The sequence below is a fragment of the Thermobia domestica genome, chromosome 9 (assembly GCF_964235325.1).
Source record: "Thermobia domestica chromosome 9, izTheDome1.hap1.1, whole genome shotgun sequence".
NCBI lineage: Eukaryota > Metazoa > Arthropoda > Insecta > Zygentoma > Lepismatidae > Thermobia > Thermobia domestica.
In genome coordinates, this window is record NC_137462.1 from 159,734,701 (window position 1) to 159,878,467 (window position 143,767).

The window sequence follows — 143,767 nt, forward strand, 5'->3', positions numbered from 1 at the left end:
ATTTCCTTTTATTTCTAAGCCGTTTCTCTGTAGCAGACTGTGTTCTTGGCGAAGAATGTACCAGCAGATATGTGTCTACAGAGTATGGTACGTACACGTGTGTGTGTGTGTGAGAAAAGTGTGAAATTAGCGAGATGCCACTTGAAATAATTAGGAGCAATAAAAAAATGTAACGGAAGCATTTACCTTTCTTTATTGCTCTAGTTGAGAAGCATTATTTGTCTTCCAGCAACATCTTCACGTCACTTGCAAAATATTTGCAACGAAACATAGCCTTTTTCACTCGCCTCCTCTACTGTAAAATGATCACTATTATCATCATAGGAAAATAAATCATAAAAATTTAAGACACTTATAAATGAGAAAATGAAATGAAATCATTAAGAGTCTTCATCCCGGTGAAATTAAAATACCGTTAATTTAACAGTAACTATGTGATATCTTCAAATAGATAAAACATAATTGAAATATGGAACAAGAGCGCCCTAGACAATATTATTTTGCGTCAGGTACCGTTATCACAAGTCACCTAGTGGCTTTCCGTTTTCAGCTGTTTAGAAACGCAAAAATAAATGCCGATTATCAAAATGGCTCGGAATCGAAAGCAGATAAGTGAGTCGTGATAACGGTTTCTCATGTAAAATAATATTGTCTAGGACGGTCTTGTTCCACTTTTCGATTATCTTTTATCTATTTGAAGATATCAGATAATTACTGTAAAATTAGCGGTATTTTAATTTCGCCGGGATGGAGACACTTAAATTTTACTTCAAAATGAACTCTTTTTCAGATTTACGTACATTATTATACATTTAGGCCAAAGGAAACGAATAATTAAGACAAGTGAATAATCATGGAAAAAGGGGTGGAATGAGAATGTGGGAGGAAACGGACGTACCTCGACAAAACCCACGGATTCATTGGTCGGGGAATGAACCAAGGTCCCCACGCATCACAGATAAGCGCTCTACCACTCAGCCATCGTGTCTCCCATTAAGACACTTACAAGTAAATTTACTTTCATTATAGTTGGGGATTATTTACACAACAAATTCTAATTAACTAAATCAAGCCTTCGCAATCTTAAATTTTACTCACTTTCACAGCCAGATATAATAGCCTTAATTAGTTACTGTTTTATTGTTAACCATGAAATATAAGTGTACATATATATATATATATATATATATATATATATATATATATATATATATATATATATATATATATATATATATATATATATATATATATATATATATATATATATGAGTGTATATGTTTTCTTCTAGGGCGGGTTTATACACAAATTTATAAATTGACAATAAGCAGGGGCGATCCGAAGGCTAAAAACTTGGGGGGTAATGGTTTAATGTGCCGAATGGGTAAGCATGAGTATTAGTACGATGTACCTAGTAACAAGATGCAACATAAGAAGTTTGTCTTAAAAAAAGGAATCGGAGGATGCGGTGATTCAGTGGTAGAGCGTTCACCTCCGATGCTTGGGGTCCCTGGTTCAATCCCAGCTCACGTAGTGTGGACTTTAGTGATAAAGGAGTCAATATGGCAGACATTGCTGTTTTTAGTACAAAACCAACACAGAAAGTTAATGATAAATTAGTTCAATGAATGTAAAGGACATAAAAAAAAACTGGAACACCTTTTACACCATAATCTAAGATAAAAGTGAAGATATTGAAAGAGATGATTAATCGACGTTTCACCAAATCCACAAGGTAAGACTAAAGTAAATGTGGATACACTCTCTGGGTTTTCTTTCGTATGCTTACCCATAAGTCACCTCCATCTTCTTTCATATACCTTTTTCATTCCATGTAAGTAAAAGTCCTATGAATCTTGATTTCGTAAAGGGCCGCGGTGGCTCAGTGGTAGAGCGTTCGCTTCTAGTGCGTGGGGTCTCGGGTTCGATCCAAGCTCACGCCAAGTGAACTTTGTAGTGAACAAACACCGTGTGCGTGGGTTTTCTCGAAGTTCTCCCGTTCTTCCCACTTTCTTCATTCCACAATTTCATACATTTCTCATAATCACCGTCTCGTTTAACCTAACCGGCATAATCGTGGTTAGGTTAAAACTGAACGATTCATGTCTTATAAAAGGAAAATCCCGGGCTCAATCCTCAGTTCAGTCTTTCTGAAGTAATCTATGCTTGTCTGTGGTTACGTTAATAGTTCTGTGTCTTATTCTTTCAATAATACCAATTTTAGATTACAAAAATGCGTTTCCAAATTTCTATTATAAAGATTTAGATAGATACACGACACACTTTTTATAACACCAGTTTAGTATGTATTTTTTTTTCTTTCATTTTTGAATAGGGCTACTACTACTAGAAAGTATGAAGACTTACCATTATTCAGTCCTTGTGGCATCAAAGTTCCAGCCCAAATGGGCGCGACCTTTACCTTTATTATTAGGATCATGCTAAGTGGTACTCATAAGATTGTAATGGTAGTTGGTCCGTTACTTTACATGATAACTTTAGAAGCGAAAGCGAATTTTGAAGTCTTGTTCTTTTAAAGATTTTTTTTGGCAATAGATGACTAGAACGACTGTATCAATCGAGTTCGTTAACGGAGTCATCAGTTAACATTTTCACGGGTAATGGTGAGTTTAACGTACATGATTTTTCCTAGCTGTCTATGCAATGTGTACAGCATCAAAACATTGTTGGTTGGCTATGATAAAAAATTCATTAGCCTTTAGTTTCACAAAATCCACTTTACTGTCTTTACCAGAATTTATTATTTACTAGTATCACTGTAGTGCATCTCATAATGTTGTAATGTTTATAATGCCATTCGTCCGTCCATTATTTAAAATCCGTTAACATCTTTACGGGTAACGGCGAGTTTAATGATGGCTATCCATATTCCATATACGCTATCAGGATAGATATAAAATTTTCCAGGTAGAATATAAATTTTGCTTGATTCTCTTTACTATCTTTAGCAGTTTATTATTATTATTATTATTATTATTATTATTATTATTATTATTATTATTATTATTATTATTATTGTTATTTCTCTATTTTGTATTGTCTAGAGCAACAGTGAGAAGCTGTTGTTGTTTTAAAGACCATATTGGCAATTTTCATTTACCAGGAACGCCGCGTATGATAGTTTTGAATAAAGCTGATTTTTATGGTTATTTTTTAGTTGTTAGTTATAACAATATAACATATTAAAAAGGTAAAGTAAGAAAATTAAGTAAAGGTATAATTCATTTGTTTTTGCTTTCCCTGTATACTTACATCTCGTATATTCCTTATATAGATTTTTTTATAAGAGGTCCAGAAAGCCGCACTTTACGACTGAAGGCTGTAGGTCTCTCGGTTCTATGTCAGAAGGGCCCGGACAGAAAGGCCCCAGTCAAAACAGCCCCGCGTCAAAAGGGCTCCACGTCAAAAGGGCCCCATGTCAAAAGGGACCAAATCAAAAAGGCCCCGCGTGAAAAGTGCCCAGTAAAAACGGCTCCACGGCCAAAATGCTTGAGATTAAAGCAGGAGTAGAAATCAGGTATACACAAGGGGATAGTGTCCCCTTAGTAAGTTGAAGTGTTTGTCTAAAAGAAGGAAGAACATCAGTGGTTATTTGAAATAGGAAATTTGAATGGCAATATTGATTTTATTTTGTTGTTGTTTGTCCTGTAACAATCGCTATCACTTAAGTCGGTTCTCCATGAAAGTTTGCTTGCAACCTCGTGTTTCTGAGTTTGTGTTCTCGTAACATAGCCCAGTCAAACTTAATCTATTAATGACTTTCCCCTTAGTTCTAAAATTCCATTTCAACCCCCGGATCAAAGTATAAAAATACATATTACTATAAAAAATATTCTATAAAAAAGATTAGTTTAATTTTGCCGTGAGAAGACACATGTGGATCTGTATACAGAGTTAGTCTGGGACAGAACAATAATAATGACATGTGTGGATGGAGGAAAAAATAAATGTTGCAATTGGTATTATTGCAAAGACTGCATTGATTTGAAGTGTGGTCTTCATTTAAGTCATTTTGAATTCCGCATATTGGATAACACACAATATTTTTAAATAGAAAGAGGTATGTATGTTACACAAATGGGGCTACAATCTTCCTATAAACGATATCCAAATTGATTTTTGACAGACCGCCATTCGTTTATGAGATAGCGTATGCTACGTTTAACATTTTTATAGTAGAAAAAAGTATCGGGACAGACAAGTAATAAATAGATCGTTCGTCGTGTTCTTCATGTTTCTATTCGTATGCTTGCGCTTGTAAAATATTGTAAAGTGAGTTACCACATATACTAATGGTAAGTGTAACATATTTTAACATTTTTTAAATAGTAAGTATATTTTTTATTAATTGTTACTTTACGAATATAGAGCAATAGAATGCTCTTAATGTGCAAAGTTTCGAATAGTAAGTAGAGCTGAACGACTTCGTTCAAATAGTAGCAGGTATTGACAATGTTTTATCTTGTCAGTGTATTGTGCTGTGTGGGCTTAATTTGGTAAGAGTATAATGGCAGAATAGCTAGAAAGAAATCGTATATTACAAAAAATTACGAAAAAAAGATACTTAAATTTTCTAGAGTTTTCGTAGATAAGCCCAAAAATTGGTGGGAATATGTGTTATTTTCCGACGAATATAAATTAAACCTGCATGAATATGATGGTAGAATAATAGCATTTTGGCAAGTAAATACAGAGCAAAATGTCAAGAACTTCAGCTTACTGTTAACTACAGAGGAGGAAGTGTAATAGTTTGGATTATTTATGCCCATCTGGTGTTGGAGAGTTAATGTGTGTTGACAAGATAATGCCGTATATATATTAACGTTCTTAGAACAAATCTTCAGCAAAATACGGAAAATTGGGAATGACGAGGACTTCTAATTTTATCAAGATATTTATTTCAAACAAAGGGTATATTGTAAGAAGATGGTTGATTTAAAACTGTCCAAAAATGCGCGAAATCCACCTCAAATACAGACTTTAACCTCATTGAGAATCTTTGGAACGAGGTCAGTGTACGTGTTAAGGCGAAAGAAGGTTTTAAAAAAAGCATTACACACAACGTGGAACAATATTTCCTCACACAATCCCAGGAAAATTGTGACAACCATGCCGAAATGCTTAAAGGAAGTTATAAATCGTGGTGTGTTTGTTATTAAATACTAACTGTATTAACTTGAAGGGAGAACAAATTCTTCCTGCCATCTAGTCTTTACATATAACTTTGATCACGTGTCGCTCCAACAGGACGAAGCGCTGCCACACTATGGACTGAACTTTTAACAATACTTACATAAAAAGTAAAACCTCTCCACAACAATGGATTGGAAGACGAGTATGATCAAATGACCTGCAAGATTTCTCTATCTATCACTCCTAGGTTCCCTCTATAGTGGTACATTATCGACAACGTGCAAAACACCAAACCACACACCCTGAATGACTTATGGATCGTCTTGTGAAAGAAAGAAGTCTTCCTCGTGATATGCTACAACATGCACTTTCCAATTTTTACGACCAAGTGACCTATTGTCAGACAATCGGCAAAATGCAGACAAATATAAGAAAATGTCATATACAGAGTGTTGATTAATTCGTGTGTCAATTCATTTGTTTACTGTGCAAAAGTGGTATGAGGTAAAGCCGTGGAATTTGGTGTAACTTTAGACGGACATAAGTTTTGTTTCGCCATAGAAGCATGTCACTTGTACTAAAGATTGAAGAGATATAGGGTCAACGGTCAAATTTCGATTTTTTCCTTATGGGATTCCAATATTAAATTCTGAAAGAGCCTGAGAAACGTAAATCGAAGTAATAACAAAGAAAAAGCTGTACGGTATGATTCTATGTCGTAAGCCAACCAAATATGCGTCAATTAAGTGTCATGGTCAGAGGTGACTGTCAGATCAAGGTCACAGGTCACCTGAGAACCCATTTGACATGATGAGGTACGGACATTGTGTTGTTTTCAGTGTATTCAAGTGGGTTCTCAGGATGACCTGTGACCTCTGACCTTGACACTTGATTGACGCATATTTGGTCGGCTTGCGACATAGAATCATACCATACAGCTTTTTCTTTGTTATCACTTCGATTTACGTTTTTTCAGGCTCTTTCAGAATTTAACATTGGAATCCCATAAGGAAAAAGTCGAAATTTGATCTTTGACCCTATATCTCTTCAACCTTCAGTATAAGTGACATGCTTCTATGGCAAAACAAAACTTACGTCCTTAATCAAAAGCCACACCAAATTCGACGGCTTTACCTCATACCACTTTTGCACAGTGAACAAATGAAATTGACACACGAATTAATAAACACTCTGTATCTCTCTCTCTCTCTCTCTCTCTCTCTCTCTCGCTATATATATATATATATATATATATATATATATATATATATATATATATATTCTGAAATATATAGTGTGCACCTTCTGTATAGTAAACCTTTCAGATGCATTTGATTTTTTAATGTCAAACGTAGCACATTCTATCCATTGAAGAATTAGCGATAGGTGAAAAGTGAGTTCAGGTTCACATTTCGGGATACATCCTAGCTAATATTGATGTGTCACACATATCCTTTCTATTTAAAGAATGTTATGTGATATTCAATATGGCGGAATCAATGTTGGCTGCCACGATGACCACATTCCCATTCAATGCAGTTTTTGCACCAACACCCACTTGCAAGATTTGCTTTTCCTACGCCACAGTATTACTGGATTGTACTGATACTTTTGCCTACTACATATAAATGTTAAACATAGCACATCTACCTTGTAAAAGAATAATGATAGGTAAAAAATAAATTCAGATTCTCGTTTGTGGGAAGATTCAAGCCTAAATTGATGTGCCGAATAGAGTCCTTTCCATTTAAGATTATTATGTGATATCCTATATGGCGGAATCCAAGGTAGATACCATGATGCCCACACCCTTAATCAATGCAGTTTTTGCATCAACCCACACTTGCAACCTTTCCCTTTTCTCCGTCGACGTGTCTCGTTATTAATTGCCTGTCCAGATACTTTTATCTACTAGATACAAATGTCAAACGTAGTACCCTACCTCGCAAACGAATGAATATATATTTAGAAAACAAGTATTTTAGGAATGATCAAAAAATGGATCAAAAGATTATTTTGTCCAATAATTAGTTTTTGGATCAAGGGCCACAAAATTTTTGATTACGGAATAAGAACATCATACTGAGTTAAGTGATAGTTTGTTTCGCTACACTGTATGTAGTTATCCAGATATAAGACTTACATGAAAAATTTCGAGTGAAATATATTGAATCTTTTGATCCAATAAGTTCGTATTTGTGAAAAGATTCTAGCCTAAATTGATGTGCCAAAAATACCTCTTTCCATTTAAAAAAATATTCTGTGATATCCAATGTCCCGGAATCCAAGGTATGTGCCATACCCCATTTCAATGCAATTTTTGCATCAATACCCACCTGCAAGATTTACTTTTCCTCCGTTCACGCGTATCGTTATTGCTAGTCTGTCGTAACATTTTTGACTAAACCTATAGTTTTTTACCGCACGTGTGTTCCTTCAACACAAATAAATCAGGTACTGTCCACAGAATATTCTTCATCTAAGCATTTTTATACTTGTCAGGCTTTTTAGGCTATATCTCAGGCTTTTTTGAAGTGGGGCCACTTTTATTCGGGCCCTTTTGCCGCGGGGTCCGCTTTTCACCCGGGCCCTTATGACGCGGGGCCGTTTTGATTCGGGAGTTTCTATTCTCTAGCTTTTGTCTGGAACCTTCTGACGTGACACCAGGTTTCTCACACCTGGTCTAGAGTCTAGGCTGTTTTTGTAACTTTTGTACTAAACCATATGCAATTCTAATATGTCGTTTTGTATGTGGATTTATCTCTGTAGTCAGCATGGATAATAAATAAAATAAAATAAGATAGGTTGTTACTTGTATAATTTGAATATATTTTGTAGACAGTCTAGACTGGTTTCATAGTAATTATGAACATATATGTAGTTAGTAATTACCAAACTATTTACTATTTTATTTCTCTTTAACTACTTTTTGAAGTAGAAAGATTTTCCTATATTCCTTAAGCCGGAAGTCACAAAATAGCTTTTATATGACGAATTTTACTGTCGCATCTCCATTTGTATGGTTCCACATTTTCTCGTGTATATGAGTGTGGTGTAAATTATTTACTTTCTGAAGAGTGAAAACCGGGTCAATGGAGACGCTACAGTAATTGGATATGCTCTGTAGCTTCTTTAACCGACGGAGAGAAGATGTTTCATCCATTTTCTTCAAGAGACGAAGAAACCACTCATTAATGCATCTTCTTAATTTTTTTTAAATGCATCTCTACACTCACATGTAACATGTCAAAATGTATGTTTTTAATTAGTTTTATGTATTCACTAAAGTATGGAATGTCATGAGAAAAGGATTAGCTAATTAACTCGTTTATTGTTTTATGCACTCTTAGCAAAACACGAGAAGAATGTTTTGCATAGTTGGGTCCACTTCAAACAGTAGCTGTACTTTATGCATATGTATGCATGGTGAGACGCAGTATATTATTAATAGGGGAGAACATGCCACCGGTGAAGCGATACCCAGTACGCACGTGTGCTGGGTAAAAAGTATCTAATATGGAGTACATACTATGAGAAATAGTAGAGCATATTAGTTCATGTTCAAATTTAGTTACATGTGCTATGTTAATCGGAGCACTAACAACATGGCAATGTCGATATTACGGTTGATGAAACATATATTTCAGGATGAGATAAATTGGCTTCTTATTCGTAACTGATTTATATCCTTCATTCGCTTTCTCCCTCCACCCCCTCCCTATCAATCACAATGATACTATGTATCGTACGAGTTCAACCAAACTAATCCGATCTGATTCAAACTGGATACAATAATTCAATATATATATATATATATATATATATATATATATATATATATATATATATATATATGTGTATTTTTTTATTTTGTATTTATCGACAATACTACTTTAGCCTCTCCACATGACTTTAGTATTACGTAAAATATACCACATGTTTAAAAATGGTACACAGTCATATGCAATATAGTTTTCTCCTTTACAGAATAATTTGGAGGTAAAACAAATTAACCATGACTCTTACATTGGACGGCAAAATTTTAAAGAAACTTCGACACATTGAGAACGGAATATAATTCAAACAAGTGTTGCTAGGCTACGAAGGCATGTGGGTAAGAAACATATTATATTTGAAGATTCACAACTAGATTTATTAATGGCCATTTGTCATAATATCTGTTCAAGAACAATAAACCTGATGGAAGATTGTATAACTTGCAACGGGACAACTCAACTCACTACATTGCATGGTCCAAATAAACGAAAGAAAAAATTTTTAAAAAAATACTAAGTCTTCAAGGGTCTTCTCTAAACTCATTCCCGCTTTTTTAATTTTAGTGATTAATTTAGACAATGAATAATATAAAACAAATGTAGATGGTGAGCCAGATAGAATGTACAATACGCTATTATATGGACTAATAATTGTTTTCAAGATCCTCCATATGGTGTATAAATTTGGGTACTCAACAATTATGACGTCATAAACTGCGCCCCCAAATATCTGATCTATAAGAAAAGATTTGGAAACGATTATTAATTTATTTAATAGTTTTCCTGATATTACCTGGCTCACTTTCCATTTCTAAAAATATTCTCCATTGTCTTTAAATTATTCACTAAATAAATAAAAGTGGGGCTGAACTTAGCGAGGAGCCTTAAGCAGATTTGATCAAATGTTTTTGTGATAAGATCATAGGGTCTTAGTGGCTCAGTTGTAGAGCGTTCATCTCTGGTGTGCGGGGTTCCTGGTACAATTCCAGCCTCTGACTTAAGAGCTTTGTAGTGGATAAACACCGTGTGCGTGAGTGTTTTCGGTGTTCTTCCGTTTCCGTTCACTTTCTTTATTTATTCCATCGCTATCATTAATCTCATTACCAACCCGAACCACCGTCAGTAATAGATGTCGGTCTATCTGCTGTCTCTTGTTCGAATCTCGCTCTCTGAGAAAGAATCAGATCTTGAATAAAGAAATTTCTGTAGTCGTAAATACATACTTTTAAAATGTAATGTTTACATATAAAAATCAGGGTTGCTTCTCAGGATGTTTCATTAGTGTCAGGCACTGGAGCGTAAGTGGGATCTGACTGTGTACTCGAAGATTGTGCAACATCCTCACAAGCAGCAGGTTCTTAATCGGATGAAACACTGCACAAGTTGTATGAGTTCTGAGCCTCGGTGCAAAATCATGAGGCATTAAACCTTAAAGAAAAAGATAATATAGACCGAAAGTGACTATGTAATACCTCCTTAGGAACATAGATTCACTTTTGATGCATCACAACGATATGATCAGAGCTATGTACAGAACTTAAGGACAAAAGAAAGAAAAATGTTTTGTCTCCTTTTCTTTTTGCTAGAACGAAAGAAGTTCAAAAGGCTGCCAGAGCATGAAAGAACGGGTCACTAAATTTGTCCCCAGAATATTTTCTTTCCTTCAATCCCGTTCTGCACTCTGTTACAAATTAACGTGTGAACCACGCACATACGTACATGAAACAATTAGAAATATTTTCCTCTTTTTAAAAAAGAAAACTCGCTCATCACATTGAGCCACTGAAGCTAGTAAGAGTTACCCTTTAAATTTTTATAATATGGTTTCACCTATCTCTATTGTTTATCTTCTATATTTTCTCTCTCTGATATCTCATATCGTTGCGCAAGATGTAAAGCATATATGTCTTTAAAACTTTCACACATACTCTGCCTGTGATGGCTAGAAAGCAGAAATTCTTATTAAATACAGAACAATTATATTTTAATACGTTTCTCTCTCTTTTTCTGCTTTCTACCGTACTTTCATATTCACATCTCGCTAAGAGAGAGATTGTTCCTTCATCTATGATATCTCAATTTTCCGGTTTAGTGGATTGTTCACATTTTAAATGAAGAATTCATTTAATCTTCTGCCAAACGCAACATTATGTTATTGCAAATCAGCTGCAGTATATCTGACTCATGTACTTTTTTCTTATGTATAAAACATATGTACATCAGTGGCGGATCTTGAGGTGAGTCACGTCAATTTTTAAAAAAGTAATTTTATTGCTTACAAGCTAAAGGAAGAAAATTTACGTATGTAGTAATTCTTGCGCACAGCTTTCTAAAACTATATTAAGTTTTCCTTCCTTAGCGTACAGAGATACAATTTAAATTATTATCTATGTGACTTCCCTCAGACACTGCCACTGATTCATCTGATACAAAGCGATTTCAGTTACACCCGAACTCTTGACACAAAAACCTAAGCAATACCGACTTCTTGTAAGTGATAAAAGAGAAATATAGTACAATCTGACTTCCACCTTGGCCTACTGTGTTACTACATGGTTGTTGTTCACTATTTTCCACGAACACGGATTTTACACGGGGTGGTAAGGGAGTTATGGCCCACCCTGTATAACGTAAAATAATTAAAAGTGGTAAGTTTTAAAATCGTCGCATGAGAACCAGAGGAACGTAACTCCATTTTCGTTGGTTTACAGGCGAGGGGACAAAAATATTAGTTTCTGAGAAAAAAAAATGTTTTTAATAGCATGGTAATTGAGCTACATTACAACAGATGATCGACGAGGAGAACAGTAGGCGTTACATTCCATTTACATCAAGTGGGGCTTTCAAAATTATGTCCAAATATGAGGAAAACGAAAACCGCTTTTTTGGAGTTACGTTCCTCTGGTTCTCATGCGACGAAATGATGTAGATAAAATCCAACTGTATGAATCTGAACCATTTTTGATCAACGAAAAGTTGTGTCTGTGTGAATGATTATCACCTCCTCTTCAACTTTCTCATTCTTATGAGAAGTTAGGCGGTTTTTCCGAAATGACATTTTTAATTGATTCCGGTGGATACGAATCTTTGATGTATTCTAAAGTCCCGCTGATCCTCTAATGTGACTTACTTACATTTCCGAAACAAAATTATGTGATTAATCGTTGTGCTATTCAGTCAGATGTAGTTTGATTTACTCACGGGAAAACCAAGTGTATGCAATCATGACATGTTTCTACGATTTTCTTTCCAGTTCCATGCAAAGACCACAACAGGTTGTTTGTTAGGTTCTATCCATATATATACAGTACATATCAATTGAGTTCTTCTCGGGTTCCGTCTGCAGGGTTTTTAGGTATCCATCTGTAGCTGTTTTGTTCTGTCAACTTCTCTGATCCACTCTGGTTCTGTCCAAGTCAATCTTATTCCTTCATAGAGTTAAGCTACTACTTTCACTCCGGTGAGGGAATCTTTCCAGAAGAATCCATTAGTTTTTTTTTTTTTTTTTTTTAATTCAAAGACATGTAGATAGACTGTTGTTAAATAACCACCATTGCCAAGATATTCCATGGTGTTACACGTAGCATAATGTTTTCAAATGTATTATGATGTCATAGGATTTAGTAAAGATCGACTCATTAGTAAACAATGCGTCACAAGCACAGGGTATTTACCATATCATATATATATATATATATATATATATATATATATATATATATATATATATATATATATATATATATATATCAGATCATATCATATAGCATATCAGATAAAGATTTCTAAAAAATTACGAAGAATAATTGCAAGATAACTATATATTGTACTGTATTTTGAGAAACGTGAAAACTTGGATACATGACTGAAGAACACTCTGCGCAAGCCATACTAAGAAATCAGCAGTAATCTGTCGTTATAATAATTTTGGGGTTCCAAAAGGATCCAATCTTGGACTATTTTGGTTTAACATGCTTGTTAATGACTTGATGAGCATACGTAAGTCACTCACAAAAACTAATCTTCGCAGATGACATAATGCCCTGACATGAAAGGGCTCTAGTCAAACAGGTGTTTTCAACTAGAACAGTTAAATAATTTCCAAAACTGAGAACAAGGCACATAATCTTGACAATAACGTTAAAAAAGAAAAAAATGAAAACTGATTACCCGCGCGACATATAAATCTTACCTATTCTTCACGCACTCAATAAATAGAATGAATTTGTTGAATTTGATACTTGTATAGCATTTGATTGTTAGTTAAGGCTTTCCCGTCATGTTATAAATTGAGACTTCAAAATTCTATAAAATATCAACAGATTTCGTAAGGATTTAAAATCGGTTCAGTTTTTGTTTTAACTTATACATCACTCATATCAACAAAATTAGAATGAGTACCAATAGTGTAAAGTAAGTGCAGACATAAAACAACAAAAAACTTGAACGTATTCAATCGAAAATTCTTATATTAATCATTTGAACAAACGCATTTCTACTCAAGTTCAAACATTAAACCAATCAGAAAGTTGCAAAATTCAATCACTAAGAACTTCGTAGAATAATCAATGGGTATTTAGAAGCAGTATGTCCATCACAGTTAGGATTATGTCTGTCACTAACTAACTGTATGGGCTTTAGACCCCAGGGGTTCAATGCCGCATTCACAAAAACTCTCCGTTGACTTCTACTCTTAGCCAAGTGGATTCAGTTTCTGCTTTGTATTCCTATTTCTGTGAGATCCATCTTCATATTGTCCTCCTATCTGGTCCTAGTTCTTCCTAATGGTCGTTTTACTATTGGACTTTCGTTTCTGGTTACATGATCTACCCACCTGAGCCTAACACCTGAGATTTGATGATCCCAATCATGTTTGATAAACGGTATAAATTATGAAGTTTCCGCCATTTCCCATTCCTCTAGGGTCCGAATATTCGTCTGAGGATCTTGCTCTCAAACACTTTCAGCTTATGTTCTTCTCTCAGAGTAGGGGACCATGTTTCGCAACCATACAGTACAACAGACATGATTGACGTTTTATATATTTTAAGCTTCAAATTCCTCGACAGAATTCGCAACGACAAAAGATTTTGAACTGAATAATAACACAAAGTCCCTGTTTTTAGTCGACATTTAATTTCTTCGTGTGTGTATATTTAATTTCATTGTGAATGTTTGTCCCTGTATTAGGATTACTATGTCTGTCACTGTTGAGTATGCCCGTCACTGTTAGGATTATGTCCGTCATTTTAATCAAAGTGCAATGATGAAAACCCATAAGGTACTCTATTTTTGGCAAAATTTTGTACCAAACCACTCTTTTAGGATTATCACGTTCCCCCTTTTTTGGAAGTAACATGATAATAACCAAGCTTGAAGTAGACTATATCCTAAGCTTAATTTTAATTTTGGAAACGCTGAGACACTTGTCCAGTTAGAACGCCCTTAAATCAGAGTGACGATGAAAGAAACTAGCTGCAGGTAAGTACTAACTATTAGATTGTCTAAAAGGTATTAAGCATTTGGATGTCAAAATCAAGAACAGAATTATTGTTATTTGAGAATACTATTATGAAACCACATATGCACCATTTTGTTTAATGACCTGCCAATTTTTCGGCAACACTATAATCTCGTCTCTACTTCTTCTGTAGTTTCTGGTCAAAAATTGTGACACCTGGATTTTACAAACCTCTTTTAAAACTAACTTAACATTATTCAGGGAGTTCTGTAGAAACTTAAATAAATGATAGTCTGACGGTGCCAGACCCGTGATATACGGTGTATGCATTAAAAACTACCAGGCAAAATCTCTCAATTTCGGCAGGGTCGTTAAAGATGTATGCGGTCTAAGGTTGTCAGTGTAGTATACGATTCCCTTTCTGTTGATCAGCTCTACCGTTTCTTTTAAATTGCTAGGAGCATTCGCGATAATTGTCGACAGTACAGGTTCAAGTCTATTGTTCTTCCCGGCGACAGCAGCTCGTAATGCACGTTACCCTTCTAATCCGATCAAACGCACAGCATATCCTTTCTGGGCGTCATTGTGGGCTTTGCCACAAACTGTACGGTTTCTCCTCGCTTCAACCATGGTCTTTTTCGCACACTGTTGACGTAGGGTACCCACTTATCATAACTTGTTATCACCCGTTTTAGAAATGACTCGATTTCGTATAGATTCGCAGATACGAATTCGATCGAGTATAATGGTTTTGTTCAAGACTCTTTTTGTAGCCAGCTTTCTTCCAAATGATTTAATACTATTTGATTAGGAGGTTTAGGTGGTAGGTGATATCATGACTTCCTACATTCTAATCTTGCTCCCCTTTTGCTGTGATTAGTTCCCCACTGGGAGAAGCATCTTGGACACCGAAATTTCCAGAATAAAAGCGACTGAGCCATTTTTTGGGGTGTCGCCTTTTTTTTTTTTTTTTTAACGTATATTGCCTATAAACAGCACAGATTTCATCACACGCTTAAGCAACATTTGCGCCTTTGTCGAATGTGAAATATAGCGCACTTCTGCAGAAAATTCACTGATCCTCACAGCACAATCCCTTACGTGTGATTATAAGAACATTTTTTTGCATATCTACTAGGTTCAACTGTCAGTTGTCGAATGGCTATAGGCTTGATTAGTGATAACTTCTCGTTTCAACGGAAATTTTCTTCTTTCATGAAAAATTTTTTACTTGTTCTTACATCGTTGTTGTACAGGGCGTCCAATATACAATGCAATCCGGAGATTGGGATAGTAGAACTTTTGAACTTGAAACGATACACAAATAATGGTTATACCAAAATGAAGCCTTGTTCATGTATATATTTTTAAACTAGAAAGCAACGATTGAAGTTTACTAGGAACCACACAGTGTTGCCGAAACCGAAGCAACGGAGTGAAACTAGGGATAATAACAGTTTTGTTCAACACTTCAAGAACTCCGATTTATGGAAGATATGCTTATCAGCTGGATTTTTTTTTACTAGCTAACTCAAACACGTCATTGGTTTACTGCGTAAGATTCTGTAAATGGATGAAAATCATTTAATAATCAGAAATGACGAATAAGACAATCAATTTAACACTTCTCATCATCTGGGCTCGGTCAGAGTAACTCCAACTTGTGCAGTTACGTGGATCCAGATCAGAGGTGTATGAGTGAACATGTGTCTTACCATGAACAGTTCGAACTCGATTTTCGAGTAATATATAGAGAACGGAAATATAAAGAATGTTCTGTACATATTTAAGTTTCTTTACTATATTTCGATAATTATCCCGAACCTTTTTCTGTTGTTTCTCTTTCTTCTTTCCCTTCCTCAGATTCCCTTTTCTGTAACATTTTATTCTTGTCTTTTACTATCTCCGCCGTAATATAGTTTCATCAGAAGACCTTCCTAACCATCTCCATCTCTTTCTCTCTCTTCCGTTCTCCCTTTTCTTCTTCTTCTGCTTTTTTTTACCTTCCCCTGGACTTTCCTTTTTTTACCTTTCCTAGGCTTTCTCTATTTAAATTAAAACTGAAGGGAGTCGTGACTAGAAGTTGTCGCCATATGCGCGGTCAATAAGTTTAATCCGTTTTATCTTCGAAAGTCCGATATTGAATAACTATTAAAAGATATATATTTAAACTATTAAATCTAGCAATTGGCTTATTTCGTTTCTTGAATTGATATACCGAGTTACGTTCGATAAGAAAGGAGCTCTTTTCTTTCAGCTTTAAAATGGCGAGCACTTCTTCTACCGCTACGTCTCTCGCTTGTCACTTTCGTTTCACATTAAATACCACTGTCCTTTAGCAATTAGCAGTAAATGTGGAACATTCAACTAAACAGTTAATTACATTCTAACTAGAACAAATTGTATATAATTCACCATTATGATAATGCTATGTTCGAATATTATAATCAAACATGCTTTTGACGTTGATAGGGCTATGTTTCTAGATATCATGTAATTTGATTATTATAATGATATATACGCTACTTAAGTCAGATTTCATCTATGGTACAGATTTACAATAATTTGTCATTGAACTGGTAATTTTACTGTTAAAATAAATAAGTGCATATGAAAGTGACTGTCAAAATATAGGGTATCTCAATAAGAGCGATGGATTTAATATTCCTACAAAACATTATAATTTAGCAAATTTACAAATATTAAAACATTATTACAAGTTGAAAAGATCCCGATCTAAGAATGAGATATGACATCAGGCATGTGTTTCTCTTGACTTGGTCTACAAATCTTTCACTCTTTCCAACTTTTCGTAACTTTTTTTTTTTTTTTTTTAACACATTCTCTCATCGATTTCGCTGGTAATTCATTGAATTTTCCCCTGGAATTCTTGTGTTGTTCGAGATTTATTTGGGTAGAACTTTGACTTGAGAAATCCCCAAATGAAGTAGTCAAGGAGTAAGGTCATATGACCTTGCAAACCAGCTCCGATCACTATTGTGAGAGAGTACCGCCATGGGAACTTTTCAATAGCAAGTTAATAGTCTCGGGAGAGATGGTGCCTTCCTGTTGGAATCATATGTGTTCACTTTAAACAAAAAGTTCTTTCCACTGGGACCATCAAAAAAGTGATAACCATATTGCGGTACCATTCTTCATTAACCGTCATGGAATGATGGTACGATTCTACCATTTCACAGCCCAAAATCCATACCATATTGTCGCTTCTACTACATTACTCTACTTTACTAATCTAATTCACATAATTCTACTAACCTGACCTACCCTGCTGAACTAACCTACTCTACCTTACCTTATTAACTAATATTACATTACTAACTCTACATTACTCTATTATTTTACTTTACTTTACTAACTTAGTGTAATCCATCCTACTTTACTTTACAAATCTATCCTACCTAACTTTACTCTACTTTGCTGTCTAACTAATGGTTTTCATGCCATATTGATTTGCACGCATATTATCAATCTGTAAATTATTCTTTGAACATCCTTCAGGAAATTAACATTATATATATATATATATAGAGTACATGTATATATTATGCCCCAGATGTAATGACGAAAAATGAAACCACAGATTCCTGGCACCAAAACAAGAAAAAAATATTTATATGACACATAATCTGGAAGTAGATAGAGGCGGAGCTAGACAGCTTCGAATGTGGAGGGAAAGGAGGGCTATATGTTATTTAAATGTTTTTCTTGTTATGGTGCCAGGAATCTATTGTTTCATTTTTAGCCATTACTTTTGGGTCATCCTGTATATATATGCACTAAAAGGGTATAGTATAGTAGAATAGGGTAGAGTAGAGCAAGATAGGGATAAGTAGGGTAGGATAGGGATAGGAACGGATTAGCTTAAGGTTACGGAAGTTTTGACCGATTTTCATAAAATTGTGCGGAGCCGAAAGATCAAATCACTGAATCGAAGAACCGAAAAAATGAATGAAATAGCGAAACTAAGGACTTGCCTAATTACATACATATGTCGGTTGACTCTGGTTCCTTTAATATTTATCTTCCCAACATTTTCGTATCATATATTCTCTGTTTTCTTCATTCTTTGGATGGTCTCTTCGATTCTTGGAGTACAACTTTCTTGCACTTTAATGCTCACCATGCGAATGAAATAATACTATCATAATCATGAAAACAATTATAAACATCCATATAGCTAAACTACATACTTAGTTACTAAAGAAAAAGACAAATCCTCATTTAGTATGTGTCAATTTACAATGCATTTTCTGGTCAAATATGTTTGTTTTAACTACTGTTGTTCATTTAATGTCTTGGGTTTTATCCAATTCTATTATCCTATCGTTAATAATTTGATAATTAATTCAAAGTTGCCATTGTTTGCAATATCTCGTAGAACAAGAACAATAAAGAAAAAGATAACTAAATAGGTTCAATTAATTTGAATTTGAATTAGTGCTGAACAAACGGCAAGAGACAAAGAACAATCGAGTTAACTTCACATGATGAACCAGGCCCGTATCCAGGGGATCTAGGGGGGCCGGGCCCCCAAAAATTTTGTCTGGCCCCCAAACATTTTCACGGTAGGCTTGCAAATGAACTATAATATGGTAATATGGTTAAATCGCCCCCCCCTAACTTCAGCCGGGCCCCCCTAAATTTTTGGGCTGGCTACGGGTCTGGATGAAACTACGGTAAACTTCCAAACCATGAAACTCAATCCTGGAACCAAACATAGTATTTAGATCTATAACTTCCAGCTGTTATACACGGATAGGATTGGAAATGGAAGTTACTCCTGGAACGCTGAAGGAATATCCGAAAGGCCATTTCTTGATATTTCTTACCATTTTTGCTATATGAAAATTAATATTCAATCCAAGAATGGTAGCAGATTTGTACAACTTTCAGTTGCTTTAGAGGAATAACGTCAGATATAGAACATATTCTTCGTACACTTAATCGATTGGAAAAGACTTTTTTTGTTATATCTTATTGATTTTGTGTATGGAAATCCAGAGTGAAACGGGAAGTAGCAGTTTCTATAATTTAAATTACTAAATTTACTAATTCACTACGGTAATTTACTATTTTACCCTACTTACTCTATTTTACTCATTTAATTTCACCTACTCAATGAACCTAATCTACCATATTTCACTCTACTAATCTACCCTACGCTACTCTAACTTACTCTATCAACTTAATCTAACCTACTCTACTCATCTAAGCGACCTTATTCTACTAATATACCCCCATTCCACTCAACTTTCACTTCCGGTCATAGTAGAGAGATACGAGTGAAGATGGTATCTCTTATTGAGACACTGAATCGATTCCGGAATACTGCTTGTCGCTATCTCTTACCATTTTCAGTTCTATGGCGATCAAAATTGAAACCGGAAATGGTTAATTTCTTCCTCTCTCTTCTGGTTTGAATAGAGAGTGTAATGATGTAACTAGGAATTGTTCTTGGGACACTGACACTGAGTCAATTTCAGAAAAAATGCTTCCCGCTATCTCTGACTGTTTTTGCTATATGGAGATCAACATTGAAACCGGAAGTAGAAGAAATTTTCTTTACCACTTCCGATTTTAGTAGAGAAATGCAGGTGAAGATATCTTTTCTTGAGACACAATCAATTGAAAGAAAAAAAAAACATTTTGGTATCACTACCGTATTTAATTCTATGGTAAACACGTTGAAACAGGAAATGACTACATTCTATCACTTTCGATTTCAATAGACGGTTAACGTATGAGCTGGAACATATCCTTGGGACGCTGAGTCGATTCGAAGTAACGCTTCTCGATATCTCTTACCGATTTTCTTTTTACTTCTTGACAGACAAACGAACGGACATAGGCATTTTATAAGGCTTCCGATACTTATACATAGTATAGTTTGGATCTAATAACAAATGTCAGAGTAAAATAATAACTAAGTAGTAGAAAATGGATCGATCTGGATCAGACCTGAGCCAGTTTTAATCAACTCACAAGCCCCTGGGAAAATGACCACCTTGCACCGTGAGCCCACGGTCTTTTACGACCTCCATTTTAGGGGTGAATTCGTTCCCTTTTACGACCACTTTTTAGGGGGTGTACTCGTTCCCTTTTATGAGCATATTTTCCAACCCCTATGAACAAACAGCAGAACATCAGACTACGTAACATAACGAACATACAAAAGAGCAAATTGAACTCGTTCTCTTTTATGAGCACATTTTAAGGGGTGACCTCGTTCTCTTTTACGACCTCCATTTTAGGGGTGAATTTGTTCCCTTTTATGACCACTTTTTAGGGGGTGTATTCGTTCTCTTTTACGACCTCCATTTTAGGGGGGGGGTGAACTCATTCCCTTTTATGAACACTTTATCAACCCTTATTTTAATATAGCAGAAATTACGAACACATAGAAGAGAAGATAACACATAGCAGAACAGATAACAGATAAGAATATGAAACATAGAAGGGGTGTATTCGTTCTCTTTTATGAGCATATTTTCCAACCCCTATTTCAACATGCCAGAGACTACGAAACATGGCGGACATAGCACAAGGGGTGTATTCATTTTCTCCACCTCTAATTGAACATAGCAGAAATTACACTGAGAGTACGTAACACACAACATCCTCCATTTTAAGGGTGGACTCGTTTTCCAACCCCTATTTTAAGACAATGAATACCTATGTAACATAGCGATTGGATACGCTCTTTGAACCGATTTGGATAAAACTAGGCATATGGGGGTTTTCGACCATGCTGAGTACGAATATCATACCATTTTAGGGGTGAATTCGTTTTCAACCCCTATTTTAACATAACAGAAACGACATAAGAATACGTAACATAGCAGCGGGCCTATTTTTCCACCCTTATTTGAGCATAGTCCATTTTTAGGGTGAACTCGTTTTCAACCCCTATTTCAACATGACATAGACTACGAAACATAGCAGAGGTGAACACACAGCAGATACATAAGACTTGTTCCACCCTATTTGAATCCATGGTCTTTTAGGGGGGTGAACTCGTTCCCTTTTCCAACCCCTATTTTAACATAACAGAGAATACACTGAGACTATGAACACACAGCACAACAGATAATACATAGCTACGGAGGGAGGGTGTACTCGTTCTCATTTTTCAACCCTTATTTTAACATAGCAGAGAATACATTCGAACCCTATAGCAAAGATTCTTTTAAGGAGTGAACTTGTTCTAACCTATATTTGAACATAGCAGAGATGATTATTTAAAGAATGCGAAACTTCCGTGTTTTGTTATCAGTTACATAATAACTTCCGCCATATGTAGATAATTCTCATTACGTCATTCATCCGGATTTTTAACCTAGTTTTCTCTTTAACAGACAATAACTTGTCATTCAACGATAGGAATCCCTGAACGTAATGTAATCAATCACAAAGGTATAAAAAAAAAAGAGGGGAATTCCCGAGGATGACTCATACTATTGCGCAACATGTAATACTGTCAGACAGGTATAAAAGACTGACCGACATGTTTTTTTGTAATCACTTCATGTTTACCGTGTGAAGCGTAAAGTTCAGATATTTTTTGTGTGTGTGCGTTTATATTATTAGTGTGGTTTATTAATAGTGTGGTTTTGTTTTCTTTTGTAAGTAAGACATTTTATAATAATACTATTAATATTATATTATAAAAACTCAGTTCAAAATTATTATAGTAACTTTGAAGAGTTAGTTTTTTTAAAAAAAAATGGCAACAAAAAAGGTTAAATCAAATATTATCAATTCTGATACTCTATTTAATAATAATTTAAAAAATTTTATTTTAAAATGTGATACTGATTTAAATGAGGATAGTGGATGTTTTTTAAAGAATAAAAGAAAAGACTGTTTAGATATATTACAACAAGAACAAACTAAGACATCGTTTAAAGTAAATTTTTCTTTGGCTACAACTTTTGTAAAACCAGTAGATTTAGAAACATGTCGATTCTTTGTAAATAGTGGTAACGAAATTATTTTGCCGAGTACAGATTTGAATTCTATAATTGAAAAACTATTTAATAAAATTTTAGTTGAACAAGAAAATAGGGCAATTAAGAAATCAGGGTGGTCTTTATGTTCTGAACCAAACCATCACTTAGAAATTAAAATCAGTAAATATGATCCGCTTTCCGCTTCTTCTTTTATAAAATTACCTCAATGGATTTTATCCAAAAAGAAATGTGTTTTAAATATTCAAAATAATGATAATAGATGTTTTATGTACTGCATTCTAGCTGCGTTGCATCCAGTAAAAGAAAATCCAAATCGTGTGAATATTTACATACAATATAGTAATACTTTATTACCATTATTTGAAAAAACCAATATACAATTTCCCGTCGAAGTAGAACACATAAGCAAATTTGAACATATGTATAATTCCGTATTTCCTAACGAACAAATTTCCATTAATATATATGGCATTAACTATGATCATGAAACTATTTTCCCATTACATATAAGCGAAAATGCAGGTGTATTTAAACATATTGATTTACTGTATTGTGAAGAAAATTGCAACAGTCATTATTGTCTAATAAAAAATATCAATGCGTTATTGAAGAGTCATAAAGAGAAAACTTATGTAAAATTGCCTCAATGGATTTTATCCAAAAAGAAATGTGTTTTAAATATTCAAAATAACGATAATAGAAGTTTTATGTATAGTATTCTAGCTGCGTTGCATCCAGTAAAAGAACATCCAAATCGTGTGAATAATTACATACAATATAGTAATACTTTATTACCATTATTTGAAAAAACCAATATACAATTTCCCGTCGAAGTAGAACACATAAGCAAATTTGAACATATGTATAATTCCATATTTCCTAAGGAACAAATTTCCATTAATATATATGGCATTAACTATGATCATGAAACTATTTTCCCATTACATATAAGCGAAAATGCAGGTGTATTTAAACATATTGATTTATTATATTTAAACTCTCATTATTGTCTAATAAAAAATATCAATGCGTTATTGAAGAGTCATATAAAATTGCCTCAATGGATTTTATCCACAAAATGTGTTTTAAATATTCAAAATAACGATAATAGAAGTTTTATGTATAGTATTCTAGCTGCTTTATATCCAGTAAAAGAAAATACAAATCGTGTGAATAATTACATACAATATAGTAATACTTTATTACCATTATTTGAAAAAACCAATATACAATTTCCCGTCGAAGTAGAACACATAAGCAAATTTGAACAAATGTATAATTCCATATTTCCTAAGGAACAAATTTCCATTAATATATATGGCATTAACTATGATTATGAAACTATTTTCCCATTACATATAAGCGAAAATGCAGGTGTGTTTAAACATATTGATTTATTATATTTAAACTCTCATTATTGTTTAATTACAAATTTAAATGGTTTAGTCAGACATCAGTTAGGTAGTCGTCAAACATTTATTTGTAGACGATGTTTAATATCTTTTTATAACAAATCAAAATTAGATGAACATGACAAATTATGTAAAGAACACACTCCAACCAAAATTAACATGCCGAAACAAGGAGAAGTTTTAAAATTTCGAAAATTGAAATTGTTATTACAGAATGATGTGATAATAATTGCAGATATGGAAAGTTTATTAAAACCTATAAATAAACAAAGTGGATCTCATACAGTACAAATTCACCAACATATACCATGCAGTTTTGGTTATATTGTATGTTGGAGTAACAACTATATGAAATCAGATTTAGTTATTTATCGGGGAGAAAATGTATCGATGAAGTTTATGTCTGCTATGGAGAATGAATTAAGAAAAATCATAAACATATTAGATCAAGAAAAACCATTAATACCATTAAATAGTTCTCAGTTACAGGAGTTTAACCTATCCACTGAATGCTCAGTTTGTGATAGTAAATATACGAGTGACAATAGAAAAGTTAAACATCATAACCATTTAACTGGTCAATTTATTGCCACGGTGTGCAACAATTGTAATTTACAAATTAAGCGTCAAAGTAATTTTATCCCTGTCTTCTTCCATAATTTGTCTGGGTATGATGCACATTTATTTGTGAAAGAATTAGGTTGCACCCCTGGAAATATTTTTGTAATTGCTGAAAGCACTGAGAAATACATAACATTCTCTAAGCACTTTAATTTTAATGGTAGACCTATCGAGTTACGTTTTGTAGACTTATTTAAATTCCTACCGTATAGTCTCGAAAATTTGGTGTCAAAATTAAAACCTGAGCAATTTGTCTATACAAAGCAATATTTTTCTGATGAAAAGTTTCCTTTAATTCTCCGTAAGGGAATTTATTTTTATGAATACATAACAAATTTAGATACATTTAAAGAAACTGAATTTCCTGGAAGAGAGGCGTTTAGTAGCAAATTGAATGGAACACAAATTTCCGAGACTGATTATCAATATGCAAAACTGATTTGGCGTGTGTTTAAATGTGAAAATTTAGGGGACTACCACGATCTATATTTAAAATGTGATGTACTTCTCACAGCAGATGTGTTGGAGAATTTTAGAAAGACATGTTTAAATGCTTTTTGTATTGATCCGATTAATTGTTTTACTGCACCTGGGTTAGCATGGCAAGCCATGTTATATAGAACAAAAATTGAATTTGAACTTTTATCAGATATCAATATGTATATGTTTGTAGAAAAATCGATTCGCGGAGGTATTACTCAAGCTGTGTTAAGGTATGCCAAAGCTAATAATCCTTACGTACATGATTTTGATGTGGAAAAAGAAAAATCTTATTTACTGTATATTGACATGAACAATCTGTACGGACTATCAATGATTGACTATTTACCATATGGTGGTTTTCGGTGGGAGGATAAAATTGACAACTGGCAAGACAAACATAAAATTATCAATTGGCCCACGGATAGTGAATGGGGATTTTTTCTAGAAGTGGACTTAGAGTATCCAACTGATTTACACGAATACCATTCTGATTTTCCGTGTGCTCCAACTAATGAAGTTCCACCGAATGGTAAATATTCAAAATTACTATTGACACTTAAACCGAAATCGAATTATATCTTGCATTATAGAGTATTACAATTTTATCTAAAACAAGGTTTAATATTGGTAAAAGTACATAAAATATTATGGTTTCGTCAATCTAAATGGCTTGCATCTTATATTCAAGAAAATACTCAACGCCGTGCAAATGCTACAATTGAATTTGAAAAAGATTTCTATAAGTTATTAAATAATTCGGTATACGGAAAGACAATGGAGAATGTACGAAAACGAATTGATATAAAATTAATTAACAATGAAAAAAGTGTAAAAAATTAGTAGCGCAAAATCAGTTTGAAAATTGGGTAAAATTGGCTGATAATTTGGCATTGTTTCATATGGTAAAAAAATCGGTAACCCTTAATAAACCAATTTACGTAGGAGCGACAGTTTTAGAATTATCAAAATTAGCAATGTATGAATTCCATTATAATATAATGAAACCGCGATATGGAGATAAAATTAGAATTGCATATATGGATACTGACTCTTTCATTTACCAAATTAAAACTAACAATATTTATAACGATATAAAAGATATGAATGAGTATTTTGACACCTCAAATTATCCTGAAAATAATTCTTTATATAGCACACAAAATAAACACGTTTTGGGTAAAATGAAAGACGAATTAGGTGGAGTTCCTATGATTGAATATGTTGGGTTACGAGCAAAAAATTATGCTATAAAAACTGGTGAAAATAAAGAATTGAAAAAATGTAAAGGGATCAAGAAAAATATAGTTAAAGAACAAATTACGTTTGACGATTATAAATCATGTATATTTAAAAACGAAACGATTCATAAAACACAATTTGAAATTAAAAGTAAATACCATAATTTAACAACAAATCAGGTAAGAAAATTAGCGTTAGATCCGTATGATGACAAAAGAAAAATTTTAAATTGTAATATACACACTGTTCCTTGGGGGTATTATAATAATAAAGATGTAAAATGTACGATTTGTATATTGTAAATACGATATAATTTTTTTTTGGATATATTAGTATTAAAAAAAATATGTCACAATCAGTTCGAGAACAAATAGTTGCAGAATTACATAAAAGTGCAAGACGAAACTATCCTCGAATACCCGTTATAACGAAAGGGATTCATGATTTATGGCAAGCTGATTTAGTTGAAATGAATAGTGGAAAATTGAAAGGTCTAGCAAAAATTAATCGAAATTTCAAATATTTATTAACTGTGATAGATACATTCTCTAAATATGCTTGGGCTATTCCTGTGAAAAATAAAACTGGGAAAGAAATTACACAAGCATTTATAACAGTACTGAGAAAAGCAAACAAAAGCCCTAAATTTTTACAAACTGACAGGGGTCGAGAATTTTATAATTCAGAGTTTCAGAAGGCGATGAACCAAAATAACATTAAACATTATTCCACGTACAGTGATGTGAAAGCAAGTATTATTGAAAGATTTAATAGATCGTTACGTAATTTAATGTGGAGACAATTTACACTGCAGGGAAATTATAAATGGATTGGCATTCTGCCGGAATTACTACATAATTATAATAATACTATTCATTCCACTATTAAAATGAAACCTATCGACGCTGTTAAAAAAGAAAATGAAAAACATCTATTGACAAACATCTATTGCAAAAAGTTTTCTGTGATAAAAAGAAAAAGTAAATTTAAGATAGGTGAATATGTAAGAATTAGTAAACTTAAGCGTCCTGGTTTTGATAGAGGTTTTACACGCAATTGGAGTACAGAAATTTTTCGAATTGCTAAAGTTTTCTTCACTAATCCTCCGACATATCACTTAGTAGACTCAAATAATAAACCTATTGAAGGAAGATTTTACGGACACGAATTACAATTAACGAAATTTCCAAACACATATTTAATTGAAAAAGTGTTGCGAAAGAAAAATAATAAGGCCTATGTGAAATGGTTAGGTCTGCCAAAAAGTGAAAATTCTTGGATTGATTTAAAACATACTATATTGTAAAAAAAAGAGAAGTCAAGAATTTATAGATGAAGCATGTCGTCACAAGTATTTCTTGTAGATTTTATAATTTCAAAAAGTGAATTTTATATTTTAAATTCTAGCAACACTGTAAATTTTCGTTGCTTAGTTAAATTGTCATCATCATCATCATCACGAGGTCTATCAGTATCACAAGTTCTTCCACAAACGCTGTTTTTTTATGTAAAGGAGAAAAGAAAGCAAAATATTTAAAAACGCTATTTAAAATAAATGCAATATATCTGTAATAGAGATGGAATGGAAAATTCCTTTTACATGTATGGTAGCAGGTCCCACAGGTTGTGGAAAATCATATTTTGTTAAAACATTTCTTGACCATTATAGCAAGTTATTTAAAAATATTGTATGGTGTTATGGTGAATGGCAACCATTGTATGATACTCTTTCAAACTGTACGTTTAAAGAAGGTTTACCTCAAAATAATGAATTTCAAGCACATGAGGGTCCACATCTTGTCATTATTGATGATTTAATGCGTGAGTGTGACCATCGGATTGTAGATATTTTTACTAAGGGTAGCCATCATAGAAATATAAGTGTAATATTTATAACACAGAATATTTTCCATCAACAAAAAGGAATGCGGGATATTTCGTTAAATTGTCATTATATTGTTTGTTTTAAAAATCCTAGAGACCAAGCTCAAATTAATTATCTCGCACGACAATTGTATCCAGGTAATACAAAATTTATTCAAGAAGCATATCAAGATGCAACTCGAATTGCACATGGTTATTTACTCTTTGATTTAAAACAAAATACTCCTGATGAGCAGCGAGTTCGAACAAATATCTTTCCAACAGATTCTTTTAATTATGTTTATGTACCTGTAAAAAAATAATAATTGTAATATGGTTTATATTCTAACAACTATTTGTGCTTTAATAGCCGTAAAAAATGATTAGTAAGGAAAATGCACTTTTCTTAAAACTTTTAGCAGTCAAAACCGAAAGCACGTAAGGCAATTTTACAAAATGCAGATCCTGATTTAATTCGCTCTATTTGTGAATGTTCCTATAACGTATTACAGGGAAATGTTCCATTAAATAAAACAGAGATAAATAAGCTAAAAAAATATAAAAAGGAACTGAGATATTTGGTGAAAAAAGGTCCGTCATTAAAACAGAAGAAAAAACGAATAATTATACAAAAAGGTGGTTTTCTTACTGCATTGCTTGCACCTATTATTGGAGGTATACTATCTAGTTTAATTAAATAATTATGCAAAACGCACAAAAACTTATTTTAATCGCACCAGAAAAATTACATCATTATCAAACGATATCTAATCTTGATGATGAAATGAAAGAAATTTTAAATAATAAAAGTTTAAATGCAGAAGAAAAATGGACAAGATATAGAGAAGTCTTACAAAAATATTTAAATATTATTCAAAAACCGGTAGCAGTTACAAGAACAGCAACTACCACTACTAAGGAGGAAGAAGAACAAGAGGACGAGGAGGACGAGGAGGAGGATGATGAAATAATATCTACTCTCCCTGAAATTTGTAAACGTAAAGCGAGACCTTTATTACGTAAATTGAAACAAAATCCAAATATTCAATGGGACGATAATGGAAATGTGAATATTAATAATAAATTAATTCCAGGTGCAAATATAGTGGATTTGATATCCGATTTTGTTAGATGTCGTAAGAAAAATATTTCAGTTGCTGGCTGGAAACCTTTTGCTACATTATTAGCAAAACCCAATATACCTTTAGAGTACATTGGTAATCCTCAACGAATAGATTATATTAGAAAACTAACAGAAGACGAAGAAGACGAAGAAGAAGATGGTCCTCCACCCCGTAAACGCAAATGGTGTACTTATAAGCAATAATAATAATATTCTATTGTAATCTATTGTTATTTTTAAGTATATAGAAAGAAAGAAAGATGAATGAGCCCTACCTCAACTATTACATATATCAAGCAGGAGGTGATTATAACGTGTATAGAGGTACACCATATCAAGAAGGTTATGGCATTGGTAGTTTACTAGGAGGTTTATTTCGTACTGTATTTCCTTTATTAAGACAAGGTGCAAAAACTGTTGGTAAAGAATTGATACGTACAGGAATTAATGTAGCAGGAGATGTACTAGATAATAATAGACCTATTGAAGAGTCTTTGCATGATCGATGGCAAGAAGCTAAAACAAATTTAAAAAATAAAGCTCAAAATAAATTAAATCAGGTGTTGGAAGGATCTGGTAGAAGAAAAAGAAAGAAAGTTCATTTTATTGGTGCTGGTGTGAAACGGATAAAAAGATCCAAAGATATCTTTGATTGATTAATTATGGAGCAAAGTGATAGTTTTTATCTCACACTTCCTAGCAATAGTTCTATGAAATATTTTCCTCAAAATACTCTTGCTTGTTATACTACTAAATTATATCAACCTATTGTACTGGAGAAGGGAGTGTGGGAAACAGCTGTTGTTGAAGTGCATTATACAAATAATATTTATTACCGTCTCATGAATACAAAAAACTGGAACATAACTCAAATCTTACCAGGCCACTATTATCATGTTGATGATATTCTATCTCAAATTAATCATAAAAGTGATATATTAAATTTACAATTAAAAGTCAAAGCATCAGTGAAACGAATTGAGGTTAATAGAGTAATAAAAGATCAAGAGAAGCATATACAAGTACGCCTATCTCCTGAACTAGCCAGAATACTAGGTTTTGATCATATTCAACAAGAAGATATTGCAGTTGTTCATCATGCTCGTTATCCACCTGATTTACAAAAAGCGCTACCTACACTTATGTATATTTACAGTGATATTGTAGAACCACAATTGGTGGGTGACACCGTAGCTCCATTGTTACGTATTATAAATACAAATATTACAGAGCATGGTATTAATAATGTACATATTTTTGATAATCCTCATTATGTCACTGTGCAACGTAAACAATTTGATCAAATTATTATTGATTTAAGAGATAGTACAGGTAATCCACTTCCTTTCCAATATGGCAGTGTATGTGTAAAATTACATTTTCGTAGACGTAATACGGTATTGTAAATTTTACCATGTGTGAATATAATAGTAAGAAAAGAGAAAAAAATGCAGTGTGAGTGTATGAAATCAGAATTAGATTTATTTGCTGGTTTGCCCACTCAAACCAGTATTATAGGTAATAAAATAGTTCCATATAAGCCTGTGGCTTCGATAGCTGATAATGCACCAATAGAATTTGTAGTCCCCGGTCACGGGGATGACTATATTGACTTACCGCACACAATGTTATATGTTAAAGGTAAAATTACTAAATCAGATGGTTCTAATTTAACTTCTGCCGATAAGAAAATCGGCCCTGTAAATGATTTTCTCAATGCAATGTTCAGTGAATTGCAAGTATATTTAAATAATCAACTTATTTCCTACTCTTCACATACATATCCATATCGATCGTATATTGAAAAACTACTAAATTATAATACTGAAGCTAAAACAACGCATCTTCAAACATCAATGTGGTTTAAAGATACTGCAGGGCATATGGACAGTGTGGCCGATGCTAATGTAGGATTTAAACAACGTTTTCTTCTCACTGCTTTAAGTCAGTCATTTGAATTATTGGGCTATATTCATGCTGATATTTTCAATCAGGAGAAATTTTTACTGAATGGTGTACAATTGCGTATTAAACTAATTCCAGCTAAACCTACATTTTGTCTAATGGGCGACGCAGATGCTGATGGAAAAGTTGTAATTACAGATGCAACATTGCTTGTGAAAAAGGTTGATGTATCACCAGCAGTTAAAATAGCACAAAATAAAGTATTACAAAATCCTAAATTTAGAGTAAAATATCCTATAACAAAAGTGCAAGTGAAGACTGAAACGCTGCCACAAGGAATTATGGATAGTACACTTCCAGATCTGTTTTCAGGCATAGTGCCTAAACGTATTATTATTGGTTTTGTTACTAATACTGCTTTTAATGGTAATTATCAAACAAATCCATTCAATTTTCAACATTTTAGTATGTCATTTTTTACATTGTATGTTGATGGAAATCCAATACCCTTCAAACCTTTACAGCCAGATTTTGATAATAAGCTATATGTACAAGCATATTCTACGTTATTTACAGGTTCAGGTATTTATTATTCTAATCAAGGTAATGATATTTCACTCGCTGAATATCCTAATGGTTATACTCTACTGGTGTTTGATTTAACTCCTGATTCAAGCGCAAGTGCTGCATTTCATACTAGTCCACAACGGCAAGGAAGTGTACGTTTAGAGGTTCATTTTAAAGAAGCACTGCCATCTCCTGTAACAACAATTATTTATGGTGAATTCTCTTCAGAATTAGAAATTGATTTCCAGAGAAAAATATATATTAATTAAAGAAAATGTTAAATACAATTGAGCTTTATGAAGCATTACAACAAAATTTGCCTAAAGATCATTTTATTGGTGTGTATGCTGCTGATGAGTTACCTTTGTTTATTCATACATTTCCAGCCGCCATAATTATAAACACTGATTCTAGTGATAAACCTGGTGAACATTGGGTTGCTGTTTATATATCTAATATGTGTGTGGGAGAGTATTTCGATAGCTATGGTATACCTCCCTATATACAACATCATATAAGGTTTTTAAAACGAAACTGTTTGTATTATACATGGAATAATAGACGTATTCAAGGTGATTTATCTCAATTTTGTGGACATTACTGTTTCCTATATTTAGCATGTCGTGCATCTGGTTATTCGATGCAGGATTTTTTAAACAAATTCTCACTCACTACTATTGATGCTAATGATATTATGCTTTATTCATTTTTGAGAGTATGATGATATTTTTTTAAACTCCGCCATTGCCGGTCCCAAGCCCTGGATGAGAAAGGAGGAGGGTTGGGGGTGTTGCTACCCCCGTAAAAGAAAATAATGTTGGGTTGGAAACGAGTACACTTCTATTCTCTGCTACGTTAAAATGTGCTCATAAAAGGGAACGAGTTCAATTTGCTCTTTTGTATGTTCGTTATGTTACGTAGTCTGATGTTCTGCTGTTTGTTCATAGGGGTTGGAAAATATGCTCATAAAAGGGAACGAGTACACCCCCTAAAAAGTGGTCGTAAAAGGGAACGAATTCACCCCTAAAATGGAGGTCGTAAAAGACCGTGGGCTCACGGTGCAAGGTGGTCATTTTCCCAGGGGCTTGTGAGTTGATTAAAACTGGCTCAGGTCTGATCCAGATCGATCCATTTTCTACTACTTAACTAATCAACGAAGGACTAATCGAAGCGTAGTGAATCGTGTTTTTGTAACCAGCGATTCAATTTCTTTTTTTTTAAGGGGGGGGAGTTTTACAGTAAATCGAGAAAGATTTATCAACGAATTTATTAGTGAACACTGAACATCCATAGGGGAAGAATTCGTATCTACCGTTGGAGAAACACAACTAATGATAACACTCAGGTAACGTATTTCATACCAGACAGATTAATTGAGTATTATATTAGTCCTAATAAAGTTAATTTGAACACAATATTCTGTTTACTTGATTGGAATCAAATGTTCCTTTTCAGTGTGGATGCTATATGAGATGCGGATCCATATTATAACGTAGGATCAATACCATATGTACACTCATGTCCAAAATTATTGTCGCATGTCTATAAATATGTAGAAGTTGCAGGAATATAATTTGATAACGAATTCACCCGGTATTTCTTATAATGTCAGTATGTGTATAATCGGCAAACACATGTGGCAAATTTCATGTCAAAAGAGCAGTAAATAAGAACAATAAAACGAAAATGAAACTTTCTTGTCCATTTAGCAACATTTTGTTTTACTCATTCTAATTTTCGTATTTATAATTCTTTTCGAATGAAATTTACCACAAATATACATTTCCCGATTATACACATAGTATCATTATTAAAAGTGCTCTGCAAAATCATTAACAAATTATATTCTTACAAGAAGACAGTTACAGATATGCGACGATCATTTTGGACATGAGTGTACCTTCTCTCCCGAAATCAATTCCAGAAATTCAGAAACAGAGTCAATCTCCTCGATTTTTAGGCTTTAAAAATCGTTAATTGATGGTTTAACGAGATAGAATATTAAGAAAATCGCTTTAAAGTAGAAGATCGGTGGTAGAAAATTTGAATGTTATTCTTTTCTAATTACGATACTATCAGTGGCAGATACCAATGATCAAAGATAACGATTTTTTAACGCATTACAAAACAAATTGAAGAAACGTGAGAACTGGAGAAGTCATTGCAATACATACGAACGCTGCTTGTATGGTTTTCAGAAATACCGAAGCTCTTTAGCAATGATATTTAGATGAGGTAATGATGCAACGACAGATAACATTCGTTAACACAGAAGAAACATAGACTCGTGTTATGTAGATAAAAAACAGAGTTTGCAAACATCTCAGTCATTTTGCCAGGTGACAGTAACGAGATATCCAATCCCAAACACAGAACGGGAAAAAAGTGAGTTATGCGGCATCTTTAACATACAAAGTCCAGCGACTTTCGTCAGCTGGGCATGTTCCGGATGACGTTACTTCCGACTACTGTTTGTGTTTTGGTTTTCATAATGTGTTTCTATTCTACGCTATGCAGTGTAGTCGTCGGTGAGTATTCATCTGTTAACGTAAGAACTAAATATAGTCTTCTATAGCAAATGTTTCAAGTACAGATTAAGATGCCCACAAATAAATAATTTAACTGCTTGGAAGAAATTGATTTATCATATTAGAGCAACAATGCATATAATGTTAAGAAGTTCTCCGGAATATGTTAACTAAGCAACTATTATTATTATTATTATTATTATTATTATTATTATTATTATTATTATTATTATTATTATTATTATTATTATTATTATTATTATTATTATTTCCCACTCGAGTTTTGTGTCTCTTGTTAAGGCAATGTAATGGAAGGTACTACATTCAGAAGACATAAATAATATAATTGATTATATGGGTATATATTACCAGATAATACGTTGCTATCAAGGGCGCCGATACTGGGGGGCCATGGCCTCCCCCAAAACTCATGTGGACCCACTCATTGTATTTGTGAATATACAATATTTGGCATAATTTGAATACAATCCGTCTTAAAATCCTCATATATGCCTTCTCCATCTAAATGCCGCCCCCCTCCCCCAAATGTACAGAGAAACCTGACAAATGCAAAATCAACTCCAAAATTTATACAAATGCTCCAAACTTGATGAATCATTGGATCTTTCAAGATAATTAATGATTCAAGATAAATTATCTTGAAATGGGCATAACGACTATTAGGACTTACGAGATGTGATGCAAAAAAAAATTCAAATACTCCAAACCTGATGAATTATTGGCCTTTTGGTCATAAATTTTATCAGGAAATAGGTATAACGAATGTTTTGAGATTGGGTAAATTTGCTGTTCTCTTATGCAAGAACAGTTTAGTAAGGCCTGAACTTTAGAAGAACTCTTAACGGGCGGCCTTGAGTTAACCAATTTAGATTCATAACCCTTTTCCTCTTCCTCCATCATCATCATTATCAATCCAAGTTTTACTTTCCAGATATTCGGAACATTATGTAAATAAACATTTAAGCAAGTTTTTCGCGCACAGAGTAAAGAAACAAGGCCATATCTAGAGGGTATTACAAGTCAAAAATCCTACTTATCACAGGCGACCGTAATTATTTATTTTTCTCTTCCATATCATGAATGATACTACTTGTGCGGGAATCAGCTGTACAAGTCTTATCTCTGATGCAAAGGATCCCTAAAGTTTGATCTCAGGCCTTGTAAGTTTTTGTCGGACAAGATTGTACCCACGAGTTTTCTCGTTTGAAAATGAAATGAAATCTTTAAGTTTTACGTCCCACGGTTATGACGGTTAGGCTAAAAGAGACGGTGATGATGAGAGATAAGTGAAATGGTGGAATGAAGAAAGGGGAGGAAACGGGAGAACCCTGAGAAAAATCCACGAGTACGATATTTGTCCACCACAAAGTCCACACGGCTCGAGTTGGGTTCGAACCAGGGACCCCAAGCACCGGAGGTGAACGCTCTACCACTGAGCCCCCCCCCACGAGTTTTCTCGTTTCCTTATATGTTCATTCCGTAAATGCTTTCATAAGCATTCACTTTCTTTACACATTCATCTCTTTTAGTCAAAGTAGTATAACCGTGGGATAAACTTGGCAGCCCTTATTAGTTGGCTTAGAAACTATCCGAAATCATTTTTGACCTTACCTTGTTAGATAGTAGTAGAATCAAGATTCAATAGTAGAAAAATGCACAAGAAAACAAAAAAAAAATCTATTAAACACTGGTCTAAAAATGTTTTGTTGTTGTTGGGCTAGCAATAAGATTCCACTTTGAATTTTGGTGGTAGCAAATGTATTAAAACTAATATAAATGGGAAAAAGTTATAAGTGAAGTTCTGTATTTATGACAAAATGTCCTACTTTGTTAAGTGTTTTTTTTTTCGATTTTCTGTAAGAAAAATACCAAGTTCATGTTTTCCAGTTATTTGATGCCTTTTTTGATTATTTTTCATTATTCGTAAAAATACAAAATTTCAATTACAAATCTGAGTTCTCAGAAAAATTGTAACTCTTTCTCGCTCGTCATTTTGAAACTCGCTCAAAAAATTTGAATGCGAGAGTGGTGATGTGATATATGAAACTGAGCTAGAATTATAAGAGAAACTCAATAGTGTAATGGGATTTAACATAACTATAATTATTATGAATTATAATCACACGAAACTCAGATTACCTCTTGCAAAATGTGCTCAATGACAAAATGCGTCAGTGTTTGCAGACGTGTCTCCCAAACTGTATGAACACCGAGCAATGTCTCAGGTGTGATTTGTGCACATGTAATCTGTATCCTTTGCTACAATTGACCCAAACACATAATCTTTTCGACATATGCCACTTCCTTTAAGTGACCCACAGGTAAAATCTAATGGTGATAAATCAGGTGATCAATCAGGCCATTCCCTCGACAAAGAAATTGTTCATCTAGATATTGACGACCTGCTGTGCATAATGAGGTGGCACCCCATCATGTTGGTAAAATGGGGAGAGCTGCCATCCGGATCCAACACTGAGGGAAGAATGAGATATTTTAACATGTCCAATTAACGATCTGCAGTTAAGGTACTAGGAATAACAAAAGGGCCAATGATACTTGTTCCTTAGATCCCTGTGCACACCATAATTTTCTCTGCATCAACCATTTTACACAGATTTGTCTACTTGGGTTATCTAGAGAGTACTAGCATAGATTTTGTTTGTTTACCTCTCCTGTAACATGAAAATTTGTTTCATCGATACATAAAAATTGCATCGCAAAGTTGGAGTCCTATCGCAATTGTTCTACTGCCCAATCACAGAATTGCTTTTTTTTATCTGGGACATCCTTAGAAAGATGTTGTTGCAGGTGCAGACTTGTAAGGATGCCAATTATGCGTCTATAATACCCTACAAATGCAGGATTGGCTGACGTGATAATCCGTGTTTGCTGCGCTTTGAAAACTTAACAAACGATGCAAGCACGGTTGTACCTTTACCTTCGTTAGGGCCTACCTGATTCTAGCCTGTCCTTAACTGTATGTGTCTCTTCGAACTTGTCCAGAAAGTGTGCCACTGCAACTTGCGAAACTGGGGCATGTTGAGAATACCTTTCACTGAAATATGTATACTAAATATTTTGACATACACAATGTGAATAATCCATGCGAGAAGTCAATTTGGTTAAGTTCTGGGACTGGGAAAGACATTTAACTGGTTTTTAGAAAATTCATTTTGTGTTTTTATTCTCACATGACGGGGAGAATCTTCCGAATTCTAGCGCAAGTAACTAATTTATTTTGTCTCAAGTTTTGAAAAAAAAAAGTGTGGATTCCTTTTAAAAAATAAATATTTGCTGGGAAATGAAGGTCAACCAAAGACCTTGCATAATAATTGTCATAAATTTAGGTGAGCCCATTTCTTTAGGGTCATGTGAAAACGATTTGATAGGTCTTGGTGTTTTAAAAACTTGTTCAGGAGTAATAATGTGAGTGTTTAGGTAGCTGTATGAGATCAAATGCATCAAGAAGTACTAGAGATAAAAAAAGTACTTCAAGTGTATATATTTTTTAAACATTTTCACACATTTTCTTCTTCCCGTATGAAGAGCGGGCATTTAATACCTTGTCCATCATCACTTCTAAACTTTTCTCTTGCTTGTTGTGTCGTACAGTCTCGTCTTAATGGTTGTTGTGATTTTTACGTCATGTTCTTGAGTAACAACGTTCGAGTTTATGCCAATGTTAAATGGCTATTTTGACGTGCTTTTCTTGTGTAGCATAAACCGATAAAGAGCTTTGGATTTAGGCTTATTTCGACCATATTTTTTTTTCTTCTGCTGAGGAAAAGTGAATTTCTTTTTCTTTAGACTTTTGTCAAAACGATTATCATATTACACACTAACTCCTATAATTCTGCTAATTTCTGTTTTCTAAGTTTTATATCTGAATTGGAATAACACTAATTTTTAGGATACAATTGTATATATATATATATATATATATATATATATATATATATATATATATATATATATATATATATATATATATATATATATATATATATGCGCGGATACAAATGGGCTATAGGGGCTATATCCCCCTTGACGCTCAAGTATACACTGGATAAAATGGGCTTCAATCCTGCCTTATACTCAATAAAGCGGCAAACTATGGTTTAGCCCCTCCCTTGATCACATCCTGGATCCGCCACTATATATATATATATACTCCTATCGAATGACATGTAACGCTAATATTCATTACCTTTAATGAAAAACTTATATTTGTTAGGATGTTAACGTGAATGACTATCCGCATTTAACGTACGATGCTCTGCAATACAAAGACTATTTTATATATATGTCTATATTATATGACAATATATATATAAATGAAGTTGTCTATATTATATGACAATACAATATATATAAATGAAGCTGTGGAGATTATTAAACAAAAGAATGATATTTAACACAGGAGTTGTATTTCACACTAATAATTTACCCACATTTCTGCACAAATTTTGTAACAATTAATTTACTTGCTTACTTCACATATAATTCAACTGTATGTAGATCCAATGTTATATAAAAAAGAAATAAGTAATTACTTTTGCAAAACGCATTTTTTCTGGATTTCCCTTTAGGTGGCAATTTTTATCTATTTGTTTGTTTGAGATTAAATAGTGGTAAACTTGCTGCCAAAAAGAAATGGCCATCATTTAATTTGCAACTGAACTATAAATATTCTTCTATTATATAATAAAAACAAAAGAAATATAAGGGTCCCTGCTTGGTTCGATCCTAGAACGCGCCAAGTGGTCTTTGTGATGCACAAACACCGTGTTTCTTTCTGGTCCTTCCGTTTCCTCCCACTTTTTTCATTTCACCATTTCATTCATTCTCTATCTTCTTTGGGCTGCAGGGCATAAACATGGGGTATAAAACTACAAGATTTCATTTTATTTCATGTCAAAATAAATGTGACAAACAAAAATAGCACGCTAAGTTCCAATTAATCACTGTCGAGCGATATAACGTTACAAGTTCCCACTTGAGGAATCGAAGAAAGCTGATGTAAAACATTCATTATGCATAGAAAGATTAAAATTCATTGAACTGAAGCTGGTTTTACATATGTATAGTGTGGTTTGCCTCTCTGCAACTTGGTTTTTCTCCCGCCGCGGAACAAACCCGGAACATCACAGTCTGAAATTTTTGGCTACACTGTAAAAAATAAAACACCATTTAAACACTTTCAGTACAGATGTTGATGGGAAAATTAATGAAATAGTGTTTGTAAAGTGTGCTTCGCGTGTCAAAAAGCGTTAATTAATTCTCTAGAAACAATATCTAGTATGACATATTTAAACCACTTCTTCTCGGCAAGCAGTTCAAAAACAAAGTGATGACACATTTTGCAAATACATCTGGGACACTACTTGGAAAACACAGTAGGGCTATCTACAAGGGGTGAATATGTGTAATCTGTAGGTGTTCAAAGAGTGTCGGTAATGTGTAAAGTGTCCTATTGTGTTTAACATTAGTTCCTTTATTTTTTTGCAGTGTACGTGTAAGCCCAGAATTTGTTTCCTGTTGGAACTATAACGTACTAAAAATTGCACACTTTTCACCCAATAAGAATAAACACTTCGCTCTTAACTTTATTCTTTTTATAAAGAGGGATGCCTCATGGCTAAGTGGTTAGCCTACACGCCTTTGGCGTTTGAGGCCCGCGTTCAATTCCCGGTGGTAGCTCATGTTGTTTGGATCCCAATGTTAAACTGTTCTGCCACATCTCATATAGCCTCGCTGCTGAACGGGATGATAAATTCAAAAATTAAATCAACTCAAACTTTATATAAAGAATATTTCTGTCAAATGAAATATACAACAAATTTCGACTCACAAAATAAAATAAATAAAAAGAAGAAAAAGCGTCCAGTACGTGAAATGAAATAGTTAAATGCTCAACAGTCCATGAAATAGTTCGTGCATATGCAGATCCATTTCTAATCTGACTCTTATGTCAACATCTTGTTACAAGGCTAAGGTCAGGCACTAGGAAAGCTTCAAGGCTTTTGCAGAACGACTGAGAAGATGAAACCAACATTTAAAAGAGAATGAATGACTGCTTCGTGCTCTGTAGGAGTTCTTTGGAAAGGAAATACCATCACGACTTCAGACACGGTTGGTGCCACGCGACTTACAACTAAACCACTAACATTATTCTATAATAGAAACAAAAGAAATATAAGGGGGAATAATAACACGCTAAGTTTCGAATTAGTCACAGCATCTGTTACACGCTCGATGAATCGAATGAAGATGCTTTAGAACATTCACCATCAGTGGAAATAATTTTGCAGCTAATCATTTCATTTGTTATAAGTAGAATAGCCATACGAGTACTAGATTATCAATTAAAAGTTTGTTCAATTGTGTTAAATGGTTCTAAAAGTCAGCCGAGCAAATGTATGATAAATGAAACACTAACGGAATTCATATTTCGATTCTCGCGTCTGGCTATTGTGACCCAGAATTTTGACATTTTGGCATTTTCAATCACCGTCATACTTACCGTCTACCATTATTATCAAATCAGGTGCTGTAACTGAGAAGCTTCCGTGCACCTCGCTCCTCAGATAACCCCTTCGTTTTGTGTTGGAAATAGCACCCTTAAACTGTAGTCTCTTTGGGCTTTCCCTCTTTTTCCTACCACCGTACCTTCTACCACGTCTCTCAGAATAGAGCTTCTTCTTAGTCAACGTTTCAATCAACTTGTTTTCCCTTTTTTAATGACGACTAAAAATTGTTTTTGTCTTCCCCTTATTTCTAACACTTCCTCATAAGTTTGCTGTTCGATCCATGTTAATTTTCTCCATTCTTCTCCATACTCACATTTCTAAAGTCCCCAATCTTTTTTTCATTACTTTTTTTTACATAGTATCTATATCTCTAACCTAATAGAGTACAATACTCTATAGGAAACATTATATAAGTCTTTTTCTTAAATTTTTATTCATGGACCCATCACCAGGCAAATGATGAGATGGTATCTTTAACTATAATCCCTTGATTACTTTTTTCTTCCAAAATTTAGTTCCCTCTTTTTATTTTAGTATCCCTGATGACTGTATCTTGAACTTCTTTAAAATAAAATAAATAAATAAACAGGACATCTTCTTTAAAATAAAATAAATAAATAAACAGGACATTTAAGAAGATAATTTTAGAAAGTTTGTTAACAACAATGCAAAATGAGTTGGATTTGCATAGAATAGAATGCTACATCGAATATTTGTTCCTGTGGTGTTTGTTTCCTTAAGCCATAGTTAAGTTACAGTTATTTTTTTAAGAAGGATATTTCAACATGCATCATAAACGTCAAAATTGCTTCTTTCTTGTTCCATCGTTAACACTTAACATGCTATTAAAAAAAAAGTCCTAATCTTTGCTTACATTGAAAATCCCTTACTTAGTGCCTAAGAAGTATTCAGTCATTACAAATTTGAGGAGAATAGCTGAAGCGTTCTACACATGATCTAATAGCCAAAGAGAGGGAACTTAACGTGTAAACTCTTTAAGCTAGTCAGTTAATTCTTTAAATTCTATGTTAAATCGAAATATTTCTTTATGATCAGGAATGGCGACATGTACTTTCTACTGAAATTTGAATTTTACTAATGTTTCGTCCATAGTAACAAACCAAATTCCTAACAGAAGCGAAAGAACAAACTGGAAAATTCTTGTTTGTTGAAATTCTTTCTTCCGGGCTCGGAAAAGGCGAAATATCGTCATACATATGGAGTATATATATATGAAGTTTCTCATGTAATTCTAACAAGCATAATTGTCTACTCGCTCTCTATTTTCTCACTACATCTATCATTGTTTTTCTCTATTCTATGCGCATGCGTGTCAAAGTTCTACACTGAAGGATAACTATAAAGTTCTATCAAAGTGTAAGGATATAAGAATCACAGAAAGGAAATGTTATACGTTTTTCTTTCGAGAGACGTCAAAGTTTAATTCTGGGAACCTGTAACAACTGTTATGTAGAATATGAGAGATGCCACTGAGTAAAAACAGTATTTTGTTAGATTCTTTTGGTTAGTCTGAATTAAAGAAAAAAAATATTGTATTATTTTTCAGTGTGGGAAGCTGAATAAATATAAAGTTATATTTGAAATATATTCGAAACATAACATCTTAATTAAGAAATATCACATCGGGAATCGACTCAACCTCGAGTAATGGATATCATTAACGTATACTGTTGTATATATAACAAAGAGTGGTAATGACTTACTCATCTTAAACCAAGTTATGCTACTTCAGGTAGAAACGTTAAATTTGGATAGAATATTCTTCTTGTCACGGAAACCAGAGGTAAGAAAGGATTTTTTTTTTAATTCTAAGAGGGGTAAAGTGCGAGGTAAATTTGTTTGCCAAGAATTAAGTATTTTATGAATCTCTGATATTAGAGAGATGAAACTTTGGTATAGACTTTTCATTTTAAAAAAATAAATAAAAAAATACGTTTGAGCATTTCTGAAAATTCTACATATAAGTGGGGAGGAATGGGGTCAATTTTATAAAAATATCCAGTTTTCCTTTGTTCAGAAAGTGCCCAAATATGACAATTTGCATAATTTGGTTTTTAAATTCCGTTTCTGGAGAAAAAAGGTGATAATTTCTACAAGAAAAGCATTCAAATTTCCGGTTTCATATTTATAAACTTCCTTCTTATTCTTCCTGTGCGAAGAATGGACATATCTATTAGTCAACCATAAACATTCGTGAGTAATGCTGAAGAGCTAATATTATATCGGCCATCTCTGAGTCGCCGGGTATGTTCAGGCCACCAGATCAGACTGGGTTACGAAGTACACTCCATCACTTTAGGTTCTTTGTTCTATCAATCCATTCGGAGTTGATATTGATCTTTGTTACGTTATTCTATACAGTATTGTCATTTAGCCATATTATGGCTGAATCTAGCCATTTTTACATGATCTTTAGCTAGTAAATGTGTGTTTAGGGTCGAATCCTTGATTTTCTGAGGGGGGTGCACCATAACTACAAAAAAAAAAAAGTTTCATTGAAACTCTTCAAAAAGACATGCGACAACATTCTTTACACCTGACAACTCTGATACGGAGGGTGTATTTTAAAGAGGGTTGCATGTGATACACAGGAAAGCATGTTCTTCTCTCCTCCTGGCTTCTGTTTTCTTCCGTACTTGACAAATGTTATATTGGTTTGCTTGCTGAATCCTTTTTCTTCAACCTTCAGAAAATCGACTTAAACTATTGCTTTTGCAAAATCCCTCTTTCTTTTAAGCCCCAAACGGAAACATGACGGCAAAAAGTTTCGGAAAGCGTTGCTATTTTCACTGCTAGCTTCTCATTTTAGATAGAAATCCTGCCATATATGTGTCTTTAGCTATTAACTACAAATTTGACCAATTTGCATTCAAAGTTCCCAGTTTCTAGCAATTTATCCTTAGGTATAGTTTAATATCTTTCTAATCAAAATTTATCTAAAATTATGAATAGAAATAGAACGAAGTGTGATTTGCTATCTTGCTAATGCCGCTGATAGTAATAGTATTGACATTGCCACGCCACAACCTGTTTTACGTATGTTGTTCATCATTATCACTTACTAGCATGGTCTCTGTAAATTGGGTTTCTGAAAATTCCACTTTGTTATAGCTAATTTCAAAGTTTAATTAATTTACAATCGAGAATTTTGATTGTACATTTCGACATGCATGGTGTCTTTTAAGTTTTATCCTAGAACAACTGCCATCTATATGAACAAACATAACTGCAGAAATTGTGGGCAAAGAAAGGAATTCGAGGGATGTATAGAATCTTATCAATAATACAGACAAACTATACTGTAAATATTTCAAGAAAGAAAGTATCTTATTTGAGAATACCAGAAAGAGCACTGCAGTATGCTTTAGATATACATTGAAACTTAGAAACATTTTGCTTATTTGATTATTAATTTCTCTCTGCTATCAATTGAGCAATCGTTGAGAAAGGGGTTTGCTATTTTGACTAGATTTTGTGACTCATTTAGCTATCTTTTGAATTCACCTATTGGCAGGGACATATACAGGAGATGAGTTTTGCAGGTCCGGACCTTCCCAAATCCCGATTTTAGCCGTTACAAAATCCCGATCTGTAAATTTAGTCTAACTTTAAGGTTATATTACAAATTTTAATATAATTTATCCTCACATTGATTTGGACTTTTTGAAAAGCTTTGGACCTCCCGGAATAGATTTGGATGAATTTGGACGTGTCTGCCTATTGAGATACCATTGGTTCTACCGTCTCGTTTTCGGCCCATTCAAAGGTTTCTCTTGTCTCCGATATCGAATCAATACGCTATGACCCTCTAACCTAATATCACAAGCTATTTGTCAAGAAACATCTTGCAATACTTATTCATTAATGTGCACATAACTAAAATATACTGACACTCTGAAATTATTAATCGCATAACGATTACAAGAAATACGTGCATCTCTGAAAACATTAACTGAAGAATATTTGAAATTAAAGTTTAACGTGTCGTGTCGTTTTGTCTCAAGTAGCGTTTCGTCCCAGTAGCGTTTTGTCCCAATCCCACCACGTGTCGTCCCAATTCCACGAATATGAAGCTTAGGTTTCGGCCCGCTACCTGATCGAGTAGCGTTTCGTCCAGACACACAAACACACACACTAACACATTGATTATGTTTACGATGCAATAAGGTCCATTGTTAGCACCAGGCAGGACCGCGTGCTCTCTTATTGGCACCTCTCTGACAGAAGTGGACCTGCCGTAAGCTTCGCATTCAACATATACGAAAGGGGGTAGTAAGTAACCCAAACTAAAAAGTCTATCTTATTACAGCACCCGACCTTAAAACTTAAGGCCTAGTATCAAAAATAAAATTGAAACAAGCGCTTTATCACTTATAAAATGATATTGGAATATTCCTATCAATAATTTCGTCAAATAACTTCTTTAATCCATGTGGATTACGTAAGAGACATTTCTTAAGAACTTCCCGGTGTCTCCTGACTTTTCCAGTGACTCGGTTGCTCTTACAATTCTGTCATCCATCGAAACATACTTTTTCTTCCTTTTCACCTTTTCTAAATTTCACTCTATCCTCATAACCTTCGCATCTCAACATTCTGCTTCCTTTTTTCAAGTATAAAACCAAATATTTCACTAGGGGGTGTGGTTTACCCGCAACTGAGTTTATGCGATGATTCCAACCTTACAGCGTTATTTGTTCGCTATCATCTTTGGTAGCAGTTTCACATGTCAACTGATATTTGTGGATTTTGCAACCACTGGTCAACAAAGTAGTCGAAAAATTCAGTCAGTTTTTCGTGGTCTTCTGTGGTACTGTGGATATGTAGCCATTCTTCCTCCACTTCTGCTGGCTTCAAAAAGACTAAGGCAGCACACGTCCTGATAGAGTCCTGTACTTCCTTATTTGCTATATACATATTTGTCAGACCGATATTTTGCACCTTCCTCCAGAGACTTTGAGAAAAATGAAAATGAAAGAAACAATATTGTAGTTTAGCTATTGGGAAGACATGTTTAGTAGCTTCCAAAGTTCCTGCCTCGAAATCGATGTTTATGGTTTCAGGAGACCATTCTGGTACTACTCGAAGGATAGTCTGAAATAGACGAACGTAGACAACCTTTTTCTTCGCCTGCAATATGGTCTTGTGTACATCAATGCTGGCAACATCAAGAACACAATCGTGCCTCTGTTCTTCGTTGCTCTCAAATTCTCCGTTGCTGGTAAACACTTTTCCTTTACATGGCCGTGCAACACAATGCCAAACAATTTCACCACACTTCCTCTCTGTCTTCTTTGTATATCGATATCCATTAAATATCAAACTGGATTGATCTCTCTTAGTTTTAGAAAACTCCATTGGTGAACACTGATACAAATAACGTTAGCAAGTGTTCGGAGTGCCTAGTAGGCCTACACGGCTGTGCTACCACCTAGTTTAAGTCTCACGAACTACCGGTAGATCGACGTGTGAGTCATCACCTATGTGTCACTGGGATGAAACTCTACTCATTAGCCTGTTTACTAATCAATAAAAATAGCTCGAGACTAACTGGCACGGATTTGCACTGGAACGAAACCCTACTAGGACGAAACACTACTACACCGGGATGAAATGGTACGGACTTTGCCTTGGGACTAAAAGCTACTGAGACGAAACACTACAAAACCAAGTTTAATAGCCAATGATAATTTTAGGTTACTATATCTTGTCAATCATAGCATAGACTATTGTCTTGCTAGTGTAGTAGTGAAAGACTTGTTGGGAATATACAGGTATATATTGGTAAAACTTACTAGCAGAATGCAGAATGCCCGTTCTTCGCACGGACAGAATGTTTCATTTTCAACATAAAGGGCATCAAAACTGTCACCAATCACCTTACGGATTCCAAAAACTATGAATGACACCAGTATCGGTAATTTTCAATTATTTTACATGTCACCATCCATCCTTAGGAGTACTAATAGGGACTGATTTTGGATTTAAACAGCATCGAAAGTGTCACTGTTCTTCTCAGCAACCCGGAAAACTATGAATTCAACACCAATATCGGTCATTTTGGATCATTTTTACATATCTCCCCTCTAACTTCTTCCCGAAGTTGCACCATCAAAGTGAAATGATTAAAAAAAAATCCATGCCCGAACCTCATCTACGTTGAAAATTTGATCGAGATCGTTCGGATGATGCAAGAGTCATTAAGGCACAAACATAGTCACTTTCATTTTTACATAGACCCTATGTAGATCAGTTTCATCTTATTGATGACATATTTTCGAATTTGTTGTGTATTTACTATATCGCATATAGTTTTGTTCAATTCGATGAAATTGATGTCTCACCTCTTGAAAGAAATCCATTATACTCTAATATCATAAGCTAACGAAATCATTAAAAAAAGTTATACAGGGTGTTTCAAAACAACACCGACAATATTTGGGAGGTGATTCCTGATACCAAGATAAGACAAAAACTATAGATAGACCTGAGTGCACAAATGGTTCCTTTCGTAGTTATAGGTTGCAGAAAACATGAAAAAGTGAACTTTAAAGGACCATATCCCCAAAAATATGGAACCTACCGTAGTCGGGTCAAGACTTCACTTAGAAACTAATATGTGCACTATCCAAAAATACATGTTTCAGAATCCTAAGGTACTCATACAATTTTTATAGAGGCTTGTTTGGCTACGGGCATAGAATTTGAAGTACCTTAGAGACTACCTCTTTAAAAATAGTCGCGGAAGTACCGCAGGATTCTGAAACGTTGATATTCGGATAGGACACATACTAGTTCCTAACTAAAGTCTTGACCCGACTACGGTAGGATCGGGTAGGTACATAGTATTGGAATTATGAATCTTTAAACTTTATGTTTTTGGCAGCCTATAACTCCGAAAGGAAGCATCTGTGCACCTAGGTTGCACCATACTTTTCGTCTTATTTTGGTGTCAAGAATCACCTCCCAAACGTTGTCGGTGTTATTTTGAAACACCCTACACACACACACACATTGAGAGAGAGAGAGATGGATAGATATAGATATGTGTGTTTGTTTGAAATTATGATAAATTCTTTATATATTCGCTATCCATACAGATATGTTATGAATAGTAACGAACGTTTTACAAAATACATTAATATTCTTTTCTTTTCTAATAGTGCAAGTCATGAAAAATCCTGTAGTGTCTTTGTTAAGAGAGAAAATTATGTCTAGGTGAATTTACGTCATTAGATTTTATACAATGTCAAAGTCCTCCTAAAGTGAGAAAACACCTTCTCATCTTGACATAAGACGTATATAATGCAAAATATGTATATACCTTATCTTGTCTCTTTATTATTTTTATGTTGTTTTTTTTTTTATGACTGCGGTCATACGACTAGCAACAACTCAATTTGAATGTTGACATTTTGATAAGAAGACACGGATCACTCCATGATGTTCATATAGTCTATAAAGGAAGATATCCACAGGACAAAAGACAGAGAGAAACAGAGAGAGAGAGAACTGAATTAATTGTTTGAGGTAAAGTTTTCTGGCACGGGTCTGTAAAACTTGTGGATTTCTTAAAAGTTTTAAGAGATAAAGAAAACTGAAATTTGTAATGCTGGACAATGTTTTCACCGAATATTTTTCCGCAATTAATGTTTTTTTTTTTTTAAGTTTTCTTTCTTGAAAACTATGAGATCTAGCTGAAACAGTTTGATAAATTATACAGAAACAAATTATATCTAAAGATTCATATTTGCGAACCTCATAGAACGAAATTCGGAAGAGTAAATGTCGTTGTTGAAAATCCTTCTGATGCATCCAAGTTGAATTGCTGTTTGCCTCCGCAACTTGCTATTTCGAACTAATTGTGATTTGGGACAAGAATTAGGGAAAAATACATGAAATACATCGTTATATGCTTATTTGAGGATAAAATGTTGAGCTGTTAAATGTTAGGTAAATGCAATGTGAACTCATAATAGAGATTTGCTAAAATTATGAAGGACGATTTTTTCCCTAGTACTAGCTTACACAAATAAATGGTTAGTACTAAACATAAACTGGCATTGTTTTTTTAAATGCCAATTTATGCGTCAACTTATGACTCATGATTTAAGTTTTCTTTTTTTAAAAAAAAGAAAACTTTTGTTGTGTTTATTCATTTTGTTTTTTCTCCTCGTTCCACACAGTAGAATACTATGCATTGCTACAAACCCCATAATTTTAAGATAATGCTTGACAGGTAATATCACCGTATTATTTCGTAGATAACTAACCACTCTATAATTTTCTTTTCGCTATTTTTCTCATGCCATTTAGCATAAAAACATTGCATTAGAACCATGACAAAAAAAAAAAAAAAGTAAACGAGTATAAGTTAAATATAGCTACTAAGCTAGTGATTGTGCTGTAATTTAAAGTAGCGTGTTATAACGTATTTACTTCTACCCCAGTTTCAATCAAAGTGCAGCTCTTATGCAAGAATTACACTTCCGCATTAAATGCGTTTATACGTATATAATCATAAGAATTATAATGGAAGCATGTAAATATGTTTCCTTTTTTGTGTTGTTGATTGCTACTAGCAGAACTAATGCAAATAAAACGAAGTATATATTTTTTTTCGGTAAGATAACAAACCACAACTTTTCTTATAAAGCAAGTCACCATAAAGTACTTAATGTTCTTTCATAAGTACTTTAGATTAAGTTAGGTCAGGATACGTTAGATAATTCTATATTAGAAGAATCGTTCCAAGCACTGCAAAAAACAAAGAAGTTACTTTTAGACACAGTAGGACACTTTACACATTACCGACACTCTTTGAACACCTCTAGATTACACATATTCACCCCTTTTAGATACTATGTTTTCCAAATAGTGTTCCAGATGTATTTGCAAAACGTGTCATCACTTTTTTTTTTCGAACTGTTTGTCGAGAAGAAGTGTTTTACACATGTCATACTAGATATTACTTTTAGAGAATTAATTAACGCTTTTGGACACGCAAAGTACACTCTATAAACACTATTTCATCAATTTTCCCCAACATCTGTACTAAATGTGCTTAACTTGTGTTTTATATTTTACAGTTATTACAGGGATAGAAATTAAGGGTATTACGTAAAAATCATAATAGATAGCTTCTGAAAGATAATTTCATTTTTATTTTCAAATTACCTATGTTTTAACACCACTACGTAGTTACCCTGCGAGTTATTAAGCCTCAAACTGCAGAGTGTTTCAAAAGAAATGCAACCCAAACTTTGATCAAGTATACTTTTTTAAGTAAGAATGATAGAGATATGATTTTTGTGACAAAATTTAGCGTTGTCTATGGAAATATTTTGCGAATAAAACTAATGATACAAACCGTAACGTTAAATTCTAGAAATTATTTGAATGACCAAAAGTGTAATTTTAAAAATTTGCAAATTGCTTATAATCAATTGCGAGGAGCAGAAAAAAAGAATTAATCGCAGAAATTCTTAATGTAAATGTTTGGTACGCATCAATATTTATCGGGTGGGACAAAAACTGCATGTTGTTTTGCAGCGTGGACAGTTGTAAAGGCTAACTTTTCACGTATTCAGAAAAAAAACTTTTTTTTTAATAAAATAAAATAAAATAAAATAAAATATTACCTTACCACATTTGTAACTTATCCTCGCACACGTTAGGCAATGTTATTTATCAATAAAATAATGAATTGATTTTTTGCCCCCCTCCCGAAAAAAAAAAACGATAGTTTATCAGGTTGAAACAACATAGAGTGCGTCCAAATCACGTATTGAATATGTATTACTACTAATGAGCAAAAAGTAAAACACACACGATTTGAAATCGTTTATAGTTTATGTTTGTGGAGTTGACTTATAGAATTTAATGCACTCTCCAAGCATTACCTACAGATGCCCAGCCGATTCTCCATATCTTTCTGAACCTTAAGACATTTTGTTGCACTGGAGTTTTTAACACTAATGACACATTCATCTGTGAAACAACATCAAAATACTTTCATCTGAAATACTTTTATGTCAAGCGTTAAGCTGTATTACTTATGTTTATTCAAGCAGAAAATCACGCTTTTGAATGCATTCTCAGTATAACTAGAGGAATATATGTGGTTAAGATTTCACATCAAACTGAAAAGTTACCACTCACCTACATTTCTGTAATGTGGTACTGACCGGTTCCAAAACAGCCGAAACCAACACTGCCTAAGAAGAAGGTCCTTTTATGTGTTTGGTGGATTACTCGCAGTATCATGAATCGGGAACTGCTATCAGCTGGTCAGAGTATCAATACAACTATGTACTGTCAGCAGTTGAGCCGTGTTCAAGAAAAACTCAAAACTCTGGAGGCAGCACTTCTGAATCGCAAAGGGGTCCTCCTGTTACAGGACAACGCTAAGATTCACGTGGCTAGGATGACTCGGGACACCACTCTACGCCTTGGATGGGAAACACTATTGCATCAGCCACACTCCCCGGACATTGCAACGTCCGATTATTACCTGTTTCATTCCTTGGACAACCACCATAGAGGACACGAGTTCAAATCCCTAGTAGAGGTGCAAAATGCACTTGATACCTTCTTAGCTTCACAGCCCACCAAGTTCTACCGCGATGGAATCCATGGCCTTCCAGAACGTTGGCAGAAGGTCGTCGATGCTGATGGGGACTAATTTTGATCTTCCAGGTTTGTCTTAGGTGACATATCAATGTTCGAAAGTTATGGGTGAAAAAGCGATAGAACTTTCTTGGTTACCTTTATAGAAAATCTCAAAGTTCCACGCCTAATACAAAATATTCAAGATCTTCTTCCTTTTTTCCTCTTTAGAGGTCGCATCTCGCGAAGTATCTTTTTGACTTGAGTACGTGAGAATACTTCTACACTTTCAAAGTTGTATTATTAATAGCTTGGGACATCTGGAGAACGCAAGAAAGATTTCCAAATAACCCTTCTACCCTCTTAGGAGTCACATTTCGAAAGAAAGAAAAAAAAAAAAACAAGTTTGTATGTAGCCGCAGAGTGCAAGGGCAATATTCATGATAAACAAATTCTATGGAAATTAAAATTCGGCAATATAAAGTTTTGGGGGAAATTTTATATCAATGGCCAGTCAACAGTGAGATATCAGCTCCAATGTAAGGCAATGGAGATTTTGATGTTCAAAAGGCTTATCCGGTTTGCCATAAGAACCAGTCTCTGTCACGTGATCAAGTCAATCCAGAGGTGAGATACCGGTACTTCAGCACATAACATCCGAGTAAATCAATTTGGTTTCTGACAATGTTATATCCATATTTACTTTACGTGCTATACATCATTTTTAAGCTCTTCATTACATCTTTGTAATAAGCTTTCAATTAGCTAGCTTGTTATTATAGTTCTTGAGATTTGTGGACGACTTAATTTTTTAATTGATTTTCCAAAGACTTTATTGTTCATGTTTCGTACTTCTTTTGGGGTCTCGGTGGCTCAGTGGCAGAGCGTTCATCTGTGGTGCTTGGGGGCCCGGGTTCAAACCCCGCTCCCGCCAAGTGAACTTTGTGGTGGACAAACACCTTGTGCGTGGGTTTTCTCGGGGTTCTCCCCATTTCCTCTCACTTCCTTCATTCCACCATTTCATTCATCTCTCATCATTACCGTCTCCTTTAGCCTAACCGGCATAACCGTGGGACGTAAAACTCAAAAATTTCATTTCATTTTTCGTGCTTTTTTTTCTTTTTACTATATTCCATCCATATTAGAACAATTTGCGTTTCGAATATAGACTCTACATAGTCTCTTCTATATTAAGATGAATTTGAGTCATCTCCCTTTTTGGTTTTTGAGATAGTGGAGGAATTATTTGTTTTCCATTGATTTTCCATTGATATTACCTTTATATTTCGTGTTTTTTTTTTTTTTTTTTTTTTTTGACTATGTTTCATCCATTTTAGGACATTTTGCTTGTGGAATATCACTCTACGGTTGGAAATTTCTATTTCTGATGATTCACTTAGGTAACACTAACGAAAAGGTACAAGCATACCGAATTTCAAGTTTTTATTCTAAGTAACTAAAACATGAGATTATAGGTCCAAAACTGGCCCATTTAAATAACATGGGGAAGTTCTTCATCCCCTCTTTAGACCCCCTAAACATTAAAAATATTCACTTTTGGCAATTTTCCTGTGGGTTATTTCGGGAAAGCTACAATCATTCCAAATTTAATCATTGTAGTACTAGAGGAAGTGCTTAATAATTTATGTCAGCTCATGTAGTTTTATATATAGTTAGGATAGATAGGTAGATAGATACAGAGTGTTCATTTATTATGTAGCCAAAAATCAACTGGTGAAATTCTCACACCTAAACAATATTTAAAGAAAGTCCATATGAACATAAGGCGAACAATGCGTTGTTTTAAAGCTACGAGATGCCGAAATCGAGAAAATTGAGACTTTGAGGCTGCCTACCTCAAAAACTATGAGAGATATCAACGGCGGTCAAAGAAATATTAGAGAAACTAGTACACTGTCTATCTAAATAACCATGTTTCAGAGTTGGGTTGTACCGTCGCACATGATTTTAAAGAGAGAGTGGGAGGAGCGTAACCTGTACCGCAGCTCCCTCTATAAAATCCGTTGCACCGATACGTTCCAACTCTATTATTCCAACATGATTATTTAGATAGACAATGTACTAGTTCTTCTACCATTTTTAAACCGCCTTTGATGTCTCTCATAGCTTGCGAGCTAGGTAGCCTCAAAGTTACAATTTTCTCGATTTCGGCATCTTGTAATTTTGAAACACCACGTTTTTCGCCTTATGTTCATATGGACTTTTTTTTTTTTATTATTGTTTAGGTGTAAGGATTTCACCAGTAGATTTTGGGTACATAATAAATGAACACCATGTATATATTCATGCTCTTGATGACTTACCAATTATTTCACATGTATGAATTGCAGAATGCATAGCACTTCAATAGCATACATTAACTAAATGTGAGATGTGTGAAAAGAAGGTCACAGGGTTGACGTGTTGTGGTAGAAGTGTTGTTGTCAACTTTTAACTCTGTGTGAACGAACGTGAACTGAATTTACGAATATCAAACAACGGTCAACTCTTTCTTGTAAAAAAAAATATATTTTTTTCTTCCCTTAGCTTCTTCAGAAAGAGGAAGAAGATGGATAAAAAAGAAAATAAAAAAGTGGCATTTAAATGAATAGGGATAGCTTTATTTGTGTCATATATATCCTGGCTGTTAAGGTTCTGGTGACGAAACATCACGTCTTTTGAGAAGAAACATCACGGAACACTAAAGAGATTCATGGTGCATTTTCCGCGACCGCAGACGCAGAGACGCCAAGTGAACACCAACCTGCACTGATGACCTGAAGCTGTTGGAGCGTGTTACTACTACTCCGTCTCAGTCACGGCCTACTTTATAGCAGAGAGTCTTCGTACTTTATGTTTCAATGTTAGATAAAACACCCACACCCAAGACAATTGCTCCTAACGTTATTACCTCTCCTTTACCATCTGCCTAATATAATTAGGACACACAAATTTCAGTTTCATATCGGAGAGTCACTCTACGATAATTATACTTTGAATGTAGGTTAAGGTTCAATTTTGGGAGCTATTTCTCCGTTTATTTTGAAAGTAAAAAAGCGTAATGAGTTGAAAGTAAATGGTTTACCAAAAAAGAAACAAGTAAAAGCTTACGTCTCGCACAAACGAGGTTAATATAAATTTATGAAGTGAAGTTAAATTATTATTACTTTCTGTTTATCGATAAACTTTCAGTTGGGTGAATTCCTCATAAAGTTATCAGTGTGACAGTTATTTCGCTATTATTTTGTTACAATGTTTGAAGGATTAAATTGGATTTGCATTTAACCGTCATTCGTAAGCTAGAAAAAATAATAGCTATATCTGCTTGTTTTTTTATGACGTTAAAGAACTTCCAAAAGAGATGTCCTTCCACGACGATGCCAGCTTTAATTTCTTTGGGGGGCAAGCGGAGGGCCAGATACATTTTTGGGGGGGCAGCTATTTCTATATACCGAAAATAATACTTTTAAATTAAATTACTTACCTTACATTGCAACACAACAAGTCTGGGACAGACTCGTATCTACGGAATTGGGGTGGGGCGCACACCGGGGCCGGCCCCTCCAAAATTTAGACGAATTCCCTAAGTGAAAGATATGTTTTATATCCCGTTTATTAATTTAGAAATATTATTCATGAATCTGCGGTGTTTTCATCACTTTAGGGCTGAAATAAGGCAAAAGTTGAAGTAACAGCAGCAGGAATGAAGGAAAGGGACACAAAAGGACGAAAACCTAAGTAAGAAGAAACTGATGTTTACACTAGTGGTTTAACTGAAACAACATACATCATACACCATACATCATCACATCATACAAATACATCATTTTTATCTAAAACGCTTTTCTTCTACATGTCTCGTTTAAAATGTGGACAGTAGTATGTTTGTTCTGTTATCTGGTTCATATAGTGTTCACACTAATAAGCTCAGGTACCAGTTTTCAATGAACTAACTAAATGTTATATACTTCTCGATGAAGCAAGCTAGATTATATAACTTTGTTTGTATATACAAATAGTAGAAAAACTGTTTGTTCGTGAAATATCTTCTGTTTCCTTTTACTGAGTTATTTACGTTAAATGAGAAGTGATGGAGATTTTACACGAAAAAAAAAAAAGTATTTGAACATGATTTGGACATTTTTTTTAAAGAAACAATGTTATGGTTATTGTGTAATATATCCAAAAATGTTCTAAAGTGTTTTATCAATGAAAAAAAAAAAATGCAATCTAAGAGTGGTTTATAGGAACTGCCCTGAATGCGTTTAAAAAGTAACCGAATTTCTTATGTATCCAGTGAGTATAGGGAAGAAACGACTTGTAAATGTGTAAACGGTGTTGTGTAAATTGTCCTAATATTTAGATGATGTTCCTCTGCTCATATACTCATTAGGTACACCAGAAGTTGATACATTTTCAACACGCTCAGGACAGTTCCTATTAACCAGTGCTAGGGTGCATGAATAGAACACTTCAGGACATTTTTAGATATAGTAGGGCGAACAAGAGATGGTCTCTGCAGTTTCTTATCACATGCGGAGGGAAAGTACAGTCCCTACTTTGGTGCTAGTCTTACCAACTACGGTCACTCTGTCTTACATCATTAATTAAATTGCCATTATAGATGCACCGAAAAAAAACCTTGACACACGAGTAGTGGAAACGTTACTGCGACTGTCAGAGACCTTCTTTTGGTGGCTCCTCTTTTGACTATTGCCAAAAATCGTTTCAAAATATGTTCAAATACCGATTTTGTTTTCATTGTACTGATATGGCATCTGTTGGTGATGTCAAAGCTTCCTGTTTTATCGAAGATCGAAAGCACTGTAAGAATGCACAAAAAGATATCTCCATGCTTTCTCTGCTTTCTCTATATGAGGAAATATCATTAGTCTGAATCAGTGGCGTATTTACGATTTTGTTTCGGGAGGGGCTTTGCTAACTTTTGGGGGGGCTTTGCCTGGAAATGTGAAAATTCTGCAAGATATTTCATTTACTTTACTATACTAAGTAAGATTTCGGGGGGGGGGGGGCTTAAGCCCGGAAGCCACCCCCCTAAATACGCCACTGGTCTGAATGCTAATTTAGGATGAGAAACCTTACTCGAACCGAATTACTTCCAAAACCTCAGAGACATTGTTCCTAATTCCTGTAGAAAACAATGAGGAAGAAATCGTTCCTTTCCACCACCACCCTCTCCGTGTGATGCATTTGTGAAGAATGCTTAATTCTTTTATTTCTTGAAACTGTATTTGTCTATTGAGATTGTATCTCAGGTTTGGTGTGTTAAGATAACCTAGACACAGATTGAAAATATTAAAATAAATAGAAACACTCTTCGTTAAGAACTTTGAAAACACTCAAAAGTTCTTGTGATTTTAATTTCGCAAAGAGATAAGAGTTATAAACTAGAAATCCTAAGAGAAAGGGAGCTTTATCCACTCTCCACTTTCCTTTTCTCCCTTTAATATTATAGTATTGTTTCCGCGATGAAAAGATCTTTTTAAACCACATCCTCCTCTTATGTTATATGATTTATTACAAGGAACTCCCATTTCTTTGCATCGGTGGACAACAAGGCCATCGTGCATTGGCTAGGTCACGGCCAAATGATTGACCCATTTTTATTCTCCCTCAGCATCATCATCATTGTTGTAATTTCAGGGTGCCCACTACGTTAAAAAAATGCCTTTTTTCTTTCTTTCTTTTCATCCTTCCTCTTTGTCCACTTCTCTGAACATTTACAATTTGTTCAACTCTAATTACAATATTCAGAGAATGTTTTATTAAGATTTGCCTCTTCAGATGAGCTAAACTGCAAGAGTATGTGAACAATGTTCTTGAGCTCAACATCACAAGATTTTTAATGGATTGTATCCTCAAAGATAATTCTTTTGCTACTCAATTGTTGATTTAAATGCAGAGAAATTTTAATTCTAAGTGTCTTTTAGAATAATTTTTAACGACAACAAAAAGTGCTCAATTTAACGAATAACTTTGACTTCGATTTTGCTTTTATTTGAAAAAAAAAAAAAAAAAACTAACTTCTTTGGTGTTTCCATATACATATACTCGTAAATTTTATCGAAATACTGTTATAGGCTTCGGTAGACCATGAAACACGCAATCGGGTGTAATATGAAATACAATTATTGTGTGAAATTCAATAGTAATTCTTAACTTCGGCATAGGTGAAGCAATTTTGTTGTTTTAAAATCGGTTAATATTGTTTTTTTAAGTCTTATTTTATTACCTGTCTTAATGTGATTGGAAAGAAGACGAAATACCATGTAGGATATGTCAAAAGTTGAAACTTTGGGAATTTATTTCTAGCAAATACAAACAACAACAACAACTACTACTACTACTATTACCACTACTACTACTTATACTACTACTACTACTTATACTCCTGCTACTACTGCTACAACAACGAAAACAACAACAACAACAACAACAACAACTACTACTACTACTACTTATACTCCTGCTACTACTGCTACAACAACGAAAACAACAACAACAACAACAACAACAACAACAACAACTACTACTACTACTACTACTACTACTACCACTACTACTACTACTACTACTACTACTACTACTACTACTACTACCACTACTACTACTACCACTACTACTACTACTACTACTACTATTACTACTACTACTACTACTACTACTACTACTACTACCACTACTACTACTACTACTACCACTACTACTACTACTACTACTACTACTACTACTACTACCACTACTACTACTACCACTACTACTACTACTACTACTACCACTACTACTACTACTACTACTACTACTACCACTACTACTACCACTACTACTACTACTACTACTACTACTACTACTACTACTACTATTACTACTACTACTACTACTACTACTACTACTACTACCACTACTACTACTACTACTACTATTACTACTACTACTACTACTACTACTACTACTACCACTACTACTACTACTACTACCACTACTACTACTACCACTACTACTACTACTACTACTACCACTACTACTACTACTACTACTACTACTATTACTACTACTACTACTACCACTACTACTACTATTACTACTACTACTACTACTACCACTACTACTACTACTACTACTACTACTATTACTACTACTACTACTACTACCACTACTACTACTATTACTACTACTACTACTACTACCACTACTACTACTACCACTACTACTACTACTACTACCACTACCACTACTACTACTACTACTATTACTACTACTACTACTACTACTACTACCACTACTACTACTATTACTACTACTACTACTACTACTACTACTACCACTACTACTACTACTACCACTACTACTACTACCACTACTACTACTACTACCACTACTACTACTACTACTACTACTATTACTACTACTACTACTACTACTACTACTACTACTACCACTACTACTACTACTACTATTACTACTACTACTACTACCACTACCACTACTACTACTACTACTACTACTACTATTACTACTACTACTACTACTACCACTACTACTACTATTACTACTACTACTACTACTACTACCACTACTACTACTACCACTACTACTACTACTACTACTACTACTACTACTATTACTACTACTACTACTACTACTACTACTACTACTACTAATAATAATAATAATAATAATAATAATAATAATAATAATAATAGGTGGAGATCACAAGTGAGATCATGACTCATTTGCACAATTGAAATCCTAGACTGTAGAAAACTGTGGTAATGTATTTTAGCCAGTTCAAACAAAAAATGTGTTTAAAGTATATTCATCTTTTTACGTTTATAACTAAAGATATGCCTAAGAGTGAGCATTGCGTAACTTTAATAATGTTGCTGATTTTTTTTTTTTTTTTTTTTTTTTTTTTTTTTTTGAGGAGGTGCATGTTAAGAGCAGAATTTAGGAGAGTTTATTGTAAATACATTAACCATGTTTCTGCTATTCCAAATCCCAACACTTCGGTGGGAGACACGTACACACCCAGAAATTTTTGTTAGGAAGGCTCTAATACTAGAAGCCACTACATCTTTGTAGTATTGAACGGGTATTATTCTAGACCTAAAAAGGTGATAAGTAATTGTAAAATATTTCCACATATATTTTCAGAAGAAAATGATAAATTGTTTTTATGAGAGAGAGTACAGATGAAGATTAAGATCAAATGTTCATCAATCATTTAAACAAGCATAGTTTTATTAAGAAAAGGTACAAACGTATGTTGAATTAGAAAGATTTTTTTTTGGGGGGGGGGGGAGACTTCTCATGGTTGCATCCCTGATGGGAGATAAATATTCTAAATCGGAACACTTTGGTAGGTGGGTATCAAACGGACGAGACTTATATACTTGCATTCGGTAGAAAGTGCCTAACAAACTGAACATTCATTTTTATTGCATTACTGTTGGATGCATTTGTATTGGTGGTTAGGAAAGTAACTTGCACTCTATAGAATGTATGAATTGTATATCGGGTCCACTCTTCCAATATCGAAGCGTACTCAATTAAGAGTACATAGTAGCTACTAATGTAAAAGTATGTAATATGAAAAATAATATCTTAGAATCTTACAGTAAGAATAGGGCCTATGTACAAAAAAGGGGTAAAAAGATTATTACGATTAGTGGTGGGCACAAAAACCAGTTTTTCGGTTTCAGGATTTTAGGAAAACCGAAACCGGTTTTTGAAAATTTTAAAAAAAACTGTTTTTCACAGGAATCTGTTTCAGTTTTCTTCAAAACCGATTCCGATTTTCTCCAAAAAACGGTTCTTTTTTACCGAAACCGGTTACTGTTTTCTCAAAAACCGGTTCAGTTTTTCATCGAAATCGGTTTCAGGTTTTCCAAAACTGGTTCTATTTCTGACCAGAATAGTGTTTCATTGTTCTCCGGAAACCGATTCCGTTTCCACAGAAATAGTTTTATGTGTTTTCCAAAACAGTTTTGAGATTTTAGTTTTTACTAAAACCAGTGCGATTTTTGCTGAAGCCAAAACCAGTTTCGGTAAAAAAAAAAAAAAAAACGAACCGGTTTTTGGAGAAAACCGAAACCAGTTTCGGTGAAAAACCGAGCCGGCTTTGAAGAAAACCAACATGTCGTTTTTTTTCGGATTTTATAAAAAGTTTTTCCCTCCCTAATTATGACCTAAAACTGGGAGAAAATGTAAACCGGTGGCGCAAAAATATCAGCACAAAACTTTATTTACAAAGCCACAGGACTTTACTCTACTTTTCTATGTAATCGCCACAGTTGTCAAGACACTTGTTATAACGTTGGACCAGTTTTTCAGTGTTGATGTTATACTCATCTGCCGCCAAAGGGTTGAGCCAGACTGTCACTGCTTGCTTGAGTTACTCATCGTTTGCAAACTGCTCATACTCATGCATGTAACATACTCAAAGTGAAACATCGGTTTTCCTAAACTTTTTTCTTCGACTTTTTCCTTCAGTTCTTCCGTACCAAGTGATGCCTTCCCACTACGATCATCATAAACATTCCTTATTTGCCTATACATTTCGGTAGGCTTAACTTTTTGCGCGTTCAGAAAATGAATGACAATCAGTACTTTCCGATTGACGCTGGCATTTTGAATCGCTGCAAAAACAAGTAGCGTGATGACCACACAGCATTGAGACGGCTCACACTGAGCTGAAGGAAGGAGCTAATTGCCGCGCACTCAATTGCAGTGGTGGGGGGACGGAGCCGCGTGCGATGCGCAATCGTTCTTTACTTTCTGGACGACCCTCGTAGTATTGGAGGCTGAAAAACCCTGTTCGAGGACAGGAACGTACACAGTTGGTAGTTTCTGAGATCTGGACCCCTCTGAAATCTCGTCTTTTCTGTAAATTTAGTCCAATTTTAGTGGTGATTTTACAGATGTTAATATAATTTATCCTCATATTGAATTTAGACTTCACGAAAAGATTTGAACCCCCGCCCTGAAATAAATTGCTGCGCAAGTGCCTAGTCGAGGATATAGATTAAATCCCTCCTTGACTTACGCTAAAAATCGCAAGTTATTAGCTGATGTACATGCTGTCACCTTCAAAACTGGATTCCTTAGACAAATTTTCATCTTTAAATAATTTCCGAATGAAAGGAGCTGTTTGTTTATTTTCGTATAATGTTAGTTAAAATCAATTGCACAATAATTGATTGCCCTTTGCCTTGAGTTACAGTTTCTCCCACCTAACCCACCCCACCCCGAATAAACACTCAACTACTTAATCACTTATATCTTACAGTTATCTTTGGCCTTATAATGTCCGTCTTTTTTATTTTTGGCAATGTTTCATCAGAATGTCAACAAACACTTCTGAAGTCTCTATATGCCACAAGTCAGTAGCTGAAAGGACAATGATCACCTTCGTTCTGATTCCATCTTTACGGTCTAAGTGTCACGTCTCATATTCACGAAAGGACTCTGAATTTCAATGAACAAACAAATAAACTATAATAAATAAAAGGCAATAAAATTCACGTGGATCCAAATTATGCATTTATGTGTTTACTTATAAAAATACGTATTTACTTAAGATTCTCTCCAATGGAGATTTCTGGCAAGAAAACTGTCAAACTTGAATACCGTATTAGTCAAATAACTTCAGAGCATATCGCTTTATTATTATTCTGTAGCACAGAAGAAATCAATCACCACTATTCCACTATGCTGGTCTCTAAAAGCTGTCAGCATGACCTCACTGGCTGATACGGACACGGGCCTGTTTTGGAGTTAATGAGTACCGGTGAGTATGCTCCCAGGGGTGTACCCAGCAAATTTTTCATGAGGGAACTCAAGACTTTTTCAGGCGGGTCAGGAAGGGTTTAATACCAAAAACGAAGCGAAAGTCCTTCTACAGAATGTGAAAGCACTAATAACTCACCAGCATAGACTACATATACTGTATATTACATATTATTATTATTATTATTATTATTATTATTATTATTATTATTATTATTATTATTATTATTATTATTATTATTATTATTATTATTTGCAGTTGAAACGTGGGTAATGGCAAAATTAGAATTATAGCTTGTAGGAAATGTACCAGTAAATTATTCACAGAAAAAAAAAAAAACAATTATATTAGGGAGCCCATTTGTTTGGCTTCACCTTCGTGTGCGTAAATATAAGGTGCGGGCCACCGCACTGAATTTCCTTAAACTAAATCAGTAATGCTGCAGTTATTACTGAATTTTTTATTTATGAAAGATGAACAAAGCCTCACACACACAAGTAAAGTACCGTTTGTGTACTTTTTAATGACAAATTAACATCATGTATCAGGATTATTTATGTAACATTTGTTTATGAGATATCAACAAAATCGCGTGAGTTGTAATTGAGGATATAGTAAACAATATTAATAATAAAAAGGAAGTTACCCTTGTAAATATTTTCGTGACAACTGATTAGCGAAACATCGTAGAATTATTAATGATACAGGAACATCATCTAGCAAGGTAGGGTTACGAAGTTGCTCCGCTGAGATCTGAACGAGACAATCGTGCTTGCATTTGATACGTCATAACTAGACGAATCCCAAAGTTATACGTGCCACAGGGCGGGATATCGTGAGTAATGTTAAAGCTTAAAAAAAAAAAAAAAAAAATCTGGCAGAATAGTTTGAACCGAGCAATTTGCTCGGAAACGGTTGGGTAAATGGAAAACCCGGCGAACACGTGTCCCATCATTTTGAAGGACACACTTTTTGGGCTAAAAAAAAACTTTGCCCCGGGGTCCCAGACGGGTTCCGACTTAAAAGTTTTAAATAGCAAGAGGGGTTAAGTAGCACATCATTTGAAAGATGTAAAATTAAAGAAAATGAAGCAAGTCTCGACTCTCTATTACAATCCTGTGCAAAATGGCAGTTGGTCAAAATGTAAACAAAAACTTAATTGAAAGTCCATGGTCACCCCTATAAATCGGAATCGGTGAGACAAATGTGAAAACAGGAAAGGATGTATGGCATTATTTCTCAAGTACAACGATTTAAGTTAAAAGGTCTTGTACCAGGGCCCCACAGGGTCCCAAGTGGGGTCCAACTAAAAAATTTCAAATGGCAAGGGGGGGGGGGAAGTAAGCACATCGTTTGAAAGCTGTTGTTAAATGAAAGAAGATAGAGCAGGTCTCGACTCTCTACGACAACTCTATGCAAAATTGCGACGGGTCAAAACATAAACAAAAGCTTAATTGAAAATATATGGCCTCCTTGAATCCAAGATGGTCGCATAAAGCTTATGTCGAAAGGATAAGCATACCAAACTGCTGAAGCTAGGAGAACCAAATTTAGCATGGATGTTGGTCAGTAGGTGACAAAAAGATGCGAAATGTTCAAAAACGTGACATCTTGAGTTCAAAATGCGTCATTATGTATCCAACGCATGTCCAGCTCAAATCACTGGTGTTGGAGAAGCGAATTGTGGTATTTACGTTTATGATCAATAGTAGATATCCACAAAATATCAAAGAGTATCATCTATAATGAAATATGGCTGCCAGCGTGAAAAATTAGTTTGTATAGAACTATGGTATTTCTTGGAATATTGTGATCAAACCAACAAAGCTTGACGCAGCTCGATGCACTGAAATGATTTTGGTACTGCTCGTTAATCTTGTAAATGATTTTTTTTCTTTTTTTGTATATTTGGTATTGCTTGAAATATTGCGATCAAACCAACGAATGGCATACAAATGTAACAATCACAAATACGATACAATAGAGACCCCAACCTGACTGGTGCAGCAAGTCCTTTATGTATGAACTACGTATAGTGATGAGCGCAAGAGTCTTGGTCTTGCAGTTTTTGCAAGAGTCTTGCATGCAAGACCAAGACCAAGACCAAGACCAAGACCAGGAATCCCGATGCAAGACCAAGACAAAGACCAAGGGGTGCAAGACCAAGACCAAGACCATACCTGCAAGACCAAGACTCTTGTGCAAGTCTTGCACAAGTACCGGCACTACTTGATTTTTTTATAGAATGTAAAAAAGAAGGAAATAGATTTCTTGGCTTCAGTAAAAATGCTGCTGGAGTGGATGTGTTCCCAGTGGTTAATGAAATCCGTGTGAGTCGATCTTCCTCTGTAGCATATAGCTACAGTATGTCGTTTTCTGAACTGGTTGTTCGCGTTTTCTGTGGATATTGCTCGTTTTTAAGCCACACAGGTGTCATCTTGCGCCATGTGAGCTCTTTTTGGTGGACAAACACTATGTGTGTGGATTTTCTTTTGGCGTTTTTCCGTTTCCTCCTACTTTCTTCATTCAACCATTTCAGTCATTTCTCAACATTACCGTCTCCCTTAGCCTTGGTCCATAATCGTGGGTCGTTAAACTAGATATTTCATTTCATTTCAAAGCACATTATTTGCTAAGTTCTTCCAAAACTAAAGAGAAATGTAGTATTGAACATCGGTAATACTGTACACCATAGGTGTCGACTACATGGGCATGACCTTGGCTCCGAGACTCAAGCATCCGTTGGAAATTTTTAATGTGTACTCATGAAATTAATATTGAAATAATATTTTCATGACGTTGACAAAAACTTAGTTTGACCGCAAGTTTGATTTCATGGGCGAATGCTTATACGTTGAATAATTGTTTATTAATATAACTTTTAGCCTCCTTAGGTATACGGCACATCGAGGATTGAGCGATACAACATTATACTACAACAATAAATCTATATTATAAAATTGAAAGTGACTATTTTTGTGACTCCTAATGTCTTGAACCACCCGACCGATCTCGATCAAATTTCAATATAGATGGAGTTTGGGCCTGGGAGTGTTTTCAAAATTTCACTTTGACGGTAAAACTTAGGGGAGAGGAGAAGGGGGAGCTATAAAATAATAAATAAAACTTAAGTCTTGAACCAAACGACCAATCTCACTCAAATTTTTCACATGTATGAAGTTCGGTCCTGGAAAGCTTTTTTAAGAGTTTGTTTCACTTTGATGGTAGAACCTAGGGGAGGAGGAGGGGAGGGTATATATATGAAATAAATAAAACTTAATAATTTTTGAAACACCCGACCGATTTTGATCAAATTTTCAACATAGATGAGGTTCGGACTTGGGGCGTGTTTTTTTCAAATCACTTTGATGGGAGAACGGGTTACGGGAAGGGGATAAAAAATGTACAAAAATAAATAAAATTTAATAACTCTTGAACCATCCGACAGAACTCGATCTCATTTTCAACATAGACGAGGATTGGACCTGAGATGGTTTCAGTCATATCACTTTGGTGGAAACATATTTTAAAATGATCTAAAATAACCGATATTAAAATGGAATCTATAGTTTGGTGGGCCGCTGAGATAAACAGTGGCACTTCCGATCCCGCTTCAATGCAAATTCAGCACCGCAATTTGGGGGAAGAGAGAAAGGAGATATATAAAAATTATCGAAAATGACCATTATCAATGTCGAACTCATGGTTTTCGATGTCATTAAGATGAACAATGGCACTTCCGATGCCGTGCCTCGCAACATGGGGGAGGAGCAGATATATAAATTTATTGAAAATGACCAATAGCCAAATCCATACTTTTCGCGGTCTCTGAGACGAACAGTGACACTTCTGATGCAGTTTAAATCCAAATTTAGCCCCGCAACTTGGGGAGGAGGAGGGGAGAGAAATATAAAAATAATGGAAAATGACCGATATCAGAAAGAGCTTTACTAATAGAAAAAGTGACTGACTAACGAAATTTATTATTATTATTATTATTATTATTATTATTATTATTATTATTATTATTATTATTATTATTATTATTATTATTGTTTTTACTTTAATCCAGCGAAGTATGTAATTGATGCTAGTAATCCATATTCACAAGTGAGACTTCAAATTGAGTTTACACAAAAGACATAGACAGTTGAGTCGTTTTCAATTTTCTCTCAAATTATTCTATAATATTAAGAGGTTTGATTATAATCATTATTATTTTAATTTTCTCTCTCTTTTTTGGTCAATATTGCTAAACATATCATCATCACCATCATAATAATAATAGTTATTTTGCCATTATTGACGGGTTACTTGCTGTAACAGAAGGTTCGACGTTCGATGGTCCTCAGCTAGTCTCTTCGTCTCGACGTAGCAATTTTCTGTTTTAATACCTTCCTTCAACTAGTCTGCTTCGCTCCCTCGCTCTCTTTCCTTCCACAATACTCTATATCACGTCCCTCATAGCATAGTTCCTCCTCAGCCAATATCCTAACCACTTCCTCTTCCTCCTCTTCACAATATCTAAAATTCTTCTTTTTTCACCTACTGCTAATATTTCTGACACCTTCTCATTCGTTTTCCGTTCAACACAGCTAATTCTCTCCTTTTTTCCCTCCATATCCATGCTTCGAAAGCCTGTAGTTTTTTCATCGCTTTTGCGTAATGTCAAAGTTTCTGCCCCATAGAGTACATATTGGAATCAGTAAAACAAAAGCTCAATATCTAATTGGAAGTTTGTTTAAGACAAGAATTAGCTAATACTGATTGAAAAGAAAAATCTGACGCCTTTAGAGTGTAAAAAATATTGTGCAATTCATGGTATCTCAATAATCTGTGCCGTCTTGATTTTCTTTCATGCGTTTCAGGGGTAGCCTCCCCAGTTTGGAAACCAGTGGAGTGTTGGGTCTCTTAAAAAATATAAACAGATTACGAAACGTTGTGATTTAGGCATATCTTATAAGTAGTGAAGCGTTGGTACCCAGTCGTCATCTATGTTGTACACTATCATGATACTTACATAAAGTTAAACTATATTACATTTAGAAACATGCATTGTATTTCTGTTACTATTGGCGCATTGTAGAGTTTATTATATATAGAGTTTATCCCTTATATCCATAGTAAAATTTACCTATGAAAAGCTTGAGATTTCTTAAATGCAAGACTTGCAAGACTGTTACATGCAAGACCAAGACCAAGACCAAGACTAGGGGTGCAAGACCAAGACCAAGACCAAGGGTTCCAGTGCAAGACCAAGACCAAGACTGGGTGTGCAACACCAAGACCAAGACCAAGACCACCCCGGTCTTGGTCTTGGTCTTGCATTTGCTCATCACTAACTACGTATGGCAATATTAGAAAAAATATCCGAAGGTATTCAACTTTTGTTTAGCAGTATGAATAGGAAGTCAAAGTTGTGTGTTCATCGCATATTCGTTATATTCACATAAATGATATCGAGAGAACAGTGACGAACGTGTATTAGGAACAAAACATATATGCGTTGTTAATAATTGAATAATAATTGAATTGAATCAAAATTCAATTGTTCTTTAGTCCTCCTATTTTTTCTAAAGTGGTCTAGAGGTGGTTGCTCAACCATCTCCGATAATTATAAGACTTTGAGTGTGACAAACCTTGTGTATTAGAAGGTCAATAACATCATTCACATTGTCGTATGTACAAGTGTTTCTGAATGGCGGCCATCTTTGTTGTCGGTGGAGTGCCATTTTTTGCATTTGCAAGCGTTTACGAAAACTACAGTTGCTCAAGACTTACGTATCAGCCGAACTCAAAATAAAAACGAATGTTTAGAGGAGAGATTGAGGTACACGGGGAACATATACTCTTGCTTCTAAATAAATATGCAGGGTTGCAAACCAATACATGAAATCACTAGAAAAAGTACAGAAAATTACACTTTTAAAGGGGCTGTAATTTGGAATGGCATAAAGTGGGGGATTCGTAAGTTTTGTGATGAATACTATTCCATGTAAAGAGTCTGCAGAAATATCCACAGCTATGACACTATTGGTACCATTGATTTATGGAGGTCCGGAAGTTGAAGTTTGTGATTTTGATGCCATGTTTGAGGCGTAATATCTCAGGAGGGCAAAGTACTAAAAATTGCTGCTTAGGCCACAAAGAAATTCTGTATGTAAAAAAAAAAAAAAAAAAAAAAAATCATGACTGATATTAAATGGGAAAAAACTGAGGACATGGTAAAAACGCGAAGAAAGAACGCGCGTGACGATGGTCGTAGCCCGGAAAAGTGTAAATGTGTTGATATGTTTAATGCTAGATCTCAAAAACTACGCATGGTTCAGCAATCAGGCTCGTTTTTCTTTGTGTTCAGTTGTGTAAAAGCTTGCGAGTGGCGTTTGTTCCATCTTTCTAGCTCCATGATCATTCCCACGTCAGTGTGCTTCGAAAATAATGCCACACTGCCTTTCCTGTTTTCACATCAGTCTCAGTGTTTCCGATTTATAGGAGTGCCATGGACTTTTCAATTAAATTTTTGTTTACAATTGGACTCACCGCCATTTTGCACAGGGTTGTCGTAGAGAGTCGTGACTTGCTCCATGTTCTTTCATTTTATAACAGCTTTCAAACGATGTGCTACTTAATCCCCTTGCCATTTGAAACTTTTGAGTAGGACCCCGCCTGGACCCTGCGGGGGACCCTGGGGAAAACTTTTTTTATCCCAAAAAGTGTATTCTTCAAAATGATGGGATACGTGTTTGCCGAGCTTTCCATTTAACCAACCGTTTCCGAACAAATGACCCGGTTCAAACTATTCTGCCAACTTTGTAGCTTTTATATTACAAAATATGTTGTAACTCACGATATCCGGCCTGGTGGCACGTATAACTTTGGGATTCGTCTAGTTATAACATATCAAATGCAAACACAATTGTCTTGTTCGGATCTCAGCGGAGCCACTTCGTGACCCTCCCTTGTGAGTCGTTTTTTAAATTTATTTTAATAAATACTCACCTCTAACAATAAACTACTTCTTGCGAATTTTTTTCAGGGCAAATGACTTATTCCATATTGTTAGGTTTAATAAAATGTCTATTAATGATATGTGAACAAAATCGCCTTAGTCATTTTTGAGAAAATAGTCTGCAAACCTTACTTCCAAGAATAAACTACCCATTCTGGATATTACTTAGAAAAACGACTGAAACATCGGTTTCACCCTTCAGTAAAATACCTAAATACCTTTACTTTTAGAGGTAGGAAGAACACCCGAAACATTCCCCTAAGAATTTTATTTAGTCTTAACACTTTGAGCAGTCTGGCTTCTATGCGAGTGAACATCTTTACATCCGGGACGAACGGAGAGTCGGACAAACATTCCAAAATCCGTTTTCGACTTGCAGAGACCATGAAATGTGTTAAACAACTGAAATCTCAAATTTTCATTTTTTTAACGATTGCCATACTTTCTTCTTTCCTATTGACACTCGAAAGAAAAAAATGGTAAAAATAGAGAAAAATCGAAGAGACAATAAGATCATTCTCAGACACTTATGCAGTAGTATAGTAGGCAAATAAAATAGCAACTGTATGTATCCAGTTAGGTAAATTAAGAGTAACAAAGTTGATTATTAATCAGTATGAATGGCGTACGCAAGGAACTGACTCGGCTGAAGTCCTCCCTCCATAAGTACATTGATACTGAAATGAATTCTGCTTTCATATAGTAAGTTCCACTTGTAACTCTTTTATATAGACACGTTACTATTCTTTTATCTGAATAATTTTTCACGAATAACAAGCTTTACAAAGACATGTTTAAAGAGAAACTTACTTCCCATAAGCTCTATCCTTACCCCACACAAGATTTAAGCAAATTAGTTATATACCTGTTCTTAATCTTTTTCAACTCTTTTTCGTTACAATAGGCATCAAAATTTACCATCTACGGGTGCGAATGGAGAGAATTAAAAAAGAAAGTGGATGCTTCTTCTTATTATTATTATTTAGCTACGGTTTAGCCACATTTTTAGCATGCGCGACCTTGCTGTGCATGGACCTTGGTTCTATTCTTGCTGGGAGCACTAAACTTTTTTATATGGACCCTACATCATGAAGCAATTGGGAAGCTACCTGAATTAAGAACTAGTGAACTCCGATTCAGAAAGCCAGAAATAATGGAGCCTGAGAAATTAGACGCTGGCCACTCATCATCTAGTTGAAAGCAAGCGATCTGGCTAGTCATAATCTTTCTTGGCTGTTGCGTCAGGAAGTTTAATTTATTACATCTTAGCAAATTTCATCGGCACTTCAATACTGTGTAAACTAACGAAAACTGAAAAGAACATGTTTCTTATCTGTCTCACCTGCAATTGCCCTCACCTCTATGTACTGAATTAAAATACTAAAAGTCGAGTTCCAAAAACCCATGAAGTACTCTGGCCGATCATATGATCTACATTTCAGCCGACGACGTCACATAATGTTTGGCATATGTGTATATATGTGTGTGTATGTGTGTTTGTAAGCGCAGTTCTTCGTTGCGGCAATATTATTATTTGTGCTCTCCACGATATATATGGCTTCTGGCTATGTCACTGATAAGAAACTATCACTAATTATTGGATTTGGGAAGTTCGTGTGACTTCTCAATTACAGAAACTTGATCACCAATCGGCATTCAACTGGATCCATCTTTACACTTTCGTTCAGTTTAGTGCCTGTAACATAGAAAATGTGAGCAGTTAAAAGGTGAACATTTTCTGATATTCTATAGAGACATGTATCAATATACATGTTAAATTTCAGGATTCCACATTAACAACAACTAGTAATAAAAGAAACAACGAAATATGTTTGCTTTAGCGGTTATTTGTCCCAAAATGGTAATCACACTTTAATAAATCTTCATCACCATCATCACATTTTTTCCGTCATTATTGACAGGTCGCTTGCTGTAAACTCAGAAATTTTCATGCAACTTGATATTTAGTTCACCTCTTCGTCTTCACGTAGGATTTTTTGTTTTGTTTTAATATCTCCCATTAATTGTAGATCATTTCTCCATTTTCTCAGTTTTCCTGCCCATACCTTTAAGAACGTCCTACATGATACAATTCCTTCTTTGTCATTTTCTTAACCAGTTTGTATTTCTCTATTCAATTACATTTAAAATTGTTCTTTCCTCACCTATTATTTCCAATACTTCCGGATTCGTTTTCCACTTTACTCAGGTAATTCTCTCCATCCTCCTCCGCACCGATATCTTGAAGGTCTCTAGACTATTTTCATCGTTTTTTGTAAGATCCATCTTTCTTCTCCATACAGGAAAATGTTCCACACGATATATTTCATGAATCTTTTTCTTAACTCTTTATTCCAGGACTCACAAAATATACTTTTCTTCCTTCTAAATGCTTCTTTAGCCATTCCTATTCTTGCTATTATTTCACATTCGTACTTCATGTCCTCACTAATAATACCACCCAGATAAAGAGTAGTCACTTGTTCTATATTCTTCTCTCCTACTTCTATATTTGATATTGACCGCTTGAACACAAGAAGCCAATAGTTTTCTAGCTAAAGCACATCAGAAACTAATTTCTCGCATTTTCGGCAGTCTTTAGCTGTGAAAGAAAGTTTTTTTTTTTTTTTTTTTTTTTATAATATCAATATTTATTGAGGATTCTGGGGATATTTTGAGATTCGCTACGCGATGATATAATTTGGGTCGTACATCATTTCGTCACGCAGTAAGAACATGTACAAATTTCCATCAAGATAGCTCGATACACAATGCTAAAAACAACAATAATAATATTCAAAGTGAGTGACTTTCAATTCCAGTGACACGGAAATGGTAAATCTTATTTCTTTTTTTGTTTATTTTGCTTTCTCTCTATGTCTCTTTCTTTAATTGTTTTTTATTTCTTCACCTTGCTAACGACTATCAGTTCAGTACATTCATGTTAAACATTTTGTGACTGAAAAGAAAAAAAAAACAGACGGAAGAAAAAGAAAGAAATATCACGTTAGAATTTTGCTGTACACCCTCTGAGAAATTCTTCCTTTAATATTTTCCTATTCAATATGCATGCATAAATTCAATAAGCTTTATTATTAAGTTTTTTCTCTAAAAATACAGTATCATTTTTGAGCTATCAGGGGAACCTTCATTGGGGGAATGTTAACGTAAGCTTGTAAAATAATACAGTAAAATCTGCCTTCAACAGACTCCTTACTAAATGGAAATTCATGTTAATGTTTTATGCTCCTATGAATTTAGGGGTGAAAGCTTGTTATCTTTGTTTCATTAAGCAAAAACTGTGTTTACGCAGATAACGGAAATCAAAATAAGCCTTTTAAAGGAAACTTTCAGTTTCTGGAATGCAGCATTCAGAAATTTTTTAGGCACAGTGTGAGAGATATATGCACTACGTTGTTTGTGAAAAGGTCTTCGTTCTTTTGATACACTCTTACACATTCAACCTTTAATCAACCAAACCTATTCCGCCATGTAAGGCCCAAGATACCGCGCAACTTTTTGAACGAAATGCAATTTTCAGACTTATTTTTAAATACCAGTCACTCATTTCCTAGTTGGTTTAGAGACATAAAGCCGCAACACAGTATCAAAATAGATCAAATACACGTGAAACAAAAGTAGAATGGGGATTGGGGGAAATGACAGCTTCTATGTGAGAGAACTACGTCATTCCCCCCCCCCTATTTATTATAAGTTTTGCGTGTGCGTATTAACTCGTAGCAGAAATAAAGAGTGTAACTCAATAAGGTACATGCAGCATTTTATCTCAGTATGCCCATTATGTGCATGCACAAAGTTTGATTTTATAAAGCATAATTCTATCTTCGTTAATTGGAAACCCGTCTTTAATAGAAATTTTGCGAGTCCTGTTCGATACCACTAAAGACAGGTTTCACTGTATGTTGGTGGTATTATAATCAATGTTTTGTCCAGACATGTTAGGGAGGAAAAATCTAACAAAGTTCTAGAATTTTGTTCTTAAATTTTGAAAATGTGAATATAGCAAATAGGTAATGAATGTGATTTGTCCCTTACAGCTTTAGATTTCTCCCCGAAATCGAGAAGACTGAATAAAACACTGATAATAACTATTGATATACGCGATAGATATCCTTTCCTACTTCTCAATCTATCTCTACACTCTAACTCGTTAATTTCCACTTTCTTCTTACTTTTACTCTTAAGCCTCAAGGGAAAGGAACTGGTTACTTTATCCTTGCTTACTCTTAAAACGTAAGAGAAAATAACTGGTTACTCTATTCTAGCAGTACTGGACTATTGGTTCCATTTAGTTCTGATAAGTAAATAGCCTAGAATCTGCCTTTGGGAAGTTAACATAAGTTATGTTTTACATGCACCTTAAATTATACATAAGTTAGACTGATATCAATCTTAAATCTAACAAGAGTATTGTAATTTTAATACATTTACTTCATACTATTAATAATTAGAATTATTTAGAATTACCCCCTCTTTCATCAAACTTTCTTGCATTTATTTAATGCTAATATTTATCTTGTGTGAAGAGTGTTTCTCCAACGTTGCTTCTAAGTTTAGAAACATTGTAACACTTTAAGGTTGTGATAACCTACATTTGTCGTAATGACGTTGAGGTCAATTAAGATTTGCGTACATACTTAGCTTTTATATCTCAAAGCTAAGAATCCTAGCGAATGTTACTATGGTGAAATGTTTGCTTTACTGCGTTTTATGACCCTATGCAACAGCTGAATGGTATGACGTATATCTATGCAATGCTGCGTTGTCTTTTTGAGGTAACAAGCGTTGCTAACCGATAGATAGACATAATATTCCAGAAATATCCATAAAAAAAGGATATAGCGTTAGACAAGTTCTATCAGGATTCTATTGGAAGTCACAGCACTTCAGCTAGGGTTGCACCAAGCTTCAGCAGAATAGCAAAACAATTTCTACTTGCTGCCAGTGTTTCTTACTTTGAAGTTCCTTTTGATCAAGTAGCTAACTTACGTGCTTTCTTTCTGTATAGTCCCGGGTTCGATTTATGATGGGACACCCAACTTCGGATACAACTCCACTTTAAGAAGTAGATCCCGCCCCTCGGGGATGAAATGAGATGAAGAATTGCACATATTTTGAAACAGATGTTAGCAACTAACACAATATTCTGTTTTGTTGGTTAAGCTCGCAGTAATTATGACTATATTGGGCAAATGATATTTGGTGTAAACTTTAGGGGAAAAGTGGTCATATTTATTTATTGTGTTATAATGAGCCTATGAGGAATTTGTGATGATACGATAGCCATAGGCGCCGATTATGAAGGAGCAGACGAGGCTGGGTCCCTAAATCCTCCCCCTAGTATTTGTGTGAAACTTCTCATTGATTTCTTGTAGATATTATCTGACAATGAAACACATATCTGAGCGGGTATCCCCCATAGTTATACATACATTTGCGTCACTGATGATACATGTTTGTAATAGATACAGAGGTATCTAGTAGGTAGAAGTTGGAGCGCCTACCAATGAAAATTATATGAAGATATAAATGTCCTTTGGTGATTAGGTGTAAGTACAGGTGGCTACGATTGTTGTTTATTGAGATATAAGGATTGTAAGGAACTTTTTAACAGCATAAATCTCCAAGAAATTAAATCTTATTGCCGGCTGGATGTGAATATTTGTGGTAAAGAATTGATAATTGTTCGGGCACACCACACACGTGGGAGAGGCCAACGAAAACCACTAACGATGTTGAAGTAAGAATCACATTTACTCGACAGGAAATGATATTGTCAGTCCTATGTTTCGCCTCCTTTAACCCCCTTTCAATTCTCCCCTTCTCCCGGTACGCATTTTACGGGATGATTTCCTGATACTCATTGGAACGAGAGTAAAAGAGAAATAATTCTCTCTACTCATCCCAGGGGGCGGATCAAGGTAGACCCCATTTAAAGATTGCGCCATCACGGTTCTTGAGAGAAAGAGTTGCGATCTGGTTAGTCTATGTTTTAAGGATAGTATTTCGAAATAAGCGACTCATACAGCGTTCATCATCACAGCAAAGGTCTTCCTGATATTATCAATACAAGCTATACTTCATTAAAGTTTTCCACACTAATAAGAGAATTTGAAAGTTATACTAGACCTCTGAAATGAAAAAAAGGTCTTCCTCCGATCGTATAAAAAATCAGTTTTACCCTTCAATGAACCAGAATTATGTAATACACCATATACTCAGCTAAAACAACTCAATTTGTCTATCATTATTGGCATGTTGTTTCAACAGCAAGGCCGTGGCTTTCCTAAACTATCATAAATATCTAGAAACTGACTGTTTGAATTTTGTATTAGTTGTAGTACATTGTTTGTTACATGGTATAATGTCAAATATACTACTTAAAGCTTTGCCCATGCAAAAAAAATTAATACGAATTCTCACTTACCAATAGATATTTATAATATACTAGTTAGGGGATGACCTTGATGGCAGGAGACAAATTAAATTGTTTTAGCCTCTCTCTCTCTCTCTCTCTCTGTATATATATATATATATATTTCTATGGTACGTCAAAGCGAATTATCGTGTTCCTTAAAAGGTGTCTGAGGAATAAATTTACTCTGGCGCACATGAATTTTACCTAGCAATATTCATGAACTATACTGAATAATTTTCTCGGTATAAGTAAGCGATTGATGTACCTGAGTCAGTATGGCAAAAACTTACTTAATGATGTCTGTAGAAACATTTTCTGGGATGCTTCAATTTTATCTAACTAGCGACTCTAATGATTTCCATGAAAATTAAATTAAATTCCATTTTCCAGTACGAAAAAGCAGTTTAGCTAGGTGTTCGACTTTACGAAAATAGAGTTTTGTCGTCTGCGGAAGAAATATGCATTTCTAAGAGTGCATCAATTTTTATCTTGGAAACTTCATGAATTATTTTCAATTATACTTTCTAGGCCTAAGAAACCCATCTGCCGAGGTCTGCTTTGTGAAAAGTCATTTAATGGAGACGTCTATGTTTTATTGCTCTACAAATACTAAAAATTATTTCAATATCATATCGCTTAAGAAATAAACCTAATAATATTAAAATTAGCATTCCAAAATATTGAAATATTCTTCAGTTAACATTTTAACATCATTATCGTTAAAAATGCTACGATTATTTAGCTCCATCTTCCATTTTATAGTGGTGTGAGAATTGTAAAGAAAAAAGTGATCGTATTAAAACAATAATATATCCAATTAGTGAATTGCATGGCCAAATGGGGGCTGCGGTTGCTCAGTAGTAGAGCGCTCACCTCAGGCGCATATAGTTCTTGGTTCGATCCCAGCTCCCATCAAGTGGACTTTGTGATGGACAAACACAATGTGTGTAGATTTTCTTGGAATTTTCGCGTTTCTTCCTACTTTCATCATTCTACCACTATCTCATCACCGTCCCCTTAGCCGCGGTTCATAATTGTGGGGCATAAAGTTAAAAGAAGAATACAATGTCCAAAATAAATTTAATCAAACATTAAGTACTAATAATGGCCCATATTTATAATAGTTTGACCTAAAAAAATGTAATTTTACGGGTAAAATGAGTTAGTGTATATGAAATGGGACTGTATTAAATATTAATTTCCGGCGGCGGGATATTTCAGCATACTGTAATATAGTTGTATTTTATGTTTGAAGTATAGGGTTACTAGTCTGTAACCATGACAAATGCTATACAGAGGTTAAAATAAGTGAATGTATATTAAAGATGTCTGTACTATATACATATTTTCCGCCAGTAGGTTATTTATGCACAGTGTACAAAAACTTTATGTTTATAAGTGTATCATTACTAGTGTGAAACCATTACAAGTGCTATAGCAACACGTATCACTTTCTAAATCCAATATACAAACACGAACCTAACCTAACCTGACACAATCTAACTCACTTATTAACCTAACCTAACGTTCCCTAACCTACTTTATTCCATTTTGCTCTACCCTAGCAGACGTTCGACCCTGCTTTACAACCTTCGCTACTCTATTTTACCCTATTACACGTTGGTATGTGCTTTTTACATAAAAAATCGTTTTCATGGCACATCAGTTTGTACGCATATTATCCATCTATACATAATTATTTGGGAATGCGCCAGGAAACTAACAATTCAGAACGTCTCAGAAAATCATTAAAACCAGAAAAGTGAGATGGACAAACTATTGTAAACCAGCATGCAAATGTTTTGACATGTATTCCTAATTCTTTTTTATTTTTCAAGCTTATCAAATGAAAAAACAGAACGACTACTACAGGATGAGATACCGATGCGATAGTCACCAACTACATACGAATTCACCGAAATGATGCAGTAAATTTTGAAACATACCTATGCGGCAGTCGAATTGACATTAGGCATAAACCAACGAAATAGCAACGCTCTATTGTCAAACCTCCGGTGAGAAATTCGCTTTCAGTGTGTGAATATTGAGAGACATTGGTAAGGATCTCGTCTTATTAGAAACATCGCTGTAAGTATTTGCAATACCGCTGTAAGCGGACTGGTGGACGTGAGAATTGCAATTCAAGGTCAAACGTCAATTCAGCTGCCGCGCACAATAGTTTTCTTGTATTTGTTTCATAAAAAGAAGTAACTTCAAATGTAAGTTTTGATTTAAGTTATTTTTTTTAAAAAAAAGGTTGAAATAAATTGTGACTATGGTTTAAGCTTCATATGAACTATTTCTATTTAAAATTAAAAATGAATGTAAAGGATTTATTCTTTTCTTTCAGACATCAAAGAAGAAGACTTTGATGTGATGTCTTGGAAATTTAATAAATACTGGCACGTGGATAACACTCCGCCGGACGAATATTTTCCAGTTGACGAGGGCTACATAGATATCCCACGACCTCGACCTAAGCCTCCTCCATCACCAACCGGCAGACGACTTGCCAGCGCCCAACCAATGACCATAGAAGAAAATGATCAACTGGAAGATATTCTCACAAGGGTAAAACGATCCACAAGAAGAAACGGTGGTGGCGTTAGACGTAAGAAATGTAAGAAAAAACGGCTTCGAAAATCCTTGGGAACCACGACAACAATAAGGACACCAGTTGATATAAACCAATTTCTTCAGTCAGCAATCGTCGGCCAGTTTTTCACGGGAGGTAGTGGTGACGGCAGTGGAGAGAGAGCTGCAGAATATGTGTAATCATTGTTACTAATTTTGACTGAAAATGAAATTGTGACATTGAAATTAGTAAATGATGCTTCTTTTTATTTGAAAATGGTAAAAATATTAATGAAGCAACAGCGGGAGCTAGTCAGCGACACATTCCTTTCAAAGAACACATGAAATCTATCAAAATATTTATTTACTATGGTTTGAAAACCACATGACTGGTAAAAAACGGGATTAATAGAATTTATCTTCTTTTACATTACCAAAAAAGTTAAATAGGCCTACTCCATATTCGAAATGTTTGAAACCAGGAGTGACTCGATTTTTAGATTTTGTAATATTTGTGCATACTGTATGTTATAAATGTGATATGTATCTTCTTTAATCGCGCTATGAAAATATGGCAATCGCTAACTTTTTAGTGGATTTTTCACTAGTTTCAATATGTAAAAACATAATTAAGTGTCTTCATTAACGATCCCCACTTTTTGTTTTCTCTTCTTTTATTTATTTTTTGCGTTTTTATAAATAATTTAGAGAATTAAAAAAATAACAAATTCAGAAATTAAGCCATAAGATTGTTTATATCTTATAAGCCAGAAATCTGAGTATGCAGCTTATCATGTCATAATTGTCTTTGGAGCAATAAGTTAATTTTAAATAATATTTTGTAAATAATTAATGGACTGCTTTCATATTGTTTATTTTATTGAAGAGTTTTAAAATAATTGAATGAATATATTAGTAAATAACAGTTCTGAGGAGAATACTGAATTGCTTTTTAGAAGGTTTTAATGGATATTTTTAAGAGGCGGATAATATAACTTTTAAGTAGAATTTTGTAAGTTTCAATAATATATGGTTGTGAATACAGTTTTCAATAAATAACACTTTGGATTGCAATATTTATGAAGTACATGCCCATAGTTTGGGGAGCAACTTTATACATCACAATATATTTTTAAAATATATTTTTAACCTTTTAAAAACTAGTTAACAAATGTTTTGTTACATAAAAGGAAATACCTGTTCTTAAAGGAACTTTTTGCGCTGAATTCGAATATGCACTCGGTTTTTCTCCATCACGTACGATTTTCCCGTAACAGAGGGATTTTCGGGAAAATCCCTCAAAAATTTCCCTTTTCGTTTATTTTACACCCCAAGATCTTGTCCCCTTGCATATACTAACATAGAAATTATACCTAAGTATACTTCTATTCATATTTAACAAACCAAACCCTCCAAGTTTCGTAATAATCGCTTTATTCTTTCTAGAGAAATAAATATGTTTGTATGTATACTGTGTGTACTGTTTATTGCACCTTATAGTAATGCTTTCAGATCTCTTAAGTTGAGGTAAAACGTTTTGCTTTATTACCACAAACACATATATAAAATATAATACAATATAATTTACAAGTGTGACAATTTACAATAAACAATAATACAAATGTACCAAAAGGTCATGAAAAGACAATCAAAACTATCACAATATATGAAACTTCCATTGGGTTACAAAAACGTACACTACTTCCTTCTTTTGTAAGAAATGTTGCATTCTCTAACAAGACCCCAACAATAGTCCCCCATCATTGAAGGATCCCATCGTCCCTGGTACCTTTTCTCCATTGCCATTATATCTTGGTGGAATCTTTCCCCCTGTTCGTCGCTGAGAGCACCTAGGTTAGCAGGAAAGAAGCTGAGGTGGGAGTGCAAAAAGTGGATTTTTAAAGACATCCTACAACCCAACTCTTTGTATTTCTGTATCATGTCCTGTACGATTTCTGTGTAACTCTCAGCTTTGTTATTGCCCAGAAAGTTGCGCACAACACACTTAAATGCTGTCCAGGCAGCTAGCTCAGCACTGTTTAACTTGCTGTCAAAGCTATCATCAAGCATTAATTTCCTAATTTGGGGACCAATAAACACTCCCGCTGAAATCTTAGCATCACTCAGGTTAGGGAACTTATCTCGCAAATACTTGAAACCTTCACCAGATGTGTCCATGGCTTTGACAAAGTTTTTCAGAAGTTCTAACTTGATATGAAGTGGCGGTAGTAATATCTTATTAGGATCTACCAAAGGAGCGTATTTGACGTTGCATTCTCCAGGTACGTAATTCACTCTAGGTTCCCATTCCTTCACTTCATAATGTTTGTCATCAGCTCGGCTATCCCATAAACATAAAAAACATTGGTACTTCGTGTAACCGCACTGCAGTCCTAATAAAATACCAACTACCTTGAGATCACAACATATTTGCCAACAATGGTCCTTGTAATTTATAAGATTTAGCAAAGTTGATATGGTGTCATAGGGTTCCTTAATCTTCACTGAGTGCGCAAGTGGTATAGAAGATTTTTTATTTCCATTATGTAAAAGGACAGCTTTAAGGCTGACCTTTGACGCGTCGATAAATAACCTCCATTCTTCTGGAACGTAAGGAATTCCTAGCTCCGCCATCAACCCATTTATATCCGTACATACGCACACATTATCTTGCATTGAGAAATAGCTTGAAAATTGAACATGCCTTTTCCTGTACACTGATATGTTCGTTTCTGCATCCAATAAGTTCCATTGCTGGAGCCTTGATCCCAGAAGTTCCGCCTCTTGTTTTGTCAGGTGCAAATCACGGACTAGGTCATTAAGTTTACATTGCCGGATGAAATGTGGCTCGCGAACACAGTCAGGGATGAACGTTGGATCCTTGGATATACATGTTGATGTCGATGGTTTATCAAGGTCATGATCATCATCAGAGTCTTTTGGCCATATCTCTTCCCAGTTGGTAGGGGGCTCGGGAAGTGGAAGTTCATCCCCGTGCGGAATAGGTCTAATTGCGGATTTAACGTTGGGATAACTTATTGTGTATTTGCTTTTTTTAGAATGTCCCTTAACTACTGTGAGACAAAAATAACAATCATCCAGATGGTTGGTGGGTTCTCTCCACACCATTGGTACAGCAAATTTCATGAACCTTCGTTTCCCTTTGGCCCATGCAAGTAAAGTGACGTAGCACGACGCACAAATTATGTTGGGTGCCCAAGTTTTGTCCTGATCTCCCACACGACATCCGAAATATATATAATATGCTAGTTTAACCGATGGCGTAATGGATCTACACTGTCCTTTAACTACAACTGACCACACACATAACAAAAACTATTTGGTGAGTTAACACACGAACGCCGTCCTCTTGACGCCATTCAACAATGAGTCCGTATTCCATTCTTTCTTTCTTTTGCATTCTGTTACATTTGATAACAAATATTGATAACCATTTCATGAACAAAACGAAAAAACTTGGAGAATTGTATATATATGTATTAAGATATACATATACTGTACGTTTTAAAAAAATATACGTTGGAAGTACATTCTATTTTTATACACGTTTCTAATTTACAGAGAGCAATACAAGTGTGTTATTGACTATTGTAAATATTCATTTTTATGTCTGTGTTTGTAGTAATAAAGCAAATCGTTTTTACCCCAACTCTGAAAGCATTACTATCAGGTGCAATAAACAGTGCACACAGTATACATACAAATATATTTATTTCTCTAGAAAGAACAAAGCGATTTTTACCAAACTTTTAGGGTTTATTAAATATAAATCAAGGTATACTTAGGTATAATTTCTATGTTACTATATGTAAGGGGACAGGAGCTAGGGGAATAAAATATCTGAAAAAGGGAAATTTTTGAGGGAATTTCCCGAAAATCCCTCTGTTACGGGAAAACTGCACGTGATGGAGAGAAACCGAGTGCATATTCGAATTCAGCGCAAAAAGTTCCTTTAAGATCAGGTGATTTTTCTCGTGTAACAAACAAAAAGTTTGAATTTGTTAACTAGTGTAATTGAAAAGAAAGTATTCTGTATAAATTGACGAGACGTCCGTTTCTGGTGGGATTTTCTTTCTTTTCTTTTCTTTTCTCTTTTTTTTTAGAAAGTTTTCAGGTGTCCCGAACAAAATACACATAGGACGCAAAATATTCCTTAAAAAAAAAAAGCTCCCGTTTTTGGCTATTAATTACGTAGTATACTAGTAGTTTCATATGTGGACTTCTACAGTTTTTTGAAGGAAAGACCACTTACATCCTATATTTAACAGTATATAAAAAACAAAACTGGCCAAAACACTAAACATATATTAGTTAGAGTTATTAATATATTACAAGTTATTAATATTACTAATATATTAAAATAACTGTTACACAAGCATTATTGCTAAATGTTAAGTACTTTGATAAGTTTTATACTATTAATATGACATTTAGATACAATCGATGCCCGTAATACTGGTTCCAATTACTTGTTAAAAGATAATGTACAAGCTGGCGGAAAACATAGTGATTAGTACGGCAACTTTGACATTAGTCCCAGCTGTGGTCAGAGTAACTTTAACGAATTGGATACTGCTATATGGAAGACAACGACAAACCACCAATCTATTTTCCCTAATTGCTGGCAACAGAAAGAGAATGTGATTATGGTCTTTCACTTGTCAATATATAGTTCCGGACGTAAAATATCTCCACATTCGGATCGGATCTTTGGAAAGGGTATGTCTTGGGAAGGACCATTGGACTAGAAACTAATAATGAGAGGAAGAAAGACGAGCAAAAACAAACAGTTTAGGATAGGAACATAGAACTTACTACCATGTTACTGGGAGGAAAGTTAAAAAGTCTTAAATGAAACAAAATAATCTAGATTTGGTAGGAGTTCGTGAAGTTAAATAGGAAGGCAATGGGGTGTTGACCAGCAATGGACGTAGAAGGTTTACTCAGGTAATGAAAAGGACTATCAGAATAGAGTAGGAATAATTGTTGGTAAGCGCTTAAAAGAGAAGGTAGTAAAAGTAGAATTTGTTGATGATAGAGTTATGATAAGACTTAAAGGAAGAAAAAAAAAACGAATGATCTATTGGTGATACAGACATATGTAACGACGACTTTGCATACAACTAAAGAAACAGAGGAAAATTATTAGAAAGTAGAAAATAGAGGCAGTGAGAAGAAGGGCGCATGTGTAATTGTAATGGGAAATGTCAGTACAGTTGTGGAAGAAGAGCAGGAAGGTAGTGTAGTAGGCAAATATGGTTCAGGCGAAAGAAATGAAAGGGGAGATTAATTGATGAATTTCTGTAGACAGAATTCATTAGTAATTGAGAACACTTGGTTCAATTAGCACAAGAGAAGATATACATGGAAATCCTCAATATACGGCCGGATTTAATGTTATGATTTAAAACAGGTATCGGAATACCTTGAAGAACACTAAGATTCTTTCCTGGGTCGATATTTTATCTGATCCTAACCTTGTGCTGGCCGAAGTAGATATTCAACTGAAAAATGTAGGCAGATGCAAAGTAGGCAACGGAATGTTGAATACTGAAAAGTTGAAAAACGACGAAATAAGAAATTTTTTAGTTAAAAATAAATTGAAAGAAAAATACTCAATCGAGGAGCGGTTAGGTGCAGGTAGTAACAGACGGTGGGAGAATTTTAAACTTTGCGTACAGCAAGGTACAGAAGAAGCAATAGGTTGCCGCGAACACAAAACAGCTAAGAAACCATGAGTTACACAACAGATGTTGCAGAAGATGATGGAAACGAAGGCGTGGAAAGAATTTGAAACAGGTTGGTGTAGAAGAGGGCAGAAAGATGCACATAAAGTTATATGAGTTACGAAGGGAAACAGACAGAGTAAGAGAAGAGTTTTACAAAAGAAAATGCGAGGACATAGAAGAATTAGAGAGTTAGGAAATATGAGAAAATGTACAAGGAGGTGAAATCTACCTATCTTGGGAGGAAACAAGGGGGTATAACGATGGCAGTAAAAAATAAGAATGGGGAAGGTAATCAGTGAGAGAAGTGAAGTCTTAGGAAGATGGAAATAATGTGTTGAAGTCTTACATGAGAATAGGGATAGACCGTGTGACCTAGATGTTGAAGTAGAAAGGATGTAGTATTTTTCGGGATAAGTTTGAAAAGTTATCCGAAATTAGGAATGGAAAGACAACCGGGATATATAATATACCAATCGAATTTATTAAGAATATAGAAGACAAGGACAAGAAAGAATTGTTCCGACTCTGCAATGAAATAAAGTAGAGTGGTCGAAAGACTTCCTGAAGACAATCATAATACTAACGGCTAAGAAATCAAATCGAATCGGGAGAGATGTGAGGATTATAGAACTATCAGTCTCATATCTCATACAGCCAAAATTTTGCTTCGGAAAGTGAACAAAATATTATATGGAAGAACAAATGAAAAAAAAAAAAAAAAGTCTCTAGAAATTTTCTGATGAGTCTCGTTGGCAACACTGATTAATTAGAGTTTTCGCCTTTAGAAAGTCATTACGTATGTGGACCATGCTGACCTGACAGATAATAATAATAATAATAATAATAATAATAATAATAATAATAATAATAATAATAATAATAATAATAATAATAATAATAATAATAATAATAATCGGGACTTTCGGCAAGCTAACGTGATTTGATATTCATCCCAGTGAGGAAGAAATCCACCTTTTTCAAAATAACCAGATTTTTATAAATTATAGCCTAGCTAAAAATAGCTGAACTCTTTTAAATTATGAGTGAGTTTACATTAACAGAATTTAACAAGAAGGAAACAGAATTTTCCATAATTTTACTGCACTCACTTAAAACATACTCTAATATTCTCCCAGGTATTCTCAAATCTAACCCCAATTTTATCCTTGATTTACATTTACATTTACATTTACATTTACATTTACATTTACATTTACATTTACATTTACATTTACATTTACAATCTCCCTTGAATTCTTGTGTCCGTTCCTAATTCTGATGATATATTGAGTATATATTGATTTAATACAACAGCAAAAGAGCACAGCCCTAGCCAAAATATCCTTAAATACTAATATACAAGTTAACCATGCGTTGAAATTATCTATTAGAAGGTGAAATATTCAAAATCACAATTTACCGCTACGACGTGTCAAGTAAGTAAGAATGATACAAGAATGATACAGCATATTAGAGGCGTTGTGTAGTAGGAATATAAATAATCAATTACTACCGCAAGCAGAAACAAGTCACATTTTACTGTATTTTATTTATTTTTATTCATATTTTTTTAAAAAAAACTTTGGTTGTAAAAATATTCAAATACCACTAAAGACAAATGGCTAGAAATGAGCAAATGTGAATATAGAAATAGCTAAACTAAATCTAACAGCGAAGCTACTTTTTACTTTTTTTTACTGGATAGCATTGGAATTCGAAATGTTTAGGATTTTTTATGCATTTCTAATTTCAGACAATAAGTTGCAAAATTGCAACAAAAACAGCAAAATAGATTTTTTCCCCTTATGAAACAATATAGTTTTTTTTTCTAAATAATTTTGACAAGCTAATTCATGTAAGTTATATTCGTATTGAAAATAACTAAAATCAACAAATTACAAGTCTTCTGCACGTATCTTTTTGAATAGTTTGTAGAAGGTTAGGTTAAGTTAGCTAGTAGGTTAGATTAGCTTAGGTTGGGACTCCGAGCTACAGTAACATGGCATTTTTTAATAGCAAGAACTGAAGTAAACAGAACTAACTGTCTGTTTTCACATTATTAATGATTATATATATATATATATATATATATATATATATATATATATATATATATATATATATATATATATATATATATATATATATATATAAGGTGCGTTGCAAAATGATACGAACGATACCAGATATCTTCATATTATGTAATCGGAGAGGAAACGGAAAATAGAAGTGAGGGTGAATGAAACAGTATTGTATTTATGTTACACGAACACAGGTACTGGAGAAATATACACGTATAGAGGACAGGGCGAAACAAAAATGAAAAATCAGCCCAAGAAAAGTGTTGCAAAATGATACGAACGATGACATGTTTAGTGTAATAACATGTAGCTAGGTCTCTGCTACGAACATAGAGGGCGCTAGACGAGAAGGCAAAATGTATAGCAGACGAGTGATAGAAGTGTAGGCTGGTTTACTACGGCGAGGACATCTGTGTGAGGTGACGAGTAAGAGAAGCATAATGGGCCCTGGCAAAGTATTATCTGAGTGCGAAAATTGCCAAATAATGGCATATAAAGAAGAAGGTGTATCTGTTAATGAAATCGCACGTCGAATTGGGCAATGTGCTTGTGTCCTGAACAATTTTCTTAAACTTGGGATGCGGTATGAAGTAAGGAAATCATCAGGAAGGCCGCGTTAATTAACGCCACAACACCAAAAACAGGTTGTTGGAAAGCTAAGTTGTGCTGGAATATCCCTTACACAGTTGGCACAAGACCCTAACATTCGTGTACATAAGTCTACCCTATCTAGAACTGTGAAACGCTGTAATCATATCTCTGATATAAGAAGCGTAAGCGTCAGCCACAACTCACCGCGCAGCACAAGGAGCGACGGGTGATCTGGACCAAAATACATGTGACCTGGAAGCAGAACGCGTCGTGTCATCTTCAGTGACAAAAAGAAATTTAATTTGAATGGTCCCGATGGCTGATGATACTATTGACACGATCTGCGGAAGTAGGAGCAGATGTTCTCCAAGCAATAGCAAGGACAGTCGTTAATTATGTGTGGGGGGAAGGCTTCGGTTGTTATGGTACAACAAATCACGAATTTCTTACATTTCATATGACATCAACCGAACAGACAGTATTTGCAGACAATTTGTTGTCATTTACCTCGGGAATTGCTGGTCGCGAGTGGATCTTCCAACAGGATAACGCTACTATCCACGTTCTTGGAACTACCAAGGATTGCTTTCTGGAGAAAGACGTGGTTGTACTTGATTGGCCTTTCAATTTCCCAGACAAAAACCCGATGGGAAATCTTTAGGAAATGTTGTGTCGCTCAGTGATCGCCATCGGTACCCAGTACAACAATGTTCGTGAGTTGCAGGATGCCATCATCGCTGCATGGAATCAAATTGATGTGACTCTGCTGCAATCGCTGGTAAACATCATGTTTAATCGAGTGTTCAAGCTGGTCTTATGCAGTGGCTCATTTATTGTCTATTAGAACTAGCTTTTGTATTGCGTTCGTATCATTTTGCAACAGTCATTATCATGTTGTTTTGATTTTTTTTTTCAATTTGGTTAGCCGTGGAAATGAATGAACTATCCATGGTCTGTAAACATATCCTCCTTATACATTTCTACATAACACGTATTCCATCCGTGACGTGCACTTACTAAAGTTATGCCACATATTTGGATCGTTCGTATCATTTTGCAACATACCTTATATATATATAATTGTTTGGTGCATCTTGTCTTATAAAGAGCCGAGAAATCAAAACGCTATCCTAACAGAGGAGCAGAGAGAGGGGGGTCATAATTTATACGAAAAATTGAGTATCTCAAGAGCCGTCAATTTAGGGCAACGAAATTCGGTATACAAACAGCTCATTAGATCTGATCAGGCCTGTAGTCAGTACCAAGGGCACCGATTTCTCTGTAAATTTGGGAGGCCCATTCAAATGCAGAAGGTATATATATGAGTATTTTAAGACAAATTGCATTCAAATTATGCCAAATATTGTCTATTCATAAATACAATACGGGGCCCACATGAGCATAGGAGGGCCCAGGCTCCCCCAGAATCGGTGCCTTGGTCAGCACGATTTCTTACGGGGGACGTAAATGAATGTTAATAATGCAATCAAAGATATTATGAAACCACAAAAAATTGTTTATTTACTTATTAATTGTGAAATATATAGCAGAGTTGTAGCTACTTTGACAAAGGATATTGACAAATATTACGGTACACGAATCCAAGATTACGAAGATTCATTATTACTGTATACAAATATAAAATGTAAACATGAATAATTAAAATATGCTAAATTGAATGTAATTTGGTAAATTCTGTAAAACTGTCAGAGTTTGATATATTTTTCTAGCATTTAAAAATTCTCTAAATGTTATGTTTTAGACAAAGTGGAGTAACTTAGGGAGTGCACTGTCCACGTTAGTCCGTTCTTAGAAGAAATTTTTAAAGAAAGACTTTATTTTATGAGGAGTTAAATTATTTTGTAAACATACCCATTTCTCTGTTTGAGAATCTGCTGCGAATATAATATGTATATTTAAGAACTGTATTGGAGAAATGGTAACATTGAATTCTTCATTCATTTGTTTAAAAAATAATCCTTTGCTGAAACCAAAATAGTTAAACATGATATCTAGTGTGCGGTTTATTAATTTTCTCGTACACTTTGTGCAGTAAATCCTCCTCCCATCTAGTGTTAAACTTTGAAATAACTTTCCTATATTTATACATATACTGCCATCTATCAACCCGATTCTGAACTTGACGCGGTGGAAGTGAAGGTTGCGCTCTTCCTTCAGTGGCGGTTTCATAACACTATTACCCTGACCTTTCAGGTTCTGCTCAAGTTAACACGACCTTAGTTGCCTCTGAAATTGTAAAATACAGGGTGGCCCAAAAGTAGATATACAGTCCCGCACTGAGCAACTCATTGTCATTTCTTAATGTTATCAGGTAGACTTAGTTTTTTTATTATTTGTTCTTAATGTCTTTTTACTTACATCTTAAACTCGGAACAGCCAAAGCAAATAAACCTATAAGCTTGAATGTTATACTTGATCAATGCAGGGATGTTTACCTACCTTTGGACCACCCTTTATTTTAGTTTTGCCATAGGTATACATAGTCACTCAATTACTATTAGAAGGTGGCTTTTCATTTTTACTGGAATATATAGAATAGCTTTTCCTATTTCAATCCAGATAGAAGCAGGGGCGGATCCAGGACCGACTTCTGGGGGGGGGGGGAGGTGGGTTGTCATACTGCTACTTTTAAGGGCTCCAAACTCTGGGATGGATTTTATTTATATATATAAAATAAGAAAGTTTCCTCTTCTGGGGGGAGGTGATTGCGCCGATCGCCCCCCCCCCCTGGATCCGCCCCTGCATAGAAGAAGCTGATTTTCTATTCGCTTTCTCAACTCAACACTTTCACAGTTTCCAGGACAACAACTATGAATTAGTGATACTATGAGACGAATTCGAATAAGCAGTTTGGGGCGTGAAAATTATGGAAAATTTATTGATAATTCGAGGAAAGAAGGAAAGAAGGAAAGAAGATATTGCTTCGTATATACTATGAACTATGAAATGGAGTTTTATTTCTGTTTTTTTTTTTTTTTTATTTTTTATTATTTACATGCCGAGGTAATTTCGTTAGAAAAAGAGAAAGAAAGCAAAAAAACGAGCTAAGAGCAGTATGTAGCAGGAGGTAATATTAAGAAGCGCGTTAAATTAGAAAATGCAATTATGGCAATTTATGAAGATGTTGTGAAATAAAGTACGTTTTGTGTTCGTTTTATTTGGAACCTAATTTTCTTTTTTTCAGCGTCGGGGCTATATAAAACCTCTCTCGTTCTGGAGGCAACAACACTTATTCACAGGGAATCAAAAATAGACGTGCTTAGCAACCATTAGCTCTTAACGTGAAATACGGTATGTGAGAGTCTTCACGATAGTGAGATCTGGTAAATCCAAAATGAAAATACCGTGGCAAACAACACCAAAATCGAGTTGTGGCAAACTACTCGACAGTTCAAAGATATTAAGAAGATGGAGAAAGTGATTTGTGATGTTTACATCTGTTTCGTTCTTATGTAATTACTTTAGCCAGATATAGTCGAAAGTTGAAAAAGGGTATCACCATAATGACTTAATGCACAGGTATTCTTTCGCATACATCTAGCAATACTTTTCCATGTGCGTACTTTCAGATTTTAGCTATCCTTAATTCAAATTATAGGTAACTGTATTGAAAATAAATACTAGAGATCATTTATGAATCAAATAATCCAATCTTACTATAAACAGGAGAATCCAGTTATAAATGTGATTACAGAATAGAACTTGTCATACAACTAATTTATTTTAAACTCTACGTAGTCTTTAGGAAGTAATCCCACGTACCCCATGTTGATACCATTGGTTTGGTATTTTTATAAACAAGTTTTCCTTTTCGGTCTTAAAATATAGTTTTAATGTAAACCTTATTCCTTAAAATTTGTTTAACCACTCTAAAACGAGTTGAACTACGTATTAACTTTTGAAACCAACTTTCTACGTATCAAGAAGGACGAATTCAAGTATTGCTAAGGACCTAATATGCTAATAACGTATTGTAAAACCATTTTCAACTAATTAACATTATCAACTGTTGTACCAGTATGTTTTCAACTTTTCAACAATTATTAACTGTGACACTTTATTGGAAACCTCAGAACAAGAGTACTTATACAAATCATAATTATATACTATACATACAGATCTATATCAATTTAACGGAAACACATGTAGTTCGAAACATGACAGATGTCTGGGTTGACAATGGCCAGGTGGCGAGTGCAGCACCGGGCTGTTGGTGATGGTGTGTTTGAGCAAACTCCTTACTATGTGAAGAGAAATAGAACGGCTGTGTGTTGTAAACTAGGCAGACGGTGATAGTGTAAAATGAACGACCTGACGGATTATCAAAGAACGGCAAATTGTTGGTGACTCCCATGACAGGTTCTGCCTAGTTATAAAGCGGATTGACACTCAGAACGTCGTACGATAGCGAGGGATGCAAGTGATGGAGGAAGTCAATCTCCATTAGCCTATGTGACAATCACAGTTACAATTATAACGCTTTAGGATGACGCCAATGGTGTCGTGAACAGGGAACATTGACAGCTGATGACTGGAAGATTACGTGTTGTTTGTCACGACTCGATTTTTGTGTTTTTGCTAAGGTATTGTTCTCTCCGATTTATCTTATATTGTAATCGTAAAGATTTATACAAAATCGATTCATAAGCTAAAGGTTCCCAGATGACTATATTATAATAATAAAATATAAGTTATAATAGCCTATTTATAAACAGAATACAAAAAATACAAATGGTTTCAAGCACGTTATTGGGTTACTGCGCTATCGGCTGTAAATGCACAGCTAAATTTATTCAAGTTGAGTTCAAGCACTCGAGGTAAGCCTTTGTGTTAGAAACTCCCAAATGTATTTTGAAAATTGGTATGACGTACAATATGTGCGTGTTCGAATGTGTAGCCAATATTGAATCTAGGCATATCATCAGGACAACACATAAGTAGGGGCTAGCAATCCCGACAAATGGAAACTCGGTCCTTCGAAAGGGGGGGGGGGGGGGTATGCCAAACAATATTTTTTTCTACTAATATTTCATAACTTTCCTAGAGATTAAATTAAACAAAATTATATTTAAATATATAGATTTAGCAATCTTTTAAACACCATTGGAAATTTAGTCTATTGGTAATACAAAAATTTAGTAGTGTGTATTATCAAGCCCACATAGATTATTACAAATATTATTAAAATACATGGGTGGGTAATACCTTCATAGACTTTCTGAAACAAGATGGATGGTGCTCGAATTCAAGTGGATTTCAGTTAAGCGTCCCGTTCAGACCTGGCAGCTAAATCCTAATGACGTGAGTTTTTTGCCAATAATAGAACCCAGGTCTCCTACACAAAAGACGCGTATATTATCCACATAGCCGCAAGAGATCTCTGTGTACGAATTGAGACAATGAAGCCTATAGCAGAAGTAAACGGGCAGATTACCTTTCTCTAAGTTTAAACCATTAATTCTCTCGGGTATTTGAAGGGAAAATGTAGGTCATATAAATGTAAGAAGTTGAGAATCTCACACACTGCCAATAGGCTGTCGTAACCCGGGTTTCTTTCCAGCACTGCATTTAGTTTCTTTCGAACTTTTTTCTCCTACATCTCCACACACACCTTGCAGCAGTCTCTTTGCAACCTCTATGATTTCCATGGATTCCGGAAGAGGCCACCCAACAGTCTCTAGCTTTTTAATGCTTGTACTGTAGCCAACCAAAATTGCTGTCTATGTATCTGATATCACACGCTACTTTTGAGTCATTAAACAGTTTCTGAGCAATGCCAACTGACAGAGCAGACTCCGATGGAAATGAATGAACAACAGGCTTAATTTTTTGAAAACGTTCATTGTAGAAATGTATTGCCTGTATCCAAGTGCCCCATCGCGTTAGCACAGGCTCCGGAGGAAGTGGCACGTCTGGCAGTTGATCTCTGTACACTTGAATACGCTGTGGCGCCTTAACAAATATTTTTTTTCGTGGAAGAAAGTAGTTGATTTACTTCGCAAAAATTGTCTCTCACCTCTTCAGCAACACGCTGAAGGGCATAGGCCATACAGATGAAATGGATTAAGTGAGAGTAAAAAGCTGTAAGTGCTCTAGCCGCTTTTAACATGTACGCTGCACTGTCTGTATAGAGAACAAGGACTTTTTCTTCCTGGACTCCTCCCGGCTACAACACTTTAAGACCATCGTTTACAAAGCGATCAATCGTGGAACGATTCGTGCGTTCCAGCAATTTACTCGCAATAAGATAGGATTTAGATGGAGCATCTTCATTTAACTTTCCAATCACTAAATTTGCTACATAACGTCCCAAAACGTCTGTTGTTTCGTCTACAGAAATCCAAATATATGAACTACCTATTTCTGCCCTAATGGTATCTATAGCTTCCCTATAACAAACTTCGAGATAACACTTTCGAAGAGTGGATTCGTCAGGAATTCGACGCCCGCAGTATTTCTCCAGAAAAGCACGGTATTTTGGCACTTGAACTTTGTTCCAATGAATGTTTGCTGCTATCATTGCTTGGCACAAGTCTTTGAAAAACTCACTCAATAAAATATCTTGATGCATTTATGTCAAGAGTACTTGTTCGCAAATTTTTATTTCTTGCATGGAGTGCACTTCGTACATGTTGTTCTAACTGAGATTTCATTGAACATCCAATTTTTTAATCACACACAATTTTGCGGATAAAGTTGAGGCAACCGGAGCCATTTCTAACTTCGACGGTCAATACAGAACACGTGCGTTTTGCAACTGCAACACTAGAGTAGTGTCCTCCTGTCATTCAGTTGAACAAGCGAAGTTCTTTGAAAGCTTAGGTTACCTGCTATGATATTGCCATTGTCGCCAGCTTCTTGGAACGAACTCTTGCAGTAAATTCCTGGAAGCACACTAGCTACAGTTTTAACTTGAATTGCAGGATTTGCTTTCATCTTTTTTTCAGGCCGACCTCCGATAACAATCAAATAGACTTCATTTTAGAAATTTCCTGGCCAGTCGCCTGTCACACACGTGATCTATCTTCCTCCAGAGTTGAGAATAAAGGGCGCTGCTAATGTGCCCCGGAGGGAGGATTTTTACTTATTTCTTCTTATATTTTTTGTTATCGGCGAAAATTCTGCGAAACATGGTTTGACAAATAAAAAAAGAGAGAGAGATTTCTCTTTCGGTAAAGAAACGAAAAGATAGACATGACAAAATTGAATCTAGATGCAAGCCTTGCACAGTTGGAGAGTTTATTTTTTTATTTTAAATTAAAATTTCAGTAAAGGCTAAATTTTAAGACAGTTTTATGTAACAAAAATATGTATAAACCATAGAAATATGTAATATTGGTCAAAATACGTAAAAATATGTAATATGAAACTTGAGTTGAAGCACCCTACAGGTGTAAATCACAAACATTTAAGGATTTGACGAACCTACATATGAAGGAAAGCATATGTAATTACATACAAATCCGGACATTAGTAATCATACACAAAATCGTATCTCAAACAGATTTTCGGTGTGCAGAAATGAGAAATATTTGCGCAACTTTTCAAACATTTCTGCTGAATTAACACTTTGGATGACAGTGATGCAATCAAGAAATTAATTACAGGCTATTCTGATTACCTGATTTATAATTCTTCAAAGAGAACAAATGCTTCAGTCTGTGTGCAGCTAGTTTCTGGGATCTTCTCAATGAAATTTATAAATTGAAGTTACAATATTTGTGTTTCCTGAACTTTGTAAAGCACTTAGAGTTTTCCTTACCATGCTAGTGACTGTTATTTCAGGTGAGAGTAAATTATCGTTGAATCACAAACCATTTGAAATCAAAGAGTTCAACTTTAAATGTCATTTTTCTCGTGACTTCATGCATGGATATATGTTCATTCGATTCAGCGTCCTCTAATTAATTTTAAAAGCGCAATTAGACATTTATCCAAGAAGTCTGGGCATTTCTTATTAGTAGCATTAGCGTTAGTTCTTTAGGACAAAAGAAACGAAATAACTTATTTTTTTAAAAAAATATTTTTCTTAATCATGACGTGCAATTTGTATAGATACAAAGGACAAAGTATAGGAGCAGCCTAGGAGTATGAACCAAATGTGATGTGGTGTTATAATCATTACTTTATTTCATGCTTCTGAGTACACAAAGTCTACTTCCTCTATGAGTCAATCCATTCTAAGTGATCAAGCATGTGCCGCTCGACCATCTCCAAAAAACCTAAATTTTTCATGAATGTTTATCCTATATCAGGGTACTTCAAAACTACAATTAATTAATTTTTACAACATCCCATAGCGGCACATGGGCTGGCGCTATTCTGCCTTTTTTCAATTTTAGACGTTTACATTGTTTTGAATATCTCAGCATCCATTTCTCCTGCCAAGTTGAAAATTGCTGGACGTCTCCAACTCGTGCAGAGCTAAAACTTTGATCTCTTAACATTTTCCCCTAAAACCACTTGAAAGGGGCGAAATCAGTGTCTGCAGTAGCAACATTTTTGGACATTGAAAACATGTTTCGGAAGAGGAAACAACTGACGTAGAGGTCTGAATTTGTGTGTGCGTGTAGTCCGGGGACATAAGTTAATACACAAAAATTTACAGACCTGTAGCTGCTCCCAAAGGCCTGGAAAGAATCGTAAAGTTTGGGAATTATGCCAATTTCACTGTCCAATATCTCCAATGGGCCTGGATAAAAAAATCTGAAATTTTGGGAATACTTAGTCCTTTAGTATACATTAATACACAACAAAGCACGTTTTGTGTTTTTGAGCAGAAGGGGGTCAAAGTATTAAGTAATGACGTCATTATCTAAAAGTTGTTTTGTTCATAAAATCTCGTATTCGCTAGGAGATGCTGGTGCAGTCTATTTTGAACTGAAGCACAGAGAACATCGTAAAGGTTGTATTTAGGGAAATTTCCGTAATAACTTTAGTTTTAATTATGTTTACTAAGTGATAATAAGATCCTAAATTTTAATCTTCTACGAGATTATTATTATTATTATTATTATTATTATTATTATTATTATTATTATTATTATTATTATTATTATTATTATTATTATTATTATTATACCTGAAGATTTGGTAGTTCAAGTATTAAAACACACGAGCATTCAAAATCTGAAAATAAAAAAATGTGTGAGATCGCCGATTAATCACCAACAAAAATTCTAAAGTAAAAAGAAATATTTGCCCTCCGTGGATCCGATCCAACAATCTTTAGATTGCTAGCCGAGCGCCTTGATCACCTTTTTTTTTAACAGTCAGTTTTATTGCGAGAAATTACATTACATATATGTATATATAATAAGAATAAAAGAGTAATCACAAATTACAAAAAGGATACCACTGCAATACAACTGAAAATCAATCACATAAAGTATACACACAAACACACACACGAAAAAAAAATTAGTAAACAGCAGTCGGGTAGTGAGCAAAATGACGCAAGCGTAGATCTGAAGGCATTGTTTTTAAAGAGCACTGTAGTCTAAAAATGTACATGGCTTGTGTCACCAGCTCATTTTCGGCAAGTAGGATAGCCGCTGTGTGAATAGTTAACCACACTATGATATTGTGTTTAGGACGTGGGAAGTATTTGAAATCAGGCAAAAGAAAAAACGGCTCACTATTAATAATCCGTTGATCAACACGAAGTATTCGTGCTATAATATGTGTATAGCTACGCCACAAATGCTGGATGGATGGACATGTTTGCAAGCGATGGATGAGTGTGTCAGCTTGTCCACATCGGATACATTGAGCATCTGGTCGAAAACCGAGTTCCCATGCTCGATGGTTAGTAAGAAATACATTATGCACTAACCTATACCATAACTCTCTCATTGCAGAAGGTAAAAAAGAGGAATTAATATTATGCCAAATTTGCGCCCAAGAACAATTGGGATGGCGAGTAACACATTTAGGGGGGTATAGAGATAATTTGCATAATAAGTATACAATTTCTTCACAGTCATATCTTCAATAGCTGTGTGACTGATAAGAGCATACGAAATGTCTAGAATGACGGTGCGCAGGTAATGGTAAGGTTGGGACCAGTTCAGAATAGAAACAGGTGAACTGAGAGTCACGTGCCGAAGGCAACACATGATATGGCACGCGGAGAAAGACTCAGAAAAGGAAGTTAACAGCTGACACGTGCGTTGTAGTAGTAGACAACGGCCTTGAAGAGCCACGTCTTTAATACCTAACCCTCCTACTTGCTTGGTCGTACACACAGTTCGACGATGTACTCGCAGTGTCGATTGATACCACAAAAAGGCAAACAGATGTTTGTTAAGTGTGTTAGCGTCTGAGACAGAAAGCTGAAAAATCTGCATTATATACTACAATAGACTGAAGGCAAAAATATTTAAGAAGGTCGCTCGCTCATGTAATGTAAGATTGCGAGCTTTGTGTTTATAAAGCAAGTTAATGATCTTAGGAACAGCCACTCCATATGTTGCCTGAATAGATGCTTTTATAGTGGTATGCCAAGTAATGCCGAGAATTTTATGAGTGTTAACGACAGGGAAGGGGGAGACAAAAGGGCCAGAAGACGTATCATTCAAAACAAGTAATTTGGTTTTCGTGGGATGTAATTCTGCACCAGACAGTTGACTAAATATCTGGAGATTAGTAAGGATAGTATCTAAATCGCGCTGGGAGCGAAAGAAAAAGCAAATATCATCTATGAAACTCTGAACTTTAATAGTAGCCGGAGGAACACACAATCCCGTCATTTCATTCCGGATCTTATACAGAACCGGCATAACGGCAATGCTGTAAAGCATGGGGGACAAGGGACAGCCCTGAATAAGCCCCCGGTTAATTGGAAAGACCCGCGTTAAGGCTCCGTTCAGTTTAAGTTGGGCAGTACGCTGGGAGTATAACGTCTTAACCATATTTAAAAATACTGGCCCGAAATGAAGTTTCTCAAGAACTGTGAATAAGTACTGATGGCTTAGTTTATCGAAGGCCTGAGAAAAGTCAGTACTCAAAAGCGCTGCAGTTAATTTCGGACGACTTTCAAAATAAGCGATCGTGTCCCTAATATTCGATAAAGCTAGATATGTAGGATGCTGCTGATCGTGACCAAATTGTTCCGGTAACAGAATGGAACTTAAAGTATTACGTAACCGAGCTGCTAGAACTTTTGCGAGAAGTTTATAATCACAACATGCGAGACTGATAGGTCTAAATTGGTTGATGCGGTGCTCTTGGGCTGCTTAGGAATGATCACTATAATACTGTGTGTAAATGTTTTGCCGACTTGTAAATTAGAACGAAAGGCATTAAAAAGTTCAGTAAAAAAAGGAATGAAAAGATCTGGGAATGTCTGGTAAAATTCGTAAGGTAGGGAGTCAATGCCACTATATTTATTCCTTTTTGCCTGGTGGAGGGCACGCTGAATTTCTGCTTCAGTAAAGGGAGCATCAAGCTCTGCTTGGAGTTCAACTGGGAGAGGGTTCAAGGTATCGAAAACACCGTCATTACTAGCTGGAACATCATGGTTGCGATATAAATCAGCAAAATAGCGCACAAAGTATGGAATAATATTAGTTCCTTCATATAAAACACCTTTATCATCCAGTATATTATGAATAATCTGTTGCTTGCCTCTGCGACGTTCAGCACTGATATGTACAAGACTCGGAGGCTCAGTGGGTGACATTGATGAGATTTTGCTGCGAACAGTAATACCGTGGAGTCTTTTGCGGTGTAATGTTAACAAGAAAGCCTTTACCTGTTTAATTTGTGGAAGTACAGGTTCACCGTTAAGGAATGCCGTATGATAGTCGCGTAGAAGCTGAGAGTAGTAATTATATGGTTCATGGAATCGCTGTGACCGTTCTCTGCTGTATTCTTTACAGATTTGTTTCAAAGCTGGTTTGCCCCGTTGTTCCCACCATTGGATAATATAGTTCCGTCGCAAAAGTTGCTGATTAATTTCTCTCCAGCGTTGGCGTAGCAACTGCTGGAATTCTGGCTCAGAAAGTATGCCGGTATTGAGGTGCCATAAGCTATTATGGTTCAGAAGCTTTTGAAGCGGTAGCTGGATAGTCATAACTAGCCCCATGTGATCCGAAAAACAAACAGGAATCCTTTCCACAGATTGCACATGTGGAAGTAATGATCGTGAGATATAAAAGGAATCGAGGCGTGAAGATCCAGTGGCGTAGAAAAAGGTGTGTCCAGGATTGTGGGGATGAAAATGACGCCAGACATCACATAAATTAAATTGGTTAATCACCTGTAATAAAGTAGGACAGAAGTTCGAAGTAGAAGTGGAATCTTGAGCGGAAACTATACTGTTATGATCTCCACCCCATATAATCAAACGAGAACTGTCATGTAAGGCGGTGGCTACCTCGGAATTAAAGAAATTATGACATTCACGCCGTCTGTGTGAACCTGCAGGGGCATATGAGTTGCAAAACCGGATATTGGCCACATTTCCAGTAATAATCCGGCCGGTGGGATGTTTGTATAACTGTTCAAATTCTATATCATTACGAAATATAAGTGCAGTACCCGTGCCGTTTACAGTTTCGTTAGAAAAAAAGGTGTGCTGATAAAGGCCTTGAAGGTCGGTCAAGGTCACTTCCTGAGCAAACAGTATATCAAGAGAATAACATTTAATGAAATCCAAAACAGCACTTTGCTTGGTAGGAGATGTTAGACCATTAAAATTGATCGTTCCTATTTTAAAATAGTACATTAAGAGCTGCAAGGAAAGGCTTGGTATGGAGGAAAAGGCACACACAAAAAACCGGCAGGCCCAAGGAAAGCAGCAAAAAGATGCAATATTAACAAAAACAAAAGTCCCAAACAGACCACTAGCATATTCTCACTGCGTAGCGGGTCTGTCCAAAGTCTCGGGGACAACCTCCCCATCATTACATGTAGTAGCATCTAATTGAGACATCTGTCGTAATCTAGTGCGGGTTAATCTACTGGTCGAATCATATGTCTTCCCGGTCACTTTCAGAACTTTCCCAGTATTCACCTCGTGACTGGAACGTTTCTTCTTTTTCAGTTGTTCACTAATAGGGGGTTCAGGAGTGTCATCAACACTGGATGTAGGCGTAACTGGGGAACCACTACCAGTCGAGTCGAGCACATCGGAGAGAGGAGGCACTGTGTCAAGAAAATCACTAACAACAGGTTCAGGCCGAGCAGGTGCTGAAGTATCGAAAGTCATTGGCTGGGGTCCGGGACACTCAGTCTTATCAGATAAGTCACCTACCTTATTTGCGTCGTTGTTAATCTCAGGAAGAATTTGGCTGGTCATACCCTCTTCATGAAACGGGACCTGTGAGGATGTATCACTTGGTCGGGACACAGAAGCTGCCTCGCAGGGGACTGGCGGGGTAGAGTCATCCAGAGTTGTCGGCATGGCAGTAGTAGCGGGCCCGCTTTTTGTCGGCAAAACCGGAAACACACTATAGTTGTGAATAGCAGGCGCATCCTTCAGTTGTAGGATAGGTCGAGCAATTCGGCTACCCAAAGTAGAAATTCCAGAAGGATCACTGAACCGATGATCTAAACGGGCACTAAATGTTCGGCGATCACACTGGGACACCAAATGCGTTTCACTGTCACACCTCGCACAAGTTTTTGTCTGTCCGGGATACGTCACCCAAGAACGAAGAGAACTGAGAGTAATATAGGAAGGGATATTCTTTTTTAAAATCATTTTCACAACTTTGCGGCCAGTACGTACTTTATAATAATGACCATCAGTATAAAGTTCGTCACTAACACTAAGAATTTCACCATAAACTTGAAGCACTTGTTTCACTTGGTTATCAGAAATTTCCATAGGTACCGCGTGGATACGTACCAATTTAATTGTATGAGAAGCCGAGTCAAGCGGAAGGTCGTAAGTACCTTCTGCATCTACATACGTTACTTTATTGTCAAATTTAGTAATGATCTGTTCACAGAGCTGTTGAGTAATTAATTTGATATATAGAAGTTTACGTGGAAAGTCTAGTTCAATACTTAATACTGCATCTTGTGCAAGCTCAAAGGTAGTTCGTATCCACTCATGGAGCGAAATCGAATTGGGAACTTTGGAGACAGGTTGAAAACTAATGCGAAGAGTGTTAAGCCTGATATTGGCCATCGTAATCAGTCGTAATCTTGCACTTCACTAAACAAAAACGGGGAGAAATCACCCAAATCAAGTGGTAAGCTCACTCTGCTCAAGTCCAAAAAGCACAGCAAAAACTCGCAAAAAAAAAAAAAAACTATCACTACTGGCAGAATCAGCACCAAGGCGCGAGCAACACAGGACGTGTTGACTCGACGAAAACTCAGGCGCAACTGCTACTGAACCACGATCACTACTCAGTAGAAGATTCGTCCTTAATGGGTTCACATTATGTTTTTTGCATCCAATTACAAAGATCTATGTTTATTTTGTTTCGAAAGGTCGTTCGTATTTTTTTATGATGATGTAAATCAATAATCTTCGGATAGTTTCTATTAATAACTTGAGTTGTTCTTAAACATTTAGTTCTCAATTTTGTTCCTTATCCACACCTAACTATAGATATGACAGATTTAATTCTCATACTCTGCATTTGGTTTCAAAGCAGTCCCCATTACCTGGTCAAAGACTTATATCCGCCACGAAACAAACGTTTGTTCGACGTAGTATTCAAGCACAAGGATCACGTAGTCAGCTCCAAATTCAAATAACCGAATTGTTGCCTTCTATTTGAGGTTTTTTAAAACAAGCATTAGAAAAAAAGAATCATAAGATAGCTACGGTGGAGGTTCGAACCCAAGGCACCTAATCACTACTTCACTATTCAAGTACGTTATCCACTCACCCAACGATACACAGAAAACTTCTGTAACAAACATAATATCCCTACAACAAACATAGTTGTAATATTTTTTTTGTATTAACGTTAAGTGCTAAATATGAAGATTTGTTATGATTTTTTTAAATTTTTACAGCTTGTTGTCTAAACTGCTACATAAAAATAAATATAATACCTATTTTGTTCTTATTTGCTACTTGAATAGTTTTGTGAAACATAATTAAATTACGGTCTTCGGTGCGAGCGGTCCCGGGTTCGATTCCCGGTGGGGGCACTCGGTTGAAAAAGCGTAAAACGCTCTGTCAGGCCAGCCACCCTGAATGACATTTTCCTGAGTTTTCCTCATTCACACCAAGCAAATGCCGGGGTGGTACCTAAAGTATAGGTCACAGGCCACTTCCTTTCTTCCAGTCTTTTCCCCGGATAGTGTGCACGCCGAGGGTCGTCACCCCTCCGAAACGTGACGGGCTAAATATCCTTAGCTGCCGAGAGCTCAGGAATCTAAATCCTAAACCCTATAATTAAATTACGAAGTGGATGCGTATTGTATGGACTGATTGTTCATAACATAGATTCCAGGAAGGGTTAAACAATGTAGACCCGCGCCAAAAATCTTTTTGACAGATACATAGTAATGTATTATTTCACCACACAAGACACTTCTTTTAGATTTCAGCGTAATTAATTAAATACCTACCAAGATACACAGGTTAATATGGTAGAAAAGAAATATTGTGTCACATTCAAGATTTCTTCAAAAGGGTTGTCCTAACCGAGACTTGGCTGCTTAAGCCTTCATTCGACAAACCGAAAGTTTCTGTTTATTTCTGTTATTTGTTTGTAAATCAAAGTTTTATTTCCGTTCTTTCTCCCTTCGGCCATTATTTCATGACAGAACTTTCAAGTTGGGAGACTGCGGCAGTCGTGAAAGAGTAGTCGGTGTGTTGTAGGCACTAGGTTAGGAATCCGGGGCTCGAGGGTTCAAGTCTACTCACAACTAACTTAATACTTTTAAATTTCATTTGTTCTTGCAGGGTGTATGATGACTTCTCTTTGCTCAAAGTTCTCCATGCACATGTTAACCGAGAGAAAGAGAGAGTGGATCTTCAATTGAAATATTATCCTAAACATTCGTCGATATTCATATTTGATTATGTTTTAGTTCATTTTTATTTATTCTTCTTTACGAAATTACAGTTCTCGATTACTTAGAATTTAGCAAGAGATAGTGAATGATATATTACGGCGTATTGCAAGAGAGAACTAGTATTCCTTTGATATCGTATATACTTCTAATAAGTACATGCTTGTATCATTAATTAGAGATTAAATTACACAAAATCATGTTATGAGCATACAAAATAGACTATTTGTCATATTAAAACATGTGACATATTTTCTACTAATGAAATGGATTTCGCAGATTGAACTGACACGCTACACATCTTGTTTTTACTTTATCAGGTTTTCTTTTCCTTTTGTATTTATTTTTCTTTTTAGTTTCATTTTCCGAACACACTGGAAGCCAGTAATACAACACCAAAAAAAAATATTCTAGTTAGCTTTAATGTGTAAAGGAAAAATAATAATAATACATTAAAAAATAAAAGCCAGGATGTTTCTGCTGGTAAAAAAGATCTCATAAAACAAAGATGGAAGTCAAAATACTCGACCTGATATTTTTTCATAAAGTTTTAGTAGAGATACTAAAACTGATAACTAACAAAACTGAAGGTAACGTTGAAACGAATAATGTAAAAAATTCGGAGATTTTCCAAAATGCTGTAACCTGTGAAATCAAATGAAAGTTAGACCAATATTGATTTTTCCTTGGTATATCTAAGGTTATATAAAATTCCTCTGTAACTCTCTCATGATATCAATGGTACTGTAAATACTAAACTGTGTATTCTAAGCGACCTTTTATTCGTCGCAGAGGTATGGATATTTTTCTATTTTTTGAAGTTTGCTACACTGACATGTTTCGAACAAACTAGTGCACTTGTAGAACGCCTTATGTAGTTCTCAACTAGCGAGATTAACAGTATTGCTGGATGTCTAACGTTGCAGGATATGAACATTGGAAGTGTGAATGCACTTTCGCTCATGTGTATATCTAAATAAACCACTGGATTAAGAAAGAAAATTGGAGAAATTAAAAAAACTTACAAGAAATATAAGCATCTGAAAACACAAAAAAGCAGAAAATAAACACTTATATATATATAGTGGTAGTCCATAACTATCAATTTTCAGATTTCACCCTCTAAAATGGTTCCATATGGGACTAAATTAAGCCAGGAGAAAAATTAGCGTCATTGAATAATATTAAATGGTGCCCCAAGCGACCTAAAATTTTGAATCCGATTACAGGACATAGTATATGGAAAAAATCTGGAATAAACTCATCTAATTTAGAAACGACTAAAGGTAATACAAAGATACCATGGATAATAGAAATAGAGGAAGAAACATATCTAATTTTGTATAGTACTGCTATTGCGGCCATCTTGAAATCCGCCATCTTGGATTCAGGTCAAAATTTTTAAATAGAAAGAGAGTCATGTGGCATATGGTTTTAAAGTATCTTTTTACCAGAAGCACAAATCTGGCACTATTTTAAAGATAGCTTTAGTCATGTAAGAATTATTACCTGTGAAAAGATTTCTCCTTTTCAGATTAATAATTCTTACACGACTAAAAGTAAAGACATGAGTTTGGCGTGAAAAGAACGAAAGGGATATGCACGACTTCAAACGAAAGAGAAACGCGAAAGAAAATGCACTTCTGAAAATGATTTGTTTGAACTTTATACGCCAAAAGACATGGACCAGTTCAAGTAATGAAGAGGAAAACCCAGTTGAGAATGTTAGAGAAAATGTAAATACGAATGCGTGTGTGCCCGGACCGTCCAAGAGATGTAAAAGGGGGGAAAACTAATTTTATTACTCAAAGACTGGTGTTGTTCTTAATCGATAAAAGATCACTCATAGAGCAGCAATACATATTCTGACAGCGACGGCAGAGACATTAGGCCATAATGTAGAGGAACTAGCAATAAATGGGTCTTCCATTCACCGATGCTGAGAGAAAACCTGTAGTGAAGTTGCACAGAACTACAAGAAACAATTTCAGAGTGCATCAAGTGCGTTAGTTGTGCATTGGAACGGAAAACTACTGCTGAATTTGACTGGCAGAGAGACTGCCGGCAGGTTATCAATAATTATTACAGGAGATGGTCATGAGAGGTTAATTGGTGTTCCCATTTTGTCGTCATCAAGAGAAGAACATATTGATTCTACTATAGTACATTCGCTTGAAGAATGGAATTTGGTAAAGCTCGTGCAGGCAGTTTATTGTGATAGTACTTGCAATATGGATCTTGTCAACGGTGCTTGCATTCTGCTAGAGCAGTAGCTCCAAAATAACCTTCTATACCTTCCATGTAGACACCACATTTATGAATTAGTTTTAAAATGTGTATTTGATAACTGTTGTGTTTCGTTTGCATCTGGGCCGGACGTTCTCCTATTGAAGTGTTTTCAGAACGAGTGGTCTAGAGTAGATTGCACTAACTTTATTCCAGGAATTGATAACGAAGATGTAATAAACAATATTTCCGATGTAAAAAATGAAGTGTTGAATTTTGCTATCAAACTTATAGAAGCAGGACACTGCAGAGAAGATTACAGGGAATTTTTAGAACTGACCATCATATTCTTGGGTAGTATACCTCCTTGAGGAGTTTTCTTTCGTTTGCCTGGAGCAATTCACCATATAAGGTGGATGGGAAAAGCAAGCTACTATTTAAAATATTTCTCTTTCGCCAACAATTTCGTTTAACGAAGCAAATAGAAACGGGTCTTCGGAGAGTATGTACTTTCTGATCCGACTATATGTTCACAGTTGGCTTAAATGTGATCAAACATCCCATTCACCATTACAAGATCTACAATTTTTAAAAGATTTTTACAGTTAAAGACAAATAGATTCTGAATTATCTGAAGTGGCTCTTTCTAAATTTTCACGCCGACTCTGGTACTTGACGGAGGAACACGTAGCATTGGGGTTTTTTGATGATGGAGTTACCATAATGGAAAGGGAAAAAATGGTTGAAAGAATTAAAACTATAAGGGGGAACCGTGAAGCAGGAAAGAGGCTTGACGCAAGAGATGATACCATAAAAATTCTTGTGAAAAGAGAAATCAGTGATTTTGTTACAACAAACAAATTTTCCTCGAGAGATTTAAAATACCCAAAGGGTTAGTGTGATCCGACTTCATGGTCAAATAACAATGACTATCTTCAAGGAAAGACACTAGTTTAATTCATCCACGTAACAAACGGTGTGCAGAAAGGGGAGTGTAACTAATAGAAGATTACAACAACGTTCTTACGGAAAATGAGGAGCACAAACAGTTTCTTTTGCAGATAATAAAGGCCCACAGACAATCTTTTCCTATATGCGACAAAGTGAACTATGTAGCAAATAAGATTCATATCTTACCGAAAAGATACTACATAAATAAGGGATATTTCAATTTCTTCCAAGTTATAATTTTTCTTTCTCCTCATAATGGTCTATGAATCATCTTGATGGAAAAGAATTTATTTGTAGTTCAAAGCGAAACAAGCAGTTTGTTTCAGTTTATGTAAAAGACTTCCAAAATTCTTTCATATTTGAGTTCCATAACTGCAATAAAATAACATTACATGAAGCATTTTGTTTTTCACACGTAATAACTCTCACATAGGTAACTTGAAAATAATACCAGATTTGTGCATCTGGTGAAATGCTACCTCAAAAAGGTATGTCACATGACCCTCTTTCTATTTAAAAATTTTGACCTGAATTCAAGATGGCGGACTTCAAGACGGCCGTCATGATAACGTATACAAGATTAGGTTGGTCTCTTCTTCTAGTTCCATTATCCAAGATATCTTTTCATTCCTTTGAGCCGTTTCTAAATTACGGGAGTTTATTCCAGTTTTTTCCCATACACTATGTATTGTAAACGCATTCAAAATTTTAGGTCGTTTGGGGCACCATTTAAAATTATTCAATGGATTTAATTTTCCTCCTGGCTTAATTTGGTTCCATATGGAACCATTTTAGGGGGTGAGTCCAAAGAAATTCCTAAATTTATTTTTCCCCATATAAATTTGAACCACCCTATATATATCCGACTTCAACAAAAGCGCTAAAAAGCAGCAAGCAATAAAGGCGCTAAAAGTAGGTAATAATAATAAACTGCTTTAAAATAACAATTCCATACTATTACCTATAAAAATGTTCAAGATTGTGCCAAGCGAAGCAAATAATGAATGACAATTTTATGAGGCATTAATTTATGTGGATTGACAGACTTTACTCTATGGTAATACTAATAAACTATTTTCTGCTTTTTGCACTTATTTTCTGCTATTTAGCGCTTTTACTATTATTTTTTTATTTTCTTCAGTGCTTTGTTGAAGTCTGTTAATATATTTATTTTAAAGTTTTTATAATACATAGGTACAGTCAGTAAGAAAAGTCTTCTACTCATACCCGCGACCAGAGGGGGCTAGGGGGCTTGCCCACCATAACTTTTCGTGGCCCCTACAGACCTCAATACAGAAAAACACAATTTAGACATTACTAAGAGAATTTTTGATGACTTGGCCTCCCTAACATATTCATGTCCCTCCAAACCCCTGTGGCTAGTTTCGGCTTGCTCGTACTTAGGTATGGCTTGTACATGAGAAGAAAATTATCACATTCATTATGTTTTGTAGCAAGGTTGTTTTGTTTAAAATAAAATGTTTAAAACAAATGATTAAATCTTGTTTTGAACAATTGATTTTGTTTAAAACAAATTTTATATACATTTTAATCATTTTGTTTCAAGTTTTAATCATTTTGTTTTTGTGTATTTTTTAAGACTTGTTTTAAACATATGTTTATTTTTATTTTATTTTATTTTTGTAAAGAAATCTGCCAGAGAAACAAAATGGTCAAAAAGTGCTTCCAGTCCCGTAGCCAGGGAGGGGCTAGAGGGGTCACAGCCCCCTCTATTTAGTTTTTGCACCCCTCTAAAAACACCCTGAAGAGAATTTTCAAACTGACACAAAACCCGTGAAATTCTTGCTGTTATATTTACCAAATTAAGTTCAACTTTGCGAATTCTACCCATTTATGTGTAAAATTATATGTTTCTTTGTTAGATGCACCAAATATCTTCAACTCCCTTTACTCATTTCAAGAATTTGAAATCATGCCATGTTGTTGCAACCACGACAAGCATCGAAGAATACCAGGTGCACTTCCAAACAGTATCATAGTCCACAACGTTAGTTGTGAATATAAACAAACTGTAATGTCTCTCTTATTTTGGAAGGTAGAAAATTGAATACAAACGCTCAATAAAACATATACTTCTATTTTGTATTGATATAATCTAAAGTTGCTGTAATATAATTTTGTTCTAATGTTTAAAAAATAAATACTTCAATTTTAATTAATATGAAACCAAGTATCTCGCACAGAGCTCGTATAAAGCACACAAAAATGAAACAAATTACGTTCGATTATACGTATAGGAAATATAATAATATTCTCTTTTAAGTTTTTCAATTAATAAATGCAAGTGCTTTGGTCTCGGTATTTTTATCTCATCATTCTTAGTAATTAATACAAACAAGAAACTGTAGTAAAGGCTTAGGAGAAATTAATAATTTGTAAAACAATACTACAAAATAGCCCTTACCGCTGGTCTAGTGAATAGAGCGCGCTTGTTTGAATGTGATCTCGGGGTTTGATACCCGTGGAATTCTTGAAATCGAGAGCAATGTGGTAGTTCGTATTCCATTTTAAACTGCAAGCTTCGTGTTTTTATAGCCTTGGTACTGAAAAAAAGATAATAAATTTTAACAAACAAACAAACAAGTTGACCTTCTACAAAATGAGAATGTGAAGGAAAAGTTTTTTTTTTATTTAGATAGAAACATTAAATAGAGCAACCCACATAATGCTTTATTTTTGTTTAATTATGCTTTATTTTTTTCCAAATTATGCTTTACTGTGCTTTATTATTAATTTAAATCCTTGTTTTACATTAATCGTGTATAATGTATAATATTTACTATACATTAAATATTCTAAATATCTTGATCTATTTATTAATATTTTATGCAACCAGTTTCTTTCATATTTAATGAACTTTCTACCTAATGCACTGTAAAGAGATACTTTACTCGAGTCAGTTTTTTTTAAATCACTTGTGTGCGCCTTAGAGGTGCATAGTATATACAGAAAGGGAAAGTAAAAGATGCCACCAAAAAGTACAGAAAGTGCTCAAGTTCAAGAGGTACACATAACAATATAGTGTGGAGTTTTTGTGTACTATTCACTGTTGGCCGAAGTTTTCTTCTTCTTCTCCTTTTTTCTTTTCTCCACGACAAAAGATTAGACCGAAAAGTTTACAGAAATAAAAATAAACTTTTCATTGTTGCATTGTTATGTTCTCAATGATTTTGCATTGTAAATATTGGTTTAAAAAAAAATATATTAATACAGTATGTTAAACTTGTAGTTAAAGAGATTTTTTTAAAGAATTGTGCTATATCTTTTAAATTATGCTTTATGCTTTATTTTCTAAAATTATGCTTTCTTATGCTTTTAAAATTAATTTCTTCTGGACCCTTAGGCAGCCACAACCATGTTCAAGGTACCAATCATATGAGTAAATAGCTATTATGCTTTTTATGCTTTTGGGCTGCTCTAATAATAAATCAATTTTAATGAACATATAATGATGCCATTATACAATAAAAGTTAATTGGAGTGTTTTGTTGTGACTAAAAAAGTCTATGTCAAAATATTCTGTTTGTAATATTTTGTTTTCTGCAAATGGAACAATCCTAATTAATGGGACGTGTACTCACTCTAACATTCACTTAATTAGCTTTTGTTTAGTGGAGGGTTAAAAGTGAGGGGAAACGCAGGGGACGTCGTCCCCTCACTTCCAGAAAATATCTATGGCGTCCCTCCACTTTCTAAGGTAATTACAATGGGCAAAAAGATAGGCAAGGGGGACGGCGTGACGTTAGGCGTCCGCCTACTTTTTCAGATCCACTTTTACCCCTGGTTTAGTGTAAATGCGACGTACAGTGACGTTTCCCATCTACGTTTACCATAGTACTATATTGTTCCAAGCTCCTCAATTGTATTGCATCGCAGTTTTTTTTAATCTTTGTATGTTGATGTTTTTAATCTTGAATTTGTGTACTGTAATATTGTCAAATACAGGATATTATGTATAAAAGAAAGTATATATGTTACAGATTCTGTAAATAATAAATAAGTATGCAATTTTATGGTACTGTGTCATGTCTTAATCATTGCCCCCTCAGTATTCACTTCTGCCCCCCTTAGAAATCAGGTTGGCTACGGGCCTGAGTGTTTCTCATTCAAAAGACTATTTTCTTCCCATGTGAATGTTTTGATTTCTAGTGGCTATAACAGGTCAATGTGGTGATCTACGATTTATTTTGCCTATTTTTCCCCTTGTTTTTAACGTTTCTTGTATTGTTTAAATGCTTATCAGTTAACTTACGAGAAAGTGTCGTAGTCGAAGGTTAGACTACTTATAGAACTGATATTAAAAAATAAATTTGTGCTTCTGAAATATAGCACACTGTAAGAAATGAGGTATTGAAACAACACAAAATAATTGCCACTTCAATGTGTTACTTGCGTGTTAATTCAGCACCAAGATTTTTTAATTTTTTTATTTTTTTTACGTTTACCCGCTTAAAGGGTTGCGCCCTTTCTTCGGGGAAGAGATCGGATGGTATAGGAGCATCAATTTTAATATGAGAGGGTCTAGGTGTTGTTTAGTCATCTTTATTTAACATTTCATTCAGTTTACTCAGAGGGATGGGCATCAATTAAGTGGGAGCAATTTTCATGTGCCATGGATGCTAAGGAAGATCGTCTGGCTGACATATAAGTCGTAGTCGGTCCTTAACTTCGGTGCCTGAAATAAAGAGAAAATACCAAAACTCAGTTGCGGTGATTCAGGTTCATCAGGAGCTATAAAACATACGGTGCAATCACAGAAATAGACGGTAGGCAAGACAGGAGTAGTAATAGATGTCATGAGGGTGAAGTGCTATGACGCCACAACACATGGGTATTGTTAGTAAGACGAATGCTGTTAGCTTCTGTTCCTGGGGCGACTCAGGAACTAATGAAGACAAAGGCAGCCCTGTTAGTGGTTGATTTACTGTGCATGAGATAGATAAATGAGCGGTGAAACTGTGCCAGGATGATAAATGTCGAAAACTTCCGGATAGACGTTCTTGCGGCCAATGTTCAAATGATACAGGGTCATCAGATGTTGTAATGGTGTCGGATAATAAACAGCAGGGGTATCGAAGTCTCTATCATAGCGGAGAATGTTCAGGAATACTGGATGAGCAGTTTCAATGCGTTTCGTAATGTATTTTAAGCGGAGAGCCTCAAGATGGGATAAGAGCAGTGGAAAATGAATACGGTCGTAGAGCAGACGGGTTGGGTGGGGGAGCTGGATACGAAATGCTAAACGAAATGCATGGCGTTCGAGTATTGCTAGCTTTCGATAGTACTTCGGAGGAGCTGGCAACCAAGCTGTGTGACCATAGGTTAAGACTGGACGCATGAAAACTTTGTAAGTGTTTAGGAGGAGATTTCAATGTAGACCCCACGTGATACCAATTAGTCGTTTCAGTAAGTTAAGTCTGTTTTTGGCTTTCTCGATGACAGTGAGAAGGTGCGGTGTCCAAGTAAGCTTGGAATCGAACACAATGCCTAGATACTTAAGAGTGTTATGGATGGTGGCTGGTGAGATATCAACATGAAGTCGTAATAAATGAGGATTTCAGTGTACTCGAGATCGACGACCAGATGGTAAGAAGACGATAGCTTGCGTTTTAGTAGCATTGATTGCCAAACGCCAAACGTTGCACCAGTCAACAAATGTGTCAATTGCCTGTTGAAGGGGTTGTTGGATACCAGCAATTGTCCGTCCGACAGCGAGAAATGCAGTATCGTCAGCGAATTGGAAAAGTTGTATACCAGGAGTGGTTGGTAAGTCGGAGACATATAGCAAATACAACAGAGGAGAGAGAGAAGATCCCTGAGGAACGCCAGAATTAAGGAATATTGGAAATGACAGAGCATCATTGATCGATATGTAAGCAAGTCGAGCTGTGAGAAAGGAGTGTATAGTTCGTATGTAAGAGAGAGGAAGCTGGAAAGAGTATAACTTGTATATAAGACCCTGGTGCCAAACTTTATCGAATGCCTTCTCAAGATCGAATGTAACCAGACATGATGGATGACTCTGGTTGAATTGATTGTATATAGAGGTGCTGAGACGTAGCAGGGGGTCCAGAATGCTGAAATTGGGGCGAAATCCAGCTTGATGCAATGGTACAAGAGCGTTAGTCTGTAAGTGATCGTGGAGACGACGCACTAAGATACGTTCAAATATTTTGCTAAACGTGGACGTCAGTTGTATAGGTCGATAAGAGGTAACGTCAGAGGGTGGTTTATTAGGTTTGGGAAAGAGTAATACTTTTGAGTACTTCCAAGTGATGGGGAAAAAACAGTACGGAGTATAAATGTATAAATAAAGCTTAGGATGGTGAAGACAACAGGAGGAGCGTTTTTAATCAGAGTATAGGTAAGCCCATCGAAGCCTGGTGCTGTATTTCGATTCTTAAGAAGAGTAGACTGGATGTCTGGCGGTTGGATGGGTACTGTGAGTGCATTATTTAGTTCCAGAGCGTGACTATGATGTGGTTGCAAATGTGTTAAGTTAGAATCAGATAACCGATCGATTTCTGTAAGTAGACGTTGTGGAGTATGCCAGCCAGGTAATGGAGTAAAGATATTTTGGAAGTGTGCGGCAAAGGTATTGGCCTTGTCCTGATCAGAAGAGAGTGCTTGCTGGTTTACAACTAGTGGGTATGGAGTCCTTTGAAATTTGCCGACGAGTTGATTGAATTGTCGCCAATATTTGGTAGGATGGGATGTTTCGTTGAGTTTATTACAGGTTCTGGTCCAGTGAAGGCGTTTGTATGCGATTATGTAGTTATAGCACCAAGACATCGGCTTCCGAGCATATCACAAATAACTAGTTACTACCTGGGAGAATTTGCATTGATATTTATCGTTTAATATGAGCAAAGCTTTGCGAAATATCTTTGGCACTTATGCCAAGTAACGAATAATGTTCTATGTTTTCTGTAATTAGTCACAATAATATTGTTGTAAACCTGTGAATCATCTGACAACAGTTACACAGGCAACAGTTCTGCCATCTTGTGTTCATATATGCTAAGACACAAGAATAACAAATAAAGAAAACAGATGGAAGCACAGCTATCTGTGTAAATGTTGTCAGATGATTTACAGGTTTACAACAATATTATTGTGACCAATTACAAAAAACATAGAATGTTATTAGTTACTTGCCATAAATGCGAAACATGTTTCGCAAAGCTTTGCTCATACCAAACAATAAAAAAGTCTGCTTCAAATGTTACTTTTTGAAAATTTATTATTTTAAAATAATTTTATTAGCATCAGTGTTCTGAAATAGAATCAAATTTTGCAACTGAAACCTCACCCGCCTCTACGAAACGTGAGTTTAGCCCCTAAAGGCATAACTAGGAAACGTTTAGAAAAAGTAACCCCAAAATGACTTGTCTTAGGACTAAATAACCGCACAAGCGTATTTCTGGTAAAATTCTAGCCTTAAAACATGTAAAATTACTCCCTTTGCATTTGAAATTTCGAATTATAATCAAAGATTGCCGCAATGATACTTGCCATCGCACCATCTGAGTATCAGACCACTTTCAAGTTCCATCATCCTCCCTCAACCCATTCTCAACACACAAGGGTGCTGAGGACTTTTATTTCACTATGTATATCGATAGACTGTGTGAAATCTCCATAGTAGGTAGATTTTAAAATCTACCTAAAAAGCTTATTACAACCAAACAAGTACTTATGAGAGTTACTGGCAAGAGGGTGTAATAAAAAGGGGTCGTGATATGAAATAAGTTGAGAATTACTAATCTATACTGAAATATTCTGCACCTAAAACAGTGTAGTCTTAACCGGGATAAAATAAATGAAAAAGTCGGTTGCAAGCAATGGTGCTATTCAGCCGGTTCCGACCAGTTCGCTAGAACCGGCTATTAAATATTTCGAAGTCGCAGAAACGTTTGTTATAACCAGACATAATAGTAAATTTTACCCAGTTATACTGAGGAACAGTAAATTTTAGGTTAACTATCTTTGTTTTTAAAAATTCTCACAGCTACGGAGTTAAAGAAATGATTCCGTAGAACAAAGTATAAGCGGTTTATTTCTTAATCTCAAATGCTCAGATATCAAGAATGAAAACTGGGATCACATGAGTGTAGTGATGAGGGTGATGTATGTTTATTTGAAACGCATACATATTATCAACACTTGCTGATCCATTGCTATATTAAGGTCTTTCCAATACTTTTTGACAACCATCTATGTTGGGTAATTTGTTTCCTAGATATTTGCAGTAGTACCTAATTTCGTCACACCACCTTGTATTAGAATCCTGTGTACGTCACTTCTTGTCACTTGTGGGATCCAGGAAAAAAATTGCTTTTGTCTACTTTGTACGGTTTGTTTCCTAAGAGAGTTATATCTATTTATCTACCTATCCATCTACTCTCTCTCTCTCCCTCTCTCTCTCTCTCTCTCTCTCTCTCTCTCTCTATATATATATATATATATATATATATATATATATATACAAAACCAGTTGTTAAAAAATTAGAATAACATCACTGGTTGCTAGTAAAGGGCAAGAAATCTTAACAAATAAGTTACTACACGATTTTGAAATATATGTTTAAAATTATTTTTTAAACTGTTCAAAATGTTTAAAACATGTTTTCTTTCGTGTGTGTTTTAAAACATGTTTAAAACATTTTAAACATCTTTTTCATGTTTTAAACATTAAAAAAAATGTTTTTTCAACCTGTTTTGTAATATGTGCTCTTATAAAATCTCCCAGCAAAACTTTTGTTTCTCTACAAAAGAGGATTTTCCTCTCTTTCCCCCCAGTAATTCGAATATTGAGATCAGTATTTCGATATTAGCCTATATTTGCATTTATAAGTAGGTAATATATTTAGAGTGTAGTGCATACAGTTACAACATCAGCTCTGAGTAATCTACATTTGTTCGCATTTGTACCTAAAAACTTTGTACAACATATTCTGTACGTCTCAATATGCGTACCATTACTTTTCGTAACAGTAACTCATTTCAGGTTTTGCTTGGTGGTGGTGGAGGGGAGGCAGTTGAAAAACTCTTCACGGACATAAATAGATAAATAGTTTCACATATTTGATTAGTATTATTAATTTATATATATAGAGGAAGGTTACCAAAGAGCACGCACTTAATATTCATTTTCAAATAGCTCCGAAAGTAATGAAGCAAAAATTATATAAATTGTACAAAATTTTAATTGAAGTTTAGGCTACATTGTAAGAAATAGAAAAGTTTACTACTAGATGTAGAAATGAAGATATACGTTAAAAAGTTAAAAAACTCAAATGCGTACTCTTAAGGACCAGTGTCCCAAAGAGTGCGTTTTGCGGTCCCTAAGAGGGCGCACTCAACACCTACTCATACTTGAAACCTAAACCCCTTCGTAAACTTTAATTTACCCTAAGGTTTGCTTCCAATTTTTCGTATACAGGCAATTCTAAACTATTTTGCTTCTAACAATTTCTTTATTACACGTCCATGTGGTTTTAAAGAATTTATTATGAACGTACACGAAATTTAAAACATTAGAGAAAATCTTCGTTTAGTTTCACCCACAAATTATGATTTTTATGAGTAAAATTAATGATGATTTTTTAAATTCTTAGTTCATGGTTTCATTACATTATTCCACCAACTGGAAAAAAAATCCTGAACAACACCTTTAGTGTATGTCTTTTTTAATTCTTAGTTTGTGGTTTCATTACAATCGTAATCGAAGCCATATTTCACTCAGCATCTTCCTCCAGAACACTTCCAGAATCTTTATTTTGATCATTTCCTCACTTCTTAGGATGACATCATCATACCATGAAAGGCAATGGCAAACTACCATGGACCAAAGGCCTACCTTCGGGCAGAACACCACATCATCATTGTAATTTAAGAAATTTTGTGAATTTAAAATACTTCTTATATATGATTTACAGTTGGTGCTTGAATCGAAGACAAACAATTACAAATAATTCTACAATCCATTCAAACATCATATTACACTCCGAAATTAACTGATGAGAATAACCATAGTCTGTAATATGAATGCCGCTACCCACACACGCTATCGAAGAAATTCTCCCAAAGAGTACGTTCTTTGGTAACTCACTAATGCGCACTCTTAACAACTCGAGTTAAGAAACAGCAGTCAACTCGAGTAAAATTCATATGTGGCTGCATATGCAAGACCCCCGAAACAAAGCCATGGCAAACAATTCTATCTGCATTCATGTTTCCTACCATGCAACAAGAGTACTGTAGTTAGCTACTATATCAGAATAATTTCTTAACTAAGAGTATTAAAATATTACATCAAGAATTCAAAAAAGTTATTTTTGGCTGTATTTTCTGTTTGCAGCGATCCGTTAACTTCCCTTTTCTTCGTATCAACTCTCACACAAAGACGCATCAAACAGCGTAGCAATAACAATTTTCTGTGTTACCACTTCAGCGTAATTGGCAATGCGCGCTCTTAGGGCGTGCGTACTCTTTGGTAACCCTCCTCTCTCTCTCTCTCTCTCTCTCTCTCTCTCTCTCTCTCTATATATATATATATATATATATATATATATATATATATATATATATATATATATATATATATATATATATATATAATGACTTAGAGTGGGGAAATTATCAATTCCTCCTGAAATGATTCTCTTGGCTCGTATAATGTCCAATTGAAGTTTAATTCCATCCATGCACACTGCAGAATTTCTTATGTTACACAATCGAAGACTGCATTAGTAAGTTTTTGGAGAACATCGATAGATCCTACACAGAAGAGTCCGTTCTCCGGACAGCTGCATATTGTACAAATAACGGAATTCCCTTGTTTACTGCAGAAATCAGTAGGAAGCATACATTATCCGTATGTTACTTAGGCACTGTCCTTAGATGTTATATCATGCCGTTGCAGGATGTCTGATATCTAACAGTTTTCCGTATATCACATGCAGATACTTATGTTACATTCCTCAGCTATATGTTATATACATCCATTTGTATGTGAGATCCTGACCGCCTATATTGTTTTATACGGAAAGTACGTACAGATGGAACACTTATACAGAAAATATTATAAAACATGCTTTTTCAGTTATACGTTTGCTGTACGTTAATTCCAAAAACTACAGGATTTACAAATGTAACATACAATTTTACGTAAGCCACATACATTTTTTTCTCAGTGTACCTTTAATAATACCCTTGATATAGCTTCATATAAAGAAACACACGGGGTAATATTGGGGGAACGAAATGGCGAGGGTATTGGTCTACCTCCTCTGATCCAAGATCCTATTAAATGTTGATCTTTTAAAAAAATATGTTTATCCAGTTAAGTAGCGCCACTAATACCGATAACTGGAGTCCAAAATTAGCGCAATTTGCCTAAGCTTTCTCAGTTCTCAGTTAATTTTGTTACATAGAGTAAATATTTATAATTCAGATTAATTTTTATTCTATTGGCAAAGGAAATTGTATAAATCATTACAGTATACAGTATTGTATGTATCATTACAGTATATATCTTGATCAGTGGTGTACGTAGAATTTCGTCAAGTGTCGAAGTTAATGTCATTTCAGGAGTTTAAATAGTTTTTTTAGTGTGGATAAATGTTCGTTTTTTCCATAATACAATAGTAAGAGATGGGACTCAGAAACCTAGCCCTAGCGTATGCCACTGATCTTGATACAGTAATTATCCACCTTAATATACGGTCATGGTAGAAGTAGTATTCACTGTTTACTCGTTTCTCTTCCAACATGGGTTTCATGATTCGCAAAAGAATATATTTTTTAAAAAATTCCTATCCAAAATAACAAAGATTATTTATTACTAACAATATATTTAAACAATAAATCTACAACTCGCATTATTGGAGATTTTGTTAAGTGTACAAAAAAGAGACATATGCTAATTATTGATACATCAACACAGATGAACAAAACGATATATGTGAGTGCAAACCCTCGTACAAAGCAGTTTTTGAGAATGACAAATCAAAGGAGTTTTTTTTTCTGTAAACCTAAAAGTATATGTTGTGCGATAACCATGCCGTCTATGAAAATGAAACTAATACTGAAATTCATCAACGTTTTTATAACGATACTAGCAAAATATAGTTCATATAGCCCAAAATTATGGTTAACTATCGATCATTTATTAATTATATATATAATATTGTCCAAAAATGACACATATATCGATAGATCAAATAAATGTGAACAAAATAAAGTACTTGAATATAAATTGTCACGAGTAGTTTTCGAGAAAATCAACGAAATATTATTTTTATAGGGCTAATCTACATTTTTCGTGACCAATATTTTTTATTCTCCTCGAACAATTTGTTTACTTATTTACGTACTATTTCATACTTATACCATTTAGGCAGCGCCATAACTTAGATTTTTTTTTCTGGGGAACAAGCATTAATACGCGTATTTGGGTCCCTAGAAAAAATTGTTTTTCTAATACTTGGGCCCCCTCTTTCATCTTCCTCTTACTCTTCATGGGGCCCCCGCAAAGCGAGGTCTGCGGAACCGTTAGTTACGCCCCTGGGACCGTTTCATACATGACAAATTAATTAAGGGGCAATATTAACAATTCTCAAAGCCATGCGAATAAATATTATTTCTAGGGCCCCCAATAGACATTTTTTTTTTTTACTGAAATGGGCATACGATTCATTTTTGTTTTGTTTTTGTGTGTTGTTTTGTTTATGTAATGTAGTGAACCTGTTTGATGCTTCATTTATAATTTCATGTTCGTACCGTATGTGAAGTAAGAAAAATTTCCCCCCCTTCCCCCCACAAGTTACGACCCTGCCTTTAGGCTAAGGGAGACATATGATTAACGGAAGGGAAAGATGATAGAAGAATTGGTAGGATGAAAATATGGGAGGAAGATGATAGAAGAATTGGTAGGATGAAAATATGAAAGGAAGATGATAGAAGAATTGGTAGGATGAAAATATGGGAGGAAGATAATAGAAGAATTGGTAGGATGAAAATATAGGAGGAAGATGATAGAAGAATTGGTAGGATGAAAATATAGGAGGAAGATGATAGAAGAATTGGTAGGATGAAAATATAGGAGGAAGATGATAGAAGAATCGGTAGGATGAAAATATGCGAGAAGATGTTAGAAGAATTGGTAGGATGAAAATATGGGAGGAAATTGGAATACTCAAAGAAAACCTACGGCTTCGATATTGTCTTCCACAAACTAGCTTGGCCGGGGAGTTAACCAGGGATCCCACGCACCATCGATAAGCGCTCTACAACTCTGCCGTGTAGTGACAAAACGCTGTAACTTTGGCGGAGAAGTTTTGCGAAAATGAGCCGTATAGTTTTCATCCGAAAATGTGATCTGTATCGTGTAGAACCAGTGTAACTAGGCAATAATGGTCAACCAATCAATTTTCACCAAATTTAATCACACAACATGCATTTACGTGACATTACATGTAACCACGTGTTTCCAAAGTCAAGATACACTAGTTCTACACGACACAAATCACATTTTCGGATGAAAACTTTACGGCTCATTTTCGCAAAACTTCTCCGCCAAAGTTACAGCGTTTTGTCACTACACGGCAGAACTGAGCTCCTGTACCCCCAATACTAATATAAGTTATACTGTTCAATATCAAATTGTATGTATATAAATGTTTGTCTTCTTCTAACGCTTATACACATACTATGAACGATGACAAGTATAATAATAATAATATCAAAGGAAAAGAGCTTGTCCCTGTGTAGCAATTTTTATTACAGTGGTATACTAGAAATGGGATTTTTCCTCCCTTATCCACCAGGTAACTTTACACAGACTCTTTTAATATATATATATACATGAAAGAGGAAAAAAGGTGGAGATGAATATGTATGAGTATTTCAAGGTGACAAGGTGTGGAAGATGGTTCCCTTCTCTGCCTGTCATTTGTTTCTGAGCTGAATTATATTATAATTGGAAAGTAAGACTTTTGTCTCATCCTTCCTTTTGTCTTTGCCTTCAGTGAAAGTGGAGAACTATACCTGTGACCCATGACCCATTCGTTTTACTTTCCTTGTTCTTAGTTTTGTAAGTGTGCGATGGTAGCTCACAACGACACACAGGTGCAGCAGTGCATTCAACCATGTTTCAACAAAAGGAATCACTATAACGAGATTGTTAATAAGAGAGGAGAATAAAAGAATGAAGACTGCCATAAATCCGCACTTTCCTTAAGTCAAGCTAATACACTCTATATAAAGACAATGAGAAACGCAAGAAACATGATACCAATGTCTGCATATGTATCATTGCATCATTTGAAATAAACTTTGCATGATCTTCAATTAGGAGTTTTCCGCATATCCCACTAAGTGTTACGAACAAAACCCCAGATTGCTATAAATCCCTACTGAAGGAAGAGCGCAATCGTTTGAGGAAAATAAACAAGTAATAAAGCCACATCTTTACACTTGGACTATACGTTCATTTACAAATTATTCCACATAGCGCCGACATGCAGTATACTGCTTACAACGAATAGAAGAAAATAGTTGATTTCCTTCTTTGTATATATACAGTAGTCAACCATAGTAAAAGTTTATTTTTACAAATACTTCAATCATTGCAAGTGAACGCCTTCGTACTGGACAAAACTGTTTCTAAGCATAAACAAGTAAACATTTTCCGATCTACTCTCATACAAAATGATGAGCCTTCTGGTGGATGCTCTAAGGTGAAACCAGTATATAAATCCCGCTCAAACCCTGATATCATGAATACAAATCTGTTTCCTAATACACTAAAACAGACACCTCTCAATAATGGACATCTCCATAATACGGGCAGTTTTTTTTTTTTTTTATCTCAGTAAAATTTTATGTATGTAAGTATTATTACGAAATAGAATCGTCCGGTTTACAGACACTCACAGATATGGAACACAGACAATTTTTCCCCCTCTCCCCTCTCTTCATAATGGACCGTAATTATTCTCAGTTCATACATATTTAGCACAGACATTTTTTTAAAATTCAATCAATAAATCCAATCTATTCCTTCAACTGATCCACTAGCTGCAAATAAATTTGAAGCAGAAGATAGACGTTTGGTGTGATACACAAGACAAATATTGCACGCTTTTCCCCCAAGAAATTCATAAATCGTCATGATTGGGGAGTACTTTCTTTATTTTCAACCTTCAGTAATAATGTTTCAGTATGCTTTGCTTTTACTTTTAGTACATTCAGTATGCGAAGTGAGAGATTTTTATACAGAAGATCATAAATAAAATTGATCTTGTTTGTGATCGAATCATGGGAAAACGGCAAATTCGATCGCAATGATGTTTTTATATTATCACCTATCTCGAATTAGCTTTTTATAATTTTTTTTATCAAAATGCATATCTTAAAAGGAAAGCGGGGTCTTAATTTATGCGAAAAATTTAGTACCTCATGAATCTCTCCAGATAGGAACATGAAACTCCGTATATGGCACTAGCTCTTTCGTTAAAAGTAAACGGACACGTATCCTAGCTATTTGAAGGTTGGGATGGGGGCAAATTTTCCATATTTTTTTCCCTCCAAGTTGACAGAGATGCTGCTTTGTTGTTTGTGATTGCATCATGGGAAAACGGTTGAACAGTTTGAATCGAGTTTTGGAACACAATTAGTACCTATCTTGAGCTAGGATTTTGTCACGTTATTTTAATCGTAAGTAGGGGAGAGTAGAGGTGGTTGAATATTTATATAAAATGCAGTATGTCAGGAGCCTGTCAAGTTAAGAAGATGAAACTCACTTTATAAACTTCTCATTAAAAATTAGGGAAAACATATTTCACTATTTTTGAAATTCTCCTTTTAAGGAGAAATGGGACATTTTCTATAATTTCTTTCTTCACGTTGAAATCGACGTTGTTATTTGTTTATGAATGTGTCACGGGAAAACAATGACCTGTTTAAATGAATTGTAGAGCATAGTTAGTATCTATCTTAAGCTGGAATTTTTTTTCAATACGCTTCCATTAAAATGTGTATCCTAAGGGAAGTTCAAATATTTATCATAAACCTATTTTCCCAGTACGAAGAACGGGTATTATTCTTAGCTAGTATAAAACATTTATGAGTTATATTCAATCCTAATCAAACCTACGAAATATTGAAGACAAAGTAACTAGCAGATTGAATCCTTTGAAACATTTGACTGGAACTACTTGGGGTTTACAATCCAATATTCTCATAAAATCGCGTCCTTTCTTCGTTAATATTCCCTCCTCGCGGTCACAGAGCTTGGATAATTGCTGGTATTGATTTCTAAAGCAGGTTCAAAATCTCAGAATGTAATACTTTACAACTTGTAGATTGCATTAAACTTCCCTGCAAATTCAATTACTGATTCCCTTGTCAATTATACACACTACCTTGTAAACATTACGAGACATTATATAGACAAACGTAGCCAGAGAAATGTGTTACCCAGAATAGCTATGAAAGAAGGACCATTAAATATAACTGTAATTCTTTGCAACATCTTATTGCAATTTATGATCTTACAGATCAAGCCAACCTGATTATAAAATTTTGCAGACTTATCCGCACACCCTTTATTGTTACAATTTTTCCATCACTCGTACAATCAAGAAGGATTGTATGTATTTACTCATGTTTGAGCTTATTCTGTCGTTGCAGTAATGAAAATAATTCCATGTGTTTCTGTTTGAGAATAACACACACACACACACACACACATACATACAGAGAGAGAGAGAGAGATAAACAAACCTTAAAAAAAAACTCCGTATAGTTTCCTTCTATAGAGTTGAACGTATAATACCAAGTTTCAAGTAGGGGTTCGATTCCTTTCGGGACGTTACATGTTGCCTCACTGCTGAACAAGATGCTAAATCCCAACTCAATAATAACAATCAACATCGAAGATAGAAGACTAAAACTTGTTTGAGGTGTTTCCTACGCTATTTTTAATCTAGACATTGAGTTAATTGGTTCAGCAGGATGTATGCAAGCACTAGCATGATTGTTAGATTACAATTAGCTGTTGCAGGATGAATACAATTGATAAAAAAAAGTTACTGATCGTTATTACCATTTCTTACTATTTTAACAACAATGATAATTATTTTAATAAGGACCATGAATGTTGTACTTTATTATAATTTAAGAATCATATTATGACAGTACATTTGTCAATCTTTCATTCTAATTCTAAAACCGATGTTTTAGTACATAGCATAGGCGCCGACTTTGGGGGGGGCAGAGCACTTTTGGCCCCCCCAATATTTAAAGGTGGGGTCATCGCCCCCCCAATATAATCCAGTTGAGGAAGAATTACCAAAGAGGAGCAAGAATTTCTGTCGTAAATTACGTCATGCCTTTAATTCAATATTAGGAACAGCCTTCTTATTCGATAAAAAGCACCGTTTTCAAATCGGCGTTTAACCCTTTTAGGATTTCCACTTTTTGAGGTAAATTTTAGACTTTCACTCAAGCTACTGCTTCCTTACTATTTATCGTAGGATCGTGGTTTATACCTCGTTTTTTTCAGGATAGCTCATACTTTCCAACGGTACCACTCTCTTGTCCGTATTAAACACCAGAAATAAGAAAATTGAAAAAAAAAACATGAGATTTTTCGAAAAAAATAACCGAAATTTTTGTGCCCCTCTGGCCCGGGCCTGGGTTCACGTAGGGATCTGAATCTTTAAAAAAAATCTTGTTATATACATAATACGTGCGCAAAATTTCGTTCTTGTATCTTGAAAACTGAGGTAGGGAGAAATTTTTGAAAGTCTGAAGGTGACCCATCTTTTCATATATGTATATAAATAGAGGAAGTTCGGGTATTATGGAATAGTCGGATAATATGGAATACCACATTATCTCGCCTGTGATGTGTTGCTTCCAAGCGGAGAGGAAAGAAACTACTACCTCACGTCCCCTTGAAGCTCTACAGTCAGTCTCCATATGATTGTGACATTCGTTGTGTTGGTAGACGTGAAAATCTGATTTCTTATTCAGGAATACTTTTACAGATGAGTGGTTTACAACCCGTATTTTCCTATTGAAATGTAGTAGAACAACATTTTTTATTTACTATGACGTTGGATATACAGAGGTAGTTTGATAAGCGCCATTATCCTATACGCCTTCGAATGCGTATATCAGTTCTTTCGTTTCCAAAGTGGCGTGGAGGACAATATGGAATACCCGCAAGAAAAGCATGGTATTCCGTATTCCGTATGGTATTCTGATTACAAAAATATCTATCGGTATTGGGCAATTAAACATACACTTATGATGACAACAATGCTAAGTGTATTTTTTATTATAGGAGATTTTCTGATGATACAAGGGATGAGTTTGGTTCCAGCGTTCATCATGTTTAATGTGAGCACACAATGACTGTGCCGATCCTGAAGCAGAGTATTATATTTATGACTTTTGCAAGTAATCACAATCAGTTATGGCTTGGCATTCAGAATTTTCATATACTGTATTGTCACTGTATTCATTATATGTTCAACAGAAAACTCATTTCTTTTCTGTATAGCATTTGTATTCCATGCTCGACTATTTCATATTACCCTCCAAAGTGGTTTCTTTACAAATTATAAATTTTCCCACCCCTGTAACGAAACTTCTTTATCAAGATATGCATAAATAAAGCCAATGTAAGGCGTATACTTATTTTCCTTTTTGTTTCAATGTGTAATTATTAACTGAGTTACACAAGCGAAACAAAAATGGTATTCCATAATACCCGAACTTCCTCTATATATATATCTAGGTATAAGATATTTTAAAAATGTACTGCGTCATTCCTATTTAGCCTAGAGTCATGGTTCAAACGCCATTTTCTTCAGTATAATAAGCCCTTTCCAACGATATCACTCGCATATCCATATCATACACCTAAACAAGATAATTTGGGGAAAACTCGGAAGTATTTTTGCAAATCCAACCAAAATATTTTGTCCCTCTGGCCTAGGTCTGGGTTGATGTAGGGATCTGAATTTTTTTCTAAAAATACATTGTTATGTATATAATACGTGTGCAAAATTCCAATCTTGTATCTTAAAAACAAAGGGCAGAAAAATTGTTGAAAGTCTGAATTTAGGCTCTCTCTTTATACACACACATACGTATATATTTATTATAAAAATTTACTGCGTCATTACTATTTAGCCTAGAGTCATGGCTTAAACGTTATTTTCTTTAGTATAACAAGCCCTTTCCAACGGTGCTAAACACATGTACGTATCGTATTCCTGAACCGGAAAAATCGGGAAAACTGAATGTTTTTTCTGAAAAAATCAGCCCCTCGGAACATTCGCGCCCCTCGTGCTCGGACTCGGCTTCACGTAGAGATCTCAGGAAAATTTGAGAAATATCCAAAGGTACATACAATTCCAATCTGATATCGTGAAAACTACAGGCGTGAAAAATTTTTGAAATTTGCCTTAAGAAAAAGGCACGCCCTTCCGTCCCCACTTGGCGCAGCCAATTTGACCATCCGGTTCTAAAAGCATCTGGGGTGTTCTTTGGTCTATCCTCGACTTGACTAATAAAAAACGACTCAAGTACCTGTTATAGAACCTAAATGAGAGGTCAAAGAACATAGTACGCCATGGTAACAAAAGTTACCAAAAATCCTAAAAGAGTTAATAGAGCACTGAAGCTTCAACCAACACTATGGTAACACTGATATGAGAAGTGAAGATCAATGTGGTGCAGTGAAGTTCCCAGAATTTGAACTTGAATTTGTTTTAATGCGTCTACACAAATTTGACTTAAGTCATGAATTTAGCAGTGGAGCGGATACAGCAGACCGAGATCTGGAGGGAAGGGGGCCTTTATCCAGCAGTTGGTAGAAAACGGCTGAATATGATTATATATTTATTCATTGTTTTGGCCCCCCCAATATTTTCTTCAAGTCGGCGCCTATGGTACATAGTGACGTTGGTTCATCTGGTTGATTAGACTTTAGCTTCCCTTTCAGCGGCGCAGCTATATGAGACGTGGGCCTATAAGCTTAAATGGGATTCAAACCACATTTTATGATCCCACTTGCAATTACACCCGTCTCTACCGCCAAAGACGTATATGCTAATCTTATATAGTAGTGAGACGATATACTGTGTATTAATATTGTTTCGTCAGCATGAAGTATTATTCTTCAGTTAACAATGATGTTATGAGAGTATATTTGTTCGTCTTTCAATGTAATTTTAAAGAGAATCTTGTTGAAATAAACGTTCAGGTGACGTATATTAATATCGTGTCGCCATCTCTCTCTCTCTTCAGTTAACAATGAAGTTATGACATTACATTTTCTTTCATTGTGATTTGGAAGAAAATTTTGCTGTAAATATTGAACTAAAGTATATTGATACTGATTATCTAGTTCACCAGTATCAAATGTTATGCTTTATTGCGTCGTTCTCGTGCCATCTTTCCTTTCTTCAGTAACTTTCCCACAAGAAAAACAATATATATTTTCCATTCTCCATTTCCTAGTTTTGTCAATGCACTTTGTTAATTTCAATGAAGCTCAAAACGCTTCGGAAGATTTTCAACTGACAATAATTCTAATTGGTTGTATCTTTCAACTGTCCTTTTTATATTAACTTGTATCATAAGGTTTGACAAACTCCTGCCTATTACATTTCAGCTAGTACAAATCTCTTTGATCCAAAGACTCGACAGGTTCAACACCACAGAAACAACTCTTATTGGTTCTTAACTGTGTCAAACCAATCCACACAGAATTGTTATTACAATCCTCCTTCGGACATTGTTATATAAGTCTTCATCTTCTTGGTCTTCCCAAATGGTCTTCTTTTATCCTTAATGCTTATCAGGAATTATTATCGAAATCACGATTTAGCTATACAGTAATATGTAGATCGGTTATAATGAAGGTTCTTCCTATCTTTCTAAAGCCAATCCCAAAAGGGCCACAGCGAGGACTGTGGGAAGATTAGGGGAGTGGGAGATGGAGAGCAAGGTAAATAATCACGAAAAATAGTCTCAATGGCCGTATGAGTCGCGGGTAGTTTCACAAATATGTATATATACGCCTTCAGGGATTAAAAGAGTATCTTCACTGCCTCACTCATTGCCTATCACAAGATTTTTGAAACTGTTAGGTGTAGAAACCTACTCATATATCTGTGCCAGCATGTATGAAGCCCATAACCCCCCCCCACACACACACACACACACGCACAAACATACAAACATTTTGCAGAGAATCAAGTCTAAATGCACGGAAATTTCTTCATTAAAGATTTCTAGACTACGCTACCATTAACGATTGGAACAGAAAATCAAGTCTAAATGCACGGATATTCCTTCATTAAATATTTCTAGACTACGCTACCATTAACGATTGGAGCGATGTTGTGTTAAAAGTCCAGTACTGCAGGGGTACCATTATTTCCATGTTCAAAATTTTGTTGATTATGGGTTTCATGCACGGTGCCACGGAAAGATATTCTCATTGAACCTTTGAGAGTTGAATTTTGAGACATGTTACTCCTAAGAGGTGTGTGAAATCGACACGTTGAGACTGTGTTCATAGGATGTTCAAACTTACAAGGCCCTTTCATAGTAAAGTCTATTGTTAAAAAAAAAAAAAAGCCAATTGGCAACTGGAAATGAGAAAAAAATCAATTTCCAACTTGTCACGTATTTGAAATAGAAATTAAATTTCAAGAGTTAATAATACTTCCAGGCTATGCCACATTAAACAGGCTATGTACTGTCATCTTGGTAGCATCATAATGAAAAGTTTAATGATGTTATATTTTAGCATCAATATTTCCCCTGAATAAATTACACGATTCTTGTAGAGTATCAATGTTTGGGTTTACAAATTAGTTGCTTTTGCTCCATTTTCTCGAAAACTAGGCATGAACTTTAACACTCACTCATATCATTTTGGTTAGCTCAATAAGATCTATTTGGACAAATACAAGCGTGGGTTGGTTTTCTCGGGGTTCTCCCGTTTTCATCATTACCGTCTTCTTTAGCTTACACGGGATAAGAATGTGACGTGAAATTGAAAGGTTTCATTTTAATAAGATATATCGATTGGTAATGGGCAATGCATTTTTCCGTTAAATGCTAATAATTTGTGGATTTTCCATACGTTATAGCTACGGATAAGGACCCTGTAGAGACTAAACCCATTGAGTGTATCATAGTCATGCCAATCAGTCATGTCTTTATTTTCACATATATCACTAGTATTAGTTTAGTCGGGAAAGGAGTTTGGATCACTACTCGCGAAGTCTGCCCCTTGATTCTTCTGGTGTTTTCGAATTTACAGTTCCTGAAACTGTTTCATAATATGAAACTGTTCAGGGCCAGAAACTTCAACTACAAAAGACATCTCGACTTATTGTCAACGAGAAGCATACCAAAATAAAAGTGGAATTTCTACTCTCATAGGATAGCATTCAACTGGAGATTTTTATTTTTTTTTATTTTTTATTTATTATTATTATTATTATTATTTTTTTTACAATTTTGATTTGAAACATTTTTATGATTTCCCTTCAATATTAACAACCCCTTTTCATATCATCTTCATAGTACTTGCTCTTTTAGCAAAAGGTGTTTCGCCCTTTTGACTTCAAATTGCGGTGGCTACGGTCAAGAAATAAGTGGGGCAAACAAAGGAAGAAATGAGGTAGGAGGTCCATTGCTTTTTTTTATTTATTTGTAGCCTATGCAAAACATATGTTAGCATCCATGTGTACTAGCATTAAAAAGATGGTCTCCTGCTTGACAATGTGGAAAATGCTATGACATTTCTCTTTCATAGTCTCTACACGCTCGTGCGCATCATGTGCTTCTTTCTTAACATTTCTTTTTAAGTATCACACATGTCATCTGCAGACAGAATGCATGTTTTTGATTAGAATCTTGCAGTAAACACACGTATAGTGCTTTAAGGTACAGCCACCAGAAAAGAAATATAGACCCCATATTTCCTCTGTTTAACTCTGAAACATAAGATGACCAACTTTATTCCATTTTCTTTGATGTACGAAGAGTATAATTCTATGTGCAATGCTGAAAACTATGTTCCAGTTGATTGATTCGCTTGGGCGTTACTGATTCAAGAACATGTAGGGTGTATATACCAATTGTCTACTGTTTGTGCACAAGATAATCATCAGCAGGAAAATTCTAAGAAACATACTTACAAGGAACGGATTTGAGCGTGTCATCCGGACATCCGAATCAAACCTAGTTCTTTAGATAATCATAACAAAGATATTCATGCACAAAAAAATTAGGTGCCATGGACAAAGAAGTAAGTCCTGAGGCTCATTAACTCTGTTAGAATAAAGAAAATCGTAGACTCGCAGTAAAATAACTATTGCAGCAACACTGTTCATTGGAAAGTTATGGTTTGCAGATCATTCTCTTCAGCATGAAACAAGCTTTCCAGAGGGGTATGTATTCGGGCTCATAACGTACTTGAACAGGGAAAATTGGGATAATGTCGGGAAAATTCCCTCCAGTAATCCTTCCCATCAACTTTGGACTGGAGTGGCCCCGAGCATATAATCCAAACGTATCTCGAAAAATACTATAAGTAATAAGAAATGACTGTACCAAGTTTTGTATTGATAGACGTAATAGATGTGAAGGAAAAGCTTGTATACCAAATACACGCTTTCCCCTCATACCTATTCTGTCTATCAATGAGAACTTGGTATACACATTTCTTATCCCATATAGTATTTTTCGAGATACATTTGGATTGTGTGCTTTTACCCGGGGCCACTCCAGAGGGGTCCAAAGTTGATGGGAGGAATTTCTGGAGGGAATTTTTCCAACATTCTCACAATTTTCCCTGTTCAAGTACGTTATGGGCTCCAATACATAATACCTCAGGAAAGTTTGTTTTATGCTGAAGAAAATGAACTATAAACCATGACTTTCTAACGAACAGTGTTGATGTAATAGCTATTTCACTGCGAGTTTACGATTTTCTTTATACTAACAGGTTAATGGACCCCAGGGACTTACTTCTTTGTCCATGACACCTAAATTTTTGTGTATGAACATATCTTTGTTATGTTTATCTAATGGACTAGGTTTGATTCGGATGTCCGGATAACACGTTCATGTCCGTTCCTTGTTAGTGATTCTGTAAGATATCCTATCAACAGGAATATCTGGGTTTTATCATCAAGAGGAATGGATTATTATTATTCTCTCGTCCAACTGTAACCACTGTCAAATGTTTATCTCGGAAATATTGAGGGTAAAGGCATTAGATGTGTGGTACTAATCATTTTACCTCTTCTAACAAGGGAAATTCGGAAAAAAGCACTCGCCTGCAGAGAAACTAAGTATGCTATTTGAAAGACCAATGCATGCTGATTATAACATAAGCTAATAAAATTCCTGTACGGTTAAGAACTCTTCGAAAGATTCAACTTGGAAGTACATGCGCATTTAAACGCGTTCAGTACAACATTATTAGCAACGAATATTGACATACGAATGGAAGTCTATCGAAGGTAAAGAAAAACTATTTTGCAATAGCTAACGGGTTTGTTGGTGAAAATTAGTCTTTATACTGTTGACAAGAATGTAAGTTAGAGATGAAAATTAATCACCGTTGTTCTTCTGTTCTATGAAGAAGTTACACAGGCAAAAGTTTTTCTTGCACCATGAACATTTTATATGTGCAGTTGCGTTGCATCCGGCAAGAGAACAGTTCGTATAACCAACGCGAAAAGCAAATTCGACAGATGATTATAAAGGTTTATAATTTGTTCTGTAACCTGCCTTGTGGAATGCAAACTGACACAATCCAATGTATCGCGGTGTTCGGAACTGATTCAATAATATGGAAACGAACTTTTTAAATTGTTTAGTTGGTACATCATAACGTCTGGATGAAGAAGTCTCATACTATGTGCAAATCTCCTGCCATATCTTTGATTGGCCGGAATCCAAACACATCAAATGGTTGTACAAATCGTGTGCAAATCGTGCATTTAACGTTGAATCTCTCGAAAAGTTCTCAATTGTAGCTACAGCAATTTTATTAGCTTGTTGTAATCAGCATGGTTTGGTCTATCAAATGACATACTTAGTTTCTCTGCAGGCGAGTGCTTTCTCCCAAACTTCCCTTGTAAGTGTCGATATCAAAGAGAGTGAAGCTTTGCCGTTATTGATCTTTCCCGAATGTAAGGGGGAGAGACTATGGCGACTGTTAAATCTAATTGAATTTTCAATATTATATCGACGGGCAGAAATTGTTCAGTAATATGTAATAGCCACTTTTGTGCCCTGTGGGATAGGTTTCTTTCTTCTCTAACTAGCAAACTAACACTATGGCTTATGGAACCTGAAGGTTCAATGCTGAGTTCCCAAAAGCTCTCCACTGACTTCTGTTTTTAGCGAACTGGATCCACTTTCTACTTCATACTTCTATTTCTGCGAGATCCGTCGTAATATTGTCCTCCCATCTGTGCCTAGATTTTCCTAATTATTATTTTCCGATTGGATTTCCTATTAAAAGTTTGAAAGTGTTCCTACCTTCTTCCATTCTGGCTACATGGCCACTTGAGCCTCCTAAACTTGATGACCCTAACAATGCTTGGTAAACGGTATAAACTATGAAGTTCCTCGTTATGAAGTTACTTTCATTCCCTATTCCCGGTCCTTTTGACTCCGAATATTTGTGTCGGGACTTTATTCGCAATTACTTTCAGTCTGCGTTCTTCTCTCAAAGTAAGCGACCATGTTTCGCAATCATATAGTACAACAGAAATGAGTATCATTTTATAGCTTTTTTTTTTCAGCTTTACATTTCTCGACAGAATTCGCGAAGATAAAAGATTTTGAACTAAATAATGACACGAATTTCTTTCACAGAGAAAAAAATGTGTGTGGCGTACGTAAAAACGAAGATTACATGCGTAAATGCTGTAGTTTTTGAACTTAACGTACAGGAAACGTATAACTGAAAAAGTATATTTTATACATACTTTCCGTATAAGAGTTCCGAATAAACGTACTTTCCGTACGAACGGAAGTACTGTATATAGGTGGTCAGGATCTCACATGCAGATAGACGTATGCAACATATGTAACATACGTATACGTATGCAATATACGGAAGACAGATGTCAGACATCCTGCAACGCATAATGTAACATCTAAGGGCAGTGCGCATGTAGCATATGGATAACGTATGATCCGTACTGATTTATGTAGCAAACACAAGGATTCCATATATTTGTACAATATACCACTGTCCAGATAACCAATTTTTCTCAGTGTGCTTTCAGTCGAGATTTAATTTCACCGTAAATATGGTTTTGGTCTGTTAACACTGATCCTAAATATTTGAAATTATCTACTTTATCAAAAGAATTATTTGATATTTTGACGTATCCGTAATTTGCAGTATTACGATCCGGGCAAACTTTTATGTATTTAATTTTCTCTGCATTACTTCCAAGCCCACATCCCTGCAAACGTATATTAAGACTTCTGTATTTCTTCCTATTGTTCTCTTATCATCCGTTATCATATTTACATTCCATCAGCATACGACATTAACATGGTGTATACGATTCAGCTCTAGCCTCCGGTTGCTGTCTTTGATTTTCCTTGTAGCGTATACTCGAGAACAAAGTTGAATAAAATGTCGATAACGCATCTCCCTGTTTCAGGCCATTCTCGAAGTGAAAATTCGTGGAGAAAAATTCTTCTATTCGGACTTTACTTTGGGGACACAGAGGACCAACACTTTACAAATCGACAAAGAGTACAAAACGACACTTTCCTGACGTCATAACTCAAACTTCCTGTATTTAGAAACAAAAATTACACATTAGCGTCTTAAGACGTGCATATTTCCTCCGTAAGTTTCGTACATGTAGAACACTTTCCATAGAAGAGCAGAAACTTATTGATTGCCCTACGTACAGTGGGATTAACAGAGACTGACGAAGGAAAAGCAGACAAACATTCAAATAGGCCTATTTGTTTCAGTACGCAGAGACCAATCGAATAAATAAATCCGTTGAAATACCCAATTCGATTTATTTTATTTTTTTTAATTTTATTTATTTAAGTGGAATGATCATTGTACTTCTCTCTTATCATTGCTTGGAAATAATAAAACGAGAGACAGTATTACCTGTATATGACTATATTCTATTGGTACTTAAAATAATTATTTTAGCGAATTTTGTGTTTTGTGTGCAATAACAAATCTTCAGAGTAAAGTTGTGTCTTACTAAGTTTTACATTTGCTAGATAATTGGTGAAACAGAAAAATGTCCATATTTAATCAGCTGCAACGTAGACAAATTTTAAAAAAATATTAATAATTAATTTGAAAAGATTAACGGTAAATTCTGGACGTCTTATCATTCCCGCTGTTATCACCATTAATGTTCCGTGATCTATACATTTTACTTCCGTGAATTTTCCGTAATTATAACGGCAAATTTCATTTAGTAAGTTTTCTTTGCGTTTACTTCCAAACCCATGTCCCTGCATGCGTATAACAGGTTGACTGCCACAGGGGTAAAGTGGTTTCCTTAGCTTGGGGCCACGCCGCGAAATTTTAAAATTACCATTATTTCTGTGATTTTAGTTTACTTCTATTAGTGAAAAATGTGGCAAAATAAATTTTCCGTTATTTTTTGTGATTTGAATAGGAGACCTTATTTTAGGTTTCGTGGCCTCTAAATGTAACTTTAGATTAGGAGGCCGCGAGACACGATTCCGTGTCTCAAAATTTTATTGAGAAGTACAACAAAGATACCGTCCCGAGTTGCCAGTTATATAAATAAATGAAATCATAAGAAAGGGACTATTGAAAGTTATAAATTGTATTTTTATTCAAAGAACTTTGACAGTATTGTAATTCTTATATTGGTAGTCATACCTTTCATGAAGGACGAAAAGACTTGATAAAAGTTCCATTGTGTTCAATGCAATGAAACACTATGCTTTTGAAAGAAACATTCTATGCACATTGGTATGTTGCACGCACTGCACTCATATGTGGTCTTTTTTGTGTTCTTTTGTGCAAACACACGTCCTAGTGTAGCAACTGTCGATTTATAGCAAGTTGGGCATTTATGTGGCTTCTCTAGTTTCTTTAACTGATGCTTTTTTGTTACATTCTTGATTTGCATGTTTGCTGTGCACGGTTTCTGAATCCAGTCTTTCGCAAGAAGTTCTCTGAAATGTATTATCTGGATTTTTTTTGCTTATTACACTTTGAAAAATTGAGAGAGCATTTATGACACATGTTCCCAACAAAAGATCGAACATAACTTTCCTGTACCACCTGATTGACCTTCTGAGAGAGCAACAATAGGCATTCATCTGATCGCACAAGTCTATATACATTTTACACTTATTATAATCAATTACGACTTCTGGCTTCAACACATCCTTTCCTTTCACTTTGATAGACTTCATTGTGTCCGTATGTTTGGTCGAAATCATTAGAACATCCCTTCTGTCTTTCCACTTTAACACAACAACATTGTTGTTGTTCTGACGAGCTATAATTTCCCCTTTCTTCAATTTCTACTTGCAAACTTCTGTAGGATTTTGTTTTCGGTTGCTTCTCAAAGTTCCTACAAGATGTGTTTGTCTAGTGTTCAATTCGTCAGCGAGTTCAACACGTGAGTACCAGTTATCTACCAACAGAGTTCTCCCAAAATCCAAATATGACTCAGTCAAGTCGAAGACTACTTTTGAGGCTACATACTTTCCAGGAACAGCTTCTTTTCCAGCGTAAATCTTGTAACTTAGGGTATAAAAATTACTTACACATAGCTTGAATATCTTTATTCCGTATCGATGCTTCTTGTTTTTCAAGTACTGTCTGAAATATATTCTTCCAAGCCGGTATAAGAACGTTTCTGAAATTGTACATAACTATATCAACTAATTCTTGAATCTTGTAAAGACGATCCCCCCTTGGAGCTTTGCTGTTGTCTGAGCAGTGGAACATGCTGAGCATTATTTCAAATCTGTTCCGGGTTATTACGTTTCGCTATGCGTTTCATAAAGATAGTCTTTACTCCAGTATTTGCTTGGATGTGGAATCTGTACGAGCCCCATCCACAGAAGTATGCCAATGAACTGCTTCATTTCAATTGGATTTGTATCAACCCATTTCTGAATGCGTGACTTGCTAGAAATATTTCGCTTGAGCTTTTGTTGTTGTGCGTAACGATTTGTCTCTCGCATTAGGAGATCAATGACATCAGTCACGAAAAGTTCAAAAAAATTCTACTGGGGAGCAATTTGCCATTGTTTCTATGATATCACTATTGATGCCAACAGGCTCATTTGAAGGATTTACTGAAGCTGATTCAATGAATTCATACTTCCAACGAGCTTCCAGATAATATTTTGCGATACATGCTGCGTTCCGGTGTGTGGGGAAGGGTTGATATTGGAATTCACAGAATCGTCACTACTAGAACTTGCATCTAAACTGAGCTCAAAATCAGGATCAGCACTATTGTCTGATATTTCTACTTCATCAGAAAGTTCACTTTCTTCCTTCAATTCGTCCAAAATATTTCGAAAATATTCAGCTTCCTTTTCATCCATAGCCCAATTGCACAAACAATATACACTCCAATGATAATTAATCAACAATGAAAAAAGGACAACAATTTTAGCGCAAAAGAACGTGAAACACTTGACAAAAATTCAGACAATCTAGCAGTTTACGACGACGATGACGGCTCAAAATAAACACAGACTAATAAGAACGTAATTAGGTTTCTTCTTCTTCTTCTTTTTTTGTCATTAGTAAAATTTTAAAATTTTCTTGAATGACAATTTTTATTGTTGATTGTATTGAAGAATTCAGCATTAACTACAATGAAACTGTAGCCGAAACTGATAAAGAAGATAAATACAGTACTTCGGAAAATTGATTTTGTAAAATAATACAGGGTTGAAATGCAACATATTATTTAACATATTGTGAACACATACTATAAAAAAATCCACAAGCTACGATCACTTTGCAACTTTCTGAGGCCAAACGAATATTTCAATCCATATTATCAAGTAGGCCTACGAGGTGAGATATTAATAAAGATCTCAAGGCCTGAAGCAGTTGTTGTAGTGAAACCTGAAGACGGGTCTCGTGGCCTACACAAGATATGTATGTGACACCAGATTTCGTGTCTCATGGCAGTCAACCTGTTAATAAGAAATCTGCATTTCTTTCTATTGCTATCCTATCATCACCTATTAAATTTACATCATCAGCATACGCCATAACCTAGCGAATACCATTCAACTCTATGCCCTGGTTGTTATCTTTGATTTTCCTTATAAGATACTCCAGGACAAAATTGAATAATAATGGAGACAACGCATCTCCTTGTTTCAGGCCATTCTCGACATAAAAACTCGCGGACAAGCATCTTCCTACTCGGACTTCACTTTGAGATTCATCTAAACTCACCTTAATTAATCTAACTAGCTTTCTCGATATTCCAAATTCTGTAAGAATGCTGTACAATGTTTCCCTCCTAACTGAATCGTAGGCCTTTCTAGAATCAATAAATAATTGATGTACTTGAATATTGTATTCCCATTCTTTTCGATTATTTGTCTAATGGTAAACATCTGGTCGATAGTTGAACGATTTCGTCTATACCCACACTGATAACTCCAATAATTTCATCTGCGTATGGGGTCAATCTTACTAATAGAATATTTGAGAGGATTTTGTAGGATGTTGGCAGAAGAGAAATGCCTCGATAATTAAAACAATCAGTTTCATTGCCTTTAGTGTAAATTGGAACAATGATTGATTATTTCCATTCTTGTGGCAATTGTTCGAGTTCCAGATAAGGAAAATGATTTTATCTTATTCCACAGTTTGTCCCCTCTAGTTAAAATTAGCTCAAAAGAGACCATTCCGATTTGGTGAATTCAATTGCTAAAAATGGTTGCTAGCGCTGGATTCAGCACCAATAGAAAGAGAGAAAAAGAGGGTGTTCAGTGGCAGACCGTATAGAGGGTGGGATATAAATGAGGGCAAAGTCCGAAGATAAAACGTAGAAAATGTTTAGAAATGCTATGTTAATTGTGAAACGAGCAGAGAGATTGAGGTCAAATGTTGGATATGAGGAATGTATGTAGAGCTCCACTGAATAGGAGTAATGTGAGTTATGGAGGACATCTGAAAAGCCGCCATTTTGGAATTAGCGCAAGGAAAGGGGTCATGTGACATATGACTCTTGACACACACCGTCTATTGAAATCAATAGTTGCAAATACAGTTTGAGACCTCTGTTTAATTGCAACTGTTATGGACCTCAAGAATGACTGTGTAATTGATACAAAAATGAAGATAATAGTGACCACATTTGAAAAACGATAAAGATCGACAATCAGGCTCGTCACAGCTGTCGCTAGTATTAAAATTGAAGCAGTAGTCAACAGGTGTCATGAGTGGTGTTTGCAAATATGCAGTTTTGTAGAAAGCATATCCATTCACAGTTTGGAACCTTGATGTTGTAAACTGGAAGTGGGTGGGTGATTGCTAGCCAATGTTGTCCCGTTGCCATGTTTTGAAGTCTGATGACAGAAGAACGGTGTCTGTTAGATATTTGAGTATCTTTTAGTTTCTCCCCCAATCTTGCACATATAAGATCTCCGTATATAGCGATAGCGAGCGAATGGAGTTAGAAGCTCGTTGTTTTCTATCTTTTATCACAATTTAGACAACCAAGGTACTCAGTTCTGGAGCCATGAAACGAGTTGGGGAAGATTCTAAACGCCATCCATATATTTTACGAAATTCTTATACAGACGGAAGAAGAACACATCCATCGGTTATATGACTGACGTGCAAAAATCAGGGATAAGGAGTCGGGTAAGTTCAACATTGTCCGGTTTCTGTACCAACTCTTCATCTTTATTGATTCTTTATGAATCAACGAGAAGCAGCAGTTTTGTCCGCTCTATAGAAGGCCAGAAAACGTCAGTCACGAACTATATCAGGTTGTCCTTGGTGATATTTGCACTTTTGCTAGCATATGAACGAATATTGGGAGAATCGGGACATTTGTTGGCTGGAAAGTGGCCACTTGACTCGGTGCAGAGGAGATACAAGGAACTTATTAATTTCTCATTCATGAAAACAACAGGATATATCAACATACTCTATTGGACTATTGATTTCAATAGAAGATGTGCGTCAAGAGCCAAATACCACATCACCCCTTTCCCGTGTATTCTTCTTGCGCTAATTCCAACATGGCGGATTTTCAGATGTCCCCCATGATTTACATTACGTCTATTCAGTGGAGTCTACAAGCATTCCTCATATCCAACATTTGACCTCAATCCCTCTACTCGTTTCACAATTAACATGGCATTTCTAGACATTTTCTATTTCTATCTTCGCACTTTGCCTTCTTGTATCCCTCACCCTGTATACGGACTGCCACTAAACATTCTTCTTTTTTCTGTTTCTTTTGGCGCTGAATCCAGCGCTAGCAATCATTTCCAGCAATTGAATTCATCAAATCGGAATGGCCCCTTGTCAATATATTTACGAACGCCATCATGTAGTCTTCACGATAAGGTTTTAGGATGTTGCAAAGTTAACGAGTCTAACGCTGTTGTCATTACAGTAGAGCGTCGATTATCCGAAGTAATTGGGGGACATGGGTGTTCGGAAAACTGGTTTGTTCGGATAATCGAACTGCACATGTTTATTTGCCAAAAAGAAGTACTGTACAGTAAATTTATTCATAAAAAGAAGTGTGCTGATTGTTGAAACACAGCGACTGGCGGCTTGGCCGGTCAGTAGCGCCTTATGAAGGCCCCATTAGAAGCAATGTTCCGCCAGCGGTGGCTTAGTGCGGCGACTACTGTGGGAAACTTGGTTTGGGAGTGAGGGGGATGATGGACGGTAGGGTGGAAGAGTAACAGGTGCGAGCGAGTACACAGTTCGGTTAAGCGGTCGTTCGGTTGACCGAGTTCGGATAATCGACGCTCTACTGTACTTTCAGACATGTAGCGCTCTTCAAAGCAAACGGTTAATAAGTCTAAAACAGAATTTCTATACCCAAACTTAAGAAGTTTTGTTCTGATACATGATTTGGTGGAAGAAGAAATGTTTCGCAAATGAGATCTGCCACGCATTTGTGAAGTGGCATAGCAAAGTGAAACCTTGAGATCTGTAACTAATATACAGGGTGAGCACAGAAACAGTCCCAGGTTTTAAATTAGTGTAAATTTAATATGCGAAGGAATATTTTGCTGAAATTTTGAACAGTGATACATAAACTCAAAAAGTTTTTGTAGCAATAATTGAAATTACAAACACTCGATGTGCGCGGGAAATATCGAGGCAGTAATCTAGCTCCAACCACACGTTGTGAAGCATATCCGGTGTGATGAAGTTGACAGCATCACTGATGCGTTCTTGGAGATCGTTCAGAGTTGCGGGTAGTGGAGGTGCATACACTTTGTTCTTCACAAATCCCCACAGAAAGAAGTCATAAACAGGTCAGGTGATTTTGGAGGCCACTTGCAAAGAACTTGATCATTGACTCCAGAGCGCCCTATCCATTGGTTTGGGAGGTTCTCGTTTAGAAACCTGCGTACAGCACGATGCCAATGTGGCGGTGCTCCATCTTGTTGTAGAACGAAGTCGTCTATCTCTGCATTACCAAGTTGCGGAATCAACCAGTTACGTAGTAATGCTAAGTAACTTTCAGCTGTAATTGTTTGCTCCTGAAAGAAGAACGGACCGTGCACTCGACGCTCTGATACTGCACAAAAAACATCGATTTTCGGTGAGTCACGTTCCACATTTACAGTTGCATGAAGTTTCTGGGTTCCCTATATGCTTACATTGTGTCCATTCACCTTTCCACTTAAGTCAAATGTCGCCTCATCGCTGAAAATCATCTTTGTCAGAAAGTTTTCGTCGTTCTCCATGAAATTTTGCATAGTCTCACAGAACTCATGGCGCTTTACCTTGTCTTGTGGGTATAACTCCTGAACCAACTGCAGTCGGTATGGGTAACACCGCAAACGCTTGTGTAAGATCTTGCTTACTGTTGTTTGTGGCATCTGCAATTCTCTGCTAGCTTTACGCGTAGACTTCTGTGGGCTGCGTACGAAATCTTATGTAAATCCTTTTGTAACTAGATTTAGTGATTTTTTGTAACTAGATTTAGTGATTTTTTTGTAATTTTGTGACTAGATTTAGTGATTTTTGTAACTAGATTTAGTAATTTTTTATAATTTTATAACTAGATTTAGTGATTTTTTGTAACTAGATTTAGTGATTTTTTTGTAATTTTGTGACTAGATTTAGTGATTTTTTATAATTTTGTAACTAGATTTAGTGATTTTTTGTAACTAGATTTAGTGATTTTTTATAATTTTATAACTAGATTTAGTGATTTTTGTAACTAGATTTAGTGAATTTTTTGTAATTTTGTAACTAGATTTACCGATTTTTTATAATTTTGTAACTAGGTTTAGTGATTTTTTAAATTTTGTAACTAGATTTAGTGACTTTTTGTAATTTTGTAACTAGATTTAGTGATTTTTTGTAATTTTGTAACTAGATTTAGTGATTTTTTGTAATTTTGTAACTAGATTTAGTGATTTTTTTGTAATTTTGTAACTAGATTTAGTGATTTTTTGTAGTTTTGTAACTAGATTTAGTGATTTTTTGGAATTTTGTGACTAGATTTAGTGATTTTTTAAAATTTTGTAACTAGATTTAGTGATTTTTTGTAACTAGATTTAGTGATTTTGTAGTTAGATGTAAGTTTTTATGATTTTAAATGTCATAAAAGCCTATGCGATCTCACTTTAACATTGTAGTTATGGGAATACTTTGCGCCGTGTAACTTTGTATAATTAGCTGGATCCTTCTGCGTTGGTTAAAAATATGTCCGAAATGGGTTGGTCTAGAGTTTTGGCCCAGAAGTGACCATGTCCTACTACTACAATGGATTTGTGTGTGGGTGGATCAGCATTAAATTGTCGTTTGAAATCACGCTGCACTCTCACAAAACTGCTTGTTTTTGCAAATTGTAAAACGCACCAGCTTCGTTGCTGTGGGGTGAACGCCATTTTCGATGTTACTGCCCTCTAGCTGCCCTGATCAGAACTAGGATTCTGTAAAGATATATGGGAAAATACTTTGAGTTTACTGAGCTCTGTACAAAATTTCATGTAAATATTCAATTAAATGTTAATTATATGGCACTTTAAAATCAGGTACTGTTTCTGTGCTCACGCTGTATAAGTTTCTAAGTTTGACATTGAGATGTTTTCTTTTTCTTAACAGGTTAACTGGGAAAAAACGGAAGCACTCGTTAAACTAATAATATAAGGAAAGTCCCAACTGGAGAGGAATGACAAATACTTTTACATCATTAAAACGTGTATATGTTCCGATTTAAGAATGCCAATTTTGTTTTCGCAACACGACTTACAATTTTGTTGATAATACTATTCTTACAAGTTACTGGATAATGTGAATTATGAACTGGAGGAATAATAGGATCGTACTTCTTTTTAAGACAAGAATGGGAATGCTATGACAGTTGATGGAAAACGGTAACGCAATGTTGTGATTAGTTTTTTGTGACCACATAAGCAGAATTAACATGAAACGCAACTGGTTTAAATAAGGTGACACTACCTCCCAAGAGACGTCTTGCTGTGTGGTGAGAAATTCCTGGGCCAAACTTTTCTTTTGAAGTGATGGCCAGAATTGGACAGCTAGGTTATGTTATCTCACTCCCTGTTACTACTTTATGCTGATGCTTCTGATATTTCAAAGGCCTACACGAACAAACCCGAACAGTGCAAGAAGTCAAGGAGGAAATTTATTTTGTTGTCAGCTACGTCAATGAACAAATATGTGCAAAAGTAATTATAAATTTAATTGAAATAGTGAAATCCTGCAGAGAAAATCATGGGTGACTCATATGGATCTTGGTGCAATAATGGTTTATCATAATCATTGGTATTCTGCTATTACTGGCAGGTCACTTGCTGCAACTGAGAAGCTTCCATGCTTCACGGTCTTCCGCTAACCTCTTTGTCTTCACGTATGATTTCTTTGTATTAATATCGTCTATTAATTGTAGTCTTCACTCTCTCTATATATATCTCTCTTTTTTCTGCCACAATACCCTCTAGCACGTCCCTCGTGATACAGTTCCTCCTTAGCCGATGCCCCAACCAGATTCTCTTCCTCTTCTCAATAATATCTAAAACTATTCTTTTCTCCTCCACTATTTTTAACACGTTCTTATTCGTTTTTCGCTCGACCCAGCTAATTCTTTCCATTCTTCTCCACACCCATATTTCGAAAGCTCCCAGTCATTTTTCATCATTTTTGCGTAATGTTCATGTTTCAATCCCATACAGCACAATACTCCACATGAAGCATTTTATGAGTTTTGTTCTCAACTATTTATTCAAGGTCTCACAAAGTAGTATATCTTCTTCCTAAAGGTTTCTTTCGACATTCCTATCCTCGCTTTTATTTCACGTTCACACTTCGTTCAGAAGCCTTTCCTAGATCAATAAATACAACATACACCTCTTGTACTTTTTCTATAAACCTTTCACCGACCACCCTTAACAATCCAATTGCATCTCTTGTGTCCATACCTCTCCAGAGCCCGAATTGTTTCTCCTCAACTTGTTCGTTTGTTTTTCCATACAACCTTCTGTGCGAATTCGAAGCAAAATTTTCGGTACATGAGATACGAGACTATTAATTCTATAATCCTCACATCTCTTTGGGTTCAATTTCTTAGCCATCGGTATTATGACGATCTTTAGGAAGTTTTTTGGCCATTCTCCTGTTTCATATATTTCATTGCACAGTCGGAATAATTATTTTTTGTCTTTTATATTCTTAATGAATTCGATTGGTATATTATTTATCCCGGTTGTCTTTCCATTCCTAATCCTGGACAGAGGCGGATCCAGGGGGAGAGATCGGGACGATTGCCGTCCCCAGAAGAGGAAACTTTTCTTAATATATATGTATAAATAAAACCCATCCCAGAGTTTGGAGCTCTTAAAAGTAGCCCTAAGTAGCAGTGTTACAACCCACTGCCCTCCAGAAATCCGTTCTGGATCCGCCCCTGATCCTGGATATATCCAAAAGAATACTAAACCCTTTATCATCCTCATCTAATCCATTTTATACTTCAACATCTAGACCACCTGATCTATTCCTACTCTCATAAATTACTCAACATATTCTTTTCATCTTCCTAAGACGTCACTTCTGTCGCTATGTTCTCATTCTTATTTTCTACTGCCATCGTATGAACTCCTTGTTTCCTCCCAAGTTCCAAAGATTTCACCTTCTTGTACATTTCCTCATGTTTACCAACTTTTTATAATTCTTCTATGTTCTCCCTTTTTTTTTTTTTTTTTTGTAAAACTATTCTCTTGCTCAGTCTGTTTCCCATCACAACTCATTGTTTAACTTCCTGTACATTTTTCTGCCCTCGTCTATATCAACCTGTTTCAACGTCTTCCTTTCTCTCATTTTCTGGAACATCTATTTTGTAACTCTTTTTTTTTTTTAAAGCCGTTTTGTGTTCACGGTAAATTACTACTTCTTTTGCAACCTGCTGTAAGCAAAATTTAATATGGTCCCATCCTCTGTTACTACTTGCATATATCCTTTCCTCGTTTGAGTGTTTTTCTTCGAATTTCTCAACGAAAATATTTTTTACTTCCTAGTTTTTCAACTTTTCAGTATTCAACCTCTTGTTGCGTACTTTTCATCTGTCTACATTTTTCAGTTGAATATTCACTTTGGCAAGCATAATATTATGATAATAGAAAATGTTAGCCCTGAGAAAGGTCTTTGGCGTTCTTCAAACTATTTCGATACCTGCCCTGAATCATAGATAGAG

General features: G+C 35.1%; 1 protein-coding gene across 1 annotated transcript; it reads left to right on the plus strand.

The window, feature by feature from the left end:
* Positions 1 to 33,952: 33,952 nt before the first annotated feature.
* Positions 33,953 to 79,116, plus strand: LOC145694186 (uncharacterized). The gene is made up of 2 exons (XM_081770299.1): positions 33,953 to 34,124; positions 77,913 to 79,116. Exons 1-2 carry the CDS (start codon positions 34,037 to 34,039, stop codon positions 78,335 to 78,337), a joined length of 513 nt encoding a protein of 170 aa, XP_081626425.1. The 5' UTR covers positions 33,953 to 34,036; the 3' UTR covers positions 78,338 to 79,116.
* The last annotated feature ends 64,651 nt before the right edge of the window (positions 79,117 to 143,767 follow it).

Bases quoted from the DNA above. Each gene is read 5' to 3' on its own strand.
- LOC145694186 (XM_081770299.1), top strand. From the start codon at position 34,037: ATGTTCCGGATGACGTTACTTCCGACTACTGTTTGTGTTTTGGTTTTC. The intron at 34,125-77,912 runs GTGAGTATTCAT...CTTTTCTTTCAG, and splicing joins GCTATGCAGTGTAGTCGTCG to ACATCAAAGAAGAAGACTTT.